Here is a 128127-nt window from a genome sequence, read left to right on the forward strand (position 1 = left end):
ACCTTTTAAGCCACATTCAGATAAGGCAATTAGACTTATTCTGCCAAATAACTGTTTGCTTGAGCCAATTGACAATGTTGTAATCTAAACTATTTGTATTGGCACCTTCAACCTTCTAAATTCTCTGCCCTAATTGAATATTCTGAGTTTACGTGGAGCTGTGCAAGCAAGACACAGTTCAGAGCTAGAAACAAGATTTTGTGCTCATGCACACACGCACAAGTGCACACGTGTGCACACACACATTAATAGAGATCATTTCATCCAGGGAGCCTGCTTTATGGACAGCAACACTTTTAAAATGAAAGCTTTCTCCAGGTTGAGTGTTGGGTAGCTGACTCTCTCCTTTGGGAAATAAATGAAAATTTGGAAAAGTTACCCAATTTCTAATGGAAAGAGCACAAATTAAGTATAAGGATACCCCCCCCCAACAAAAGTCATGTTATAAAAAAAACAGGAAGCTCTGCCCCAGGCATCCAGGTTAGTTTATTGACTTTGATGAAACCCACACTGAAAACCTGTGCCCGTGAGATGAGTTTTCCAGACGTTGGATGGAAAGCCTGTCGGTTGGGCACTTTCCCAGAACACTAACCTGTATAGATTGTATACATCAAAGGCAGCCTGCAGTCCCTGCAGGTGAGATTCCTATCAATGTGTGCTGGGAGTAACGGGGTGGACAGTGAGGCTAATGACCTTGTTCTGCATTAATCTCCCTCTGGTCCAGTTGGTTCCACTGCTGCCCTTAGGCAAGAAAGAAGGCTGTGGCTTTGGCTTCTAGCCTCAAACCAGGATTAGGGGCTTGCCCAATGCTGACGGAGCCCTGGAAGCCCCAGAATACAAACCAGGAATGAAGGTCTTATAAGGCATGTTTACCAACATTCAAGAGGCCCCTCCTTTGCCTTGTCCACTGAGGACACAGACTTACAATACAAAGTAAATCCCTTAGCTAGGCAGCCTTCTTCAGAGTTTCTTAAAGAGAGACCCTGTTTTGTTGTTGTTTTTAGTGTTTCCGTGGCCTCCTCATTGCCCACTCAAATAAGATAGCGCTAAACAGCCCTCAAAGCTTTGCTGAAACTCCCCCTCTGGCCAAAACTGAATTTTAAAAAGTTTGTGCCTGAGACCAGGGAGTGGTGGCACATGCCTTTAATACTAGAACTCAAGAGTAAGAGGCAGGGGGATCTCTGTGAGGTTGATGTCAGCCTGGTCTACAGAGCAAGTTCTAGGACAGCCAAGGCTACGCAAAGAAATCCTGTCTTGACAAGATCTCCTAAATAAATTGGGAGCATGGGGATGATGGAAGAGGATAGAAGGGGAGGGGAAAGAAAGGGAGGAGAACTGAGAAAAATATATAGCTCAATAAAAAATAAATTTTTAAAAAAGAAAGTAACCCTATCTTGAAAAACAAACAAACAAAACAAAACAAAACAAACAGAAAATGGGGGGGGGGGGCTGGAAAAGTGACTCAGCAATTAAGAGCCCTGAATGCTCTTCCAGAGGACCTGGGTTCAGTTCCCAGCAGCCACATGACAGCTCACTAATGTCTGTGACTCCTGTTCCAGGGGACCCAATACCTTCACACTGACACACATGCAGGCGAAACACCAATGAACACAAAATAAAAATAAATATGAAAGGAGACCAGCAGGCGCACACCTTTAATCCCAGTGTTTGAGAGGCAGAGGCAGGCGGATCTCTATGAGTTCAAGACCAGCCTGGCCTACAGAGTGAGTTCCAAGACAGCAAAGGCTACACAGAGAAACCCTGTCTTGAAAAACCAAAAGGAGAGGGGGGGGGGAGCTGGAGATGGGGGTGCGGGGGTGGGGGGGGGGGGTGGGGGGGCACCTGGGAGGCAGAGGCCAGGCTGGTCTACAAAGCAAATTCCAGGACAGCCAGGACTGTTACACAGAGAAACCCTGTCTCGAAAACCAAAACAAAATAAAAATAAAATAAGGGAGGGAGGGAGAGAGGAAGGGAGGGAGGGAGGGAGGGAGGGAGGAAGGAAGGATTGCTGTTGACCTCGACTGGCACCACTTCTAACCTGTGACTTTTGGGGAAAGGTAAGATATACAAATAGAAGGTGCCTCCTAAGTGTCAATCAAGCCAAAAGGCTGTGGAGTCCTTCAAATCAGGAAGCTGGGTGTTGGTGTTAGTAGGAGGCAGCAGAAGGCTGAGTGAGCGTCTCAGGATTCTGTTCCCTTTGCCCCGGAAGTCCCCAGTCGGGGACCATGCCGCACTGGACATGCTCATGCTACAGTGCTATCCATCTTTACACAGGCTGCTTTGAAGAGTTTGTGCCGAGAGACAGCCCAGAAAGCGACTCCATCCGTGGGGTTACTTTGGGTTAGTTAATATCACCCGTGAGCTAACTGTTCGATGTCCTCCACTTTGCTCCTCCTGTCATTTCACAGGAAGTCCTAGTCACCGTCATCACAGCACTATGAGCTTGGGACACTGCAGCCCGGGACACCATATTCTAAACTACAGACTCTGGGGAGAGTCTCCGTGCTTCTCAAAACATGACTTCACTACTCTTCATTCTCGGGCCAGCGTGTCGGAGTTCCTCCTGCTGATCCTTCAAGCACTTTCCCCACGTACTCATTACCCCCACAAACACGCTATCTCCTCCGTTGTAAGAGTTCCCAGGGCCTTATTAACTTTGGTTCTGCAATGAACAGATGTTCCCCTTAAAAAAGCCTCTTGCATCATGGTCCAATGCCTTACATTATTGCACAGTTTCACAAGCATTATCTCCCTGAAAGGTAGGCTACTACACAGCCATTTGCAGAGAAAATGAGGTTACAAGAGGTCAGATGCCCTACCTAACTTCACCCACTGCTAGGGAGGCAGGCGCTTAGCCTGTCTTGGACCTGGGATGTCCGCTTCCGCATCACACTATCGGGAAAATGTGTCTGTACAGATGTCACGCAGGCAGCGTGTCAGAGAAGAAAACTTACAGGCCTTCCGCCATAGACTCAAGCGTTTCTGCGGAGTCTCGCGTTTGAAACATGTGGGCAGACCCACCGATGAGACAGGTTCTAATCATAGAGGCCGACTGGGAAAGCGATTAAAAATGGTATTAACATCAGTTTTCCAGAATCTGACTTCTGTGGACGAAATCTGCAGGGCACCGGACCCGTGTGCAGAGGGGTTAACATAGCAGGACGCAGGAACAGGGCTGACCCACGTGCCGTGTCAGCGCTCGCTCTCAAAAAATGTGGCCACAGAAGAAAGTGTGAAGCATGCTGGAAGAAGACAATATTTATGGCTGAAGAAATTTGGCCTCACATAACGGTAATTATGAACAAGATATTTTCCCTAATAAAATTACTGCAAAACAAAATCTGGAGAATCTAAGTGCTTCCCTATGTTGTCTTTATTTTATCCCATGTGCTCGAGTGATTTTGAGAAGGAGAAGAAAAAAAAAAAAGGAGCAAAGGGAGCAGAGAGAAAGCGCGCTGTAGCGAGATGGCCTCTGCAGAGGGTTGGTTTTGCTTTAGAAACTGGAATGTGTCCAGGCTTGATTTTTATTTTCAATTCACATTTCAGATCCAGCTCCCCAAACTCTTTGATCTTTCTCCCTGTCTCCTTACCCGGAAGAGAACCCTTGGCCTTCTCAGCTGGGAGCTGGGAGCACACGTGGAAAGACTGGCTGGGATCCATATTCTTGCCAAATTTAGTCACACAAAGGGGCCTGAGAGGGAAAAAAGAAAGGATGAAAGCTGCAGCCGCCGCGACTTCAAAGGCCGCGCCGCCGCGCCGGGCCCTGCGCAGGCGCCGCCCTCCGCCGATATAAGGCGAGCCCCGCGCGCGCGGGCGGCCCTTCCGCGCGCATCCCGGCTCCAGGGCGGATGGAGGGGGCCGAGGGACGGCGGAGAGGGACCGAGGGGCGTGCTTTCTAAAAGCCGGTGCCCACGCCACATTAAGGCGAGTGAGAAAAGTTTTGAGAAACGGAGGAAAAGAATGTGATGTTTCAGCCTCCTAGACTAGCGGTTCCCCGGCTGGCACGTGTGTTCCAGAGCCGAAGTCCATGTGCGGCGTCCCCTTGTTCCCATGTCACGCAGGCTCCTCGGTGCGGGATTTCCATTTACCCGGGCAGAGCCGAACCTCTGCATCCCTTCTGATTCATTCTGTTCCCCCGTGTCCACCCCGCTTGTCCACTCCACCGTCTGTCCTTAGCCAGCCTCAGCTCCACGCCGTCCAGGGGTTGAGGCTGGCAGTCCTCCGGCCTGGGGTTGACATCCCACGGAGCAGAGTGGATGGGGCTCCCTCGAGGAGGGTATACAGTGCTGACCGCCGCGGGTCCCGCGCTCAAGTTGCCCTCCCGCCGGAGAGGCCATGAAAGACGCCAACGGGCGCCGGTCGCGCGGAAACCCGGTGTCTGCAGGTTTTCACGGTCCTACGAGTTCCCTGGCCCTGGAGGAAGGGGCTTTGGGTTTGTTTGTCTAAGGCGGAAGAGCCCCTGGGACACAAACTGCCACTTCCCTCGTCCCCCTTCTCGGCGACGTCGGTTAAACTGAAGGTGCCCACAGATTGAGCCTCCTGCCGAAGCTGGGGTGGGAAACCGGGGTCTCGGTTCCGCCCCTGGAATCACATGAATTCGTTTTTCTAGTCCCTTCTCGGCTGTCTTTCAGAGCATCTTTTCCGTAGGCCCCGCCACCTCCTTCCTTTGGGATCCCACCTAGGTTGCAGCTGGCAGAGAGTCTAGGCCACACAAAAAGAAGACCCGGAGCCTGGGCTGGGGTTAGGACCTAGGGGGCGGAGAGGGCTGTGCGGGGGGGTTGGGGTGGGGGACGGACTGCGCTTCTCATCCCTGTAATTAAGGACGCTGGACCGTCTGCAGCGGACTTCACTTAACTACAAAATCGCTAAGTGGGGGAGGGTCTTGTGTGGGTCTGGGTCATTCTTCCTGTCGCCCCCCACCCCCCATGGCTCATTGGGCTAAGCGCACCTCGGGTCAGCACGGCCAACTCTGCTCCCCTGTAGCCTGGGTTTCGGGTGAGGTTGGGCGCCTGGCTCCCTCTATACTCCCCCTCCCCATCCCCACCCCTACCCAGAGGCACAGCACCGGCGACAGCGCCTTATGCAAAAGGAAGTGTTGATATAAAACAAGTTCGCTCCCAAACTAAACCCAAAACCACCAGGAGGGGAGAAACCAACAGCAACGGAGCCAGCCCCTAGCAATTGTTTCACGGTCGGAATTAAATCACATCAAAACGCCCCCTGAAACCCACATCCTGAAGGAGTAAACCTACTACAGCCAACCTCCAGTGGTTCACTAGAGTTCACACGAATAACCTGCCTCTACATCCGAGGAAAGGGGGCGGCGGGGCTGCTATTGTACCTCACCCATCACATCCCAGACCTAGGCTCCCACTCTCTCTACCCCAAGAAGCGAAGAAGCGGCTGCTTATGCTAATAACAGCCCCACAGGAATTAGGAGAGACTGCCAGGCGGCTGGAATGCCTTTGCCAGGAAAGCAAAGTCCAGAGACACCACTTCCTGGGGTTACTTGGCCCCTCCTGCATCTCCTTGCTTTTCTCTCTTAAGAGGGGCAGACTTCACAGGGAAAAGTCACCCTCCTTTACCGACAAAGCTCTAAAACATGTGGGCGCGTGGTTTTAAGGGTACCCTTATTTAAGATTTGGAACACTGCTAAAGACAGCACACTGAGGAGACCACTCACCGCCACGTACACAGAGCGAGGCCATTAGGTGATTTCGTTAGAGCCAATGTTTTCAAGGAGGGTTACCGCAAGGTACCAAACGCAGCCACCTATCCCAGCCTTTTTGCAAACCATTCTCGCTAGGTATTGCGCCAAAATTCCCCATCTTCTTGAGCTCCTAATCTCCGGGACACCTGGAGCTGAGCTCCCTATGACTCACAGAGTTCAGATAATTAACGCGAAGGAGAAAATGGGAATTCGAATTAGTTGCAACACTTAAACAGGGAAGATGTAGAGTCGTCATTTAATCTCCTCTTGGCTTTCAAAAAATACCCTCTGGCCATTCTTCTTGCCCCCTCCCCCCTCTGGGTTTGATGAAAAGGACGGATCTACTCGGGCTGCTTTGATGAAACTGCATCTTCCAGGGTTCTTTTGCACAAATTGGTGCTCTCGGAGGAGGAATTCTGACTTTGTTAAATTTATGTTATCAGGAGCTATAAATGTCTAAAACTGTGCCCCCTCTCCTCGCCTACCACATTAACAGCAATGGAGGTTACATACCATCACTATAAAAATGGATTTATTCCCAACCCTCCTCATTATTCTCCTTGACACCCTGAAGTAAAATGCCATTTTTTAGTTTTCTTCTGGAAGGAATAGCTTTGTCGATTATTTAATTTAAAAAAAGTTTTCGTTTTTCTGACTTCTTTCGCCAGCGTCTTAATTGTTTCTAAATCTATTAGTTTACATATGACCGTCAGGGACATATTATCTATTAATTACATATTACCTATGGGTCCAACTGAACTGACATATAGCTTTGAAAACTACTTCCTAGCATGCTCTTAAACTGGCAGTTATCCGTAAGCAAAGTTTTAAATGCCTACTTAAAGAACTGTTAAAGTCTACAATGCCCACAATTTCACCTTTCAAAGAGAAATCTTTGCCTAATCGTTCTTATGTAATGACACTAACACATAATTCTCTGTGCTATTTTCAATTTAAGGAAGATGGAGATACAATTCTTCCCGTCGCCTGTTTACTGTTCCCAGGTTTTACAGATGGCTACTGCATTGGTGCAGTAATATTGCCTGATTATTTGACTGAGGGGAGGGGTTGAGAGCTAAGGGACAAAATGTAATGTGTTTCCAAACTTAAGCCTTACACAGTAACTTTCACAAAGCGACCCCCTTTAAAAAAATGTCCTATCCTTTTACAAAAAATGCATCAAAGAGAGAGTGGGAACTGGGGAATTTTTGAGGTTGGATTCGGATTTACGTCCTCAAGGGTCCCTTTCAACGTTGTTGTCCAGGATGTCAGCAACTGCGCAGTCATGCCTCCCTCTCTTAGGTCTTTCTTCTCCCTCGTTTGGGATGCGTTTTCATCTTCTACACACGGAGTCTTTGCATATCCGAAAACCCACGTGTATTCGGTGGTAAGGACACAATGAAAGCAATAGTGTTTTTAAAGCGATAATTAAGGTCCAATCTTCATTTGCTCCCCTTCTTTCCGGGTCCATTTTCCCCTGGCAAGCCTGGAGATTTTATTTTCCCTTGTCTCCGAAGAGCGTGTGATACAGGTTTAGTACAGCCACAACTCTTTTTCCTTGTGCTTGCTGGGTCTCTTCTCTCTGCTTAGGTGAGCAATGTGTTACATTTTCTGTTTTTCCTTTTCCTAGTCCCTAATTCTCGCTTCATTCCCTCTGTCAGAGCATCTATCAACGTGGTGTCGACCACAGCGCCGGCGGCTTTCTCTTTCATCTTCCTCCCCTTGCCTGAGTGAGGGGGCTAGAGTGGGCGGCGGAAAGGAGGTGGGAGAGAGAGACTGGCAAAGGACGGGAGTGAATGGGGGCAAGAGAAGAAGAGACGCTTAGATGAAGTTAAGCCTTTCAGGTAGAGTTTCTTGTCATTTTCACCCCGGCAACAGCGTGCTTTGGAGTGGGTTACAAGCAGCACCCGTTCCTTCTTCAGGTTACGCTTTTTGTTTTCCCTTCTCAAGACATGAACGCGCGCGTGCACGCACACACACACACACACACACACACACATGCACCCCCACGGCGCCCCCCAAACTATGACTTGTCCCCTAGGTGCTGGGAAATGAACTAGAGCTGGGAGAGAACCTGGATCTCCTCCTCCTAGCTGACTCCCTTCTCCCCACCCCTCCAACCAGCAGCCAAGGAGAGCAGGGGGCGGGGGAGGGGCGGGGGAGGAGAAGCGACGCAAGTGAATAGCTTTGCAGCGCCGGCTAGGCGCGGCGGGGAGAAGCGGTGGGAAGGCACAACCGCTCACCTGCTGGGCAGCGCTCACCGGAGGGACCCGGCTGCGCTCCCAAGGGCCCTGGCATCCGGACTCACCCGGAGCCTTGCAAGCGGCTACGCTCCGGGTGTTCTCCTCCCGGCGGCCTGGAGGAGCCCGTGGGGCCACCGGCAGCTCTTTGCTTTGACAGAGGGGAGGCGGGGAAAGAGGCGAGTAACAGAGCCAGCGAGCCAGGCAGAAACTCGAGCCGGGAACAAAGAGGGTTCGGGCTCGTGGTGTGTGTGTGTGTGTGTGTGTGTGTGTGTGTGTGTGTGTGTGTGTGTGCCGTCCCGAGCTGCAGGCTGGAACATTTGGGCCCGAGGCTCCTGCTGTGACTCCCCAAGACTCTGCCGTGCCAGCCACTGCCGATTCCCGGCGCTCATCAGCACAAACTTTATTCTTGGCAAACTTCTCTTTTTCTCCCCTCCTCCTCCGCTCCCTCCCCCCTCCCCCCAGGAGATTAAATGCTCCTCCAGAAGGAAAACCGAAGCGAAAGGGAAGGAAAGAAGCTCTAAGTCGGACGTCTGCAGCCCGGGTGGCTCTTTATTGTTTACTCTTCAGGAAGTGGACTTTCAGTATTTTCTGATTCTCCTCGCACCTCTGCTGGGGCAAACGGAGCCTTTTGGCCCAGCTCTCCTCTTCTCGAAAAAAAAAAAACTTCGAAATCGGCATCGGAGGAATCCACGGTGTAGAAGTTTTGTACAGTGAAGCGCCACGGGATCTTCCTCTGCACTTTGGAAAGTCGTGTCCCCTCCGAAACTGGTGTCCTCGGCCCACAGACCCCAGCAAGGCGGAGTGGCCACCCGGCCCTGGCAGCCTAGCCTAGCGCACGCGGAGCGCCGCAGACGCTCTCAGAGGCGCCGGCGGCTGCCGCCCTCGCAGTCTGGTGCCCTTCGCCTGGGGGCCGGGCGCCGGCGTCCTTCTAAGTGAAGTGGGAAAGCGACTCGATCGCAGCGGCTCCCGCAGCTGCTCGGACCTCGGCCCCCCCCCCCCCCCCCGTTTGCCCACCCCGCTTCCATTAGTCGTCCTCCCACACGCAGTCTTCCAACTCTCATCTCCCCCACCCCTGCCACCTCACATCGAACCCCCTCTCCTGCCGTCGCCGAGTGCTCCCGCAGCGGAGCGGAGATTACAGAGCCGCCGGGATGCCCCAACTCTCCGGAGGAGGCGGCGGGGGGGACCCGGAACTCTGCGCCACCGATGAGATGATCCCCTTCAAGGATGAGGGCGATCCCCAGAAGGAGAAGATCTTCGCCGAGATCAGTCACCCCGAAGAGGAGGGCGACTTAGCCGATATCAAGTCATCCTTGGTTAACGAGTCCGAAATCATTCCGGCCAGCAATGGGCATGAGGTGAGTGGGCCACTGTCCCGAGAGGCGTGGCGGGTCCCTGGGACGCATGGAGGAAGCAAGCCGAGCGCGCGGCCACTGTGGCCGCTGCGCCCTGGTCCCTCGCGGGCTGGGCGGGGAATAACGGCCCCTGTTCCACGGCGCGCACGTGTGTGAGCGGCGGGCAAGGAAATTTTTTCCAAGTGGGGTCTGTGGCTAAACCGTGGTGAATAAGCAGGAAACGCTGGCCTTTACCCGACCCCGTTTCGTCCTCGGAAGTTTTGGCGGGGCTGAGGGTCACGAAGCATTAAAAGCAGGGATTTCTAAACACAATTGCGAAGTCCGTCCTGGGGCAGAACACAAAATGCATCAGCTAGCTCTCTCCATACAGCATGCAAAAGTGCGTTAAACCACCGAGGCTCCAAGGAGCTGAGCCCCAGGCGGGAGGAAGGAGAGGCGGGCGTGGGCTGGCCAGGAGGGGCCGTCCCAACCGCCGTGGAGTAGGGCGCGCTCGGGGGCGTTGCGGGGGCTGGGTCCCCTAGGCTGGCGAAGCTGCTGCGGGGAGCCGTGGGCGAGCCGATCCGAGCCACCCAACAGCATAGCCACCGCAGTCTTTCCGCCCGCAACTCCGGCATTTAAAGTGGAAAGAAAGGCGTTTATTTGGGGGTTAGGCAGGCCTTGGATCTTTGCAGAAGAAAGGCGAGCCCGAGAGCGGGGCGGCAGCAGCGGAAGCCGGGCCTAGGCTGGGGAGGAGGGACACGCTTATCAGATCTCGGGGCCAGCTGCAGGCGACGGCGCTGGTAACCCGAGTAGAGTAAATAGAGACACGTGGGTGCCGGCGCGAGAGAGCAGAGAGCCGGGCCGCGCGCGAGCATCGGATGGGCGTAGATCCCCAAAGCCCACACCTCAGCGGCCGATCTGGCTCAGCAGCTGGGGAAACCTCACGGGGACATCCAGTAGAAAAGTTCTGATAGCCAAATGATGTCCCCAACGTTTTTTTATTCCCCTTCCAGAGAAACTTGTAGACTATACCCTTTTCCTTAAATGGCAGCCTTCTGCCCCCACCCCAAAGGAAGGGTGGTTTCGGGGGCGGAGACATTTTGGGTTTAAAGAGTAGTTTTAAGAACACCTCCGAGTTACCTTCTCTCTCCCGATGGCAGGGGTGAGTACACTCTTGAGAAGGCTTGGGGGCCTGGTTCCTAGAATATAAGGGGGCTCTCTGTTCCCAAAGTCCAGCAAAAAGTAGTGGAGGGCGGCTAGGGTGCAGTTAAAATCAGATTTAAAAAATAAAATAAAAAAAGGTTTCTGTGTGCCTGAAGGATGAGGTCGCCTGGAGGACACAGGTTCAAAGAATCAAATACCACCTAAACTCCGGGGTTTCTGCCAGACCCTAGAGGGCCTCTTTCTACTAGAGTGGCCTACAGATTTCCATCCCCCTCCCATTTCCACGGTTTACTAGTCGAAGGAGAAAAGCAGCCCTTTGGAAATCGAGAACCCCTGGGGTTGGGAGCTTGAACTACCCATCTTTCCGCGGTGGAAGTGGAGCAAGCAGAAGATGGTGAAGGGGTGATACCACTGATTTGCACGTGGTGGCGTCGGGTTGGTGGCACTTACCAAAAACTGATATTAACTGGGCTACCTTTCTGATGTCTATTACCCGACTCACAGTTTTTCCTCCCTTTAACCACACACCAGGTTTACTCTGCTAGCCTGCTAGCATTCAGACTTTAAGTTGTAAAAGAAGCTCTTAAGCAGTTTCCCCCAGACCTCAGCAAAGTGGTTGTTGTGTTTAGGTTTCCAGATCTCATTTTCAGTTACAATATTCTGGTGGCACTTAATCAGATCTTGATAGAGTAAACCAAGGCTGAAGAGGCTAACACATCCTAGAAGATGGGGCACCCAGGAAGCACTGATGGGTTGTTAGAGCAGGACACGTCATCCCCAAATTCAGTTTTGTTTTGGGTTTTTTTTTTTTTGCCACCTTTCTTACCTTTTGATTCAGAGTACCTAATAATCACTCAAAAAGACGCATTGAAAAGATTTTCCAGTACTCAAGCCTAGCCTGTCTTTAATTTTAATTAAATGGTTAGACCGAGTTTTACCTAAATGCCTTCCTTTGAATTACCAGCCGACATACCATAACTGCTACAAATTCTAAGATGATCTTCTTTCTTTTGGGGGTGGCTCTCCATGTCTTTAGGTGGTCAGACAAGCACAGCCCTCTCAGGAGTCCTACCACGACAAGGCCAGAGAACACCCGGATGACGGTAAGAAGCCAGATTCCCTTTTTTCCCACTTTCCCAGAGGACATGTGCAATCTGACTACCTGGTTTTGATACTTCCATTTAATTCAGGCGGCTGGGACCAGATATGCAAGACTGTGCCCACATAGGTATTCTTTTGACAGACTAGGAAAGAAAGACCTGAAACTCAGTTCTCTATCATTGTGTATGTAGAACCAGCCCTTAAATGAGTCTGGGCTTTGGGATATACTTTGACTTCCAGAGTTTTAGAGAAGGGATGTTTCTGGGGAGTGTTTGTCAGCAGTGATCAATTAGAATTTTTCATTTGCAAAACTGCTGTGTGTAGGCCCTCCATACAGAAAAAGAAGGAAGGGAGCATGTGGACAGATGGGTCAGGGCTCACTAAAACTGAACCTAGTTTCTAAAATATAAACAGTATTAGAAGCTACACCTATCAAATAATATACATTTCCCCCAATACTTAAATAACTCTCTCTCTCTCTCTCTCTCTCTCTCTCTCTCTCTCTCTCTCTCTCTCTCTCTCTCTCTCTCTCTCTCTCTCTCACACACACACACACACACACACAGTTCTTCTTTGCTCATTCTAAATTTAATCAGATCACCATAGGGTTCAGTTGTCAATCAGTTGACATTTCTGGTCTCCTTTAATTACTTAACAATTGGCCTGTCTAGAATGGAATGTTTGTACAATCAGTGTGTCGACCAAGGGGGCAGGGAGAGAGCCGTATATAAGCCTTCCTTCTTGGCAACAAGTAGCTATACAGATTAAAAGTAAAAGGAACATTTCTTTGGCAGACTGACGTAAGTTTAGCCATGAAATTGGGTCTTCCAAAGGTTAATTTACTACAAATTTGGGGTTTAACCGTACACTAGATCCATATCTCCTTCAGTAAAATCTAACATTTAGTAAAAATCCAGAGGCACAGGTGGAATTTTTGAGTTTGTCTGCAAGAAGGAGACTTCCAATATATAAATGTGTATGTATCTTGGGGGGGTAGATGATCTCGTGTATTAACAGTTCAATTTTAAGTGTTTGTGTGTGTGTGTGTGTTCCCTGGTGTTATTGTGTTTCTCAGTCTAGTTTGTTAGCATTAGAACAAATTAAGTTAGAAGAATAACACTTATTTTTGTAAAAACATCAGTCAGTAGTGGAAGTAAATTGAACCACATGTTTTTTAAACATCTGGTTTGCTGTTGAGCCATTGGAGAGCATAAATACTGTCAATCTAAAATAGAGCATAATAATTCAGTTATAGTATTTTATAAGCAAATATTTTACGTAAAGTCTGCCTTGTCTTAGGAGCAAGAGATTTTTCTGATGAAAATCATTTGGTATAAAAGGAAATTCAATGCATCTTTGATTGTTTTTTGGATTCTCCCAGGAAAGCATCCAGATGGAGGCCTGTACAACAAGGGGCCCTCCTCCTACCCTGGTTACTCTGGCTACATAATGATGCCAAATATGAATAGCGACCCATACATGTCGAATGGATCTCTTTCTCCACCCATCCCGAGGACAGTGAGTAACATGCTGATGTTGAAAATTATTTTCAGACGTGCAAATTGATTTGTGTTTCGACAGAATGCTTGCTTCTTCAGACACATTTGGCAATGCCTCCATTGTATGTGAGTCATCGTCACTGGTGAGAGAGCATACGAGGGGAACAGTACTGTCTTTATGTCTTCCATTCGAACTTTTAGATTTAGGCTGGCGTGCTAAGATGAATTAGTAGAGGATCACAAATTTTGAAACCAAATGGAGCTCAGTCAACGAGTCTATGATTTTTATGTGTACTGTGTTTCTATGCTGATGCTGGGAGGAAAATGGATTTAGTCTTTCACTTAACTAAGGACCAGGGAGCTTTCAAAACCCGAAACTGGTTAGAGGCTCATTTGAATCTAGACGTTCAGACTGTTATTTTGGCTTCTGAAAATGTCTTGTTTTATATTATATTTGCTATCTGTTGATAAGGAAGGCGGATGAGCTCTTTTCGCTTCATTACCAGCTAGGAAAATATTATCTGAAGATCGTGCAATGAAAGTTGTTGCTATTTTTAACCTTTTAGTTCAGTTAACTTCAAGTTGTGAAAGTGCAGCATCACACACCTGCTTTATGCTGGCGTGCTCAGCTTATGAGGGATTTCACGTTATTTGGTAGCTATTCCCCTTTAGCGGGGGAGGGGGGGGGGACTGTGCCTGTGTCTCCAGAAAACATCTGAATGGTCACTTGAGGATTGTCCTGCACGTGATTGTGCACGTGATTGTCCTGGGAAGCTGCTGAGGTGGTCCTTAGTTCCCTGTTCCCAGCCCCACTCCTTTGCCACTCAAACCCAGTGAACCTACAGTCTCCACTGGTTCACTGTAGGAACTGAGAAGTCAGAAACACTTGGGGGAAGGGGTGTCACTAATGCACTAGTGACAGAACCTGAGAGCTGGGAGGTTCACTGAAGAAGCGGAGAGGAAGTGGCTGGTAATCTTAACTGTAGCACTTGTGGCTCTCTTAATGGTCTAAACCCTGCATGGTTAAAATGATAGCTATGTAAAGTTTGTGGGCCGTGTGATTTCAGACTTAAAGTGATCGTTTTCCTACAAATTACGTCTGGATAGTTAAACTCAGGCAGGGAGCATGGTTTTTCTCTCTTTTATAAAGCAGCTGAAATAGGGCCCATGGGGAACAAATCTTGGAGATTTTGTGAGGTCCGTGTTACAAGAACTGTTCCTTCCCATCATTTCAAAACATCTCGAATATGTAATGAGATTTAATGTTTGTGCAGTTCCTCAAATGTAGATGAACTAATAAAGCAATCATAGTCTGTTATTGAGAGATTACCCCCCAAGATGCACTGAAGAGGCTTCTGGGTTTTACAATTTGTAGAGGACTTGTTGAGCCAGAAAGACAAATATATGTGATTTAAAAAAATAATTTAGCAGTGTTTTTTTGTTGTTGTTTTGTTTTTAATAGGAGGGTCATTTTGGATAAGGAGCAGTTGAAGATTTGGTAGAAAGGCTAAAAGGTCAACAAATAATCTTTTCAAATCAAGGTAGAGTTTGATAATAGAAACTCACTTCCAGAATTTCTATTGCTTTACCCATGAGTACAGTTGTGTGTGCTGAATTGTGGTTTATTCCATAGAGAGAACAGCGGCTTCTCTCTCCAGACAAGAAATCTGGGGGAAATTAGTGTAATAAACTTCCTGGTATTTATACACAGCCCCTACAGATATTGACAGTTATCTTTTCCCCTTTAAGCTGTTATTCTGTCTTAGGTTTCTGGAACCTTTTCTCCAGATTTCCCCAGAGTACTCTTTCTGGTGTGTGTATGTGCACACACACATGCATGTCTACCTACCGCACATGCACACCTGCCTACCTACCGTCTCATCCCAGCACCATTTTGAAATGTCAGTAGGTTTGAAGGTATTTATTGTTATGTGTGTATTAAAATGTTGACATTCATGAATCAGTCATTCATTGCTTAGGAAAGATTTGTGGGCTGAGTAAATGTCACCAGGCGTAGACTGTGTTCAGAGGACCGTTGCTCTGTTTTTCTGATGCTTGTACTGAATCCTCTCACACGTTAAAATGCATTTATGTTAGGTATGTTTTATTGAGAGACCCTGCAGTTTACACAATTCCAGAAGCCTTTCAGTTTTAACCACAAGCCTGCCAGTTTTTTTAGAGTTCGACTGAAGTGAGTTACAATCTTTGGTTTTTAATACCTAACAGCTGTTTGTAGTGTTTCTGAGATCAAAAACACTTCCACCGGAAGGCAGCCTCTCTTCTTCGCCCTAACCACACTAGAGCTCTCTTCCTCCTTCCCCTCTGTCCCCAGCAGGATTGTCTGTGTCACTGACAGCAGCGCTGGTCTGGTCGACTTTCTTAGAGGGTCAGCAGCTGGGGGACCCTTTGCCTTGGAGTTTTAGGTTAGGGGCATCCCTGTGGCTTGGATTTGCATTACAAACCACTCCTGCTTCATGGCATCTGCTGCCTGTGAGAACTGGAGAGAATCATCTGTGGGTGGGCGAGGTATGGACTGGCCCCCTCTCCTTTCTGCCTCTAACTGCAGTCCTGAGAACTCCAGCTGTGGCCAAGTGGCACACACAGGGATCCCCTTCGGAAATCTCACCATAACCATATGCTCCTGTTTTAAGCCTGGCCAGGCATCATGGCACCTAGTCAGCACTGCCTTGGCCCATCCATCTTTTCTCCTTCTGCTAGGATGTTTTAGTTGGGCCCTCCTTCTAAAACTGGAACTTTTAAGGGAGTGTATCTATATCTGACATCTTATGAATGAGTCTCTTCTAGAATTTTAAGTACACATTTTTAGTTCAGCTGAATTGAGCCATCAAGGAGAAAGCAGCCATGGCAACTTGGTGTAGGTGTAGGCTCTTCAAGCGCAGAGGATGAGAAGGTGTGCTAGCCTGTTAATATTTCAGAGACAGGACCTCCCAGAGAGTTTATTCAAAGCATTATTTCCAAACCTTTCTTACTTAGGAAGATAAGGCCAATGTCGGGGCATTCAAACAACAACAAAACCAGTTCTTTGAGTCCCAGGCATGGTGGTAGAGCTGAGTGTGGAGCACAATGAGTGTGGGTGAACCTGAGCTCAGTGTCTTTAACATTTGAAAGTTCCCTGCTGGAGTAAGATTAGCTGTGGTTATTCATCTTGGAAGTCAACCTTCCCTTTGTCCCTCCTGCAGCCCAAATGGTCAACACTTTACCAGAGAAGCCTTTCACTGATGCCTGGGGAGGGAGTGGTATCAAGAGAGCCAGGAAGCTGCCCATGACCCCTGACCACAGTAGCTCTGAGTCATGAGAGCTTCCAACTTTCTGGTTCTCTGTGATCTTCCCTAGAGCAGCAGCCTTTTAGGTAGGAAAAGGGAAGATGTTTATGGCCTCTTTTCAGCCGTCTTTTACAACCTCAGTTTTAAAGTAGAAATTGCTATGGAAAGGTTATGGGGATTCATTTTCAATTATTTAGAATAATTCGATTCTGTTGGATGACTTTTCCTTCAAGGAATCCACGTTTGTGTTTCAGATGAACAGATCTGTCTGTATCCCTGATTTTGTACTAGTTTACAAACAGCATTGACTTGACTAACCATGAAGCCCCTGAATGCCACAGTGCCAGTGTTGTATGGCTTTGAAACAAACTGGAAGCTATAGAAACTGGGGGGGGGGGGGGGTGGGGGGCTGTGGCTTGTACATACGTGAGGCTTTTAGCAGAGGAGGTTCTTTGTCCTGCAAGGGGCTACCAATTTGACTTCCTGATGAATTAATTTTCATATTCTGATTCCAACTGTCTGGTTTCTCACAGCTAAGTAAGCTCAATCATAGAATACATTTTCAGAGTGAATTCTGTATAATATTTGTATGTGGCTGTCAGAAGGTGTGGGACATTTCCTCTTCAGAGTCCCTGTTTGATCCTTCCTCACTACGCTGCTACAAAGTTGGGAAAGACTCATAATTGTGAAGAATTTGGAGCCATTTCTGTTGCTCCCCCAGACAGGCCAGATCTCTAATGGCACTGCTTACTCTGGTGTCCCAGGGAGCCATGCACCATGTGGTCCTTTAGTAGTCAATACTGTATTTACTGATCACTGATCCTCATTCGCATATGCCTTTTTATTTTTTAATGATTTATTTAACTTTATTTTATGTGCATTGGTGTGAGGTTGTCAGATCCCCTGGAACAGGAGTTACAGACAGTTGTGAGCTGCCCATGTGGGTGCTGGGAATTGAACCTGGGTCCTCTGGAAGAGCAGTCAGTGCTCTTAACTGCTGAGCCATCTCTTCAGCCCCCACATATGCCTTTTTAAATGACCCTAATAGTTTTGTTTGTTTATTTGTTTGTCAGAAAGACATGAGAACAACCCAAAATAGAGTAACTTTGCTAACTCAGGATCACTAAATCAAACCGTGAACAAATCATTTGTAGTTGATTTTGATTTTTTTAAGATGGGGTGTTGACTACTTAGGGCCTCGAACTCTCTGAAATACAAGGACCTCTGCTTCCCAAATACTAAGTTTAAAGGCATAACGGGCACCAAACCGTACTGTGGTGAAGCATCCGTACAGCCTGGTACCGACCTTTGCCGTATTCTCACAAGCTTCCTTGTATAACTCAGTCTTCACCCCAGCCACACACTTTGGAATGACTGGCAGAGCTAGTTTCACAAGGAAGCCCACCTGGCCTTGAACTTGGAGCCTAACGAGCAGGCAGCTAAGAACCTGCAGCTGTTGAGGGTCTAAAACTGATTGCGATTTTTATGGACTGGTTACCCTTTGATTTTGGAGAAAGACTTGGTGTCTAAAATTAAAACATGCCAGTGCCGTCTGTGGCCAGCACAAAAAAGCGTGTGTGCATTATCCCCAGGTACCTGTCCCACTCAGCAGCTACCATTCCACAGGAGTTGGTGACATAGGACTGAAGGTTGGTGTTTAGAAGGAGCTGTTCACTTTAGAGTTGTGCTTTGTGTAAGCACCTGTGACAAGCTGGTCCTGTCTGGAGGAAGCCAGCACTGTGATGGCAGAGAATCAGAGCTGCTCTCGCCACCCCAGCAAGCGTGCTCTCTTTAGAAAAGGCTGGGGGGGGGGGGAGCTCATTTGTTGACATTTGCCTGGCTTGCAGGACATGCTGGGTTCGGTCCTCAGTGCTGCGCACACTGGATGCGGTAGCACACACTCTGTTAACCCAGGACTTGGGAGGTAGAGGCAGGAGGACCGGGAATTCAAGCTAATCCTCAGGCTGTTCGGGGACAGCCTGGGCTACAAGAAATCCCATATTAAAAAATAAAATAAGAATGAAAAAGTGGGAGACAAGGACAACAAATAGAACCATAGGCTTTTCTGGAATAATTGTTAAAAATACCCTTTTAGGACCAAATTTGGTGACACACACTGTACTAGTCATAGCTGCTTGGAAGGCTGAAACTGGAAAATTGAGTTTAGGAGTTCAAGGCCAGCCTGAGTCAGCATAGCAAGACGTACTTGCGTGCGTGCGTGCGTGCGTGCGTGCGTGCGTGCGTGCGTGTGTGTGTGTGTGTGTGTGTGTGTGTGTACATAAGCTCATGATTCCTTTAAACACTGCAACTTAAAATACTGCAACTTAATTTTTTGTTTTATTTTTCAAGACAGGGTTTCTCTGTGTAGCTTTGGAACATGTCCTGGCACTCGCTCTGTAGACCAGGCTGGTCTTTAACTCACAGAGATCTGCCTGCTGCCTCCCAAGTGCTGGAATTAAAGGCGTGGACCACCACCACCCTTAAAATTTTTTTAATTTAATTTTATTCATTTGTATATGCTCTACGGTGTGCATTCCATCGAATGCTGTTGTAAACATGCCAAGACAGGCATGTGTGTAGACGTCAGAGGGCAGCTTTGGAAGGTGTTCTCTCCTTCCACTGTGGATGCAGGATTAGAACTCAGGTCTTCAGGCCTGCACGAGCAAGTTCCTTTACCTGCTGAGCCATCTCAGAATGGCCCTATTGTGATTTTCTTTTTTAAATAACATCACAATTGTAGTAATTGTAGACTTTCCTTATAACCCCGTAAGTCATTTTAAAGATGTAAATGATCCAATCTCTAAAGCTTAGGGCCCTAAAGCCCAACAGTGAAGACTGCGAATGAATAGGTGAAGAACCAGGGCTCTTAATCAGAGAGCTGGGCAGCAGGGGGAGGGGGGGAGCTGCTAACTCAGAAACTCTGGCAACCTGGCTGCATGTGTTTCACACTCAGCAGAGGTGAGAGCGAGGTGCACGGACTCTCTTGAAAGGCGGCATTTATGTGCTATGTGCTGCGTGCTGTCAGCTCAGCTCTAACTCAGCTCACTGAAGTCATGAACCAGAGCTCGCCAGGGAATGAGTCTGTGTGAGATGCTCTCCCTGGCAGCACAAAGTGGGAAGCTTCGAGGTTGCTTCTCTCACTTCCCCAGTTAGCGACAGAGAAGTCATGCCATAGAAGAAGGTCTAGAAATGGACGTTGTCATTTTTGGTGTTGTCTACGGGCAGTGAATCTTTCAAACCTCTATTATTGATCATGGTGACTTCTTATACCCACCAATCAATAATCCTGTATGGCCCCTGATGGCAGTTTTGCAGAAATCACATTTTGATCTTCATCAGAGTCATTTACTATTGAGAAGATAGAAAGTTCACTTTATTAAAGATGATCAGCCGGGCCCAGGGCAGAGGCCTGTAATCCCAGCTACTCAGGAGGTTGAGGCAGACACATTGCAAGTTTCAGGATGGCCTGGAACAATTGGTAAGATCCTGTCTTGAAGCCGGGCGGTGGTGGCGCACGCCTTAAATCCCAGCACTTAGGAGGCAGAGGCGGGCGGATCTCTGTGAGTTCGAGACCAGCCTGGTCTACAAGAGCTGGTTCCAGGACAGGCTCCAAAGCTACAGAGAAAACTGCCTCGAAAACAAACAAACAAACAAAAAAAGATGTCTCGAAAAGAAGGGAAAAGATGGCTGGGAATATAGCTCCATGGTCAATGCTTGGCTCAGTACCCACTATGGCAATATGAGTGAATGAATGAGCCTGTTGCTCCTCAGCACTGAGAAAGATGGGCTGAAGAGGCAAAGCAGGGAGGCCTTTGGGGAAGCTTCACTTGGAAATGGGTATTGCCAGCCTCTCAACAGTCATCTACCTACATATTCTAAGTCTGCCCATTTTTTTTTTAATTTTTAAAAACTTTAATCCTGATAACCCTTTAAAGAATAAGTTTGGTATTGTGTGCAGGCGTGTGTTGTGTGTCTGCATGCAGGGATGGGCATGTGAGACTATCCAAAGGCATACACCCCTCACCCCCAGAACTGCAGTCACGGATTATTTTGAGCCCCTGATGTACAGATGCTAGGAACAGAACTTGGCTTCTCTAGAACAGTATTAACTGCTCAGCCATCTCTCCATCCCCTGATCTGATCGCTCTGCGTAAACACCGCCAGCAATGATGGTAGTTGATCCCTTAGTCATGAGTTCATCCGGGATTGAGATAGTCACATCAGCCAAGAGCAGAAGGGAGGGCCATCCGTCACCAGTTCCCTTTTTCTCCCCCCCCAACCTCTCCCCCCCATCATCTTGCCAGACCAATAAAGCTCCAACAGGAACTGTATACATCCTTGTGTCTATTCTTAGATTTTCTAATATGCTTGCTTTTTCTGTCAAGCCAAAATTCGTATGAAATGCAAGACCTGAAAGTATCTGCTAAATAAGCCTGTCTTTTTACTCTTTCCTTTATTCTCTGATTTGTTGTAAAGGGCCACTCGACTCCTGTGCTTAGTGAAAGTCGGTATCATGGATTTCTCTGTCCAGGTAGTTTCTGAAAGTAGCTTTTTGGAAGAGGAGAAAGGGACCAGAGGCCCAGGGGGATTCTCGTCTCTCACATAGACCCTAGACACCCAGGACAAACGCAGATGGTTGAGATGTGGTGATTTGTTTCCCGCAAGTGTGCAGAGACCACCCCTAACCACCAAATGGCACCCTCCTACGTGGCTGGCCTGCCTTGCTGTGCCACCATGGGGTTCTGGTGGCACCAAACCCATGAACGTGCTGTTTCCTAGCCATGATGGTAGAATAGTAGTCTAGAATGCTGTGAACCAGTAGCCGGACTTCCTCCCGCTAGGGTTCCAGCAACTGTGACTGGTGTGTGGCTGGACCACGAAGCTGAAGGCCCTCATCCTAGCCTGTTTACATATCTAAGTTCTAGGGGAGTCAGCAGCATCCTTGCCCCTCTGTAGTGTTTTTCTTGGGCTCCTTTTTTCTCCTGGATGTCAGGAGAACCTCATTCTCTCACCTTTAACACCTGCCTCTCCTCTAAGGAAGTGAGACGTGTCAGGAAATAGCTTCCAGATCCTCGCTAAAGTCTCATATCCTTAAGTCAGCAGCTAACCTATGTTCTCTGCCCAGCATAGGAGTAAGTATATTGGGATTAGGAGGGGTTCTCCCCTTGACCTTTTAGGTTCTGGATTCCTTCCTCTATTGCAAAATTACTTGGGGAGGAGCTTGAGGCCGTAGGCATGTGAGAACAAAGGGCTGATTACATTTCTTCACTTTATATTTTCTTCTGGCTTAAATCTTTCTCTCTTGGCACCAAAAAAAAAAAAAAAAAAAAAAAAAAAAAAAAAAAAAAAAAAAAAAAAAAAAAAAATCAGGTCCGAGGGACGTGTCAGCTGGGCATTGAGGGGAAAAAAAATCAGTCTGTGGAAAATTCCAGTTTCTCTAAGATCTCCTCCAATAACATACTTTGTAGACTCGTTCCAATAACTTGGATAAAGGTAAAGGAAGAGACACTATAAGGGATGAGGGCTTGGCTTGATGTTGCACACAGCAAGGTCGGCGCCTGATTTCCAACCAGTAATACAAAAGGGGGAAGGGAAGGAAAGGAAAGCCCCTGTCATTGCTTCTTATTGCAAGTGTGTCGGACTTCAGATGTAGGCTATTGAAGTCTGAGACAAAGAACAGCATGTTTTCCACTCACTGCCGGCTCTCTCAAATACCGCTCCATGTGCTTCACTTGCTCATTTTTAGGAATATGCTAAAATTCTTAGATTAGTAGTATCACTGTTTCTTTTTTTACTTTGAAGCAAAAATGAAAAAAATGAAATATTTAAAAAAAATTATTGCCTCCTACCTTAGTTTAGCATCCACGTGAAGCTGGTATGGGTTAAAATCATCATATTAGCCAAGCAGTGGTGGCGCACGCCTTTAATCCCAGCACTAGGGCAGCAGAGGCAGGCGGATCTCTGAGTTCGAGGCCAGCCTGATCTACAAATTCCAGGACAGGCTCCAAAGCTACAGAGAGAAATCTTGTCTTGGAAACAAATAAACAAACAAAACCACTGTGTTATAGTCAAGCCCGTCCCAAGGATGGCAGGAACCTATCCCAAGTTACTAGACTGTGCAGTCAGGGTCCTGCCTTAGGTATAGACTTGTTTATTTCACTAAAAATATTCACATTTGCCTTGACAAATAGAAAAAAAAGTCAGTAAATCAATTCTAATACTGATAAGCATGTAAAGCAAGCAAGATTTGGTTAGAAATTTCTTTTCAAAATTCTTTTCTATTTTTTTATGAAGCTAAAAGAAAATTTTTAACTACAAAGGCAGGCTTCGAGACTTCTTTCTGTGCGCTCCTGTTAAAGCAGCGGGGCTTGGACTCCATATCAGGTCTTTGGCCTGCAAACTCGAGTTCCCGTCACTCAGCCCTGGCTGAGCCCTGGCTGAGTTCTGTTCACCTGCAGTCAGGCTGTATCGAGTTCTCTCCTAGTGCCTCACCCTGCTGACCCAAGAGCGAATCTTCCCACAATCTGGAACAATTGCTTAGCAGATCTCACCGTGCCTCCTCACTTCTCCTACAGCTACCATCCCAGACGTGTGTCTCGAACCTTGCTCCAAATCCCTGTCTGGGTTCCTGTGGCTCAGTGTCCCTGAAATACCCCCTCTCATCATCTTGTCCACACTTAAAGGTCCAGGATAGAAGGTGCCACCCCCATGAGGCGTTTGACAGTTTCTTCTCCAGCTGGGAGTGCCCTTGCTCTCCTGTGCATTTCTGTTGGATCTTTATATGTTTTAAAATAGATTTATTTTTTAAAATGTTATGCATGCTTGTCTGTGTGTATGGGTATGTGCATGTGTGCATGTGGGGGAGGGGTAGGTGCGTATTTGTTGATATGTCCAAGTGTGTGTATGCGTTGGTACATAAAGAGGCCAGAGGTGTTGGAACCTCCTAGAGGTGACATTACAGGCGATAGTGAGCCACCCAACATGGGGGCTGGGAACTGAACTCAGGTCCTCTGCAAATGCCATAAACGCTCTTAACCTCTGAGCCATCTCTCCAGCCCTGTGTATATGTTTTATGCGAGTTAGGTATCGTCCTGTCAATTTCTTACTGTCAATTCCTTTGAGGATAGGGATAGACTTTTAATCTTCTGTTACCTACAAGTTTTTATACTGCATGTCCTGATCCAGATCATTCACCAGATGGGTAGTGAAATAGGTTTGACCCTTCAAATGTCAAGGGTCAGAGGTGACAATGCCCAAAACCAGTCCGTATTTAAATGAGGACTCTTAAAGATGTGTAGATTTTTGCTAAGACTGAGCTCAGAAATTTTCATCCATGAGACAGTGTCCCTGAGCTTGATGTTACACCATCAGTTTTGAGCATGGGGTCCATGCCAGAAGCTTTCTATACTCCATGATCATAAATGAAGTCATTTAGTGCTCAAGGCAACTCAGTACTGGCCCTAGCACTCCCCCGCCCCTCTCCCCGGCCAGGCAATGGATGAGGGAACCGAGGCACAGAGGGCGAAAACAGTGGAGACCTGGAAGATCACATGCAGGAGGTCGTTTGGTCACAGAGATGGCCTGTAGACGAACTGTGGATAGGACCCAGGTCTTGACTCTTCGTGCAGGCTGCTTTCTGTAACATCGGCCTGTCTGCTGTCACCCAGAAGACGTTGGAGGGGTTTTCAGTCGGTGGATTCATCACTAGGAGTGATTCATAGAAGGATGCGGTGGCACACGAGATCCCATGTGAAAGTGTGAACTTTCCCACGCTGTCTTTGGTGGTGAGGGCTGTGACACTGGGCGTGAGTGGGCAAGCAGTGGAGGGAAGGGGGTGGGAGGTGCCCGCAGGTGCTTTGAGAGTTCTAGCTCGTGGATTTAGAGTGAGGAGTAGGTTTTAGGGCACACATTCATGAGTTCTGCTTAGGCATTTTTCTGTCTTCCTTCTTATGCCAAGCAAACAAAAAGCTGAGATCTAGAACCAAGTCATCGTGTTCTGAGCATCCTTTTGGTCCATCCTTAAAAATAAACCAGGTGATGTGTCCCAAAGTCACCTCCCTTGCCTGTGGTCCTTGGCCAGCTCCTTCTGTGTGATCATGAGAACTAAACACGCTGCCCACGGATGAAGGAAGAAGCAGGATTAGTAAAACAGCGCACACATTAGTTAATGCATGTGCTTTACACCTGCTGTGTGTCAGTCCTCACTACAAAGCTATGGAGCTTGTACTGACTCTCTTGTTTCCCATGAGACCTGTGACAGGGAGAGCTGAAGTTCAGCAGCTGGGACACCTTGGATTCGGGGACTTGAGTCTCTGCTTCAGGACATAGGTCCCAATCCACAGCGAAAACCCCACACGAAAGGCCCTGGGAGTAATTCCCACAGCCAGTAAACTACTTTGAGGACCGAGAGTGACTGTTAACACTTTGGAGTGATGTTAATAACTGGGCTTCAGGGACGACTTAAGTAGTAGATGCTAAGGACATTTGCAAGTTACCAGCTGGTTCCTCCAACACGTAGCTGTGTCATTGCTCAACATGGTTTTGAAAATTCCCAGGGCATATTTATTGCTTCAAGGTATCACACATTATTTTTTACATGTGCTTTTAAGGGGCTCTTTATTGTTCCCTCCTAAGGGACTCAGTGGCCCCATTTATTCTCTACCAGTATTGAGTAGGCTAATCAGATAGCTGTGCGCCAAGACTTTGCGGTTCTTGGACTCTGGCAAGCAGCGTAGCTTGTATTTTCTACAGGAGCCAGGCATTTACACACGAAACTCTTCCAAAGGGTGTTCTTCATCCAACAAGTGGTTATGGTGTAGGATGGGCGTCCCTTGTAGTGGTTAGTGCTGATTTTTCAGCAGCTTCATGTTAAGCTAAATCATAGGAATTGGTTTAATGATATCGAGAATTCTGGTCATTCCTGGGGTGTTGCAGCAGTGAGGTTTCTTTAAAAAACTTCTGAAGGGACGTGTTCATCAGGGTCGGTCTCTTCTCCCCCAGGAGGAAATCGTCTCCTCCTCCTCTTCCTTTTCCTCCCTTTCTTCTCCCCCCACTCTACCCTCCCTTCTCCTCTCATCCCCTCACCCTCTTTCTTATTTGTCATATATATAGGAATATATATATATATATATTATAATATAAATATAAGTCGGGGGAAACCCGTGAAAGAGCAGAAAAATAAAGAAAAAGTACCTAGATTTCTGTCGTTCAGACATAACAGTTTCAGTTATGTGTCTCTGTGCCGTAGCAGATACTCAGAAACTCATAAAATTATTCTCTGGCAATCATCTTATTCTCATTCAAAAATTCCATGAGCTCTGGATGGTGGTGGCGCACGCCTTTAATTCCAGCACTAGGGAGGTAGAGGCAGGCAGATCTCTGTGAGTTTGAGGCTAGCCTGGTCTACAGAGCAGGTTCCAGGACAGCCAGGGCTGTTGTAAAGAGAAACCCTGAAACCCTGAATCAAAAAAACAAAAAAAAAAAAAAAAAAAAAAAAGAAAAAAGAAAAAGAAAAAGAAAGAAAGAAATCCCATGGACTTATTTTTCTCTGTGAATAAATATAGACCTGTATCTTCAGCTCCAGATGTCAAATGACACCTCGTTGTGAATATTCTCATCTCCAGTTTTGGCTGTCAAGGGATTTGTTTTAACTAATACCTCAAGGAAGCCACGTTAAAATGAATTTAGTACCTGTTTTTGTGCATGTCACTTTCTGTTTCCTATTTTTTCTTGATTTAGTAACTATTAATTTAAATTAATTACTCGTTTTAGTTGTTTGTTTTTATTTCAAGGCAGCGTCTTCTTATGTGCATAACCTAGGCTGGCCCAGACTAATAATCCTTCTACCTCAGCTCTTGAGATACTGGGATTATAGGCATGGGTTCCCGTATCTGGTTCCCTCAGGTAGTCTTAATAAATGATTCAAAGCTACTTCACACAAAATGTATGATATTTCTCCATTTCTTTACTGCTTTGCAGCTTCCCATCATTAGCTTGGTCATATTTACATTTTCTCAGGAGAACAGGTCTTTTGCCCTCCTAAGATGGGACAGTAACTGGAAACACATCTTCAGGTGGTGGTTGGCGCACACCTTTAATCCCAGCACTCAGGAGGCAGAAGCAGGCGGATCTCTGTGAGTTTGATGCCATCCTGGTCTACAAAGTAAGTTCCAGGACAGCCAGTGCTGTTACACAGAGAAACCCTGTGTCAAAAAACAAAAACAAACAAAAAGAAACACATCTTAACTCGAATTCACCAGTGATGTCTGAATCTCCCCAACCATTTAGGGTTAGGCAGGTCTCCTGGCAGAGTGAGGATGGGTACCAAAGTTGCTCTTGTCTTTCACCCCGTGATGTCCATTGATGGTGCTTTTTTTGGGGGGGCGGACGTGGAATGAGTCCCTTCATGGACCCTCAAGGGCTCACAGTTTGGTACAAAGCAGACAGGAACTATGTACAGTTCATCACAGATGGATTGGGAGAGGCAGCAAGGAACAGAGACATAACCATGGCCCCAGGATGTGGCAGCCTGGTGCCACAGGCTTATAGGACTATAGCTTTGTGTGTGTTGTGCCTTTACTGATTTCAGGTCAGCGTGGTTAATTGGAAGCATGGTCAAAAGCACTTGATTTACTTGCTGAAATGGTTTCGTAGATAATGAATGTGAGGCTAGTGAAGCAGATTGACATTGTTATTATTGTTGTTATTGTTATCATTATTATTAGGACATGCATGGGACTGGAGACATAGCTCAGCAGTTACAAGCTTTGCTGCTTATCCGAAGGACCTGGATTAAATTCTCAGTCCCCACTTGTTACTTCATACCACTGTAACTCCACTTCCAAAATATCCAGTGTCCTCTTCTGGCCTCTGGGCACCAAGTATACCTGTGGCAAACAGATATATGTATGTATGTATGTATGCAAAGCACCCCTGAACATAAAATAATTCTTTAAGAAACAAGGACATGCATCTTAAGTAACTTGTAATGATTTAAGAAAATAACTCAGAGATATTTAATAGAGCCTTTGAATACATTTATTGCTGCAGGTTAACTGGGAGCCCCCACCCCCATTTTCTTTCCACGGCGCCATGTCCCTGTCTTGCTTATTCCTGTTTCAGAAACCTTCGCACGTAAGCTTTGCTGTGTGTATTTTTTAACCACATTTTACGATGTGGTGTCCAACCTGACTGACCGTTAGAGCTGGTCATTCAGCAACTCAGGAGGGAAAACAGGTGTCACTTCCTTATATTGTGACATGCCTGGGGACTCACGATGCATCTTGGGTGCCTGATCCCAAACCAGCTCAAGCCACGTGGCAGTTGTGTGAGCACATAAGCTGTTTGCTTCCATTTCTTGCTCGGGAATACTTGGCTAGAATGTCTGATAGCCTAAAGATAGAAATACAGGAAGCAATGACTGCTTGAAAAATGGTATGGCTCAGTTACTGTTGATCAAAACAACGAAAACGTCATTGGGATCTATGACAAGGAATCATGATAATTCTGGAAAGAAATTGTCAGCTGTGGTCCGTGAACTAGAGTCTGAAGATGTTTGATTTTGTGTCTTCCCTACTGTTTAATGAATAATATGGAGTTGGGATGTAGAGATGGATTGACGGGTTGGAGCACTTGCTGCTCTTGCTAAGGACCTGGTTTGGTTTCTAGCGCCTCATGCAGCTCACAGCACTCTATAACTACAGTTCTAGGCAATCGGATACCCTCTTCTGGCCCCTAGGGCACAAGGCATGCATATGGTGCACAGACATACACACAGGCAAACCACCCATAAAATGAAAATTAATAAACTTAAGAGAAGAACATAAAGCTAACAGCAAAGTTGAATAATGTAAGTTTAAACTAATTAGGCTTGATAAGGGACTTCTATATCCAGTTCTGCTCATTAGGGATTCTGTGTTTCAAGAATAAATCTTCTCTGCTAACCTGTTTGGGAAATCTGGAAATAAAAGACGCCCCTGGAGCGCTGGAGGAACTGTGACATTCAGGTTGTTGACGGGGACATGAGTCATCATATGGACATATATGGACTGTTTGTTTGTGCTCGTTTGTTATTTTAATGGTCCTTAAATGAACTCGGTGATGCAGTGTGAAAATTGAAAATACACGGCTGATTGAGAAAGTCCTTTCAAAGGGTCCTTAAATGTTTTAGAGTTCTACTAGCTCATGGTGGGAGAGAAAGACTGGGGTAGAGCAGGGCAGGATACTGGCTCCCTTTGTGTCTTTGACCACTGCTTCCTCTGAGCTGTTTTCTTAGCTGGAAGAGGGTCACAGCAAGGGACTGTTACATGGACTAAGGGAGGCACAGTCAAGCCTGCATGCTTTTTGTTTAAAAGTCCCTTGGCCTCTTGGGTCCTAGACATTTGAACCAACTCACGGTTGGTTCATCTTTTCTTTTTTTTTTTTTTTTTTTTCCGCCGCAAGTGATTTCGTCCTTGCTTTGAGAGATGGAGGTTTTCTGTGTCATAGAGGGGAAACCCAGACTCTGCTGGGAGGAGTGAAGCAGGGTGCATGGCAGGGACACAGGCCACCTGCATTGGTGGCAGTCTTAGAAGAGAAATGCAGCCAAGCACACCAGGCAAGACACCTGCCTCTGACTCGGTTCTGTCTAACTGCTCGATGGAAAGACCCGCTGTGTGCTCTTCCTGCCTGTCTCAGGCAAGTGCTGGAGTTCCTGTGCCTGGCTTCGTCTTCTTGAGAAAACGCTGTGGTGTAGTGTTGTCCTGGGTATTTCCATCACAGGAGCGCGCCACATGGTCGTTTTCCCCTTGGGAGAAACATCCAGGAGGACTTTCCCTTGTGGCCTTTTCTCTTCTTCGTGGGAAGAGGAAGAGTTTCTTTCCTTAGGTAGTTGGATCAGTAGTTTCTCTCTCTCTCTCTCTCTCTCTCTCTCTCTCTCTCTCTCTCTCTCTCTCTCTCTCTCTCTCAATCTATCTATCTCTATCTGTGTGTGTTTACTAGCTTTACGTTTGCTGAATTGCTCACATAACAAAGGTGTTACCCAAGTAAAGTACACAATTTGTTGGAGTTTAATGTACTCAGGGTTTCAAAGTCACTGACTTAGTCAGTTCCAGAACATTTTCGTCACCTCAGAAAGTAACCTGTGACCTCCCCAGTTCTGCTTCCCTCAGCACCCACCCCTGGCCTGAGCTCTGATCTCTTTTTTTGGATCAAAAGACGGTCCTGCATGGGACATTCGCAAAATAGAATCATGAACGCACATAGCGTGTGGGTCTTTTGTGATTTTCTTCCTTTCTTCTTTCATTTTTTTTTCTTTTTTTCTCCCCGCAAACCAGGGCCTTGTTAGGTAGTCCAGGCTGCTTTTAAACTTTCAATCCTCCTGCCTCAATGCCCCCAAGCAGGTGAATTCTAGGCTGTGACTGACACTGGTCACTTAGCATGTTTTATTGAGGCTGGGTGTTGTTCCCATAGCCTGCACTTTCTTTCTGGTCTGGCTTCTGAGGGCTGTGCCTCACTCCTGAAGGTGAGGTGCCCTGTGAGACAGGGATAGATTGTGCATTAGTGTGCCCTGAGGAGAGCTCATTCAGACTGAATGGGAGAAAAAAAACCCCAAAGCTAGTTGCTATTTCAAATGCCTAAACCGGGAGGGTGGGTATTTTTGATGGCAGACCTTTATCAATATAAAAAGCTGGATACTGTATTCTTATCTATGATGAATGCACCTTGACTGTATAATCATCTTTTAGCTCAGATTACAGTACACACTGGACGCATTAGTGATGGAAGGTGAAAATTCCTGCTTTCCATAGCTTGATCATTTCCCCTTCGCTTCGCCTCCTTGTCAAGTCTCATTATTTTAGTGCGAATGCAAGCCTTTGGCGTTGATAGTGGAAGGACCGGCAGCTCTGCCTTTCCCGATGCTTGGCTTCTGCTGTTCATGTTCTGTTCAGTCCTTGCTTGGTCTCTGAGACAAAGCAAAACGGGGGGGGGGGGGCAGTGATAATAGACATATTACATACTTAACAAAGCTTGTTTTTTTTTTTTTTTTTTTTTTTTTTTTTTTTTTTTTTTTTTTTTTTTTTTTTTTTTGAAGACAGGGTTTCTCTGCAGCTTTTTTAGAGCCTGTCCTGGACCTAGCTCTTGTAGACCAGGCTGGCCTCGAACTCACAGAGATCCGCCTGCCTCTGCCTCCCGAGTGCTGGGATTAAAGGCGTGCGTCACCACCGCCCGGCTCAAAGCTTGTTTTTTTATGGAAGACTGGAATGATAACATTTTCTTCCCATGACTCAGTGGACAGTGCCATGCTGTCTTCACCCCGCTCCGGATCAATGGCTAGAGAACCATGCGAACGCTTGTTCAAGTGAGAAGCCTCTGGCAGTCTTGGAGCTTTGTGTTTCAGGTGAAGGAACTTTTTGAGTCCAGCAAACTATAGTCGTCAGGAGACTGTTCTTCTCTTCCTTCGTCTGGTTGGGTCACTGCTTCAGCCTGCTCAGGTTTTTGTTTGTTTGTTCTAAGATTCTCTGGGGTCAGCTGGGCAGTAGTAGCCCAAATGCCTTTAATCCCAGCAGTTGGTGGGGGCAGGGAGGACAGAGGCAGGCGGATCTCTGTGAGTTTGAGGCCAGCCTGGTCTATAAGAGCTAGTTCCAGGACAGGCTCCAAAGCTACAGAGAAACCTTGTCCTGAAAAAAAACAAACAAACAAAAAAAAAATTGTCTAGGGTCATAACTGGGTGGTGGTGGCGCATGTCTTTAATCCCAGCACTCGGGAGGCAGAAGCAGGTGGATCTCTGTGAGTGTGAGGCCAGCCTGGTCTATAGAGTGAGTTCCAGGACAGCCAGGGCTACACAGAGAAACTCTGTCTCAGCCAGGGTCATGTGGGTTGGTTCTGGCTGCCTGTGGACAATAGCTGTCCATGCTGGTAGAGTCCAGCTGAGTTCCATCACTTGAGAGTCTGCTTCCCACTGACCTCAGGGTGTCTGCAGTTTGCCCTTCCCATGGTCCTCCCCGCAGCAGCTCTGTGGGAAACTCTGCTGCCCGCCTTCCCTCTGAATTAGATAGCAGCTCTAGGGTGCTTCTCATTTTAAACCAGAGATGCTCTGTGCAGGTGACGAAGCCTCTGAGAAGGAGCCAGTCCTCGGGCTTTCACGAGCTGGTTGAAGAGTTGGGAGCTAACTACTTATTTTCTATGCCTATAGGACCCTGTTTTAAACCCCAGACCTATATACTTTATATTAAAGTTCATTACACATATAAAACATTGTCTCATTTTGACATTTTCATGCATGTATACTATATACTTCAAACATGCTCACCCCATCACTCCCTCACTCCCTCCACATATTTCACCTTCTATTTACATATCTTTCAAAAGAACATGTATGTTCCATGTGTAAGAGAGACTGTGCTATTTGTCTTTCAGAGTCTGGTTCATTTCATTACTTAAGATGATCTCTGTTTGCCTCCAATCTTCCTGCAAATGGTGCGATTTCATTCTTTATGGCTGAATAATACTCCCATTTTCTTTAGCCGTTGGTAGCACCTGTCTTAATTCCACAATGTAGCCCCTGCGAATCTCTTCCTGACATGACTGTGCTCTGCCTTTGATTCCTTCAGGAACACACCCAGACGTGGCATAGCTGGACTATATGCTACTTCTGTTTTTAGCTTCTCAATGTCAGAGCCAGTCTGTGGGTCCCAATGGCAAAAGCGAGCCCCCAGGTGTATCTGCCTTAGCGAGCAGCTCCCACCTGCCCTGGAGAAGGTAGGAAGGCAGGAGAAAACCACCCTCAGACAGAAAGACTGTCTCCATAACTGCAGTCTGGGCGCAGGTTCCCTCTTCACGGAGAAATAGCCAGGGGAAATGGGGCTTCTGTTGTTTCAGGAATTTAGGTTGGGAGAAGTACTTCAGAGGGCAGGGTTGATATTGGAGTGGGTTATGAAAGGCAAGCATAGAACCTGATCATCTGAAGGTCTGAAGACTCAATGTTTGTCTGAAGCTATTGAAATGTCTCCCTGGAGGGACCTGGGACTTGGGATGGATCTGCTGCTGGTGCCCCCAACCCTTCCTTCTCCCCTCTCACCTATGTGAGCAGCACTCTGCCCCTCCAGGTCCTCGAAGAGATTATATGCCTTCCTGAAGGGGAAATAGCAAGGCCGGTGTAGAGATTGTGCCATCTAACGAGCCTCCCGTGCATTAATAGAGAGCTTTCGCCCCGTTCTCAGTTACGGCAATTTCTGCTGAGGGGCCATGGTAGGAGTGTGTGGTGCCCACAGTCATCGAGGCGAACGGTCCTGTATGTTTTCACTGTCTCTGCCTAGCCCTGTGGGATCTCAAGATTGGTAACCGAGCAAATGGTTCTGCCTTCCGCCACATGGTTAGGTGACAAACACCCTAACTGCAGACTTCCCAGAGGTGAGCCCTGAAGAGTGTTAAGTACACAGGAAGGAATTTAGGGGAAGCCAAATGCATGTCTGTCAGCAGCCAGGTTATGACTTTTCCTCGGGTGTCAATGAGAAGCCTGGGGTGACCGCACTGGCTGTTCTGGTTGGTCCTTTGCTGCGTGAGGCTAATAAAAGAGCCATAAAATAGGTAATTTTTTTTGGCTGACAACCTGAAGTTAGATTAGGGTTCTGGGTTGCTGAAAATCTAATAAGATTATGAGGAATACAACGTAGAGAAAAAAATAGTTAAGAACACTGGGCCTTACTTCCAGCATTTTGGCTGAGAATAAATTAAGAAATAATGTCATCTTTTCCAAAAGAAAGAAGATGTAGACTTGGAGATATCGTGATTCTTGCTGAACTTTGCTTTCTCAAGTCTCGGTTCATGCAACCTGTCCCTTTCCTCTAGAATTTAGAGTTAGTGTCTAAAGCAAAACAAAATACGAGAGCCCAGTACTGAACTGACGTAAGCAGGCATTCATCTCAGGCATTCACACTGGCTCAGCCCAATTTCAGGCAAAGCTGTCAAAGAAAATTTACAGTTGGTTACCTTACAAGCAGGTTGTCTGCTTCAGAATCTTGCCACACAAAGGCAGCTTTTGTTCGCCAATTACTCGGTGTTTCAGAACTAAGAGGTTTCACGCGGAATGAAAGGGGGCGCTTATTGCAGCCGTTTCTTCAATGTCAGTGAGTTCGAGAACTCCGCACACTTGGAGAGGTTCAAACATGGATGGTCCATGGGCTACTGTCTACACGCACAGTGTTAAGAGAGGACTTAGTGAACGAGATAAAAAATGATCTGGATCCTGCTCTCCCACTCTGTTTATAGGAAAGGCTTGTCATGTCCTTACATTTGAACTTTCCTAATCGGGGTACATGTGCTAATTAGGGAAGGTGTTTCCCAAAGCAGCAATTTAAATGTTGGAATTGCAGTAGCAATAGGTTGTCTTATGATTGGCCAACATAAACAGACTCCATGTGTTTCTCTTTTTTTATGTATGTGTGCTCCTTTTTGGGGGGGAGCATCTTTTTTTAAGAGGGGGAAAAACCATGAATTTGGGAGAGTAGGGATGGGGTGGATCTGAAAGGATTCTGTAAGGGGAGAGGAGAGAATATGAACAAAACATAGCGTATGAAATTCTCAAAAAAAATTAAAAACATAAAAAAGATAGATGTTTTCCTAGAGAATGGTAATTTTTGGACATGTGAACAGTGTTACATATAACACTGGAAATAAAGTGTTTGACCTGCTTGTCTGTGTTGATTTTTAATATAATAACGGGTGAAGTATGTAGTAGGATATGTATTTATAATAAGAGTCCGTAATGCATTTAAAAGTAAGAAATAAGTTCATCATTGTTTTCTCCTTCAAGAGACAGTGGAACATTAGTGTTGACATACTTTTGTCTATGATCTTAAGAGGTTCCATGGCATTCGTCCGCTTCCAGCTGTAATGGGTAGGTGTGATTCTGGCCAACTGATTAGTGTCTGTGCATCTGGAACCAGGAACAACTTTTTACTTGATTCCTCCTCCTGTTAATCAGGAATCATGCGTTTGCAATTTCCCAGAGAAGCCTCCTCCTGATGTATTCAGAATGCGGGTCTTTGATTGAATAGGGAACAGGTTAGGGGGAGGGGCGGATCCCAAGCACTTGGGGGGGGGTCCACCTCGCATCAGTGTCTGCAGAGTCTTCAACCCCAGTGCATCTTAGGGTCCCTTTCTCAATTGGCATCACTTACCCCCATCATTTTCATTCTGGCTTGAAAAAGTGTGTATTTAGCCATCAGTTCATTTTGTGTGGTCTGAGTTATAAAATGCCCCTGCTGCTTTTTCCATATGAAAAACATGTTTTTCATTTGTGGAAACTTATATAATTTTTTTTTCCTCCTGGTCTCTCTTTTGTGCTGCTTTAAATTAAAAGCAAATGTATTTCCCTCCCCTTCATTGTGGCTTCCCCACCCCCCACCTTTGCATGTTCCAATTACTGAGTTGTGAAAATAAGTCATCTTTGGGCTTTTGTTACTTTAAAACAGCTATCGGTGATGTCAGAGTCAATACTAAAAGCATTAAGAATGCTGGCAGAATGCACTGCAGCTGCAGTCCAACATGATGCTGGAAATGGGGTTGAGAGCATAAAGGCTTTCCATATTCCCAGGGCGCACAACTGCTCGCGGCCTTGGCTTTGATCTCTTCAAAGGCTGCTGCCTCCTCCTAGATGGAGAGACTTGGCTGCCACTCGCTTACATTGAAAAAAGGCAGAGGTCTCTATTCAGGCAGAAATCAATCACTGTGCAGAAACAATTATGTGTAATTCAACCATCATGAAAACAGGACGAGATTACGGGTTTGTTACCTGAGTGACTGTGTGGAGATGGGGAGCAGAGAACACTGGAGTCCTGCTGACATGCCACATCTCGATGACAATTATAGACATATGAATGATGTGGCGGGCGGGGGAGGCACGATGACAAATGCTGGTCACGCTGCCCAGCAGAGCAGAAAATGAGGTTACAATTGGGAGATAATGTTTGCATATGTAACCATATTCCGGCAAGCTGAACGACTGAAGGGAATAGACCCTTAAAAGCTCGAGAGAATATCTGTGTGTCTATAATGTATACTAGCATGGGACCTCAATATCAGCCAAATTAAAGATCGCAATAATCCAGATAATTTAGGATCGCACCGGATGAGAAGGAAGGAACTTTAACTGGGGGTTGTTATGGTTGCTAATTTGGAGTGCACTGTGCCGAGGCAGAACTCTGAAAGCAGAATTTCTAACCTAGTACGTGGCTCCGTCTTCAGACATCTGGTTCTAGACTAATAACATTTTTTTTTGAATCTGCTAATCTGTCTCACAAAGACCTTACGTTTGCTCCTCAGCCTGAGCCCTTTGGGAAAGTGACTTTTGTTGGTTGTACCATCCTCTCTTGTTTTCAAGTCTTGTTTTTATAAAACAACCTTATGAAAAGCCCCAAATTTCCTTTCCTTAGGAACAAAAACAAGGCCGGTTTTCTACTTAGGAAATAACTTTTTGCCTTCCGTAGAGGTGTATTTAATCTCACAGCCCTGGCACGCAAAGCCGTCGAGGTATTTATTTTTATTTTAACTTGTTCTTGACACCTAACAAAGGCGTAGGAGTCACCTCACACTTTGCTAGCTAGCTGGGAGGGTGGGGGGATGGGGGTGGGGGGCAAGCAGCACAGAATAGGATGAGAACCTAGATGGCTGATTATCACACCCAGTGTGGCTGCTGCGCAGTTTGATACCCAGGCCCTGGGTTTACCTTTTATGCTGCTCCAGCTTAGACATCAGAGGCGCGAGAGCTGCTTTGAGTTACAGATCTTCAAACAATAAGTCAAAACAAAAAAAAAAAAAGAAAAAAAGAAAGAAAAAATCAATCCCCTCCAGTCCCTGGGTGCAGCTATGGAAAGATAAAAGAGAAAAGTAGAGTTATATGTTAGACCAGATACAAGAGGGAGCACAGATATGGCGGAGAAGCGTGGAGGACAAGTCGGAGTTGAAGTGGGCCTCCTCCGAGCCGACATCAATGGATTTTTATCTTATCACCCAGTTTGAGGGTTGGTTGCCAGTTCCCTTCAAACTGGATGCAGTCCGATCCCAGGCTGCCCGGAGCAGCGGTTTCAATAAAGTGGCTTTCCCCACCTTAAATATAATCAGCTCACAATTAGATTGCAGTTCACCCAGTGTATAAACTTGCCACTGACTTCAGCAGCAAATTAGAGGTTTTGATAATTCCTTGGTATTTTGAATATAAATTGAAAGGAGTACCTCTCTCTCTCTCTCTCTCTCTCTCTCTCTCTCTCTCTCTCTCTCTCTCTCTCTCTCTCTCTGTGTGTGTGTGTGTGTTGAAAGCTGAGGTTTACATGAAAAGTTGGGCAAATCTCAGTAGTGTGTGTTCTTTCTGTGGCCACGTTTCTAATACTGGAAAGCCCCAGACATTCTTTTGGAGGTAAGACATCTGTGTTTACCCTGTTTCTTGTGGCTAATATCAGATATATCTGGAAAGTAACCATCTGAAGCACTTTGGCCAGCATTTTGATACATGAGCCAGTATATATTTTGATGAGTCCAACACACACACACACACACACACACACACACCACGCAAAAAAAGGCGCACATTTTGAGTATAGTTTTCTAAAATAGCAACCATTTTACCTAATAGCTTCTTAGCTAAGATACAGTGCATTGATTTGCCTCCCTAAAGGGTCACAGATGGTCCCCAGGCTTCATTCTCCTTAGTGAAGAGCAGTGATCTGAGTTACCATGGGCACAAGCAGGCTGGGGCTCTGGCCCCACATCCATCTAGTCAGCTACTGTCCAGCCCACCCCCCGTGTGAGCCGAGGGAAGTGGTGGCATGTCACAGCCGTTCAGGAATTTGGTTTCAGGTTTTACAGGACAAAAGGAAGTCAGCTTGGCACCGTGGAGCTCGCGGCTGCTATTTAAGGAACCGTGCTCTATATATAACTATAGTTAATCATTTGAGTAAAGCCATCATAACTTTCATTTGCATAGCTCAGATGACTCACTGTTTTGAGAACTAAATAAACTCAAATGGAAAACAACCACACGCTGTCTGCAGCGACTTTTATTTCCTACCGTGGAGTTAACGAGCGAGCAGAAAAGTGACAGCGCCATTTCCCTGCATCTAAGGCTGGAGGGGGGGGGGGAATAGGCATGGATGAATGTACTTCACAGTAAACATTGACGCTTAGCTGTGTGTGCCGCAGTCCTCGGGAGAAGAGGCGCGATGGTTTCTGGGTTCTTCAAATGAAGCAGGGTTAGGGCAATCCCAGGCTGTATTTTTAGGTCTTTGTCCTCTGACTCTCCTTCAGGTTGGCTCGGGTCAGCATTTCCACGCCAGTCTCTGTACCATTTCCTATCCTTAATCCCTTCTTGTTATCCTTCCAGGCTGCTTACAGGATGTTGTTACAAGTGGCTTCATGTTGACATGCAAGGAAGGAAGTGAGGCAAGGTGGTGTGTCTGGTGCCTAGGTGCTGTGGGGAGGCAAGCTCCCGCCGGCCTTGCTCAGAAGCCTCCTCACAGCCCCCACATTTTCAGCTCTAAATATTCAGTGGCATCTTGAGAGGGGTTGGGAGGGGAGTGGATAGCTTCCACAATCCCAGAGAGGTCCTGAAACCACCTCCAATGACTGCTATCTAAAAGACGTCTCAAGATGCAGCCCCCAACTCCTTACCAACCAGATTGCTGTTCTTAAGCCCCCTTACATGTGTAGGATAGGTATACGGTCATACATGCTCACCTCTGGGTATGTGTGTGCTTTCATTTAGAAATGCAGCACTTAAAGCTCGTGAGCCAGACTCCAGCACTCAGATCCCAGCACTGCTCCTAAGCAGCCTCAGAAGCTTGCATAAACTATTTCGGCTCCTGTTTCCTTATCTGAATAATGGGAATAATAGTAGTAGCTGCCCACAGACCAGTAAGGTATAGATTAAGGTGAGAAAAATGCAAATTTTCTTGGTACAGGTGCTGGTTATCCTTGTTGGAAAACACAAACCTGTTTGCCATGCAATTAAAAATATGTTGCTTTGTGTTATGTGCCTGGGTTTTAGTTTGTGCTTTTTAAAATATCATTACTTTAAAGAAAATTACTTACGTGTATGTAGATGTGTGCCTGCTTGTCATTATGTGCACCATGTACTTTCAGTGCCCACAGGGACCAGAAGAGGGCACTGGTGTTTGGGAGCCACTCAGGGTGGGTGCTGGGAGCTAAGCCAGGGTCCTCTGCAAGAGCATTAAGAGCTCTTAACTAATGAGGTATTGTACTTTCCAACCCCATTACTGGCCTTTTTCTTTTCTTTGCTTTCTTTTTTTCTTTCTTGAAATATATTATCATGCATGCTTGATACTTGGATTTCCACATTTGACCTGTTCCCAGAGTAGAGCCCAGAGTGAGGAGGTAGGTGTGGGGTCCAACCTGTGCCATCTACGCCTGTATTTCTATTGAAGAAGATCAGATTTTGTCTTTGTATTCTTAGGGTTTGCACAGTCATGGGAGAAAATGTGGACTCCAGAATGTGTTAAAATCTTAAGGCTCAGTAATTTGGATTTAGGGAGGCATAACCATCCTTTATATTTTCTTCTGGCTCTTTTAATACACCAAGGGGAGTTAGCCATATATTTTAGGAGATAATAGTTTTAAAACTATGCAAGTATTATACTTTGTGTGTTATGTGTAGTGAGATACATTATATAGGACAAAGTTCGGTTTTTTTGTTTGATTTGTTTTTCTGTTTGTTTGGGTTTTTTGTTTTTTGGGGTTTTTTTTTGGTTTTTTTTTTTGTTTTTTTTTTTTGTTTTTTTTTTTTTTTGGTTGGTTGGTTTTGGTTTTTTGAGATGGGGTTTCTCTGTGTAGCCCTGGCTGCCCTGGAACCCACTCTGTAGACCAGGCTGGCCTCAAACTCAAAGAGATTCTCCCGCCTCTGCCTTTCCAGTGCTGGGATTAAAGGCCACCCCACAGAGGTTAAGTTTTCATGCAGAGTCTACACAGGTGTGGTTGACTGGCATCTGGCGCAGTTAAAAGGGACACTGTCTTCAGATTTTTAAATCACAGATAAAATATGAGCTTAGGGTCCAAAACACATCCCCTTCTCAGGGATCCGGCAGATGTCACAAGCAGAAGGGAGGTCAGTAGATTTTCACAGTCCTCTGAGAGGAAACCCTGTAAGCTGTACCCCCTCCTTGCCTGTGGAAGGCTCCCCTCACACCGCACAAGCTCTGCCCTGTGGGTCAGCTGCGGGGCTGCTGGGAGCTGCAGCCCTCACTACCCTTGGGCCTCGCTGCTGACCTCACTTTTCCTTTCTTTTTTTTTCTCTTGCCACAACAGACTCCGAAATCAAACTCTTGTAGTATAAATATAGTCTGGTGACATTTAAGTTAGGATTTGGACCCTCTGTTTTAATGAGGAGGTCACCAGCCTTGATGATGCGTGTTGTTAAAAAATAACAATTCTGAAAAACTTTTCCCCTTTTTAGCAGCAAATTCTGCCCTGATTGGAGAATAATCATAATTATTTAGGGGAGGGGCACCAGCATGTAGTTTGACTAGTGCTGAAGTCAACTCTGAAGTATTTAAAATAAGGAAAAGACTGAGGTTATTTTTTATTATCAAAATAAGCTTAGTATAAATTAAGCATCTTTATTCATAGCAAATGTTGTACCAGAAAAACCCATCATTTTAATTTTTTTCAATAACTTCAGAGAAATTATTGAAATTAATCCCTTTGCACATGCATGTTTGAAGTTACATCATTATTTTTAAATTTTTACAAACATAGAATGGTTGATAATAAATTTTATTATAAATTGATAATAAACGATCACAAATACTGATGTTTTCTAAACAAAAAATTCAAGTTTTATGAGGGGAAAATGATCTTAGATTTTTTTTAAAATCTGTCACTCACAGATAAAGTTGCTTTCTTTATACATGTGAACCCACAACCATGGACTTATTACTGCTGCACTCCGGGAAGATGACCTCCAGCACTGGATCACGTGTCCGCAGACTTTTCCAGATGGGGGCGGGGCCTTCAAATCTGGAATTGCTGCGCTCCAGCGAAGGTCCTAGTGTTGTTTTCTGGAAAGGAAATTTCTGGAGGCAGATGTGGTTTCCCTGGAAGCGTTTGAGCTGGCATCATGCTATGCAGAACATACCTTGTTCTCAAAACAAAACAAAGCCGTCTTTGGTTTTTAGAATACCATTTTAAAGGTATGGGAGACTATTCAGTAGAAGGACAAAGTAGAAATTAATCAGAAAATTGGATATAAAAAAGCCAATATCAAGTAGAAATTTAAGAGGTGAGATTTTTCCGTGGAAACAAGTATTAGCTTCCGCATCAGAAAAAATAAAAGAGCCATGATTTATAACTTAAAACTTTTAATATGATAATCTAAAAATTCTGCATTTAAGTTTGGAGTCTTCCCCCACCCTCTTGTTTGCCAGGCTTGGCTTTCTCTTCCGACTTGAAATCTGACCTCTGAAGGACTTGCCTCCTTCCACCCGGCATCCTGACCTTGCTCTGAGCATTTGTGTTCATTTGACCAGTTTGGCCGTTTAGTGAACGATTTTCTTTAGGCTAAGTAAAAAGAAGTCAGCTTCGAGGATTTTTAATTACCCCGTTTGATGTACTGTTCCCATCTGGGCAGGGTTCAAGGAGGGAGTGGAGCCAAAATGGAAAGGTTCCTTGGAGCCAGCCCACGGGGGTAGGGGAGGAGAGCAGAGGAAGAAACAACCCTCCAAGAATCCAAGCAGGTCAGCCCTTGAAGGACTGAAGGAGTGGATAATTACCAGCACTAGATGGCTGGAGGAGGCCTGCAAGACTCCACTTGCCTTCAAACTACCCTCCTGCTGGCAGTCCATTGGCCTGTCACCCAGCTGGCTCCTTTGCGCCCCTCTCCCTCAGGTTCCTTTCCAAGGGGTCCAGGCTCTACACAGAGTGGCTTGGGGTAGGAAGGTTGCCTACAGGCCCCTGCTCAAGCCTGCAAGACAGACACAATCTCGCCTAACATCCTACCTGGTCGGCAGCATTTCCCACAGCGAAGGAAGCCAACTCTGCCACCAGAACCCAGACTGGCAGCGGTCTGCTTCTTTTGGAGCCATCACTGAAAACACTCAGAGTTGCCGTCCATGTGATTTGGAGGCTGTTGTCCTTTGCTGTTTGGACAGGACAGACCTAGGTCTTTCAACACTGTTGTTCTGATCCCTTTGCTGCTCTGGCCAGCCTCCTTACCGCACCCCCTGTTTCGGCTCACTTATGGCTATGCTGAGCCCCCTGAGAGTAGATCTGAGTCCTTCCAGGGTAGGGCAAGTGTAGCGTGTCCTTCATCTGGAATTTAGAGATGCTGCAGTTTTAGAATCTTAGGGGTCTCATGACAACTGGGCATCCTGACACCCCGGCATTTGAACACATCACCCTGCAAAGTGTCACATGTTAAAGCTCCCCACTTCTCTATGTCACTTGGTCATTTTTAGCCAATTTGGGCCCTTTGGCATCCAGTGATTCTCCTCCCCCGTCATACGGAACATCTGCATCCGCTGCCGCCATTGGTTAAAGCGTGTGTAACAGCAAGGCTAAAAGCGGCCACAGGGACGACGAAGCAGCAGAGTCCTAGTTCAGCTCCAGAATCCTGGACCCGCCTTTGGCTTTCGCTATGAGTTTGAGTAACTTCACCGCCCAGGCTCCAGCTCTCTCGTGGGAAGAGCAGTGTCCCCATCTTCGTTGTAGAGCAGCGTAAAGACGAGACGTATGTATGTCAGTCATCCAGCTGTCTAGCATCGCAGTAGCCAATTACTGTCTTTTGCTTTTCTTATTTTGTAATAACATAAAGCTATCTGTGCACATGTCAAGGGGTATTTAAATCAGTATCTGCCCATCAGAGTCACAGGGCTTCCCTTTTCTAAATGGAAGACTAGCTCTTTGGATGGCTGTCCTGTCCACACTGCACATTTGAACTTTAAAGACCCCAGGCTGATTTGGATGAGTCACAGGGTGTCTTCCTAGCTCTCCTTCATTGCAATGGATTAATTTAGCAGTTGATAAAATCAGAAGAATGGCGGTATGGGGTAGGGGGCAGTATGACAGCCATCCCAGCTAAGTGTAGGACCCCTCTAATGTGGAGAAGGAGGTAGGCTGATTGGTGTTTCCACTGAGGACAAGACGGTAGCGGTCATGGTCCTTTACGTGTGGTTTTGCACTTGGCAGACATCTGGAAATTGAAGATTTTAGATTTAGTGATAAAATCCTGTGCTGATCAACCTGAAGTTATTTATATGTTTTTCACACCAATTGTGAGGACCCATACACGTCACTCCAAAGATGTAAATGCATTTGATAACAGAGTGGTGCCCTGAGCCCCACTAGGGGCAGTAGGTAACAGAGAGTATGCTTGTCACGTGACTTCTCTAAAACCTGAAATTGTAAATTATGGGGTGAAAGTCCCCTGAGGGTATCAGCTTAGAGGCTGTGGGTCTGCACCTGCCAGATAGACATCTTAACAAGACACATACTGACAGCTTGAGGGAAGGCTCCCCGGACACACTTGACAATCAAATGAGACGATTTTGAATTTAAGAGGTTATGGGCCCACACTGGGTAGATGGACATCTTGACCAGACAAAATATCAGTATCTTTAAGGAAGACTCTCCCTACGTGGTTGACAAAAGAAGAAGATTTCCCAAGGGGGTGGTGTCTAGGCATGGATCATTCATGGGAAGCGGGGTTGGGAGTCCTATGAAACTTCCTTAAGGAGGGTCCTAGAAGAGCTTATTGTGTAAGAAGAAACTAGACCTCCAAGTTCCCTTCCAGGCCAGCACTATTAATCTGACAAACAATTTGTTTGGTAGGGCGGTAAGGCTGCAAGGAAGGTTACTCCGGAAGAGTGACCCAAAGCACCAAGCCTTTGTGTGAATTAGAGGGTAAGCTAAGCACAGACACCCTGCTGCAGGAAATGGTTCCCCGCAGAGGAACCCACCCCTGCTGGACATTTGTTACTTCAGTCCCATGATTACATGGTCTTGGGAAAACTTAAATGGAAGTCTGATGAGCTTCCACCCAAAGTCCCGTCTTACTTGCTGTGGTCCTCCAAGTGTGGTCTTTGAGTGCCTGGAAGCTGCTTCCGAAGCTCCGTCTTGGGTCTTCTGAGAACTCTGTAGGCTGAGGACTGGAAGTGGTGTTTCTGCCCCGGCCGGCCATCCTTATGCAGCCTGATTTTGTAAGCACTCCTTCTGAAGTTACTCCTTCTGAAGAAACCTGGAGGAATCCATGGGTATTGGAGGGAAGTCTGGGAGACAGGTCTAAGCTACTGCATGTCCATGGGGTGAAGGTGGTGACGGCCAGCGGCCCTCCAAGTGCATGGGAGAACGAAAAGGAAAAAGTATAGTTGAGGCAAGGGCTTTGGGGAAGTTTGCGCTCTGAGCAGTGGGTACAGATTGGATTTGAGGGATCCGACACAGAATGACATCCCTGGTACAGCGGTAGATCCTATTGGCCGGATGACTCCATTTCACATGAGGTGGGGACAGGGTCAGTTCTCTTGGGACCCAAGAACCTTCCCCTATTTCTCCTATTTCTACACTAAGGCACATTTTGCTGTAAATTCTTTTTTATTTTTGCATTTTTGTATTTTTGCATTTTTTTTACATTTTTAATTTTTTTACCTTTTGCTTTAAATTCTTAACTGTACACCTACCTTATGTTGTCTGATTAGATCGTGATGCAGACCAACAGCAAGAACCTTGAACTCATGTTTGAAATTTCCTTCCAGGTCGATCTAAATCCAAGCCCTGTTTCAGTGCATCCACTAAACAAGCCCTGATCTGACCTCCTGCCTCTACGTTCTTGATACAGGATTATAGGCATGCACCAGCAAACCCAAGGCTTTGTGCACGTGAATCAACTTCTCTCCTGGCCTAGATACAGTCCTAGTTTCTCTCTCTCGTATGGTTGGTAAACACTGGTTTATATGAAAACTGCCTCTGAATTTATTACTGGGGCTTTCTATTTTACATTCTAGCCCAGTTAGGAATGGGTCTGTTTTATATCCTAGTAACAGAAAGGCATGATTCTGTCGAAGATTTTAACCTGTAAGGACTTTTTGAAATCTTTATTCCTGAAGAGCCCATGCATCATAGATAATTGTCCTGGCTGTCCTGGAACTAGCTCTTGTAGACCAGGCTGGCCTCAAACTCACAGAGACCTACCTGTTTCTGCCTCCCGAGTGCTGGGATTAAAGGCGTGTGCCACCTCTGCCTGGTTTCTGGTGATTTCTTGCAGACATCGTGTAGGCATTCTTGAGTGGTATAAATGAACACATGTCTAGAAAGCACCTCACACGATCCAGGAAGAGTTTAATATTGATCAAGACAAATAGACTTACTCTATTTTATATTTCTCATACATAGACTTCAATCTTCACTCTTCCCTAATTTAAGAAAGCTTTATGTTCTAGGGAAGAATCCGGGGACTTGTTTTCACTTAGCCAGCTGATGGGAGAGTCTTGTCGTAGTGTGCTGCAGAGACTTGATAACTTGATTACAGGCTTATTACTGTCTGTGCTGCGGGAGCATTGACAGCATATACAAACTTCAGGCTTGATGTCAGAGTTATTAGGGCAGGTAGTGATCAGCCGACTCTCTCTCTCTCTCTCTCTCTCTCTCTCTCTCTGTGTGTGTGTGTGTGTGTGTGTGTATGTGTGTGTACTTGTGCTGCATGTTGTTGTCAGAGGACAATTTTTGTGTCCACCTCCTTTGAGCAGGTCCCTTAACTAAGCCACACTAGCTGACTGGCAAGCCCTATGAATGTTCCCGTCACAGCCTCGTCAGTACTGGGATAACAAGCATGTACCCACCCTCCCTTTCCTCTTTTCTATAAGCTTGATAAAGGGGTTCTTCTAAAAGTCCTCATTAGAAGGGAGAAATTATATGGGTTACGTTGGCTCATTCTGAAATTCAAAGAGAAGTATTATGAAGCAATATTTTTGAGATGTAATCAGAACTGAAGATGTTATGGATGAAAAGGAATGAAAATGGTTCACTCTGTAAACAGCACATACCCATAATGTGGCGCGAGAGGGTCACGTTTCTTTCCTAAATATCAGCTGGCATTGGCGCTCCAGGTGCACGAGGTAAATTTTTCAAAGAACACAGAGTGAACATATGTTACTGTCCACTAGTGAGCCAACAGATGTGTCGCGTTTTTGTCTGTCTAGACAGCTTTTGCTAACAGATACTATAAGCATATTCTCATTTTACAATTACGAGGACAAGGTCTGACCTTGTTAATGAGAAGGATTTTGTTGTCAAAAATTTAAAATAAAAGAAACAATCACAGGATGTTTGTTGGTTGATTTGGTAAGTGGAATGTCCTGGTGAGTGTTTGTCAAAAAAAAAAAAAATGTTTGACTTGGAGTTGTCTCCTACTTTTCTATTATTGATGAACTACTATGTTTTTTATTTTTATTTATTTTTTGGGGTTTTTTTTTTTTTTTCGAGACAGAGTTTCTCTGTGGCTTTGGAGCCTGTCCTGGAACTAGCTCTTGTAGACCAGGCTGGCCTCGAACTCACAGAGATCCGTCTGCCTCTGCCTCCCGAGTGCTGGGATTAAAGGCGTGCGCCACCACCGCCCGGCTATGTTTTTTATTTTTTAAAACTTTTTGTTAGGGAAAAGCATACAAAATCCATGCAATCCATAGGTTATGTGAGCTTGTAACTGCTCTTTACTAGAAATGGTAAAGCTTCCAGGTTCAGAGAAACTATGATGTGGTGATTTGGTTTTGTTTTGTTTTGTGTTTTTGTTTTTCGAGACAGGGTTTCTCTGTGTATTTCTGACTGTCCTGGAACTCACTTTGTAGACCAGGCTGGCCTCGAACTCACAGAGATCTGCCTGCCTCTGCTTCCCTAAGTGCTGGAATTAAAGGCATGTGCCACCACTGCCCGGCGATGTAGCAATGTTTTTCCTCCTAAAATTATAATTTTCTTTGGAATTGCAGTTTTCTTGGAGCACTAGAGGTAAGGAGAGCATGGGAACTGACCTCTGTATCTTGAGAATGGAAAAGGTCTGTGATTTCTGCCTCCTGGCTAATTGGTTGACTGTCACATAGATTTTATCCAGACTCTGCACTAGACTGACTGCTCCAATTTACAGTAGAAATGTCTGGAACTAACCAGAACTATCACAGAAAGATGGGTGAAGGAGACAACTTGTCGGTGTATCTTCTCCATCCTCTGAAGTAGCAGGCCCTGTGAGGAAGCTGGTGTGGGGAGGGCATCCCCAAAAGGAAGGTTTGCTGTCAGAATTATATGTTAGGGGAAGGCAGAGTGTGGCGCTGGCACCCAGTGGGCATGCTGGGCATTTATTTGGCCCTATTTTCAGAAGCAGAATGGCCTGTGACTTGGGAAATACTCTTTTACTTTATGTCATGATATTCATCTGATTGCTATAATCTTTCATGATAGACTTTTTGTGTTTCATTTCCTCTTTTTCTTTTTCAATCTGTGCTAAAGCAACAACAAAGAAAATAAAACGGGCCTTTCATGCTCTCAGCCTCTCCAAGCCAATAAACTGGCCGAACATCAACGTTCAGACTTTTCTTAGTCTTTGCCAGTGAGCATCAGTTCTACATATTTTGTCCTCTTACTGTATTAAGATTATAATAATTAACAGGATAGCAATGACTATCCTTTCAATAAATATGGTTGCTGCATCTCAACGCTGTCACTTTGTCTCTGTGGTATCGGCCACACAAGACACTGTCACTGAGTTACATCCCGAAAGTTCATATTGTAACCCAGCGGTTTAGGTCCTGGTTAGCAACTGACAGGAAAATGTTTGATTACTGAGGCTGACACAGTTGGCTGAAATGCTTTCCAACACGACTACAGGTACCTCTGTTAGCTCATTTTCATTATAAAAAAAAAAAAAAAAAAAAAAAAAAAAACATCTGGAATTGGCTTCTTACAGCCCGTGTATATCAAATGCTTACAGTTTATGAAAATTGATCTCTAAGTCCTTAGAGGAAACAGAAGCACATATCTGAACCTAACTAAGGAGTTGGACCGTGCACTGGAGCAGGCAACAGTAGTAGCTCCATCTTCCCCTTGCAGTCTGAGCGCTTGCGTGTTCCTGACTGGAAAGCGCGGCTCTTCCTTGTAAGCTTTGGTGGTGAAAACTTTGATGAGTGTTAATACAGTTATGGTTAGCAACCTTTTGCAGTTAGACTTTTAAGTAGACTCTGATTCATTTCAGATTATCTCATACATAGATTACAGTAACCATCTTTAATAGGCTAGTTCCATTATTGACTTCAGTTCATAGATAAACTGCGGCCTCTAACTCCTGATGACGTGAGACCATACAGCCAGATATTGCACTTGCGTCATATATTTTACTAATAAACCATTTAAAAATGTCCTCAAAAACTTTATGTGGTGATATTATGTTAGTCAGCAAATATTTTTTTTTGTGAGATCTCAAAGTCATTCACATACTAATATATAAACTCTCAATGTAATTGCCACATCCCGTCTGATCTTCCATAACTGCCTGCTAGCTTACACAGTGAGTTCTCAAACAGTTAACACACATTTAACTGTGGGGGAGGGGACAGTAGCACGCAAAGAAAGACGTTCCAAACAACTGTTATCCTCTCACCGTCAGGGATACTGAGACTTCGTTGGCTGGATTATACTGAACTTATAGCTGCCATGAACACCAATAAATTCGATGCATTGGCACAGAGAATTAGTCTCTGCTGTGTTGATGTGTTAACGTTCCCAGTCAGAAGGAACTAAATCTTCTGTGTAGACAACTCACATCCAATTTAACAGGTCAAGGACAGTGCCTCCCACAGGTCAGTGCCATCATTGTGCCATTCAAGTATGTTGGTCAAGTCTGGTTCATCTATAAAGCCACGTCTTGGAGAGGGAAGTTGAAAGCCAAGTTTCGGGTTTGACTGTGGACAGACAGCTTAAGGATAAAAAAAAAAAAAAAATGTCAAATCCACAAAACTCTGACATCTAAACTTGTCCTCAAAAGTATTTTGTGGTAAAAATCGGACCAAGAACAGATGTGAGGTGTGTGTGTGTGTGTGTGTGTGTGTGTGTGTGTCCTTTATTGGTCCCACTGAGTGTGATTTTATTGAGTCTCACTAAGAAAAAGTGAGGTATCTGGATGAGAGGTGACCATGTAGACTCTGCTGACGTGTTGAACAATGTGTGGTGTTCAGCCTGTTGTTCTCACGTGCGTGACTCTTAGGAAGTGTGAGTCTCTGTCCCCGAGGTTCTTCTAACACACTGAATAGATCAGCTACCTGCAGAGCTTAGAGTGACGGTCCTAGGTGACCGTTCTGCTGATGGAATTTTCTTCAATTTTTTTTTAAATCTACACACAGAAATAGATTTGTGTGTATGGTGTGTGTATGTTTGTATGTGTGCACTCACTGTGTGTGTGTGTGTGTGTACCACTGCTCATGTATGGAAGCCAAAAGACAACTTTTTTCTCAAAATATACATTTCGAGTGTTTCAGAGCTGACCCTGAGAGATCAGCGAACGAGGGAAGTGGGAACCCGGTGGTGTAGCCAGACCACTGACACTGGTGTCAGTTGAATGTGATGAGCCAAGCTTCATTTTGCACCTTGCACAGCCCAGGGATAGAGTAGACACTTAATGGGGAAGATGAGAAATGAACTCTGGCAGAGATCGGGGATCTTCAAGCAGCCATTAGGTAGGGGTGAACTAGATATAGGTATAAGATAAAAAAGACTCCCGTGCCATACATCTGCAGATGTTCAGGGAACAAGCATGTTCCCGAGAGTCGTAACTCGGTGAGATTCACCCTCTGAGTTCATACCTCTAACTAAGGCACAGTGGAAGAGTTCAGCCTGGGGATTGGCTATAAGGAGGATCCAGTTTGATGGTGGTTGCTAGCACATGGAAAAAACAAGTCCTTGCTAGAAGTACTTACCTTCAGTGGGGGCCTCAGAGTACCTGCCAATCAAGTCATCAGAAGTAGACATGAATAGCCAAGAAATGGGGAAAATCACAGCAAACAAGAGCTGTGATTGGCCCATGGGGCTGGGTCAGACACCAAAATCTTAACTCAGGCCTATCTCTCAGTGTGGAAGTGATCATGCACACAGATCCTGGGTGAGATTTAAATGTCTGTGTGTTGGACAGTATGGACTTATAAAAATGGCCACCTAATTTTGATGAAAGAGTCAATTTTAGAGGAAAAAATTAAGTAAAGCTACTCATGGATAGGTATCATAGCAGATTAGATTTAGGTGAATTCATGAAATGAAATAGAGACAAAGGGTCACAGCCTAAAGGGAGACGAAAAGGAAAATTATGAAAGCAACAGTATGGAAAGTATTAGCAACCAGGATAAGCAATCATAATAGAGTCACAGTATCATACAAAAGAACACGTGGTTCTGAACTGTTACAATGAGAACAAGAATTCAGTGTAAGTGATAGAACCACAAGGAAATACAGAGAGATCTACTTTCTAGTAAGGAATTTTAACTTTTTTTTTTTTTTTTTTTTTTTTTTTTGGTTTTTCGAGACAGGGTTTCCCTGTAGTTTCTAGAGCCTGTCCTGGAACTAGCTCTTGTAGACCAGGCTGGCCTCGAACTCAGAGATCCGCCTGCCTCTGCCTCCCGAGTGCTGGGATTAAAGGCGTGCGCCACCACCGCCCGGCGGAATTTTAACTTTTTCTAGTGAAATAAATATGTCAACATTAGTGTGCCTAATCACATACATTATATGGATTGTTGTATCCCAGCAGTTCAGAACATAAAACACTGGGCGGCAAGTCAAGGGTTAACAAACGTCAAAGAACCTGTAATGTTACGTATCAAATGTAACAAATCATGTTCCAATTACACAGTCATTGATTTAGGAGAAAGCAGCCAGAGAGATCTTTTCTCAACAGAGAAAAGTCTTTCTGAGGGTCCAGAAAGTCGAAGAAAATATTCAGGTCTGAATGACAATAAGAAATGTATGAATCAGAACCAGTGGTAATCAAGAGGACATCTTCTGTGTTTTAATGGCAAACAAGAACAACTGAAGAGTGCAAGTCTGGGAGATGGAAGGGAGTGGTTGAGGTCACAGGAGGGGACGCAGCTCGCTGCAGGCATCCTTTCCCCTGTTCCCCTTGAAACTGGAGGACTTTCAAGATCTTAGCCAGAAAACGTTATCCATGTTCATGGGAGCAAGTGGTCTAGAAGATGAGAGAAAGGACGGACGAACTCTGCCCTGAGCCCATAGCACAGTTGGTTCTGCTTTGCTATCTCTGTCCTTATTGTCAGGAGGGGGGAAAACCCGCTTTTGGGGTGTGTGTGTGGTGTGCATGTGGTGTGCATGTGGTGTGCGTGTGTTTGTGGGTGGTGTGTATGTGGTGTGTTTGTGTAGTTTGTGTTTGTGTGGTATATGTGGTGTATATGTTGTGTGTGTGTGTGTGGTATGGGTGGTGTACTTGTGGTGTGTGTGTATGTGATATGTGTGTTTGTATAGTGTGTGTGTGTGGTGTATGTGGTGTGTAAGTGGTGCGGGTGTTTGGTGTAGTGTGTGTATGTGGTGTGTGTGGTGTATATATGTGGTGTGTGTGTGGTGTGTGTCTGTTGCCAGGAATCAAATCATGGTCCCTCAGGCCTCAGCCTGACCAGTTTGAGCAGGTTCAATCTGGGACACAGAGTCTCTAAGTCTGCTCTCTGAAATTCTGCAATTCCCTGGGACAGTTTCAGAGGGTCCGTGAGATCAAAGCTAGCTTCACAAAAATCAGATGTCATCTTTTCTCCTTCCATCTTCAGTGTTGATGTTTGTGCTGGTGTTGGAAAGCAAGGAAGCCAGGTGGTGTTGGCTCATGTCTTTAAACCCAGCACTTTATATAAATTACTAAATATGGGTTAAAACAAGATATGAGAATCAACCAATAAAAAGCTACAGATAACGGGCCAGGGGCCAGACAGTATTTTAAAAAATACAGTTTCCGTGTAATTATTTTGGGTAAAGCTAGCCGGTTGGCGGGACACAGCCCGCCGTTCCTTCTACATTAATCCCAGGCAGAGGCAGGCGAATCTCTGTGAGTTTGAGGCCAGCTTGGTCTACAAAGCAAGTTCTAGGATAGCTATAGTTATACAGAGAAAGTCTGTCTTGGAAGGAAGGAAGGAAGGAAGGAAGGAAGGAAGGAAGGAAGGAAGGAAGGAAGGAGAAAGGAGGGAGGGAAAGAAACAAAAAAAAAGAAAGGAAGGAAGGAAAAAAGAAAGAAACAAAGAAAGAAGCAGCAATATTTGGCCAAACTGCTGGTGTCTGTGGATGGAACTGTGAGAACGCTAGTGAATTTTAGTGAATTCTTTATCACTATGAACTCCCAACTTTTTAAAAAAAAAAAAAATGTTAGCGTCACTTACCAAAGCAGTGAAAGTTTCCAGGCCCTGAACACATGTCCTTGGATTGTCTTGGTGATGGAATTGGAAGCACATGTGAAGTACCATTGCAGGTAGGAAAGAGCCGTCGTCCCAGGGAAAACACAGGCCTGGGCCTGGCTTTGTGGTTTGTAAAGGGACTGACAGGTCGACTATGGGCGTTTGGCTGTTTGGTAGACTTTCTTATCAAAACTAAACCAAAGGAGCCTGTCGCTTTAAAGGATGCAGTTATCACTGAGAATAAAATCCTGGCTACAAAGCACAGATTTGGCACATGACTTCTAACACAAAGACTGTGCAGTGTATGGCGCTCTGTGGCCTGACATTTGGGCCCCTGTGCCGTGTGTGAGAGCAGCCTGCTGCTAGACAAGCCTTCCATCACACCCTTCCTCTTGGCCACCAGACCCCAGGGTCCTACAGAACACAGTGACAGAGGTTCGGGTGAACTAGAGACAAAACATTTTACCACATACTCTTACGCTCCAGAGAGGAAGAGAAAAGAAGCCGCTAATATTCAGCCTCTTTCAAGCAAACTTGATGTAGATAACATGCTGGAAAGGCAAAGAAACTCACGCAATCCCCCACTGTAAGTGTCTGCCGCCCCCACCTTTGGTGTGGACTCCTGGAGGTATAATGGATGGGCAAACCAGTGCTGAAGCCCACTGGCTCGCTCGCGCACAAAGATGCACAGCTGTCAGGAGTCTGCAGAAAATCTGGGTTTGGAAAAAAAAATAAGAAAATAATTACAGATTTTTGCTTCCGCCCAAACCAGAGCTCAAGAGTGGATGAGACGGAACAGCAAACAGGTGAAGCAGAACCCAGAAAACAGGTCTAGTGGGTGTTGTGCTTTGCAGGGTCTCATTAAAGAAAATGAGTCGAGATTGATCTAATTAACTGCACAGATTGAGTGCATCCTACCCGCAGAGCAGGTGGCCGTGGCTGCCTCTTGCCGGTCACAGCTGTTTGCCTCGACTGTGCCCATGAGTCATTCTGAGAAAGAGCCTTTAAAAAAAGACGTAAACAAACGACTCGAAATCTTCGTAGTCTACCTGCTAATCACCTAGAAGCAGCGTTATAATTATATACACTCACGGAGTCCCCCAGGCCTCTGCAGACCTGAGGTGGCCTCCCAGGGATGGTCACCCACCAGACGGTTGCTGTGTCTTTGTGCTAGTTGGCTCAGCTGTGGGCTCTGGACGGGACGATTCCCTTTTCGGTTGGCACCCTGGCTGTTCCCAGCACTCTGTCAAGCCCAAGGAGGCTGACTACAGGGCGGGCCGTTAGTGTTGAGCATTTTGATGCTACTCTTGAGCAGGTGAAAACAAACACACAAACCAGAGAGCTGAGGTGATTGCTAGAGAGGAAAGCATGGGTTCCTCGCCACCTACATCAGCAGTAACACCTACCGAGTTTGTCCCGTAAGAATAACCATTCATTCTTACGCTTGATCAGAGCATGGGCTCCGGTGAGAGTCGGATTGGCTCTAATTCCTTCTTTTCACTCACTTTGGGGTTTGAAGGGAACCTATTTCATTATCGTAGGGCTCATTGCTGCCCCTTCCTAAAAACAGGAAGATATCATTAATAGCCAGTCTCACCAGGTTGTCACTAGGATTAAACATTTCTTGCTCTGTGTTTGGCTCATGGTACTCCAAATGGCAGTAACTGTAGGTCTTATCATCCACTGATATGAAGTTGTGTTTCACAAGGGCTGATTAGGTCTTGCTGTCTTCCCAAGCCTTGGTTCCCTGATCTCTAAAATGGGGAATTGGTAGGTGAGGGCTAAATGGTTTTTTTTTTCTTCCCTGCTGGTCAAGACTGAGTCAACCTCTCAGGCCCTTGTGTGGCTACCTAGAAGAGAGTGTCCTTCACAGGACTGTGGTCCCCTCCCTGCACTTCCTCCCCTTGTCTGAGCAGCTTCCCCCACCAGTTACTGCTCTGCGGGAGGTTGTTAGATCAAAGCCTTGGGAATGGTCAGGCCTTCCTGGGGTTCCTGGAGTGACCCTGGGCTGGAGCTAGGTTTGCCCCTCCCTCACCTCCTTCTGTGCCACCCCTCCAACTCTGAGGAAAAGACACTGTGGCAGAGCTGAGCAGGGGAGAAAATTGAGCTAGAGGGACCTGCTTGGGGTCTCCATCAAAAGCTCTGCTATGCTTTTGTTTTCTTGTGGGATTTACAAAGGGCGGAAAGAAGCCCATCAAATCTTACTGTAAAGATGATTTTTTTTTTAAAAAAAGTACATCTTGCAGTCTGTCAAACAATGTAACCATCAGAAATAGATAACAAAATACGTAGACAAGGGAAACCATGTATAATACAATACCAGATTGCAAACTAGTAGTGAATTATTTTATTTTGCTTTTGCAGTCAGGACTTGCTGGGGTCTTCAGCTTCAATCTCTCAGGTGGCCCAGATTACAAGTGTACAAATGCACACCCTACCCAGCCTCCCAGGTTTGTTATTTTGATTGCATGTACGAAGTTGTAACAAAGACAAGCTCAGAAAGGCATTTGTCTCTACTGAAGCTATTTTCCTCAGTGCAGTGCCAAGATTTTTTTTAAAAAAAAAAATTGGGTTTTTAATGTGTTTTACACAAGTTAAGGAGAAACAGCTGAATTTTCATTTTTAAAGAAACCAAATTGTCTCAGGTGGAAATTTTCACTTCGGAGAAGAGAGGATGCAGGATGGTGAGCTGTGCAGGGGTGTCTCTCAGATTGAGGGCACCTTGCACACAGGCGTGTACCTTGAGGGTTTGCGGGCTCGGAGCTGTGGTATGTAGCCCCTCCCTTCCCCTGTGAAACCCAGCGGCCTCTGTGCTTAGCTCCAAGATCTCCTTTGGGTGATGAGGCGGCTGTCCTCACTTCAGAAACTGAGCCACAGGGAGGCAGTGACCATAGCTCAGGGTGACACAACCTGCAAGGAACAAAGCCCAGGGCGCAGACCCAGGCTAATCTGACCCCGGAGTCTACACTGCTTCCCCAGGTTCCACAGCACACACTGAGACTCTAGTAACAAACAGCAGAAGTTTTCAAGTTAATTTTTTTTTTTCGTTTTTGAATGTGCAGCCGTGGTGAAGATTAATTAGGGAACCAAGTTTAAATATGGTTATATGCCGACGTGCACCTCTTTGGGCCCTTTTGACTTTTTCTGGGTTCTGTCAGCTGGGTCTCTTTCCTGGGTCCCCCTGTCAACGTTACTTCTCAGGTCCCAACCCACTCCCCACAGCCCCCTCTGTTGCTAGCTTCTCGTTTTACTTTTCTTTAAAGAAAAGAAAGAACTTCAGATTGCTTTTATTCTTCTTCTTCTGAGTGAGTTTTTAAAAAATGAGTTTGGTGTCCAGGGTGGCAGTGCATGCCTTTAATCCCAGCACTTAGGAGGCAGAGGCAGGCAGATCTCTGTGAGTTCCAGGCCAGCCTGGTCTACAAGAGCTAGTTCCAGGACAGTCTCCAAAGCTACAGCAAAACCCTGTCTCAAAAAATAAGACAAAGAAAGAAACAAACAAACGAAGGAAAATAAAACAAATGGACGTTCATCTTGGATCTTTGTTTATTTGCCTCTGGTTGTTCTGAGCCTGGTGACATTCGGTGGTCATGTGTGGTCGTGGAGAGCGTCCTGCCGACAAGCCTCCTGCCCTTACCCCGACCCTGCCCTGACCTGCCAACAAACTCACAGCCACACCAGCCCTTTGCTTTGAAAGAGTACCAGAAAATTCTCAAGAGCCTACTTGAGGGTGTTTGGTATTTTGACAGCCCTGGAAGCCGTCTCGGGTCTGGGGCGCTTGTGATGTGCAGCAAAACAGGATGTTTGGGTTGAGCCTGCCTGCAGGCTGTGGGGTTGTGGCAGGATGGGTGCCCCGAGTTGGCTCCTCAGTTCCCTCAACTTCACACCAATCCGTTTTCTTTGTGTATGGGCTTGACAGATACACTGGGACCTGTGCGGCGGCATTTCTCTCCAACAAATGCTCAGTGGCCACACCTCTTGCCACCTCCACGTGGGTCCTGTCTGTCTCTGTCAAAACATGAGCCTGCAGATTGCCGCATTTTGAAAACTTAGCGAGGCACAGGCCTAAGCCTACTTTTCTTTGTGTGCCAGCATCCTTCTTGCTTGCCCTGTGTGTGTTCCTCCCTACCATCTTTCTTCCTTTCCCAATCTTACTAGTCAAGAAGAAAGAACGGTCAGGGCTGAGTCTATGTGAGGAAGTAGGAGAATCAACCTTTGCTGCAGACACCTCTCACCTCTCACCCCTCCACCCTCCCATCCCAGGTCTCCTCTCCTTTCCTCCCATCACCGCTATGAAGATTGCAACTGTCTGCTTGGTGCTTGCGGACTGAGCCTTATGAGAAGTCTATGGCTGGGTCTCTGAATACTTATTAGCAAGTGCTGCCCTCAGATATCAGCCTGTGGGAATCCAGACGACAAAGGCAACCCTTAGGAAGTTACCCAGCTTTTCAGAGGTGGGACATTTCATCCACCTGGGCACATGTCAGACGGAAGTTCCTTGTTGGCTCTTACAGGGGTCTGTTCAGGTCACCGTCACGTTAGTTCTTAAGTTCTGTTGGACCCTCTGGGTGGGGGAGGGGAGTTGATTATCCCGTAGATTTTTTTTTTTTTTCCGAGACAGGGTTTCTCTGCAGCTTTAGAGCCTGTCCTGGAACTAGCTCTTGTAGACCAGGCTGGTCTCGAACTCACAGAGATCCGCCTGCCTCTGCCTCCCGAGTGCTGGGATTAAAGGCGTGCGCCACCACCGCCCGGCTTATCCCGTAGATTTTGAGGTGCTTTGAGGAGCTTGCCGTTTCTAATTTGACCTAGTTAGCTGCTAGGCCACTTTTTCTCCATGAAGAACTGCTATCTTTCTCATGAAGTTAATCACCTTTCAAATTCATTGAAATGTCCCAAAACAAATTGCTGCCCTGAATCAGAACGATGGGGATTGGACCCACCCAAGTTGGCAATAATACAAAGGCTAGTCCGTTTACCTCTCTGCTGCTATGATCAAACCATGACCAAACCTGGCGTGGAGAGAGAAGGGTTATTACATTTTACCAGGAGAGCCCACCGTCGAGGGGAAGCAGGAGCTCAAGGAAGAAGCCAGAGCAGAAACCATGGAGGAACACCACATGCTGGCTTGCGCTCCATGGTTTGCTCAGCCGACTTTCTTATATAACCCAGAACCACTGCCTGCTCAGGGATGGCAGCAGCCACAGTGGGCTGGGCCCTCCTACATCAGTTATTAATCAAGAAAATGCCATCGCAGACACACCCAATCTGGGGAAGGGCACGGAAGGAGAGGGGGTGACAGTCGCCAAAGGCCGAAAAGCAATTTTAGGAGGGTTAAAAAAATAGTGTTTGTGCTGTTCTTTTCTATAACAAAAGTTCTATCCTGTTAGCTCGGCAGCTGTACCACTGGGGACCAAGGAATGCTGTCACATTCTGAAGCCAGTGAGTGTCTGTAGTGTGTATGGTGCTTAAAGCAGGTTCCAGCTGCAGAGGGACCAGAACAAAATCATGAAGGGCATTACTTTTAGAAAGTGAAAGTGTGCAGGTTTAGGGTTCTGCTGCTGAGTGGCTTCTGTCATTATACTACGAGCAGCCGCAGCCGCAGCAGCAGCAGCAGCAGCAGCAGCAGCAGCAGCAGCAACAACAACAACCACACACACACGAATGCAAACTTAGCACTTAGGTATCCATGGGCAGCTGTTAATTTCCTACCTGGACAACTTTAGCCAGCAAAGCCACAGTCTCCCCACTCCCCCACCCCCAGAATGGGGGCTGCTGGACCCTGCTGAGGAGAAGCATTGGGAAGGAAGAACCTTTTCCATGGGAATCCTCATTACATTCCCTTTCACACCCCTCCCCCTCCAGCCTTTAAAAGTGTTAATTGCTTGAAAGCCAGCAGAAAGTAATTTGGATTGGTAAAGCCCTGGTGAATCTCAGCGGAGTGGTGTGGTCCACTGGTGGCTTCTGTTTAATTATGGGGGTGTGAGGACTGTGGCAGCTGCCCCCCCCCAAAACCAGCCAAGAGCCTGGGACCCCATGAGGGGAAAATGACTTCCCTGGTTTGCAAAGACGTCAGTAACAACTGGAAGCCATGGTTGGAACCTCAGAGAGTGTCTTCAAGCCCTGAATGTTTGAGCTTCACTTTCCAGATTAAAGTGTGTGTCAGTCCAGCATGGTTGGGACATCTGATGCCTGCTGGCCCTGGTCTTGACATTTCACGTACCTTTACTTTAAGGTGGACCATCGACAGCAGGGTTGTAAGTTGTGCCCTCCACACAGATGTCAGGGGCGCCCCAGTCCTCACTCCTAGATTCCAAATGAGAGGAAATGATAACGGAATGGCCTGCCAGAGGCCACTGCTGGGAAGCGGTGGCCGCGGAGTCCCAGCGTCCCATCTGGGGAGACAAGCTGTCCCTTAGAGTCTCAGGAGCCTTTCTAGAGGATGCAGCCCTTGGCAATCACCACTCTGTCTGTTGACAATGGAGACAATTGGAGCCGGAAGAGCTGCCCAAGGCTTCAGTGCCTCCTGCATGGTCTCATTCAGAGCAAGGCCCTCCTCCTGCTCTTTATTTAATTGGTTCATCCACACAGGTGCAGGTGCCGATACACCTACAGACTGCTTAGTTGGAGATAAACAGATTTAGGAAGTTGCCCCCCATCTGCCAAGTGCCTCTGTTAACATAAATGGCCCCGATGGAAATGTCAAGACTTTGGACATCCAAGTCCGCCTGCTAAACTTGGGACCGGGAGAGGCCTACCAAATTCCACGGCTGGCCTGGTTCCCATCCTGTGCTCTTGGTTGCAGATAGAAAATGGAAAACACACACCAGTCAACCCTAATTATGTGTAAGATCTCGCTGCAGATTCTTTTTAGTGTAATTAAGAGGGTTAATAGTAGTGGGAGTGGAAGAAGGGATGTGGAACCCGAAGTGCCGGGCAGGGTGGGGGTTGGCGTTTGCTTGTTTGGGGTTTGTTTTTAAAGTCTCAGGTTTAACTGTTCATCCTAAGCCAAGGTGGGTGTTCTTACAAACAAGGGACCCTAGAAGGTTGGCCTTCCTATTAGTGTTGCTAGTCATCCTGTCTGCCACGTGGGAAAGATCTGTCACATGGGCCAGCTGGTGCATCTGCCTTGCAGCCCAGGGCTTCCTCTTGAGTGTGCTTGATCTTGCCCTGATGCAAGCACCCACAGCTCCGAGGCTGTTTTTACACAACTCATTATACACACACAGGAGGGGAAGCCAAAGTCTTATCTCCTGCTTTCGTTTGGGTAGAAGAAACTGAATCAAGAAACATGTCCTTAGTGCTATGCCTTTTAACCAGGGTCGGGCTGCAAGGGTTCACAGTGAAAAAAATCAAACCCGGAAGACTCTGAGGGCAAGAGGCACTGTGACAAGCAGATTGCAGCTGGGGTGACATGCTATGCTCCGTGCTGCCATTTCTTCCAAAGCTCCCTACGGCTGACATGGATAACCTGAACAATGGAGACGATGACCAGGCCGTTGGCCCACCAGCCTGTGTGGAAGCCAGCAGCCAATGCCACTGCTCTTTCCAAAGCCAGGGTGGGTGGAGGCACCTGGAGGTGGGACCTTCTCTCTCTTGATGGGTGTCCTCTCCCCATCCACTGCTTTCCTTTCCAGGCACCTGTCAGTGTCTCACCAGCTGTAACTCTGTGGCATCTGTCTCTGCGTTGCTTCTTCGAAGCTCCTAGAAACTCTATGTGGCAGTCATCCCCACAGCTGTGTGCTCGCGCTGGCTTCTGTCTCAGCCAAGGACGCTGTGGCCGCAGAAGGCACCAAGGTTGGGAGCTGAGTGGAGCCGGATGGTCAGAGTCAATGCTAGTCAGCCTTTTCTATTCGCTGAGCCTAAAATATGTCATAGCTCGGTATGGTGGCACTTGCTGGTAATCTCAGCAGCCGGAGGCAGGAGGATTGCAAGTTCAAGGCTAGTTCAAGAGCTAGGTTGTAAGACCTCTCTTAAAACACAGATATACACATAGCCCCGCCCCACCCCAATCTCACTGTGCACCTGTGGCTGTAAACAGGTTCTCTTTGCTATGACAATAGTACGACCACGATTCAATGATAAGTGTCCTTTTCTAACAAGGCAGCTTACACAGGACAACAGTTTTTGTTTGTTTCTAATAAATAAATCTTCGATTACAAGAATAACACATCAAGTTGTAGGTGACAAGCTTCACCTATAGCCTAACAAGCCGACAGTAGCTGAGCTTTTCAGTGCGTTTATTTCTAGGCCTTTGCCTCTCTGCGCCTTCATCCAGAAATTGTTTCCCCACAGCCAAGTCTGATAAAGCTGTATGGTCTGCTAGAAAGCCCCAACCCCTCCCCGTGTGCACACTTTCCATTGCGTTTGCTGTAGAGGATACTGCCTCCCGCCCCAGGCATGGCTCTGCCTTCCTGTGGAGCCCAGATGAGGGCGACCACAATGAACAGCAGCCACGGGGCTGCCAGAGATGCATCAGGGTCCCGCTAAGGTCAGTGGGCTCTTGGGAAGGGAAAGACTCTCTGCATCTTCCGGTCGGATCTGTTGGGTTCTGAGAGCATTCCTGTTTGGCCTGACTGTGGGGGCTCTTTTCTCGGTGCTCACAGAGAACAGAAAGAAACAGGTGTAGATGTGAACACGCCTTCATCAGCACAGTGAGGAACTAAACGGATCGTGCAGTCTCGCTTACTCTTCATAAACGTTTCAATGGCTCTACGCCCTGCTAAGGCTCTGCCACTGAGATACATCCACACACCGTCTTCCTCTGAGATAGAGTCTGGCTGGGTTGTTCAGGCCAACCTTGAATGTGTGATCCTCCGGCCTCAGTCTCCAGAATCGCTGGGATTACAGGCCCGCGGTATCAGGCCGTCACTGTTACTCGGTCTCACACATTTTTATCAGTTCCGCCGGTGTTTAGAAACCTAATCTGCATTTCTGCAACTGCTCTTTGAAACGTATCTAGGATAGACAGCATCAGAGAGACTTGGGGTGGCCCGGTGGGCATCGGGCTGTCGCTTCTGCTACTTGGTAGCCAGCCTAGTGACTCATGCAAGTCGCTTTGTTCATTTGGTTGCAGGAAGCGTTGATGAAAACTCTGATACTCAGTACATGGATGTCGATGAGTACTGGAGCCGGGTTCCCCCTTCTCCCCTTACCTCTGCCAGCCTGTATAGGTCCATTAGCATTCTAACCATTCCTTCTCCGAACCCTGAACAACGCTCGTGCTTATGTGCATTTCTACAGTCACTGCGCCTTCCTGCCTGGACACTTGTTTCCTGGCTACCTGCCTTTGCTTTCCACATCCCAGATTGGCTTTATTTGCAAATATATCCACCCTCTCCAAGTAGAGACTCAGTTCCTGGGGATAGTGGTGAGACTGTGTTCATCTTCATCCGTTCTCTGCTTCCCTGGCTTCCTTTAACACGGAAGCTGTTTGATTCAACGTTCCTCGAATTGGGTAGAGCCGAGCTGTGTTGACAGGGGTGGGCTCACATTTGCACAGTTCCAACAGAGCCAGACCGTAGCTTGGAGTCCCAGCTGCAGCCCTGAATTCCAGCTGTGGACTCAGTTGCCCTGCTCATGTGAGCATCCCTCTTCTGTTCTTTGGTTGAGGGAGGACGGCGCCATGGAAGCTCCAGCTCTCTCAAGCTTTAGAACCCTCCATCAACAAACGGCCTTATTCTTCCTTCTGAAGTGGCAGTGTGGGGGCCTTTCATAGTAGATGCTTGGATGGCTTATCCCAAGCTGACAGGTCACTTTACCTATATCCTGACAGGTAGCTCAGGAGGGCCTTAAGAGATTTCAGATCAGGCCAGATTCTATCTGAGTCATGGCTTGCTCAGAAGAACTTGGCCAGGGCCTCTAGAAAAATGAAATGGAGATTTTAAATTTCATTCATGTCCAAGAGGACAGAAAGCATGATTTGAAACAGTATTGAAGTTTATTTTGAAGCTATTAGGGAAAGCATAAATAGTCACAATAATTCATTTAAAATTCCTAAAGAGCAACTTTTTTTTTTTTCCTAGATAGGGTTTCTCTGTGTGACCCTGGCTATCCTGGAACTTACTCTGTAGACCAGGCTGGCTTCAAACTCAGGGATCTGCCTGCTCTGCCTCTCAAGTACAGGAACTAAAGAAGTGTGCCACCACACCCAGCAAAATTTTCATTTTGTTTTGTTATTTGTGTGTAACAGTCGGGGAGGTGTGTGCAGCAGGCGTGTGTGAAGGTCAGAGAACAGCTCTCCCCCTTCTGCCTTGACCCACTGAGCCATCTCACTTCTTGACGCTAAATCTGTAGTTGTCTTAGAGGGGTGGAGAGTCTGTGTTCTTTTCCATTTTAAAAAGTGCTCCTATTACTAAATGTGGGGAAGGTAAATTGTGATTCTAAAGCCCTCAGCTGAACGGGATGGTTTCAGAGTACTGATGGAGGCTACATACATGTGACCCATGAGTTTGACCGTCATGTAGTCTGGGTATTAGGATCTGTAAACTGTGCTCCCTTGAGCTACCGTTGTGTGTGCTCATCTATCCACCTGGCAGCTGAGGACAAGGACTCTCTGGGTCCCAAGAGGTTTGCAACATGCTGTGCTGCAGTGGGTGAGAAGGTGTCTGAGGTGACACCCTTGCCCTTCCCACTTGTCTGTGTCAGCAACCAGGTAGTCGGGCTGTAAGAGGAGCCGAGAACTTTCATGGCATCCCTGAGACACAGGCCAAGGAAGGAAGACTGGGGAAAGGACTCGTAGGCATGTCCTCTGAATGGTAACGTAGGGGCCACTGTGCCCCTGACACATGGTCTGCCGTCTGTGGGTTGTGTTCTGGTTATATATAATTCCAATTGCAGCCTACTCGGAGTCCCTTGTTATCAAGGCTTGTAAAATTACAAGGCTCCGGGAGTCAATATGTGTACATAATCTTGGATTTCTACCTACGAATATAAGAAAATAAGCCTTCTCCTTAGTCCAACTCCATTTTCATCCTTTCAGCGTTTCGGATTCATCTTAATTTATAGACACTTAAGATGCACTTGAAGTATACAATTAGGTGGGTGTCTTACAGCGTGTATGGTTGGGCATTTGTCAAAACCCGTCTAATTTCAGAGCATTTCCATCAGCCAGCTGCACTTTCTCCTCCTCTCAGGCAGTGGGAGCCTTTCATTCTTCTTCCGTGGGTTTGCTAAGCCTGTGCATTTATGTAGAGGAAGCTGTACGAGAGTCTGATCTATTCCACTCTTCCGTGGGTTTGCTAAACCTGTGCATTTATGTAAAGGAAGCTGTATGAGAGTCTGATCTTTTCCACTGAACATGTTTTCAACCTCGTCAGCTGCATGTCAGTGCTTCTTTGTCTTTTATGGCTGAATGCTATCCCTTTGCGTGTAGAGCTCACAGTTGGCTTCTGTGTCAGTCTGTGGGTCTGTGGGGTTGTTTCCACATTTGGGATATTATACGTAGTGCTGCATATGAATATTTATATGTAACTATTTGTGTGAATAAATGCTTTCCTCTCTCTTGGTCAGGAATAAAATTGTTGGGTAATGTAATTCATGGTTAACTTTTTGAGGAACTGTGAAACAGTTTGCTCTCTGTATTGGATCCTTCTTAATAAAGTTTTAAACATGAGCCAATTAAAAAATAAAGTCATGGAGGGATTGAACAATCACATTCCTTTCTTTTTTCTTTCTTTCTTTCTTTCTTTCTTTCTTTCTTTCTTTCTTTCTTTCTTTTTTTAAGTTTCTCAAGACAGGGTTTCTCTGTGTAACCACTATAACTGGCCTTGAACTCAAGGATCTGGAGATCTGCCTGCCTCTGCCTCCCAAGAGCTGGGATTAAAGGCGTGCACCACCACCTCCTGGTACAAGCACATTTCTTTAGAGAAAGCACAATTAAAGAAACCATTAGCAGGAGAAAAAAATAAGTCATGTTAAACAGGAGAATTTTTACCATTGGCTTGTGGCGTGTTCACATTTAAAGACTAAGACTAGAGTTAAGTGTGGGGTGAATGCATCCTCACAGGTTCCTTTGAAGATATATTTCAGTTCTGGTGACATAAGACACATTCCAATTCTGGTGACGTTAAGGTTGGATTATTTTAAAAACTGTCAGTTACAAAGTTGACCAGGAACATTGAGCCTTTCAACCTTCAGTTGAAAGCCTGAAGAACGGTCATTCTTAGCCTGAGCTGGACAATTCAGGGAAGGCAGAGAGTTCCTTAATGGTGCAGCTTTGTTTGATGGGTAGGAATTTTCTAAACAGAACAACCCTTCTTGATGTTCACTGGCGAGCTTGGCTTCAAGCATGGGACTTGTGAGTGATTTATTAAACAGTGACCCTGGTGGTTAGTGTGTTCAGATGACCTTGCATGACTGTTTCTGGGGCATAAACACAGATGACAGGGGCACGCAAGAGGAAAGAAAGAAGGTGCTATGACTTCCGTTTGTGCCTCTGGGCCCCCCTGTGCCCCTGCAGCTGCCCTAGGGAGACCCTTGTATTTGAGAGGGTCTACTGCCCCTGGATGGCAGACCGCAGGCTGTGTTACGGTTAGTCTAGCCCTGTACTTTGTGTGGGATTTTGGATTCAGAGCTTTCTCTTCTGAGACATGGAGCTGCTAACACCTTTACCGAGAGATTGTGAAATCCAAATGAGACTGTGTTGGTGACTTTTTCTGGAGAGATCTGGACAGATGCCCTTTTTACCCCAGACAGGGAACCAGTGACAGACCAAAGTAATGATCCCCCACAAAGTAGAACTTGCCGAACCAGAGTGTGTTGGGGCTACTTACAGGGGTGTGGGTGAGAGGTCACTTACAGGAACTTCGGTTCCTGAAAGGCAGCTGCATTGCCAAAAGTGGTCACAAAAGCAGCATCCCTACTCCCTGCAGCTCTCTGCGCAACTTGGAATCAACAAAGGGGATAGGAGTCTCTATTCAGAAATTGTCTTTATTGTTTATATAAAATTGGGAAAGGAGGGGTTTGTGAGTCTTGTAATCGCAGGGATTTCTGAGACCTGTAAATTGTTTATTCCCTGAGTCTTAGTGTTGTCTGCTTCGGGATGGAATGTTTCATTCTGAGAAAACTGCTACGGAACAGGCATGCGCATATCTCTGAAGTGTTGCACATCTGGAGGGGTTGTGGTTCCCTTCTAGTTTTTGGTTCAAGTCTTTGTGCAGCCTTTCCTTGGAATGACTACTTGGTTGATTGGGGTTTCAGATTTCGGAGACAGGATCTCACGCATAGACCTTGAAAATGAAGGGCTCAGATAAGACCTCCAGGCTAGATTTTCCTCTGCATTTTCTTCTGGAAGCCCCATGTTCTGCAAGCATTCAAGTCATGGAGTTTGTAACCTGCACCTGAGGAGTGCAAACTCCCAGCCCCTCCTCCCCTGGGTCTGGGCAGTGCAACTGGGTTTGTGGGAGGTTAGGCTTATGGGAGGGGGTGGGGGTGATCTGAGTAGAGCCAGGGTACAGGAGTGCTTAGGGAGTCCTGTTTGAGGTGTGGCCCTTGTTGGAATTCTGGAAAAATGGACGCATAGCATCTCATCTCTCTGTCCCTCAGCATTTAAAATAAACACAACCTCACTGGTTTTTCTATTGGAAAGAATTGGTTTTTTTTTTTTTTTTTTTTTTTTTGGTTTTTCGAGACAGGGTTTCTCTGCGGCATTAGAGCCTGACCTGGAGCTAGCTCTTGTAGACCAGGCTGGTCTCAAACTCACAGAGATCCGCCTGCCTCTGCCTCCCGAGTGCTGGGATTAAAGGCGTGCGCCACCACCACCCAAGAATTGTTTTTTGTTTTTTTTTTTATTTTAGTTACAATGGAAATAATGGCAGTTGAAACACGCCACCCCAATGTCATATATTGTTTTGTAAACTCCATTAGGCTCCTTTAGGTTACCTATACTGGCTGCCATCAGGTCATGGCCCACCTCGTGGGAGTTATCTCTTAAAAGCAGTTTTTAATATTCCCAGTTTTGAAGTCATTCCTCACCAAAAGCATGTTGTCTCCCTTTCGGGGTCACTCCTGGGCGTAGAGACAAAGTGCAGAACATTAAAGGACTGGAACTGACAGCTTTAACTGATGATCACAAGGCCTCTGGAGCTAGGACCCGTGTGGGGGATAGGACAGGTGTGTATGTGTTACTCTTTGTAACCCCCAGAACTTTGTGACCCCCAGAACTCAGCTGTCACCAGCTGTGGCCACAGCATTACATTGGCACTCAAGGTCTTGCCCTAACCGCTTTTCCTCAAGCACATTTCTCTTCTGCAAGATGCCATGCGCATGGGTATCTCCGTGCTTGTTGCTCCCCTGGTATTTACAATGTACCCGCTTTCTGATTAAACTTCTGATTAAATGGCTAGCTAGTCATTCAACTGCCTTTAAGATATTGACATGCAGAAGGACCCACTGACATGTTCAATGGCATAACTAGGGGTATGTGGATAGACCAAATTGTGCCATAGAAAACAGAGTCTCCTACAAAGTAACCTTAAGAAGAAAGCAGAGACTTCCTGTAGGCTGGCGGTGTACTGTCGTACGCTGTAGGCGGGCAGTGTACTGTCGTAAGGCCTGGTGACTTGCCAGGAGTCTGTGAGGCTATCATAACTGTTTCAGCAAAATTCAAAGTTAGATGTATGTACTTGGTACTCACTGAAGCCATGCATGTTGACTGTAGTAAAATGTTCTCAACGTGGGAAGGACCTTAATGGCTTCCGGTAGGCCCACATGAGATGGATACCATATTGACACGGCACTGTCCCATTCTTGCAAAGTGCTTTCTGTTTGTGATCTCACCCAATCCTAACACAAACCCAGCGCAGGGAAAGGCCTTCCTCACCCAGCAGAGAAGCTGAAGCCCGGGAGAGTGGGAAATCATTTGCTGGAGATTACTCACAGTAGCAGCCAGGGCATCAGGCTGGCTGGCCAACGAGCCAACCCTTCTGTTTCCATCCCTCCAGCATTACAGATAATGGGCTTTCATGCCTACAATTCTTCACGCATGCTACGAATTGCACTCAGGGCTCTCCTGATACCATAACAAGCGCTTTACCAACTGATTAATCTCCAAAGCTTTATTTCTATGGATAACTGTAGAATATATGTGCTGGAGAGCAGGCTCGGCTCTTGCTCAATGGTCAAGAGCACTGGCCACTCTCCCAGAGGACCCAGGTTCTGTTTCAACACCTACATGGCAGGTCACACTTGTCTGTAACTCAAGTTCCAGGGTATATGACACCCCCTTCTGGCCTCTGTGGGCACCAGGCATCCATTTGGTACACAGATAGACACATAGACAAAATACCCATGTGTGTGCACACATTCATATGTATATGGTATGGGGGGACGCACATACATATATGTATGGTGCTATGGTAGGGCACATACATGTGTATGTTGGTGGTGGGGTATGTGCATGTGTATAAGGGAGGAGGGCATGGACATGGCACAGCGTGCTCATGAAGATCAAAGGGCAACCTTCAGGAGTCTATTCTTCTTCCACGGTTCTGGGGATCTTCCTTGGATAGTTAGGCTTATCCAGCACAGGCTCTTTCAACTGCTGTCTTCCTCGTCTTCTGTGGTCAATCAAGTGCTTCCCGCTTGGTCTACACGCTTCTCACTGTGCTGCGTGGGAACGTCTCCCTGTCCGGCAACTCCGGCTCAGTGCTGTTAGTCCCAGTAGCAAGGGTGAACCTGGCAGAGACACAAGTGACAGGAGACCACACCCCCAGCAGCTGGGGGTGGACATCCTGGGTCTCGGCAAATGATTGTTTTTGTGTGTGTGATTTTCTGTTTTTGAATAGTTTAGACAGAAATCAGGATTTTGTTTCCACTGGTCACAAAGAGACACAAGTAGAGCAAGTGTGTTATGTAAATACCGTAGTGAGCAATTTAGTGTTTGCCCGCTGATCAGACCCTGGGAAGGGCATTTCACGTGTTCGTGTTCTCCAATTCCCAGAATGCAGATAATTCTACACAATAACAGACGCCTACATCCTGGAAGCCTAGGAGCCAGTTCCCTGGCTCTAGAACAAGCCACCAGTGTCCCGAGGACACCGCTATACATTCAGGGCTGTGCAGATTGCCCTGAGGAAAGGTCCACCGACCAGGCCTTCAGCGTTGCTCTGAGTTCTTCACATGAGCACCTAAAAATGACGGAAACTCCGAAAAGGGGCCAAGGAGGACATTTCCTATTGGCGCTGAGTAATACAAGGAGCTTGACTCTGATTCTGTAGTCACAGAAGTGTGGCCTCTTTTACTAGCTCAGTTAGTAGCTGTTGTCATCTTTGCTGCTGTAGGTTTGTGTGTGTGTGTGTGTGTGTGTGTGTGTAAAAATAGAAAGATTCTGTTTCCTGAAAATGTAGAAATAGAATTGAAAGTCTTTAAAAAGGTGTATATATCATATATGTGTGCACATGTACTTTTTTGAGGAGCGTGTTTTGGCTTGACTTCTTTGGGCACTTTGACTCAGAATGTGCAGAATTGTGTAGGACCCCAGTATTGGAGTCTGCTTTGCTCGTTTTAAGTGCTCAGCCTCCATTTCTAAGTCATTTCAGGGTTTTGTTTTTTTAAATCCAAAACCAAAGGTGCTTTTCCCTTGACTCATAAGCAGCCCCTGAGAGTGGCAACGTCACAGCATCGTCTTCATTCAAGGTAAACTGCCTTTCCTTCCCAGGCAGAGTGGGTGGTGTGAACGGGACGGAGCCTGCACATTTCAGCCTCGCTGAGGACACACCACAGTGTATACCGTTCATTCCTGGGGCTCATTCAGAACCATACAAGACTGGCTCCCTGTAGTATCTTCTTTTTCATAACACATGGTGAATGTCATGTAGCTTGACGCTTCTTGTTACATAATTAACTTTATTTTTTTAACTGGTCCTTAAAAGAGGACTCTAAATCCAAGTTTAGATTGATGTAGCTTCCTCTTTCTCTCCCCTTCTCTCCACCCTCTCCTGCAACCTTTCATTCCTTATTTTTTTTTAATTTTTGCAGATTTTTCTTTTGCTGTTTCTGTGTTTATTTTGCAGGGAGAACCACGTTGTGAGGCCCAGCTCGGCCTCAGATTCTCAGATCTTCCTCCTCAGCCCTCGAGGGTTTGGGTCGCAGGCGTATGATGCCATGTCCTATTGATTTTCATGATTTTACTCATAATTTTCCTTTTCCAAAAAAGAGGAACCTAGACAATAGTTGGGTAACTGCTTTAAACGTTATTAACTTATTTATTTCATGTGTACGAGCACTTTGCCTGCATGTATGTATGTTCACCGTGTGCATGTAGTGCCCACAGAAGCCAGAAGAGGTGGAGAGTCTGGAACATTCCGTGGTTGTGAGCTGCTACGGGGTGCCGAGAAGTGCATCCTGGTCTCCTGTCAGAGCAGCAAGTGCTCTTACCCACGGTGCCATCTCTCGAGTCCCATACACAATCACTTTATTATTATTTTGTATTTATCCTTCTCTCATATATTACATTCCAACCGCAGTTTCCCCTCCCTCCTCTCCTCCCAGGTCTTCCCTCCACCTCCCTTCTCCCCCAGACCCACTCCTCCGCTTCCCTTCAGAAAAGAGCGGCCCTCCCAGGGATATCAATCAAACATGGCTTAACAAGAGCCAGCCCCCACACCCACCGTTAGGAGTCCCAGAAGAACACCAAGACACACAGCCAGAACCTAATTGGAGATGGTGAGGCAAAGGGGGCACTCCTCCTCACACACTTAGACCCCGGGGGAACGACTTATGGAAAGAAAACACGAGTCACAAACGCACAGTGTATTTGTGATTTTTAATTGTCCCACAGCTACGCCGAAAGTGTAACTACAAATGAGGGAAAGCTGATCTTAGCCATGAGTTTATTTAACGCAGTGTGTTAAAAAGTGGAGCCGAGTGCCGACAGTCAGAGAGCACTTGTCCGGCAAGGTGGGTCTCTGTTCTATCTCAGCACTACCACCCCTCAAAAAAGTGACCTCAACACTGTTTGATATCTAGCATGCGTTCTCCGCAAACAGTGCCTCTCAACTTGCCCTGGCCGCAGGTCGCAAGCCCCGGCCAGTCATTTAAGAGGAGCACAGGTCTGCAGGAGGGCCTCCCTTTTCTGTCTTAGAATTAGCCACTGTATCCCCTTTCTTTTGGTGTCCAGCACCGAAAGTCTCAGGTCTGTTTGGTTGTCTTTGACTATTTACCTTGACTGACTCTGGGTCCCTTCTCTTCCCTTCATGAAAGACAGTGCATGAGCGGTGTGTCCAAGACTGTGAAATCAGTCAGTTGACGGATGTCACAATGGCATAGCATTAAATGTCATTCTCATGCCTCCCTGGTCTTCTCTCTCTCTCTGGGCTTCACCCCAGTCTCTTTGTTTACAGACTCCAGTTACTGAGAACAGTGGGTCCCTTTGGGGCTTGCAGTGTAAGTGTCTCCCCTTCATGAGCACGACTCTCCCCAGTAACCCGTTCACGGGAGTGGACTAGAGCAGAGGTGATCTCAGCAAGGCTTCGTCCTTCTGAGCCATGGCTTCCTTATCTGTGGGCAGGTGGGATGCATGCTTGGGTTTGTAGAGATAATTAATGACCAGGGTAAATGGCCTTCAACTTTTTATTTGTTGGGGGGCTATGGGAGGCTTTAGATTAGAGATAGGGACCATTTGCTAAGACAAAAAAAAAAAAAATCAATAAATGCACTCCCAAGAGTGGAAGTGTGCTTGTGAGCTGGGAAGACAGACACTCAGAGGAATACCTTACCATGTCAGTCTGATCCTTTCCAGGTTATGTGCATAGCCCGTCTTCTCCAGAGTTTACGTCATGGGCTTTTCTCACACACACTCTGTTGTCTGTAGCCCCGCCGAGGCGGGGTTTCCAGTCTTTCTCCGTCAGCTGACCTCCCTCCTGTGTTGATCTTGTCGCCCCTTTCTGTGCATCACTGAGCCCCTGCCACTAATCGTCCTGAGACCCCAACTCACAGAAATCCCTCAGGGAAGCTGAAGCCTCCCTTTCATGGTGGTGACAACATACTCCCTGCCTGAGAGGGACCACGAGACCCCTTCCCTACTTCATTGGTTAGAGAAGAGTCCTTGGCTTTGGATTACCTGTAATGGGATTTGGCAGCACCACGGGATTTGGCAGCACCATGAGGAGTTTGGTTTGAAATCTTTACACATCCTTGAAGACAAGAGTTTTACAATGTTGAAAATGCAAGGCCTAAGCAAGAGTAACATGATTACATCAACCAATGAGCTCAAATTAGAAGAGGTCAGGAAAACTACGACCGTGCTTGGTCCAGGAAAGCCAGCCCTGGGTAGTCTGTAGGGAGAGGGTAAGGCCTTAGACTGCTGTATAGTTATTTAAAGCAAGATGCAATAAAGAACAGGTTTAAGGCAGAATCTAATGGTAGAACTGAGGATGTGAGGTTGTTCTCACTGGATACAATACTCTCTAAGGAAAAGTATTTAAGCCTCCTCTCGTCTCTCCCATCCAGCAGGCTTTAACTTCTTGCCTACATCCCCTCATCTCTGTGTCTTTCCAGCCATGCCAAGGAGTCAGATCATTTAAATGAAAAGTTAAGCTATGACGTAACCATCTTGAAAGGTTGGCCCGTATGACTGGTGATGTTGAAAGCAAGGCAAAAAACTATTAAACAGAAGGTTTTATGTTATTTACTTTCAACTGTCTTTAATGAGTGTGTGTGTGTGTGTTGCACACACATGCTCATGTGCACATGCAAATATACCTTCCTCCCCTCATGCCCTTCACCTCTGACCTCGAAGTTCATGTGGAAGCCTCCCCGCCACACAGCAGCTCTGTCTGCTTTTCTGGATGTGGGAGGATGGAAGGGCACAGCACACACATCCTACCTTCTGTCCCTTCTTTCTGAAGTGTGGCTCCAGTGAGGACAAGTAGCACACACTTAAGCCACAGCCTCTGTGTGAACAAAGAAACACAAAACCGAGGTGACTTCAGAACTTTATAATCGGAGTAATCACAGCACCAAATGGTGTGTGATGGCATTTAGTTTTTATCTGCAAAGGATGATCCCAGGGAAAAATGGGCCACTGATGTTTCCTCTCTGTGTGTTTTGCATGTGTGCGGGTATATATGTGTGCAGGTGTGGGTGCACATGTATGCATGCGTTTTCCTTGATTGCTCTCCACTTGATGTATTGAGGCAGAGCCCCTAGATCTAGCTAGCTAGCTGGCTTGCTCCCTGGAGCCTTTCTTCTGCTTGCTGGATTACAGGTGAGCCACCACACCCACTAGCATTTACATGCTTGCTTGTAGTCGGGATCTGAACTGTAGTCCCCAAGTTTGAGTGGCAGGTGCTATACCCACTGAGCCTGCTCTTTACCGGTTAGTGTTGCTGCCCTTTCCTTCATCCCCCTCTACCCAACCCCAGAGAACAAGTTACTAGAGTCACATGAGCCCTTTAGAAAAGCATGACAGTTTCTCTGCTGGTCATGGAAAAGGAAGTTAAGAGATTGAAAATTATGAGTGATTTTGACACACCGATGCTGGCTTTATGATGGAGAGTACCACTTGTCAAGAAGTGTGGGTGTTTCCTCGAAAACATCCTATAAAGAAATGGGAACATAAACAGGGAACTGAGTTCTACTAATGACAGAACTTCACCAGGCCAGTACCAAAAGTTAGCCTTGTCATACACTGAGCAGAGAACCTGATCAAACTGGTCCGAAGCCCTGCTCCTTGGAAACTGCAGACAGATAATGGTGTTGTGATTTTTCATGTCACAACAGGAAAGACAGAAGTCCTGTTTGTCATGTAAAGGTATGAATTAATTCTTCCTTAAAAGGAGCTGGCTTAACAGTGTTGAAAGTCCATTCATACAGTCATATGACCTAGATATTAATGGTCTTGGGTTTACCAGGACCTGAGCTAAAAATAAATCACTTAGTTAAAACCTCTTACTAGTGAGAGCAACATCTCCATATACACATAGCAACAGTACAAGTTGGTAAAGATATAGTCTTTCCCCTATCCCAAACCATCCCAAATATATAAGCCATGAAACAGTTGCTTCCTGAAGTCACCTGAATAATGATGATGATGATGATGATGATGATGATGCCTTTCACCCAGCTGGTCTGTGTCACCTGCACACAACAGTTAGTCCCATACCGTTACTTCACCACAGATGTCAGTTCCCAAAGTGTGTTCTAAACTTAAGGATCCATGAGTCGAAAGGGCTCTCGGGGCAACAGGAAACCCATCCTTGTCTTTATTACTGTGTGGGCATTTGCACGGGTGGTGCACAAGCAAAGTTGGGTAAAACAGCTAGTAATCACATGTGTAGTCACAGCATCCTGCACTGTCTTGCCAGAAAGGTCAAACGTCTCTGATATTCTTAATAAGTCAGTAAAAATGACCAACTTTATTAACCTTTCACTTTCAAGCATGTAATTGACAGACAGACACCAACCTTGGTGTCTGGCAGATTATTTTCTCACAAATGAGTAGAACGCATCTGTCATGAAATGTGAAAACAGTTGGCATAATTTACTGCCAGTGATTAAGGGGAAAAATTAAACTTTCAAACAAAAACTAGAATTTTGAAAATTGGTGCACCCTACCATGAGCTTGGTGTCTCTTCTCAGTCCTCAAAGCTTTCTCAATGAGACCATAAGTGAATGGGGTTTTCACACTTTCTATTGGGCCACCAATCTGCTCCAAATCATGATGTGGAGATTTACTATTAGTTACAAATGCTTGGTCTTATCTTCTGCTAGCTCTCGTAACTTATTTTATTTTATTTTATTTTATTTGGTTTTTCGAGACAGGGTTTCTCTGTAGCTTTGGAGCCTGTCCTGGAACTAGCTCTTGTAGACCAGGCTGGTCTCGAACTCACAGAGATCCGCCTGCGTCTGCCTCCCGAGTGCTGGGATTAAAGGCGTGCGCCACCGCCCGGCTCTCGTAACTTATTTAACCTGTTTCTCTTCATCTACATTTGGCCTCCAGGCTTTTTACCTTTCCTTCATTCTGTACGTCTTACTCCATGTCTGACTGACTGGCAGCTGGCTGGCCCTGGGCATCTCCCTCTCTCTTCTCTCTCTCCCTGCCAGCCCTGCCTGTCGCTCTACTGTCTTGCTATTGGCCATTCAGCTTCTTATTAAACCAATCGGGTGCCTTGAGCAGGCAAGGTCAAACAGCAACATCTTTACATAATTAAATGAATACAGCATAAACAAATGCAGCACATCTTTACATAGTTAAAGTAATATTCCACAACACTATGTTGAGAAATGTGTCAGCCCAGTAAACTCTTCTAATGTTTTCACTTTCCAAATGACCCTTGCACCATGTTACAAAGTCACACATGTGGGTAAATTTAGAAGTGTCTGTAAGAGGAGGAGGCTACAATGTCACAGATTAGGATGTACACTGTGACTAACCACCAAGAAAGTCTTTGACAACTGCCAGGTTTTGCTCTAATGTCAGAGAAGACCCACACCACCTTGTCTGAAAAAGCTTCTTGAATACTCCCTATTGCAACAGTGTATCAGAAGCCACAACAGTGTATCCGAAGTCGCAACAGCGCATCAGAAACCGCAACATTGTATCTGAAGTCGCAACCGTGTATCTGAAGCTGCAACAGTGTATCCAAAGCCGCAACAGTGTGTCTGGGGCTGCAACAGTGTATCGGAAGCCGCAACATTGTTTCTAAGTCGCGACATTGTGTCTGGAGTTGCAACATTGTATCTGAAGTTGCAACAGTGTGTCTGAAGTTGCAACAGTGTGTCTGAAGTTGCAACAGTGTGTCTGAAGTTGGACCTATGACATAGCGCAGTGGAGATTTGAATGTAAAAACCTACAATGAAAATCCATTTGTCTTATTAAGGCAGACATTAAAGAGAGGGACAAATAATGTAAATGATGCCACTTTTCTCACTTTTATTTAAAAAAATGTTTTATATAAAACATTTTACCTGATAGATTTACCAGTTTAAGATGTGTTAAATATTTTTAGATTTTTATTGTAATTTTAAATATGTTGACTGTATCTTGATAAACCTTCATGAACAAAGATTTGTCAGCATCTTGTGGTCTTTAAGAATATAAAGCTTACCCGAGTGTTAAACAGTTTGAAAGAACCATAGATGGGTTCTACTGTGTTAGCTGCTGCTGATAGAGAAATAAAGCAAATGCAGTGATCAGCTGTGTGTGCCTGCATGCAGTTGTGTGTGCCTGCATGTGGCTGTAACCAGCTATGTGTACCTGCATGCAACTGTGTGTACTTGCATGCAGCAGTGACATCCAGACCAGAATGGTAGGTCTGTTTCAGGGTACAGGCACAGGGCACCATTGGTCCTGAAGGATGGGGGGAAGTACTTCAGCAAGCAAGAATTTTTCAAGGAAAATTCTTGAAACTTGGGTACAAATTAAAAGTATTTTAGAGCAGGAAAGGAGAGTCTGTTATGGTAATTCACCTGAAAGGAAAAAAAATAGCATAGGCCAGGACAGGGTGTCTCAAGAGATTTGTGGCTTTAAGTTTGGAGCATATAGATTCTACAGCCCTCTTTTCTTTTTCTTTTCTTTTTTTCTGAGACAGGGTTTCTCTGTAGCTTAGGAGCCTGCCCTGAAACTCACTCTGTAGACCATACTGGCCTCGAACTCACAGAGATCCACTTGCCTCTGCCTCCTGAGTGCTAGGATTAAAGGCGTGCACCACCACAGCCCTCTTTTCAAATATCCACTCCATAGAGCACTTACTGAACAGATGTGGCAGGACTTGAGTTCATTGCTTCATTTGTGTTCCCTGTTTAATTCTCAGTGTAACCCTGTGAGCTAGCATCCTCCAATCTTGCAAACGAGGAAACAGATTCTGGAAAACTAAACAGATTACCAAGTATCAGAACTGACTCACACTTGCACACCAGGATTTCAACTCCGCCCCAGTGCCTGCATGCCTGAATATTGAACTGTTTTGGTACTGGTGGCTAACACTTGGCAACCAGAAGGTGAAAGGACTGCTTGGCTTTGAGTCTCTAGTTTACAAGGTGCAGACTCTGGAGTCACACGGATCTGGGCTCAAATTCTGTCGTGTGACTTAACTTCCAGTGTGATCTTACATAAGTTGTCCTCTCAGATCTTCAGTATGTTCTGTGAAACAGCATCTTAGCATCTAGTACGAGGCTGGCTTGGGATCAAGTAATAGACTACATGCGTGCCATCACCACCTGATGCCTTGAAGGAAATATGGGTACGCCATGCTTTTGGGGGGGTGTCTTAAAGCTACTCGTCAGCTAGTCTGTCAGAGATCTGCTGGTTGCACCCGCCTTCTCCAAGCCATCATTGTCCCTGTTGAATGTTTTCGTTAAAATCAGAGACATGCCTGACGCATGGCAGACTGCACTCACCTGGCTGGTGCCTTGCAACAGAGGTGGAAGTCTGGCGTAGGAACTGAACACCAGTACAGTTCATCTGTCCACTAATTACTACTTAGCTCTGTGTTCAAAAGGACTCAGCCCCTTCATCTGTAAACTCGTGGTAATGATAGCCACTTGGGTGGAGACATGCCAGAGCACAGCCGAAAGCATGCCTGTAGTGACAGGCATGCTCAGGGCATCGAGTCCGTCTGCATTGCCCCCTCTCAGCAAAAGCCTGCGTATCTTGATGGTGCAGGCCTCTAGGCTACCCCTTTACTCCAGACCTTGGTGTGAGAGATGGAGAACATCTGGGACTCATTCCTCACTTAGAAGAGGTTGCTGTCTCGCAGGAATGATGCTCAGATGTGAAAGCCACGCTGGACCTGAGGCCAACATTCAGCCTTGGAGGATGGCCAAGAGTGTTTCGGACAGAATACTATCTAGGTGACGAGGGACTCAGTGCACCCTGTTCACAGGTTAATTCATCCCTCTGGAAAAGGCTGGGACTGTGGTTCTCAGAAGAGAGGGGAAGACATGGTGAAGTCACACTACTGCATTTAGGGTGCTCGAGACTTCAAAAGTCAAATCCCAGCGTGAGGGTTGAGGCCAGGGGACACTTCTCACCTTGGTGAGCTGGTAGTATGTTTATTCAGGTTATCCCCATACTTGAGTTACCACCAAGAATGCCACTGGCCAGGCAGTGGTGGCGCACACTTTTAATCCCAACATTCAAGAGGCAGAGGCTGGCGGATCTCTGTGAGTTCGAGGCCAGCCTGGTCTATGAGAGCTAGTTCCAGGACAGGTTCCAAAGATTCAGAGAAACCCTGTCTCAGAGAGACAGACACACACAGAGAGAGAGACAGAGAGAGAGAGACAGAGAGACACACAGAGAGAGAATGCCACTGATAAGATGCAAAGGCTGTGGTAATGACATGCACTAGCTTTGTGCCCAGCTAGACCCCAAGCTGTGGGTTTAGCTGGCATCTGGAAATAGACTACCAGGTTGACCGACCTCTCACCCAGTTCCCTCACTTCCCAGCAGGCCCAAGGCCTCAGCTGGGAGGGAGGTGAACCACGTTCAGTCCTTCCCAGAACCACATCATCAGGGAATGACGACTTTCGGGACACCTAGTGCCAGCCAGTGGTGAGTGGGTCATTTCTGGGAACCTGGCTTTGGAGATGCCTCTCAGATCCCTAAGTGGCACCCACTTCATGTCCACAGGAGGTGTGGGTTTTATTGGCTGTGATGCCAAAGCAGTTCCTAGCTGCAGGGTCCCGCCTGGGCGGCAGCCAGCCAACCTGCCTTGGGATGTTTTCCAGCTGTGGGGAGAAAGGTGGCTGTTGAGCCTCTGCTGCTCTGACCACCTCTGCTGAGGTGCCTCTTTGTCTGAGGCAGTTCCTGGGCCCAGGGACAGAGACCACAGAGTCATCACATAGATGTCACACGCCATCAGCTATGACCAGGATGGTCAGCTCCAAGTCTAAGACCACGTCATATGCTGGAAATATACTTGGCTTCCAGAGCCAGGCTTCATGCACTTTGCCAGGCTAGCTCCATGTCCTTGGGAGAGTTATCGAGTGCCTCCACGTAGCTGCCTAATCTGTAAGAGGGTGATAACCACACCTGCCTCAGAAGGGCTTGTGGACACAGTGCCAGTGTACAGTAAGCACTTGGTCAGTATTAGCTGCCACTACTGTTATGTTTGACATGGTAGGATTGCCCAGTGGTGGGTCTTTCAGGCTTGGGAGAATGCTGCCTGCCATTATCAACAGCCATGTATGAGCACTGAGCACGGGTATTTCAGCTGTTCTGCAGCCTCTCTCCTCTAAGCTGTCTGTCCTTCCTCTAGTACCTGCTGTCCCATCTCCATTATGGCTCCTTTGCTCGCCCACTGGGTGTAGAATCAGTTCTTGGTCTCACTCTGCCACTTTTTACCTTGTGGGCTTAAGGAGGTTACTAAACATCTTGAAGCAATAGATTGGGGTGACCTTGGAGCTTCCAGAGTGTTCAGAAAGATAGAGTGATTATGTATCCCAGCCATCAGGGATAACGAACTTAGGAACATGTATGGGAATATCTGCTGATTCTATACTGGGAATCAGTATACCTAACTGTGTCCATGGATGAAGAAGAAGCAAACGCCATCCTTGCCCTCTCTCCCTCTCTCTCTCCCCCCCCCCCCTCTTTCAGCAGAGTGGAGAAAACTGTGGGTTACATGGAATAAAGTACTGTATGCACAGTACTCAGCAAAGAGAGAGTGCCAAAGGATCATTCGATTTTCCTGCAGCTTGGAGCCAATGTGTAGGGCAGCCCTCGGTCCACCACCCCTGTCCCCACTGCCACTGTGTTTGCTGGAGCTAAGTGGTGGGCTGGGCTGTAGCAGTATTGCCAATAGTACTGGCTTCACTGGCCACCCCGTGATGATGTCTGCTTCTATTTCCTGCCTTTTAAGAGACCAGGACTGTAATTGTTCTTTAGGTTTCTTGCAATTTTACCATGATGCGAAGGCACAGGACTAGACCCATGCCACCTTCCCCATCGTCCGCTCCATATCACGTGATGCTTACATGTCAGATCGAGCTCGTTTCTGTCTTTTCAAATGTACTATCCATCTCCAGCACACACTCCCCACAATGCTGGCTGTCTCCTCCAGGCCCCTGGAAGATAAGTCGTGTGATAATAGAGCCTGCATCTGTGTTATCAGTGCTGTAATGGTGCTTGGGAAACTTTCAGCCACTTAAGTGGACACACCTGCACCCACATCCATGTGCCGCTGCCTGTAATGTTGCTGTGAGACAGATTTAGGGAGTGGTTTTGTGATTTTTCCCAGAAAAATACATCGTACCGTCTGGGGTTGAGACGAGTAGAATTCAGAATGGCTGTGTTTGTTTTGAGCGTCAGGGCCCAGGTTCCGACAGCGTTTGTCTTCACCGTGCCGCCAGCATACCGAGGGCAGCAGGCCGTAGGAGCGCTGTGGCAGGCAGCTTCCGTGTAGCTTCAGTGCACGGAGCTTCGTTCACACACACCGTGGAGTGGTCTTTAGGCGACCTCGGAATTCTGCCCACACGTCGTCTTGAGATTTTGTGCGACTTTTATTTTTGGCCATAAAAATGGCCGTAATCCACGTTGCCTTTTAACACACCTACCAATGCTGCTTGTGCAATCCATCTTGCAAAATATAAGACAAGGCCAGGGCTTAAATTAAAATCCTTAGCCTCTTATCTCCTTCCCACAGGAAAGCAAATCTGTGTTGAAAGCCGTAAAATTAAGAGGAGAGCAAGGATAGCATAATTTAGCAAAAATTCATGGCACCAGAGTCTGAGCTGTGTGGCTGGAGGGACAGGTCAGACATTAAGGAGCGCTGCCTGCCAAGGCGAGTTCCTAAGGGTGGAGCTGGGGAGACAAGAAAGGCATGCAAAATAGAGAGATCCTTGCGGAAGATCTCTGCAGTGCCGTTGATAACAACCCTAAGAAAATATCTTTGCTGATTACTTGGCAATTACGCTTGAGACTTTTAATATGAGAGTTGGAGTAGTCATTATAAACTAGAGTTAAAATGTATTTCGTTTTCAAATTTGGGAAACAAGAGGGTTTTTTTGTTATTCTACTTTAAAAAATAATTTATGATTTTTGTCCCTACCTGGCCCACCTTGTCTAGCATTCTGAATTCCTTGTATCTCAGAGGCCCCTCTTACATAGGTAGTAAATGACATCATTAACATTTGAAAAGCGTTAAAGTACTTTTAAGCCTTTTGCACATTTATGTGCATAGATATTTGTGTTAATATATGTAGAGAAAAATCGTGTGGCTTTGATAATGGTGCTCTATTTAATAAATGCCAAGGGGTGGATGAGCCATGCAAAGGCTGCCATTAGAGAGGACCTAATAATTATCAAGCAGAAGTATAATTGCCCAACAATCTACAAAGATACTTTTTTTTTTAAGAGTTGTTATAGTAAGCACTATAGAAATCCTATCATTGTCCAAAAGTAGTGTGAATTTCTGCTTCTGCTGTTCTTGGGCACATGAGTTTCTTTTGGGTGGTAGTTGTAATATTAGGTATAAAGAACAATAAGCATCACCAGGATTATTGTTCTTAATTTTCCTTAGGGTGGCCTTCTTACTGAATAAGATACTTCTGGCACTTAATTGGTAAAAAAAGAAAAAGCATCAAATTCAGAGTGTGTGCCATAGGTGCAGCCCCACACGGAAGTGTACTCTGGAGTCCCTTAGTCATCGAGATATGTTCATACGTCTGACCAGTTCACATCGGGACACACGTCAGCCCACTTCCTCGATTTCTTTTTAATAAGATGATTTACTTCTTGAGAAACTCATTTCACATTCATCTCAGCCTGGCATAGCACAGTAAAATTGTCACTAATTCAAACTAATTACGGTGCAGGCCTGCCTGGACTAGTGAGTTTGCTACACTCTGTTCCCCTGTAACCCGAGCTGCTCATCTCTGTACAGTTTCTAAACGCACATTCCCCCTGAGGATGCTTTAATTAGGAGATGGCTGGAAAATCAGAGTCGCCTTTTACATGAGTGTAATTGTGTCAATGTTCCCTTCCTCTGGGGGAGTGGGGCGGGTTCTTTCTATTTTTATTCTGTTGTTATTATTTGTGAGTAAAATTGTATGCACGTACCATGTGGAACCAGGTTTGAAGTGGAATGGTTAAAGCCAGTTAATTAGCATATGATTTACTTTACGAAGGTTAACGTCCACGCACCAGGTTTCCAACAAGATAGTATGTAAGGGATGGGACAGGGTGGCAAACAGTGCTAAGCCTGGACTGAGGAACCTGATGCAAGAGAATCTACACGATCTGTCCCTCCTCCTCCCTCCTCCTCTGTCTGCCCTAACCTCCTCTTCTCTGTATACACAGACACACACACATGCATGCATGCAAATATATTATATTGTCACTAGCTAGAGTTTCTTTTAAAATGGTTATCTTAATGTTGAGCCTGTCTCAAGTTATTGCCCTACTGATTTATTTAGTAAGCACTTTCTTGAACACAGAGAACTTTTACCTATCAATCTATCTAGTTGAGGTGCATCTTACTATGTAACCCTGGCTGGGTTGGAAATTGTGATGCATAATACACCGGCCTTGAACCCACCTGCCCCTGCCTCCCAAAGCTGGGGCTAAAGACATGAGCCACCACACCTGGCTAGAGTGAAAAGAGGACTTTTAACTTTGCCACAATCAAAATGATCACAGATTTTAAATAAATGCCATGCAAATCTGAATCCTTTTTTAAAAAATGTACTGTTACATAGTTTGGGGCTTCCAAATTTAATAAAATTTGCTTGTAAGTTAGACCTGGTGATGCAAGCTACCTGGGAGACTAAGACAGGAAGACTGTAGTGAGTTCAAGCCCAGATGGGGTAACTTTCTGAAGCCTGTCTCAGAATTTAAATAGCTGTTGCACGTCAAAAGACCTAGTCAGATCCCCAGTACAAAAGAAAGTTTCCTTACAAATCACGTGTGTACACACACACACACACACACACACACACACACACATACAATATGCACAGTATAGTTGGTTGGTTGGTTTGTAAGCCTGTGGATCAGCATAAGTGCCCTCACCAAGAATTTGATCTTAGGAAGCCTCCGATCCTTTTGCTCTTCCCTGTTCCTCTTCTCACCATGAGGATTTCTGTGGTAATTGTGGCCTGTCTTCCAGGACCACTGAAACTAAATTGAAGGCAGTCGTGTGGGGTAGTCTTACTGCTTGAAGCCCATGTTTTCACCATCTCCCTAACAAATGGTGAATGAAAGCCATAAGATACTACTGATTGCTTAATTTCCTTTGGAGTGTTCATACCTACACTATAGGTTTCCATTTACATTCTCTGAATCCTTTGGGGATTTAGTACTGGATGGAATGTCAGAGGTGATTGCAGGGTAAATAACTAAAACCCTTGGTAAGTCATCTCTGACTCTGACACGTACTGGCGATGCTAAATCCTGTCCTTGTACCACCACCCACTGTTAACCAGTTCTGATAATTTTCTCAATAATTTCAAATCTTTTTACAACTATCTTTTGGAAAGCCTGAATCTCTTAACCCATAAATGTTTCTAAAGATTTCATCCACTAACATAACCTCTATTCATCATTTTGCACATGATTCCAAGGTATGAAAAATTTTCATTAATGATAATTTCTCATCTTTGGATATTATTTGGATGGCGTGCAGAGTACCTTCCTGGAGAGATACTCTATCTGCTAACTTATCATTAACAATTATTTTGATTGTCAAATTTGACAGTATGAGTTCTTTCAGATAGTTTTTCAGCACCCTTGACATGGATTTAATTTTGTCTGTCAAGTTAATGTTATCTTTTTCAATGGTATTAATTTTTTCAGCTAACTTTTGATTTTCAATTGTATAAATCCTTTCAGCTAGCTGTTCATTATTAGTCCATAAAGACGGTATCATTTCCAAAAGTGCCTTATCCTTGGCTCTGTTATCAAACTATTTTTAAGGATATAATATAAAAAACAAAGCTAAGTCCCAATATCAAATAAATGGATGCATCAGAAAAACCAATAAGCCTTGCAGAATATCATCCATAGAATAAGCAAAAAGGTTATTAAATTCCTAGATGGTGATATGATCTGCCATTATATAACTTTCATATTTATTGATTTATTTATTAATCAAATGAACTTGCCTGCATTATGAGATTTCGGTAAATTGTTGTAGGTATCTTTATTGGCCAGTAGATGTTGCAGTTGCAGGCGCATTGTGGAGAGATGCGACCTGCAGCAGCGTGAACAGCCCTGGTCAGTTCCGTGTTGGCGCCTGATTAAATACTGACAAATATGCGTGACAAATTGAGAACAATTAAATCAATTCCGAACACAGAGAGAGTTTTTTGGTGGCCAGAATACCAAGGAACCCAGAGCTCGCGAGCTGGGAACACAAACCAGAAATTGGGAACACAAACCGGAAGCTGCACAAGTTGCTGAAAGTGGCAGTTGGGGAAAAGCGTGTGTGTGCCCAGGAAATTGCCAAGTCACAGGCAGGTCCACCAAAGGGGTAGTTACCCTGAAGCAGGGTTTTGGCAAAAACAAACAAACAAACAAAAACAAAAAAACATTCAGTAGGTGAAATCAAGCCAGGCAGGTGGAGGTGGGAGGCCTTTGACTGGGGACCTTTTGAGCCGGTTCTGGTGGGCATGGAGTCAGGATCCACATGGGTGCCAAATGAAGCACAAGTAATAAAAACTAGAAATTGGTGTTCAACCTGAAGATCTGAAAAGCAAAATAGTCAGCCACTAGCTCTTACCTCGACCTCAGTCTGAAATGGCGATCCTGCCCCTAGGAATCTCAGAATGAGATTGTATCTGATAACTGTCTCACCCCGTCTTATATTCCCCTGTAGGGCTGGGATTAAAGGCATGCACCACCCAATTTCTACATCAAATAGTGTGGCTCCTGGGATTAAAGGTGTGTGTTATCATAACCTGGTCTGTAAGGCTGACCAGTGGAGCTGTTTTATTTACTCTCAGATCTTCAGGCAGTCTTTATTTATTTTAATAAATAAATAAAGGTGGGGTACAATTGAAATACCCCACCTGCCCAGGTCTGTCTTGTGTATCATAACAACAGTTTCTCATTGAGTTTTCTTTTATAGCTAGACATATATATGAGTGGAGAGCTTTTTAGATCATGACTTTTGTGCTAGCAGCTCTTTATCAAACAGAAAGTAAGGAGGGGATGAGAAGGAAGGAAGCATGTGTGTCCAGAGGGTCGGGTCATGTGACGCACAGTGGCCAGACAACCTCTTCAGGCCACTGGTGAAACCACCAACAGCCTCTTGGTGGGATATTCTTGTACTTAAGATTATTTGCCGTAGAAATGCTGGCAACTGGCCAGGACGACATGGCTCTTGTGTTCCCACAATGACTGCCTACTGCTCCCGTGTGACTCTTTTTTTCTTGGGGAGGAGAGGAGAGTCGTCAGGAGGCCATATTAACGACCGACCCTGTGGTTACTTTGCAGTCAAATAAAGTCCCTGTGGTGCAGCCGTCTCACGCCGTCCACCCTCTCACCCCCCTCATCACTTACAGCGACGAGCACTTTTCCCCAGGATCACACCCGTCGCACATCCCATCCGACGTCAACTCCAAGCAAGGTAAGCGCTTCCGGCCTGCCCAGGCCCCTGCTGCCAGTCAAGCGGCCATGTCCGTGAGCCCTGGTGCCATTCCAGGTATGCAGGTGTCTTTGCCCCGTGTGAGTCAAAATGCACTTGAAGATGTGTACAATTGGCTAGCAATTCCTCAGAAATCCGTAAAAATTTGTTGGTGCTTTAATTTTTCACAAAAAAACCCAAAACAACCAAAAACAACGACAAAAAACAAAACAGAAGAAAAGTATAATACCGTTGTATGACAGATCTGAAAAAGCCTTTGACCCTCAATACAAGCCAGTAGGTCATACAAACAGACTAAAGGCTCCATTCTCTGCCCTTCACTCACTGAGTTATTTACAGGGAATATTTCTCAAGCCCCACTCCCATGCCCACTGAAGAGATGGGGGCTCCAACTATGGCCATGACCCCTGTAATTGGAGAAGGAACACATCGGCTAGCAAAGATTCCTCTTTCCTACTTCACAGGTAGGAAAGTGATTTTATCCCAGGTCATAGAAATCAAAACATGATTTCTTTCTCCCTTTCCAATGAAAGGAGAAACTGCATAGATTCGTCTTAGCAAATCCTGCTCCCCAGCTTGTGCCCTTGGGGCACTGTAATGCTAGGGACAGTAGACCAGTTGACATGAGTACTCCAGCAGTACACACGTGAATGGTGTGGAGTACTCAGAGTGGACGAGAGGTCTAGGGATGGTGTCCGTGTCCTAGGCAGTGAACAAGAAGTCAAAAATCTCATCATGCACTCAGTTTAAAATGTATAAAATAACGCGTTTCTGGAATTTGCCATTTAGTATTTTAGACCTCAGTAAGCCAAGGAGAACTAAGACCATGGAAGAAAGAAACCACGGCTGGGGTTGGGTTGGCGACTGCCCTAGAAGATGGTGGTGGTTTTCTTTCTTTTTTTTTTTTTTTTTTTTGGTTTTTCGAGACAGGGTTTCCCTGTAGTTTCTAGAGCCTGTCCCGGAACTAGCTCTTGTAGACCAGGCTGGCCTCGAACTCAGATCCGCCTGCCTCTGCCTCCCGAGTGCTGGGATTAAAGGCGTGCGCCACCACCGCCCGGCGGTTTTCTATTCTTTAATAATTAATTAAATTTTTGCAGTCCTGGGGATCAAACTCTGGGCCTTGTACATATTAGGCAAGCACTTCTACACTGATCTACATCTCCAGCCGCTGTAGATAGTAACACACACACACACACACACACACACACACACACACACACACACACACACACATTTAAATACAAAATGAATGAAGCAGAAGCTTCCAGAGTTACTCTTTTCAGCCTCTGGAGATTCCTTTATTCCATTGTATTCCTGTTATTTTGCCCTCTTTAAGGTCACATCACCAGCTTAGGTATTATAAATAAAGTACAAAACCATCTCTGTTTAGACTCAAAACAACTCAATTTCAGTTTGGCTTCTCCGCCTTAACGACACAGCTCTGCTTGCTCTCCATTTGCAGAAAAACTCATTCTTGTGAAGTCTGAATAACACTGGGGAACTCGAATTCTGCCTGTGGTGAATGGAGGGTCTGGGCCAAGAGCTCTCCGAGTCTCTCGCCCTGCACCCATCCTCCCAGCCAGTCTGGAGGTCTGTCTGTCTGTCTTGCCCTGCACGTGCAACCTTGGCATTCAGAAGGGCTTTGGAAAGTCCAAAAATAGAAGGCCCAATAAAACACAATAAATAAATAAATAAATAAATAAATAAATAAATAAATAAATAAATCACAATAAAATACAATAAAACACAAGAAAGCCCATCACAGAGGCCAGGGCATCGCCGGTGCTTGCATGTCACCCCTGAGCTGCAGTGGACGACATCCCTCGAAGGCGTGAAAGGGGTGGCATTCTGATCCCATGTGTTCTTTCCCTCTATCTACCACTTAGCGATCAATCTCTAGCGATCTCAGGCCCTTGGAGGTTTAAACAGAACACTTAGCTGAACACTTGCTGTTGGCCTTGGACCTGAGCAGAGCTCAAGAGTCCTCGTGTAGGCAAGGTAAGAAGGCTGGCCTGGAGACTGGGCCTGCAGCTGGGTGACGGAGCATCTGCCTAAGCTGTGAGATCCTAGCTAGGTTTCTGTTTTGGTTTTCTTCTCTATTTGTTGTTAGTGCTGGGGGTGGTGCAAAGCACAGACACAAAGCCAGTATGGTGTTCTCCACGTGGAGTCTGAGTATCTTTGGGTTCTCTCCAGGGAGCCGTCGTGGAAGCTGGCTAGTGTGGCTCACAGTTTCAGAGCAGGTCTGAACTGGAATACACGTGGGCAGACTGTGCCAACATGGGTGCAAAAAGACTGGAGATTTAGAAGTCCCAACTATCAAAAACAATTATCTACCAAATGTGTTAGTTTTATTTGTTTAATTTTATGATGAAAACATGTTTTCGGCCCTACTCGATCATTTTGAAAAGGTCACTGCTAAAAAAAAAAAAAAAAAAAAAAAAAAAAAAAACAACACATTAGAGCCAGGTGGTGATGGCGCAGGCCTTTAATCCCAGCACTTGGGAGGCAGAGGCAGGTGGATCTCTGTGAGTTCAAGGCCAGCCTGGTCTACAGAACAAATTTTAGGACGGCTGGGGCTGTTAGACAGAGAAACCCTGTCTCGAAAAAACCAAACCAAACGAAAACAAACCCAACACGTTTGTGAGTGGTTTTTCTCTGAAAAATTCTAGGACAGGTCAGTTTTGAGCAGCTCCCCTATCGTTTACCCCTTGCTTTGCACGACCCTAATCTATTTGATGACTTCCAGGCTTGTTTAGGGAGGGGCGAGTGGTGTGAGCATTTCTCTGCTGTCATTAGTCTTTGTTTTCCTTTCAAAGTTTTGTGATTATTATGGTTTAGTCCATACGCCCTTTCTAGTTTTTTCGATGTGGATATCCTGGCTTTAATTACATGTTTTTCCTGGGCTTCATGTACTTCATGTGCCTCAGGGGATATGTAAACTGGGGTTTGAAGGTGCTCATTTACATAATATTGAGTTTATATAAAGCCATTTGCATACTTTGCCCCCCAAACCTGAACTAACACATGCTTTATTCTTTTGCTTTCCTCAGTGTGTATCATGGAGCTCAGCTAGAGACTAGAATCACTGATGTCTGTGCTCCCATAGGCTGGTCAGCTTTATCTGGGGGGTGGTGGAGGGGATAACAATACTATGTCCATACAGTAGCCCCAAGGCAGAAATATTCAGAAACTAGAAACTGTCTTTGGAAACCATTCTCACTTATAAGTAGTAAAATCCACATTTCTAATGTTGTAAGTTGGTCTGGCTGTCTTTGTCGGGGGTGGGGGAGGTTGGTATTTTTAACTTGAACAACCCAGAAGACCCTGAGATTTGAGGATCTGGGGATCTTAGAATAAGGGAGCAAGGAACAACTTGCAAGCAATGAAAAACTTGCATTAACTTCCGACCACCCCTACCCTTTTTGAGAAACAAGAAAAACATCCTAGGGAACAAATTTGGGGAGTCACTGGGATGGGATCACAGGAAATTAGTATGTCCAGCAAAACTGGGGGGAAATTAAAGGAGATTTGAAGTGATTCTGAAAAGAGCAAAATGTACATTGACCTGAGGTAGGAGCCCTATTGAGTGTTTACCCCTCTACCTTAAGGTAAAGTCTAAACAGGGATGTCAGCTGAGACTAGGATTCGGTGGGTTTCACAGTTGCAGGACACTCCGCTCCCCGGAGAGCCCAAGCACGAGAGACAATTTGGTGGTGTTCTCCTTTGATGGAGACTACACTAATCCAGAGCAGTGTGACCTTGGAGCCCGGAGGACTGAGCTGCTGAGGAGCTCACAGGCAGCTGCGGTGGCAGCAGAGAACAAATGAGTCATTATCAAGGGTGGCCACTACGAGGCTGAAGAGGATTCCTAATTAATCTTTGATCCTCTGAGGTATCGCCTTTCCCAAATCTGTGTGTCCACAAGAGGACCAATGGAAATGGCAATTTACCTAATCTTCGAGCCCCATGACAGGCCATCTTCATAGAAAGATGTCATTTTCCATTCTACACAGAAACCCCGGGCTACCATTTTCTTCCAGCGAAATAATGAGGGCAGAACAGATCGTCAAAAGGCTGCTCGGATGCCTGTTTCCCTGGCAGTGTATGCATCCCTGCCCGGATGTCTTCAGCTACAGCGGTCTGTCTGAAGACCCTGATTCCCAGGTGTTGAAATCTTAAGAAAGGTTCACCAGCTCTGATGGGCAGTTTCTATACTAGAATTACTAAATGGCATGAAGCATTTTACTGCTTTTCTCTGGCTCTTCTACATGATTGTCCCCTGAGTGTAAACACCATGCCTTTCTTTTCTTTTTAACAGGCATGTCCAGACACCCTCCGGCTCCTGAAATCCCCACCTTTTACCCCCTGTCTCCGGGTGCTGTCGGGCAGATCACTCCACCCCTCGGCTGGTAAGAGCATTCCTGCAACCTTGGGCTGAGTGTTTGGGCACGCGTCCTCCCTCTTTCCATTCATGGAAATCAGCTCTGTGCATGGCTGCACTTGTGGAATGGAGGAGATTTTACACCAACGAGCAAGGTGCTAACTTTATTTCATTTCAATTTGAAAGATTAAAAAAAGAGAGAGACTTTGAAATGGATTGAATCCATCCCCTAATTTGTGCAGAAAATGACTGCATAGCTTTTGCTTTGAAGCTTATAGTTTTATGGATTCAATGTGTGGCTTTGGGCATTTGTTATGCCATATGAAGCTGAGGCTCGGTGGCTTTTCTCGTCCAGTTTCTCTTTAACAACTCATAGTTTTGAAACGTGGACTTAGACTCGTTAGATGTCTACTTTTGCTTCCAAGTGGGCAAGTGAGGCAAATGACACAGAACTAAAGAGAAATTAACAGGACACTAGCATCTTTTAAGTGTTAGTAAGCACCCAAGCTCACTTCAGGGGAGCAAGAAAGGATTTAGGAGCTTTGGTTTCCTTCAGACTTCAAATACCAATGTTTTCCGTTGGGGTGGTTATTTCCAGAAACATTCCAAATGCTGCTGCCCATCCCCCCTTTTTAATTATGAAGATAAAAGAAATAAATGAGGGCTGGAGAGATGGCTCAGAGGTTAAGAGCACCGGCTGCTCTTCTGAAGGTCCTGAGTTCAATTCCCAGCAACCACATGGTGGCTCACAACCATCTATAATGGGGTCTGGTGCCCTCTTCTGCCCTGCAGGCATATACACAGACAGACTATTGTATACATAATAAATAAATATTTGAAAAAAAAAGAAATAAATGATAAGAATAATTTTTGCAGTGTGGCTGATATCACAGAACTTTCTCCTCCAGCTCAGTGCCTGTCCCTCTTTCCCTCCACAATTCTCCCTCATTGAAATGGTGCCGCAGCTAAGCAGACGCCTCTCCCTGTTCCCTGGACAGCCTGCTCTCCCCACCACCCCCATGTCAAGGCCACATCTGCACACCCAGACATTCTGACATCTCCACTCCCTCTCCCTTTAGCTTTAAGTCCCTCAGTCCGCTAGTTTAATTAGCTGTGCATATACGTCCAGTCTTTGCTCAGTTTTTCTGCCTGAACTCAGTCACTTAGGAGCAATATGCCCATGCCATCCTGGCAGATGGAAATAAAGACTGGAAAAGAGAAGTGGGACTTGAGAGAAGAGAGGAGAATAGGACCCCTTAGGGAGGAGGAAAGCAATTGCACTGGCCCAGTCTTTGATTTCCTAACCTCAACAGGGGTATATAACGTGGGGGACGGTGTCTCTGAAATGTTTACTTATTTTTATGTAAATAGAGCAGTTGGTGCACTTTCTATTTCTCAGTTCTGAAAGGTTTGGATAAAGAGTTGGCTATGCTGCTTTCTGAAGGCACAGTTTACTGTTCTGTGGGCTGCATTATATTCAATAAGCATCTTTAAGCCCCACTTTAAGCATTAAAGGTATTGGGTGAGGGAAAGGGATCAAAGAACCATCGATGGGCTAACTTGTGTTCAGGTCTGAGGGAGGGAGGGTTTTCTTCAAGGCACACCATGCTTTGATGGGTGAAGCATGGGAGGGTGAGGAAGGAAGACGGCCCCATGTAAAAATGTTGGGGGCCGCCGCCTTCTGATGCCCCCTCTCTCCTGTCACCAAACTCTTGGTGCTGGTTGGTAACTCGTGTTGTGTCATTGATGGGTTCCTCTCTTCTGTGACCTCAGGCAAGGTCAGCCTGTATATCCCATCACGGGTGGATTCAGGCAACCATACCCATCCTCACTGTCAGGCGACACTTCCATGTCCAGGTAGGTGGAGGTGGACCGGCCAGGTTGCTCCTCTGCTTGCATCGTGCGCACCCCGCCCCGCTTGCCTCTGGGCTGGCCGGCTAGGAGCGCCTAACCCAGCCCCGCGTGTGTCTGCGCAGTGTGCCTGGTTCCCACACTAGGTGTCACGGTGACTCAGAGGCACTAGCCACACTAGGAACCATTGCAGCTCCAGAACTCCCTGCCGCCTGCCTGCCTGTGGGATGACGGCAATCCCCAAAGTGGAGGTTAGAAGAGGCTGTTTGATTTGGACCATGCTGGGGGCAGGTGGGCTGAGGGAGGATTGGTGACCTAAGGGCTTGAACTCCACAGCCACATCCTTTGTGGAAACGTAAACCAGATGAATGCGCAGTCCTTGAGAAGGCCCAGCAGCCCCGATCCCCTCAACGGGCCCTTGGCTCTTGTGGGGGAGCGAGAACAGTACACACAAGCTGCCTGGCTGTGGTGGCAGGACGTACATCCTAGTGTGTGGAACAGGCCCTGTGTGGACATGTTTCTGCAAGGGAAGCCCTCTGGGGCTGCTCTGTGTGGTGCTTTGCTTCTGGAAGGGATGCTCCTGTGCCCTGTGCTTGATGTACTCGGTGTCCACACAGCTTCGTGCTGTCATCTCTGTGTCCCACACGGCTTTCTCGAGGAAGCTGGTGTCACTGTGCTGGGAGTCAAATGGTCAGCTCTTAATTGGTTGTGAATCTGTCTTCTTTTTTTTTTCCAGTGTGAGTTTGATGTTTATGGTTTGTGTGGTAAATTTCAGTTTCAATATGTATGTATATTCTTCCTTCAGTGAAGTATAGATCTAGAAGCTAGGTTGGTTCACAGTCTGCAGTTTTAGCTTTAACACTGAGAACTGAAGACGAAGATCTCCTCACAGGATATAACCAGCATCAAGCATCGTGTATCTTTACACTTAGCAGGGCATCATTACTTGGTCACATATTTGTAATTTTGTCTCCTTAGCAATTAAGGAGTTTGTTCCTGAAATACTGGACACCCTAGCGGACATCCTTTTCTCCTTTCCCAATGAGGGGTTGATTGTACAGGCTTTGGTGAAGCCAAAGAATGTTTTTCTTGTGAAATTTAGCTTTTTACTCAGAGCTGACCAGAAAGAAAAGAAGTTCTAAGGCATATCCAAACTTACCCAGTGTTTGCTGAGATATGTCAACGAACATCTGGAATATTATTTTTGTTCTAACTGGGAAGGTTCCTTCCTTTGCAATGGCTGGTGGTGGACAGATTAATGTTTTGAATGCTACACATATCCTTGCCCATGAGAAAGGCATTAGCAGTTGGTGATTCTGCCTGGATACAGAATCATGGACCTTCCAGTAACTTAGCCCTTGCCCTTAACACCGGAACCAGTTCTTCCTAAGGCCCTGTCCCCTAAACCCCATCTCTGTATAGAAGGTCATTTTGGAAGATGCTAATAAAACCCTTATAAATGAGGGCCTGAGAGGGCTCTTCCTGCCCCATCCCTCAGTTGTTACCTTCTGACGTTAACACAACACTCTTCCTGTGTAATGTTGAAATGTGACGTCTTTGGTTGAATCTGAATGAAGTGTCGTGTTCCCAGTAATTTCTCTTATTGAAAATTTTTGTTGGAAAGTTGCCTTGCAAGAAAACAGATTCAGCTTCCCCTTATCTTGTGCCTGTCGCCCTCCTGAGGAAGAATGCCAGCTTGAAAAACTCCAGGGAATACTTAACATTTTCCAGCTGAATACAGGGAAAAAACTGTGATTCCAGTCTGTAGTTAATACTCAGGTGTCCACACATACGTGACTCATAGTCAGTGGCAGTCCATAAGTGCTCTTCTAATTCTGCCTAGGTTTGCTCATAACAGCCGGCGGTGTATACTCTTTTCCTCTCTCTATATAGGTTTTCCCATCATATGATTCCTGGTCCTCCTGGTCCCCACACAACTGGCATCCCTCATCCAGCTATTGTAACGCCTCAGGTCAAGCAGGAGCACCCCCACACTGACAGCGACCTAATGCACGTGTAAGTAGACCTCCCCCCAAGTCAGGTTCCTGAGCCTCCTCTGCCACTGTGAAATTCCGTGTAGCTCAGCCTGGAAGGCTCTGTCTGAGAACATTGAGTCTGACATGGGAAAGGACCACGGGATTCACAGTTTACGGACACTCGCCAGGATGGCACAGTGTTCTGGATGTAGTTGCGAGGGAACGTGAGCTGTAGGCCACTTAGCACAGCGGACTTTCCTTTTGTGAAGTGAGACAGAGGGCAGGCTTAGTGCGCACCACTCTGGAAGTGCAGTTACCCAGGCTGGAGTCTTCGGCAGCACAGCATTCAAGAACACGTGGTCATCAGCATCAAATTCCCTCTTGGGCCGGCGTTGGCTCACACTTTTAGAGCCAGGCTACTTACCTTGTCTCAGAGGAGTAAGAAATGATGCCTCTCTGGTCTGTGGGTGAGAAGGGTAGGGCAAGCAATGTGTAGCAGCCCATAAAGACCCTGAAAATATATTCAAAGGAAAGATATATTTGTTTGGTGAGAAGGGTTCAAATCTCCCTGGGCTTAGGAAGCCAGGTCAGTTCTAAAGAGCTTGTCTTGCATGAATGAGGACCTGTGTGATCCCTACGAGCCATGTGAAAAAGGCAGGTGTGGGGAAACATGCCTGTAATCCCAGCACCGGGGAGGTAGAGGCAAGAAAAACCCTGGGGCTGAGTGTGGGTGGCTCCAGGCTAGTGAAAGACCCTTTCTAAGAGGATCAACACACAACACACACACACACACACACACACACACGTGCATGGGGCGGGGTGAGGCAGGGAAACAGTTTTCAAAGTGTCGTTTAATCCCCCACCCCACAAAGTGAACATTCATTACAGCCGAAGAGTAGTGATCCACCCGTAGTTTGTGCCCAGTTTCTTTGGAGGTGACGAAGGGCCTCAGCTCTGGGGCCCTCGTTGGCGCTTTCTCAGAGTGAAGGAGCCCTACTCAGTGTCACTGTGTAAATGAAGAAATCCTGTGGTTTGGTTGTTTGCAACTTGGTTTTTCATCATACGAGCCACACGTGGTTCTTCCGCACTGATGGTGTCCCAGGGGCTGGCCGAGAGCTGGGAGGGTCATCCTCCCACCGAACTTGGCAATGTGAACAGATGTTTTCTCCGGTCTCTTCCCAACTCCTCCTGCCCCCTTCCCTAACCACCGCCACCTTTCAGGAAGCCTCAGCATGAACAGAGAAAGGAGCAGGAGCCCAAAAGACCTCACATTAAGAAACCTCTGAACGCTTTCATGTTATACATGAAAGAAATGAGAGCGAACGTCGTAGCCGAGTGCACGCTAAAGGAGAGCGCGGCCATCAACCAGATCCTGGGCAGAAGGGTGAGTCGCAGGATGCGGGGGATGTTTATGGCCACCATAGCATGGCCTCCTTAGAATGTGCTGAGATTGGGTTACCTGCCACAAGATATGTGTGTGTGTGTGCGTGTGCACTTGTGTTTCTGGGAAGTAGGGTACGAGGTACAGTAACGTGGTGTGTTATAACCAAATTTGACTATACCTGGAACTTGGGAAACTTCCCGGAACTGACAGCTGCTTTCTACGACTCTTCTTTAAACAGTATTTACCAGGTGCCTGTGTTTGTCTGGAATGATGCTTGCTAACAGTCATTGAACCAAACAGTCACAGCCCTTGCCTTCTTGGAACATAGTGTTTTGTGACCAGATAAAGATAGTCCCCCCCAAAAAAAAAAAAATTAATGAAACTAAATTTGTAGTGAATACTGTGGATGTAATTAGCAAGGTTATATAAGAGAAGAGCAGGGGCCAGCAAAGGTCCTCCTGAGGGCACAGCGCTTCCAGTGAGACTTGAGGGACAAAGTCTTTAGGAGTGAGCTTCCCTAGCTGAAACAGTCCTTGGGGAGGGGTAAGGGTTGCCAGCCGGGTCTCTAAACCCACAGAAGGGGCCGTAGTAGGGCTCTGGGAGAGCAGCCCAGAGGCGAGAGGAAGCCGCACCTTCCACACAGAGGCAGAGCTGCTGTGCTGAGATGCTAAGGCCGTAGGGCCAGGAGATGCTCCTAGAGATGCGGTCTACGGCTAAACCCACATGGGCTGTGTTTCTGGGCCGCCTTTCTCCCGTGCCTTGTTCCGCTAGTCCATGCTGTTCTATTTTCTTAGCCCTTGGCGTAGACAGGGGTCCTAGACGATAGCCAAGTTATGGGAACGCTTCAAATTCCTTCAACAGCTGTTCCAAGTGCTTTCCCACAGGATGGAGAAGGTCTTATCTTGAAATTAAAGCAGTAGGGCAAACTCAAACTCACCTAATTCAAAAGTTACAGTTTCATTAACACTGCATTACGATTTATTAGGATCGCTTCATTTTTATGCTCCAGGGCTCACCATTGTGTGCGGCAGCTTTTTAGTTTATGTCTCCTGTATATGTGTTTTAGTGTTTTTTTTTTTTAAAGTTCAGGCAAGGTGACAGAGGCTCTAACCTCACCTGGGAAGCATAGAGAGGGTTGGCTGTTATGATACTTCCTTACCATGCTCCCAACTCAATCCATTGGAACACTCCTAAAGACATTCAGGAGGCTGGCAGCCAACACAGAATATGGAAGCAGGCCTTGAGTTATGGAGTCTCACTGGAGAGCCTCAAGCCATTGCCAGCTCCAGTCTGTGAGACCCAGAGCTCTCGAGGCTGGGCACCACGGCAGATTATAGTCTTTGGTGTTCCGAGTGCAGTGTCCTATCTCCCTATGGACTCTTAAACACTTAATAACAATAATTACGGTGATTCCCAAGCCAGATCTCAGCAGAGGAGTGATTCCATCTGCTTCGAAGGGCTCCACCTTAAAAGCCAAAAGGCCAGTAACCACTTTCTCCAAGCTTCTAAACAAGGGAGCAGAGGCAAAGAGGGGTTGACGGTTCTTATTTCAGCTCACATACCTCTCTTAGCTCTTTTCCTCTTCTCGTCTTTGAGTCACATGCCCCCTGGCCCTGCAGCAGGAATTATTTTCCTGCTCAAGAGGGTGAGGATATGATCTTTGAGGTATGTTTCCTCTTTTTAATGCACGTTTGCAACCATTGCTACTTTCTCGGCTCCCTGAATGGTCCCCAGACCCAAGCCTGTGTGTCTTAAGGATGGTTCTCATTTGGGGTCTCTCTCTGTCTTTGATTTGGACACCTGTTTCTATTTATAGGCCTCTGGCTCTTTGATTAAGATCAGGTTTTCTGCCCTTTGAGCACTCCCTCCGGCGGGCTGCGCTTGCCGCCTCTTCAAAGTTCTGGCTTTTAAAATCATGAAGTCCTACACTAGCCTGATTGTAGTGCTTGAAAGTGGATCTTAAATCCATCCTGGAACATTTTATCTTTGGATTTTTTTAAAAATTGTCTTTACTGTTTCTAAGACAGAAATGCCCATTCATATGAATGAATCAAAGTTTTCTTAATCTATATCATAAATAGCAATGGTCCAAATCTTATTTAAAATAGACGGACTTGCCCAGCTGTTGCTCGAAGTCTGCTCACTACAGATTTACAGCAACTTGGCTGTTAGAATGTCTTAGCAGTTTCTTAAAATTAAACAAATGTGTCCCCGGATGACTTGGCAATGTTTTAAGAATAAATTTGATTTTTTAAAAAATACATATCTTTCCAGTAATTAATGAGTTAGAAAAATGTTTTCTTAGTTGTGTTTTAGAAACCCCTGAAAGGAAAACTATTTATCTAGTTCTTACATTTTTTTTTCTTTAATGCAAAATTTCAGTACTGTTGTGGAACCTACTGCCCTCGAGTCCGTGAAATGACCTTTGACTCTTGATCATGTGTGGATGCCCTGTGCTAGAATTATCAGGGATATCAAATCACATGAGCACTACCAGCCCACATCTTCTCTTACCATTTTTCCCTGAACAACAAGTACCTGGTAGAAGATCCAACTTTGGTTTGCATTTGGAAGGGGTGTTAATTTTAATTTACCATTCTAGATTTTTCTCAGGTTGCAAAGTTCTTAGTTATGCTAATATCCTCCTGTCTTAAAATGTGACGCAGGACACAGGACGTGTCAGATGGGTTAGGAGACAGGTTCACAAGTGGCAAGCTGCTTGTCTTTTGACCACTTCTTCTCTTCACCCAGCTTGGTGACATTTTTGCCTTTTGCAGTCACATTCACTCATCATGAGAGGTAGTGATTATCAGCGATCAGTGTTTCGTTATGCATGCATACATATGCATATATACATGTATGTAGTGTCCAGCTTCTTGAGACTTCTTATACTTGGCTGCATCCCTGGGTGAAAACAGTGCAGCTTTCTGGACAGAATAGCCATGGGTGTCCATACACGCTTTCTCCTTTGGTTCCGCTTGTCCCATTTTATTGATTCTGCTGGCACAGAGAACTATGGTCCATGTAACTTCTTTTGTTTTCTGCTACCTTTCCCCACTTTTTGTTATTACTGTTTTGTAACAAAAGTATATTACTGCCGGGCAGTGGTGATCCACGCCTTTAATCCCAGCACTCGGGAGGCAGAGGCAGGAGGATCTCTGTGAGATTGAGGCCAGCCTGGTCTACAAGAACTAGTTCCAGGACAGCCAGGGCTGTTACACAGAGAAACCCTGTCTTGAAAAACCAAAAATAGGTAGATAGATAGATAGATAGATAGATAGATAGATAGATAGATAGATAGATGAGTATATTACTATGGGCCAGCAAACTGGCTTAGCAGGTAGAGGTGTTTGGCACCCAGGGCCAGTGACCTCAGTTTGATCCCTGGGGCCTACATGATGGAGGAAGAGAATGAATTCGCATAAATTGTGTTTAAGTTGCTACATGTGTGCCTGCACACACATACATACACACATGCGCACACGCATGTACACAAATATAATAAAAGCGTTTTTGAAAGTGTGGCACGTGATGTGCCTTTATGCGCACATCAAGTCACCTGTGTGCCATGCTTTTCAACTTTACATTCTGCACTTCTAATACAATTTTAAAAATAAAAAATAAACCATCTGCCTGATCCACCACAGTGGGCTGGCTTTAAAGGGGATTTCAAAAGGCATAGAAGTGGCTGTCTGGCCTGTGGGCTCGGCTGTGGCTGCCTTGCTGGCACGGCGAGAAGGTGCCAGGAGCCTTGTGAGATGGCTCCCTTGTTCTCCTGTCAGAGTAGAGCAGCAGGCAGTCCTGCTTTCTGAGGGAACAAGCCAAACCTTCAAGCCCAAGGCCACGCTGGTGAGAGCCTGTTCTCTCATGAGCTTCTCTCCTGCTTTCTCCTTCCCTTCCCCTCCCCAACCAACCACACCTTCCTTTTTCTTTTTAAGTCATTAAAAAAAAAAAGAAAAAAGAAAAAAAAGCTAAAAAGAAACCAGAAACCAAGGTAAGGGAATTAGAATCCACGTGCAAGACTGCCTGGTCCAGAATGGGAGAAGCAGAGGCTCTCAGCTCCCTCGGTGACATTTTCAGGGAGGGACCCTTCCTCCTCACAGTTAGTGGGTACCCCACTGCTCCGTGTAAGGTGTTTCTGGCAGATCCTGGCACGGGAGAAGTGGGGAAAGTACTAGAAACCTGTCTGCTGGGGACCCAGAGAAGTGGGCCACAAACACTTACTTGTAAGGAAGTATGCATGTGGAATCCTCAAAATCGCAAATGGACCCCTTGCCTTCATAAGCGCAAGCTTGTCAGCCATTGTGCCTTCTGTATCAGTCCCAGGCTCGTAGATGACAAAGTTTCGACATGTCTTCTTGCTTTCCCACTGGCCAGGAGCCAGCCCCAGCCAGAAGTGTGCTGTGCAGTGGCGGTGTCAGGATTCGGTAGACTTGCCTGATGCTATCACATGGCTTTAGAAGACAGAGTTGGGAAGGGGGATGTGCTTGTCCTAAAGGCATCTGGAAATTATCACATTTTTCATAAATAAGTGCTGCTTGGGTTCAGTCGCCAGTGTAAGCTCCAGACGAAGAAACGACAAAGCTGGGTATGTGGGTTCATGCACAAGAGTATTGGCATAAAGAACGGGTGGGCGACAGATCTTACACTGTGAATGCTTTGATGTGTTGCATGTGATACAGGACCACAGGGCAGAGAAACCAAAGTGTGAGTTTTTCTCCAGCCCCCAGACTCCAAGGAGGGCTTCTCTAGTACCAACACTGCTCCCCTTTAGAAGTGAACCGGAGTTTAAATGCGTACATTAACTCCATGGGTCAGAGTTTGAAACACGAGCTGGACTGTTGCTGCCTCACTGACCTTCTCTCTTCCCTTTTCCTTTTTGCTTTTAGTGGCACGCCCTCTCCCGGGAAGAGCAGGCCAAATATTATGAATTAGCACGGAAAGAAAGACAGCTACATATGCAGCTTTATCCAGGCTGGTCAGCAAGAGACAATTATGTAAGGCCTTTGTCTATCCCTGTGGCTTTCCACCCCCGCCCCCACCCTGCCTTGCTCTCTCTCTCTCAAGGGGGATGTCTGGAGGATGCACGGTGTTGGCACTGTTTCTTGTTTTGGGAAATTAACGAACTGTGTAATAAAGATTTCATGAGTACGTTGGGTTCTGACAACTTTAAGCTTTTGTTTTGTTGCTGTGAGTACTAATTTATTTGTTAAATAAAGCTCTTTTAAAGATCAAAACATAAAACCCCTTATCATTAAAATACCAGGAAAAGATGTAAAACAAAAGCCCTATAATTTCACCACGTAAAAGCAAGATTAGTGCTAACTATATTTCCTTCTTGTATGTTTTCTGTGGGTCTTTAGTTTCGCATATAGGTGAGATGTGTGTGTATGTACATATATTTTATGACGTTTCCTGTTCTTATAGAAAAATGCATTTTTCTTTTATGAAAATCAAGTTTATGTCAATATTCTGTTAAGTGAATGTCTGTTTCCTGTTTTTTCCTGATTTTAGATTTTCCCTCCCTCCCCCCTCTCTCCTTCTCTCTCCCTCTCTCTCCCCGTTTAGAGTGATATATAACCCCCTGATGTGGATATGTCTGTGCACAGTAGAGTGTTTTTTCTGTGCACAGGACCATTATTTCTACAGGCTAGATTCATAGTAGCAGGGTTTTGAGAAAGAGGATATAAAAATTTTGTTTGTCTGTTTTTTGATTTTTGTTTTTCAAGACAGGGTTTCTCTGTGTAACAGACCTAGATGTCCTGGAACTAGCTCTGTAAATCAGGCTGGCCTTGAACTCACAGAGATCTGCCTGCCTCTGCCTCCCGAGTGCTGGGATTAAAGGTGTGTACCACCACTGCCCAGGTGTATATAAACATTTTCAAGTTCTTGACACATGGTGTCAGATTTCCTTCCAGATGGTGATTGTCTTACAAATGTTACACCATGTTTTGGTGACTGTTTTTTTAAAAAAAATATTTATTTATTTATTATGTATACAGTGTTCTGTCTGTGTGTATGCCTGCAGGCCAGAAGAGGGCACCAGACCCCATTACAGATGGTTGTGAGCCACCATGTGATTGCTGGGAATTGAACTCAGGACCTTTGGAAGAGCAGGCAATGCTCTTAACCTCTGAGCCATCTCTCCAGCCCTTGGTGACTGTTTTTATACAGAATTAGAACTACGTGATTATTTAAATCTCGTATTAATGTGCCCTGACATCTTCTATGTCCTTTGAATAAAGACAGAGTAGGGATTATCATGCTCTAGTTTTTTTATTATATCAAAATTATGCCAAAATCTATAATTTTATTGTCAAGAACTATCTCGCTTATACTGCAAGCTCTCTTACTGTTATAGTCTGAACATCTTCCTGACACTGTCTTGCCATAGTAGACTATTACTATTTATATTATTATAGAAATAGAAATGATTATTATAGAAAGTGTATTATGAATGATATAGTTGAAATTTTGTCATTTTATATAAAGTTAAAACAATTTTGACGGTTTAGATTCTTAAAAATAATAGAATATTTTGGAAATAATTTTTAGCTCAGCTCGGACAGCTACAACAGAATACCGTAGCCTAGGTGGCTTATAAAAGCAAAAATTTCTTGCTCACTGTTCTGGAGGCTGAAATATCCGAGACCAAAGTCAGCAATAGGTTGGGCACCCGAGGGCCACTCCCAAACACTTGGCTGTGTTCTCACAGGCTGCCCTTTTCCCAAGGACTAGCCTCATTCACAGTGGCCGTACCCCGACCAGCACCCTCAAAGCCTCCACCTCATTCCACCACATTCCGGGGTGTCAGGAGGTGTTAAGATTTCAGTGTGGGAGTTTGAGGGGACACTTTAGTCTATAACAGGAGACCAGCAGCAGGAATGCCCTTCAGAACAGTCTTCACATAGAGGAATTGTCCCTTCAACCACACATGTGAAGCCATGAATCAGTGTACAGTGGAATGATGGCCTTTGCTGTAGACGCTCCAGTTGCCATAGAGACAGTGACAACATTGTGTGTCTAAGGTCACATGTCCCATATTAGACTTTGCAGCATTTGAAACATATGTATCTTTCTAGGAACAGGCCAAGCATCCCACACACACACACACTCCACTGACAACGCCACTTTACTGCTCAGAATTTGGAGCATTATACATCAGACATAACTCTGACACCGGAAATAAGAAGCAAGGACAAAGTCAACCCCCACATTGTCATTTTGGTTGCTTTAATAGCTACCGTCTGCTGATGGTAGGGAATGCCTTGATTTCCTTCCGTTACTCTCCATCCTTACTGTCCGGCGGCATCAGCACCATTACCCTACTTCTCGGGCTGCTGAGGTCAGAGAGGTCAAGCAGTTTGCCCACAGCGGTGGAGTAGCTCAACGTGAGGATCTGCATAGTTTCTCTCTCTCACACACACACACGCACACACACGCACGCACGCGCACACACACACACACACACACACACACGTCTACTGGCTTCCGTACCCTGAGCTGTAATTAGTGCCTGCACAGACGGAGTCTTTGTTGCGCCCTCTTCTCACCCTGTGCTGCCTGTCCTTTGGCTGTGGCTTGCCTAGGAAGGGACCACTGGCCCCCTAGAAGAGCTTTGCCGAGCTGGAAGTTTGCATGTGCTTAGCATTGCTTGCTGAAAGTCTCGAAAACTCTGGTTCTGATCTTCAAGCGTTACGTTTTAGCATTTAGAAAGATGGAAAAGACGTACGCACGCGTTCTCCTCCTCCTCCTCCCTCTTCTTGTTTCCTTTGCTTCCCCTTCACATGAAAAGAGTAGTTTTAAAGAAAGCTGGTGGATGATGAGTTTATCTCTCAAGATTTTACTCTCCATGGTGGTTAGCGGGAATTGTTTCCATGGGCCTCGCTTGAATGAAGGGAAGACCCAGCTTCGTTCATACTTTTTTTTTTTTTTTAACAATCCCGTTGATGGCTGAGGCCAAGCAGAGGTGTGAGAGCCCTCTCCAACCAACAGTATTCCCAGCAGGAGTTTAACGTCAGGTGCAGGCTGGACAGCGAGGATGCTTCCTGGCCCTCTGAGACCAGCAAACGTACATCTGGGTTTAGCACTGAAATGGCCCTCTCGGCGGCATCGTTGATCTTTGCAATTGGGGTTTACTTCTGTAATTTGGACAAACAAATGAAGTTGTTGTGAAGTCAACAGCACATAGATTTCCTTGAGTGAGGTGATCCTGATCCTGCCACCGAGGCTCGCACAGTCTGTAATTTTGACAAAAGGTATTTTACTGCGCATGAATTAGTTCATTAATATGTCCAGACTGGTCCCTCTTTGCCTGCCATCTATGCAGGTTCTCTCGCCTCACTGATTTGTACCTCACAGCAGTCACAGCAGTGATGCTCCAAGCGTTATACACTGGCTGGCTGCAGGGTGGAGGGTGGGGAGAGGCTCAGGTCAGAGACTCCTGGCACAGCTGGTGAATAGATGGGCGTGGCCCTGAGCTCAGGATCCTAGAGAATTTGCTCAGCAGAAGAGCCCCAGCTCTGTCTAAGGAAGAACAATGAGGCATGGGACAGAGAAAGTTCTTGAAAGAGATGACACTTGAGACCCATGCCCACAGGAGCAAGAGAGGAAAGTGCAGAAGGCTCCAGCAGGAAGCAGCCTCACAGGAACATTTCCATGCAGGAAGCATGCTCTAGTCCCCAGGCACACCTCTGGTCATGTTAAAGATGATGTTCTTTTGAGGAGCCATTTCCCTGGCTCATTGGTCCAGGCTGTTTGCCTTAGCGCTTAGGAAGAGTCTCAGCCAGCTGCACAAAACTGCATGCCTCACTCAGTAACCGTGTGGCATGAAGAGAAACTGCTTTGAGGTACATGAAAAGTATGCATGTATAATTTTATAGTCACATGACAGATTCAGTAGACTCTGACCAGCTTCGTTTGTTGATGTTGCTCATTGCTGCCATCACTCCAGACATGTTGGCTGTGACAAATGTTTATTAGCTGAACATACCTGTCACAGGTTCACCCCTTATGGTTCACGTCAGTGGGCCACGGCTGGAGCCTACCAAGTGTGAGTAGTTTCGAAGAGAAATGAAAATTTACGCCACTTAAAATGTGACCAGATTTTTTCGTTTGCCCTTGATGTGTTTGAAATGTATTTCAAATTGTTCTCGTATCAGCATCACGTCTGTCTGAAGCAGCAGAGGCCTCGGCTTCCCAGGTTCCACACTTCTTCTGCCTTTGTCCCTGGTTGTATCATGCCCCTGTCACAGGGATTTGGGCTCTCGGTTGACGCAGTGGGCATAAACTGTTGTGTAGTACATTTCACAGCATGCACAGATTCGACATGGGCACTCCCCACACGACAGTACAGCGAGGTGTGTCTGAGCGTGTCGGTCAGTTAAGAGGAGTAGCCAAGAAGCTGCAGGACCCGCACTCACGCGCGCGGGCACGCACGCACGCACGCACGCACGCACGCATGCACGCGAAGTGCGGAAAGTCAGTCACTGTGTCTGGCCGGCTGGCCGCCTTCTGTCCGTGCTTCTCATACAATGCGCACCGGCATGCCTGCCCTCCGCTTTCTGTCTTGACACTGTGCCTCTGTCCTCCAGGGCAAGAAGAAGAAGAGGAAGAGAGAGAAGCTACAGGAATCCACTTCAGGTAGGTACTGCGTGGCTCTCTGTTGGCGCTGCTGCTCCTGCCCTTCTCCTTTGTCAGCAGTCCACGTCTTCCTAGGCGCTGCCTCCTTCTGTGACTGTCACGTGTGACCCCCTCACTCGGCTTTCGTTCCTGGAATTCCTTAACATCTCCAAAAGACTTTTCTTTTAAATGTGAAAGTGCCTGTAAAAAAAAATTCCTTTCCCATCCCTGTTTCCCAAAGTCATAGTTAGGAGCTGCGGTTGATTCCCTTCCCCTCACCTTCTGTTGTCTGTGTCCTCTCTGCTTCTGCCTCTGCTCTGTTTGCATAGTCCAAAGGTATCACTTTTATGATGACAGTACAACATGCTACCCTGCATTCCCTTGAGAGTCTTTCACGCGTTTGGGGGTTCTTAATGCTAAACAACACAATGGCGGGGCTTGCACTGATTGCCGGAGTCAGCGAGGGCCCACTTTAGTTCCTTCTTCCTTCTGTTAGAAGGCCTGCCACATGCGATGCACAGACAGAAATGGCTGCTCTATGATGAGAACCACAAAAAAAAAAAAAAAAAAAAAAAAAAAAAAGCAAAGCAAGCAGGTCCACATGATGTTGTAGCTACTACTACGTGTTTGGAATGTACAGAAACCTCTCCATAAAAAATTTGTTAAAGACACAATTTTCTGCAGGTACAGGTCCCAGAATGACAGCTGCCTACATCTGAAACATGGTAAGATCAACTCTCTGGCCCTGCTTCTGATTTAGTGCTAACAAGAGGCTCTTGCTTGTGGATCTTCCCCCGCTCTCGCCAGTTCCCTTCAGCATTGTTCCTGAGAGAGGAAACCGGCACCCCAGTCAGTCTCATTCTGTTGATGCTCCCCCGGTTTTTATCCCGGCTGTGTGTTTGCGAAACAGTGTTGCGCTTTGACCTCTACTACACCTCCTGTTCCACTCACTTCTCTAGTCTCTTGCCTCACCGTTTCCTCCTCAGCTGTTTCTTACTGACCAGTGGGAAAAAAGTCCTTAAAAAGAAAAAACAAGGAGCGGCACGTCACCCTCCTCTGCCAGCAGGGATGGGTCTGAGCAACATCACTGTAGTCCAGTCAGCCCTGCTACATTGTAGCGACTCAGCTGGAATGATGTGTGGACGTTTTGTTTGTAGTGAGAAAACTTGATGTGATTTGTTTTTTCTATTTTAAAATATCAGATGGGCACTTAAGTGATTGATTGATTTCTTCTTTTGAGTGTTTTTCTTTGTTGGTAACCACTGTTAGATAGCATCCTAGGATTTGTAAGTAAAACTAGATTCCCTTATTTCCATGAGCAATCTTTAGTGTATAGCCACATGACCCAGGGAATCTGGCTTTATAAGTGAAGGCTGGGTCTCAGGTTTGAATGGACAGGTGTAACCGTTCTGCACAACAGCTGCCTTTGTTTCTACGGTGTTCTTTCTCCAGAACCTGTGCTTTCTCCAGTCACCGGTCCTATCGGACTCCCTTCAGGTCCTCTTTTGCCTTTCCTTCCGAGACTGCCCAGCTTCTGCTACTGTTGTTATCGTAGTCTGGGGAAGTGTTGTGGGCATAGACTTTCCATCCACGGGTCATCCGTAATGCTCTCAGAGGGAGTTTCTGTGACACAAATGGATGATGCCACCTCTCTACATAGCTAGCTCTTATTGCCTCAAGGCTGCAGTCCTGTCACCTGGTGGAGATCTGCCCTGGCCGTCCTTGTGCCTCAGGTCATTTACTCACAGTTTCTCCCAACTGGCCCTCGTGAGACCTGCGCTCTATCCAAACAAGTTTAGCAGTTCTCCAGGTAGATGGAGGGCACAGCCTGTTCTTGGCAGGCCTGCTCACTCTACTTAGGAATAGACCAGTCTGAGCAGCAGGCCTTGGAGGAGCCTTGACCTGCAGTATGGATGCACCTGATAAGCCAGGCGACCTCATCCACGCTTCAAAATTTACGTTGGGTCCTGAAGGTTCATAGGATTTTCCCTATGGAAATCTCCCCGTGAAGGCTCTGGTACCTGGGAGATTTGAACTTGCAATCAGCCGGCTGCCTGGACTCTGCGTATCAGTCTGTTAGCCTTGCTTTCCTTACCTCGAAGAAGGAGTGAGGCCCACCACGTAATGAGCAGGTCTTTCCACAGTAGGAACGCAGAAGGGCTCCTTGCTCCTCGTGACAGCCCCGTTCCTTCCTCTCCCGAGAAACTTTCTCAATCTTCAATTCCGACCTCCCAGGTTGCCAAATCCCTGTCTGATGCCGCCTTTGTCCTAGCCTGATCTAGCCTCACCGATTTCAGCCACTTCTGAGTGGCTGCTCCCCCAGTTAAAGGCCATCTCTTCTCGTGGGTGACTCTCCATCGTTTCGCAATGTAGCAAGGTCACAGATGGTGGCCACGGCCACCTACGACTGAATGGGTGTTCTCAAGGTCTCCCGAGCCGGCCGCCTCATTTTGTCCTCAGTGCACAGAGATACATATGACTTCATAGACAGCCACCTCGAAAAAAAGTAGAAAAAAGTATGCGTACACACTTCGTATTGTTTCTGTGTTTTACCTTCTTAAGACAGGCCTCGTGTAGCCCAGGGCAGACCTCCATCTCACCTCAAATGTAGCCAAGGTTGGCCTTGAACTTTCACCCTCCTGCCTCCACCATCTGAGTGCTGGGATGACAGGCCTGCACAACCATGCCTGGTTGGCATGGCACTGGCGATCCAACCAGGATCCCACGCATGCCAGGATGGCCCTCTGCCAGCCAAGGTGTCGCCGGCTGTATACTGTTTTATAAACATAACCTTTCATTGCTGACCTCTTAGGAATGGTCGGCCACCCTTTCCATTTCCCGCCCCGATGCAGAAGGCCCTCAGGAGTGCAGTGTGCCAACGGCTGGCGCTCAGTGCTGTACCGAACGCTACTTTTGCACCAACAGTTTTAGAGCCACCTGCCTCGTGTAAAGTGCACTGTAGTACTTCAGAGTTGGAACTTGATTTAATGCCTTTCATGGTCGATACTATTTGGATATAAAAGCTAAGGCTGAGTCTGTTTTCCTGCAGATGCCCGTTTCTTTATGAGCCACAGCGACCCTTGAGCCCTCTGGCCACTTCTTTTTCTCTTTGAAGGTCAAGGGGTGTTTTTTGAATATGCAAGAAAAACAAGACAAAGCCTTGCCTCTGCTCCCCAGTTTTCCTTCAGCGCCCCCCCCCACCCCGCTGCTGGGTGGCGCCTGAGCTGTTGCATCTACTGGTTTAGAGTCATGATGTTGCTCTGCCCCTCATCCCCTGCACTGGCCTGGGGTCTTTGAAGTCACACACACACACACACACACACACACACACACACACACACACGCCCTGGTAGCCATGAGTACAGAGCAGAGAGGAACCCAGGCCGCCATCCAGAAAGAGTCCAGAGAATTGTGATGAACACATTTTCCTTGTCCCCTTCCCCCTACCACACCCCTCCCTTTGCTGTGGCATTCCAGAAATTTCCCTGCACACAGTGACTGACTTGCTGCTTGCTCACCAGTGCTTCAGTATTGAGCCAGGTTTTATGAGACCTGGAGATGCTGCACCGCAAAGGGTGGAGAAGGTCCCCACCGTCATGTGCTACCTGTGTTGCTTCGAGGGTGTTTGACACACAACCCTAGCATATAGCATAGCAGGGCAATGCGATGCTATAATGAAAACAAGCTTTCTTGTCCTGGGACACGGGAAGACCTTTCCTTCTGTAAGAGCTATAGTGGAAAACACAAACCTTGGGACTGGGCCACCCGTCTCTCAGAACAGGCCCTGTGGGAGCTGTGTGGCATAGAATAGCCCTTTATAGTCTCTGGACTTGGGGTTGAAGAGAGAAGGGGCATCCAAGCTGTGGCTCCTTTAACTTCTGGTCTGAGCTGCCTCATGCTGTTGGGGGACCCAACAGGGACTGCCTGCACCCTTTCCCTAACTTGCCATCACCCCGAGGGGTTCCGTGTGACAGTTAAATGCCTGTGTGACTTTGACGGTGTCGTGTGCCCTGTGTGGTTCTTCACTTCCTGTGCAGATCACCTTCTGAGTGTCTTCCCCTCCCCAGAGTGGCTTTCTGGTGCCCCATGGTGCTCAGAAACACTTCTGGTTATGTGGGTCTGGCTTCTCTCATGGGGTAGGAAGGCCCTGACTTGCCTCTGCTGACTTCGCCTCAGGAGCAAGCCTAGGAGAGATGAAGGACTGGATTAGAACCAACTCCGTGTGTAGAGCCACGGTTCTCAACCCGTGGGTCGCAAGCCCTTTGGCAAACAACTATCTCCAAAAAGATTTATGTTATGATTCCTAACAGTAGCAAAATGACAGTTATGAAGTAGCAACAAAGTAATGTTATGGCGGGGGTGGGGGGAGATGTCACAACAGTGTGAGGAACTGTATTAAAGGGTGGGGGGGAGATGTCACAACAGTGTGAGGAACTGTATTAAAGGGTGGGGGGGAGATGTCACAACAGTGTGAGGAACTGTATTAAAGGGCCGCAGCAGTAGGAAGGTTGAGAACTCCTCACATCCCTGTTTCAGTTCTGAGAGGATGGCGCCAGCTACACTTAAAACCGATAAAACCCAGCGCCTGGGGCTGGTGGGAACCGGCTCCATCTCCAGGAGGCCTCACTCCTCAGTGCGCTCAGGGAAACTTCTTAAACACCCTACAGTTAGCTGCACATGAATAGGTTTCTCACAGACACTCCAGGACACACACCTTGCCTGGTCACATCCTCCCTCCCTGCCACTCATTCCTACTTCCCAGTTCAACCTCCCATCCCATTCTTGTTTCTTAGCAGACCCTCTGAATTTTCAGAATCCCCCCTGCCCCCTTTGGTTGCCTGCCTGCCTGCCCACACTCTTTTTTAAAAAATGTATTTATTTATTGTATACATTGCTCTACCTACATGTATCCGTGAAGGCCAGAAGAGGGCACCAGATCTCATTACAGATGGTTGTGAGCCACCACGTGGGTGCTGAGAATTGAACTCAGGTCCTCTGGAAGAGCAGCCAGTGCTCTTAACCACTGAGCCACCCATCCAGCCCCAGCCCCCAGTTCTTGTTTCCTTTACTTGAAAAAAAATTTTTTGAAGTTAACTCTTTGGGTTAATATACAAAATAAATAATTTTGTGATGCGATTGTCTTTTAAAATTATTTTATTTTTATTGTTAAGTTAGCTTACAGAGTAGCAGGTTTCCATGTGGAATTTTGATACTTCATTTTGCTTGATGGCCTACCCCATCACTGTTATGGTGCTTCTATAGACATACATGTGTCACTAGGCTTTGTTCTGATTTGCCCTCTTCCCCCATACTGCTCTCTCCCACACCTCTTCTCCCCTCTGTGGGTTCCCTTTCTCCTCCACTTTCATGCTATTTATAACCTGTAGCTTCCACATTTGAGAGCAAACACAATGGTTTATCCCGGTCTAGATGATTTTACCTAACATCATCATCCCTGGTTCCTTCCATTTTTCTAATGACTTATTCTTATTCCATTTTCAAACAATTTAATTTTCATTCTTTACAGCTAAATAGTACTCCACATTTTCTCGCCTAATTAATTTGTTCCCAAACCCCTGGACTGGTTCCATAACTTGACTGTTGTGAACAGCCCCTCCAGAATCCTGAGTGTGGGGGTATCTCTGTTGTCTGAGGGTGTCTACCCAGGAGCCAGATTATTCTATAGGTCCTACTTTCAGTGTTTTGGGAAACCATCATATACCGATTTCCATGTGGTTATACTGACTTACATTCCCATCCCACATGGATAGGTTGTGACCAGCAGCCATCTAGACTGGGGTGGGTGGACTCGATGTAACTGGTTTGCCTTTCCCTGATAGCTAAAGATGTTGAACATGTTTCTCAAAAGTAGCTGTTTAGATAATTTACCCATGTATCGATTGTATTACTTGTTTGGTTTTCTTGTTGTTGTTATCTTTATGAGGGTTTTGTTTGCTTTGGGGTCACTTTAATTTTCTTTTTCTTTTTTTGTTTTTTAAGTCAGGGCTTCTGTGTAGCTTTAGTGCCTGTCCTGAACTAGCTCAGGCTAGCCTTGAACTCACAGAGGTCTGCCTACTCCTGCCTCCGAGTGCTGGGATTAAAGGTGTGTGCCACCATTGCACTTTAAAAAAATGTTTGTGAGGAGGGTTGTGTATGTAAGTACAGTGCCTGTGGAGACCAGGAGAGGGCGCTGAATCCCCTTGATTTAGAGTTACAGGTAGTTGTGGGCCCCTGATGTGGGTGCTGGGAGCCCAACTCAGATCCTCGCTAAAAGCAGTCCATGCTCTTAGACTCCTGTGCCTCCTTCCCAGCCCCCAGAGGTTTGTGTTTGTTTTTAATATATTGTAGATATTAGCCGGAGGGTAAGCTAGGAGCTAAGGTCCTTCCCCTTCCCAGAGGAGTTACCAGTTTGATAGGCCATAGGCATAAGATGAGTAGCTATAAAATAATATGATTTGAGCTGAGCGGTGGTGGCGAAGCCCTGTAATCCCAGCACTCGGGAGGAGGCAGAGGCAGGCAGATCTCTGTGAGTTCAAAGCCAGCCTGGTCAACAAAGCAAGTCCCAGGATGGCCAGAGCTGTTATACAGAGAAATTCTCTCTCTCTCTTTCTCTCTCTCTCTCTCTCTCTCTCTCTCTCTCTCTCTCTCTCTCTCTCTCTCTCTCTCTCTCTCTCTCTCAGTGCTATAGTTGTGTTATAAGTTACATATAAATAAATCTGGGTAGGAAAGAGGCAATGTCCTGGGTGGCTGGAGTTTGGGCTGTGGATTGGTCAGAAAGTTCCTAGATTCCACAACACAGTGATGTCACCGAAAGTTTGTAGGGCTTTGGCCTGGGTTTGATTTTGCAACCTACAACACCTCAGCAGCTTGTAGGAGGTCAAAGATCGTTATCAAAGACTCAACTTTTCTTTCTTCCTGATTTAGTCAATATGTGGAAGAAAATAAGCGAAGAACCAGATGTTTTAAAACATCAGGAAAATTGATCACTTGGGTTTATTAATTAGAAACCAACTCCGTAAACAAGTTTATTAATATTTACTGCAGTCCAACAAGTCCCAGAGCCAAAATTATACACAGATAATGTAGCGCCTCTGATTATATGGTATCCACAAGCTCATTTGAAAGGACAAACAAGATCCTTCAGGAAGGTAGCGAACTCCTGGCTAAAGGCGCAGAAGTGGAGACCCCAATGCACACACAGCCCCTCACACCCACCCTGCCTGCCCCATCCCCATCTTTATCTCAGAGGCTTCTAACTAAATGAAGAAGTGTGTTTATCACTAAGTAGAGCCTTCAGCCTTCACGGCCCGAGGCCAGGAGCTGTGTGGGAGAGTTAATTGCCAGCCGCTGTACAGGCTACAGGAGTTAATTGTGCTGGGCTTGGATTCACGTTGAAAGAATATTGTTCCTGGCTGCTGTTTGTTGCTGGCGTTTGAAAGGCTCGAGGCTCCTGGGTCCTGTGATTCCTCCCACAGGACCTCCCGGCTGCAGAGCCAGGACTGAGATGTAAAGACAGAGAGAGGGCGGAGCCCCGAGGGTCTGGAGGAGCCGGTGCTGTCGCCCCAGCTTCTGCCCTGTCCTCTGAGACTTGGGAAGTAGTCAGACATCCTCCGTGGTCTTCCAAAGATGTTTCTTTCCTGTATAGTCTGAAGCTCACCCTGGCACATCTGTCTACCTGACAAGTGAACACCAGCCTCGTTACAGGTCTAGGCGTCTGCTTCTGGGTTGGTGTTCAGGTAGAAAACCAAGCCAGGGTTTTTGTTGTGGCGGTGGTTGTTTGTTGTTGCTTTTGAATTGGTAAGATTAAAGGGAATTTGGAGGCAGGTGGAGAAATCCTCACACTTGTCCAGAGTCTCCACAAAGGCCTGCCTTACCTAGAAAGAGAATACATGCCACCTGCTCTCCCTTCTTCATCTTGTAACACACAGGAAGCACCTGATGGAAAATTTTTGCAAGCTAAAGGTAGTTAAAGGGAGTTAAAGACCTTGGGAAACAACTCCTATCCCTGGAGGTGAGTGGCTGTCAGGTTAGAGGGGCCCGGGGTCACAGTGTCTCAATTCCTGGCTGTGCAGTAGCCAGCCACCCAGCTGAAGTCAGGTCACGCAAGCCGTGCTCAGCACCGCCCCCTAGTGGAGGCTGCCCTGCCTCTCTTCACAATGCAGTGTCTAGTTGCGTCTGTCTTGCCTGAGATTCCTGGCTCACTTTGCTTGAAGCTGGAGATCTTGGTGTCCTGAAGAGGCTCTTCCACAGCTTCTGTGCCTTGCTTGCCCATTCTGAAGGAATGGCCTGCCTCCATCTTCCCTCCTCTGGGTGCGCTGCGTGTCTACAAATGGCTGCCGCTGCTGCCACAGAGGAGTAGAAACCTCTCAGAGAATCCGTAAGGCAGCAAGCACTCTGGGCTGTAATGTTCCTTAGAAAGTTCAGACCTCTGACAGGGAAGGTGAGGCTCCATCACACTGTTTTAACAAAGAGATGGTTATATAATGACAACGTAGGTAAATCAGCTACCCTGTAAACTGAGTTTTCAAATTCTGACCCTGCATCCAGGATTTCCATGGTCATTGTTTTAGCTACTTTCTGTTGTTGAAATAAAAACACAATGACCAAGACATATAGAAGAAGGAGATTATTTGGGCTCTGGTTCCACCATGGCAGGGACACATGGCAGCAAGCAGCGGGCATGCTGGCAGGAGCAGGAAGCAGAAGGCTCACATTTGCAGCCACAGCATGAAATAGAGAGAGTGACTCAAACAGGCAAACTCTCAAAGCCCACTTCAGTGACCCACTTCCTCCAACTATACCACCCCTCCAAAGCTTCCCCAAATAGCCCCACTGAACATCAAATGCCCGAGACTTCGGATTTAAACCACCACACTCATCCACGTGACAGGATGCTTGGCACACTGATGGGCATAGTTCAGACTCCCAAGTCTTTGCATCCACAGCTGTGTGTAAAAACAGCTGTAGGCGATTTTCAGAAAGTTCCAAAAAAAGCAAAACCTTGTTTCAACATGTGTTTAGCACCAGTGAGAATGGTGTCAGGTAGGACTGCCCCTCTATCATACTGTTGGGCCAGAGAAGCAGAAATAGAAAAGTTGAACTCAGAAAACAACCAGGTCCCCTGAGCAGCTGCCACTAAAACTTAACTAAAAGGGCAGTGGAGATGGGTCAGTGGTTTAGATCAGTGACCGCTCTTCCACAGGACCCGAGATCAGTTCACAGCCATCTGCAACTCCAGTTCCTGAGTAGCCCAAGCCCCTTTCTTGCCTGTGAGGCATCAGGCACACACCACACATTGTACACATGCAGACAGAGCACCCATACACAAGAAACAAATATTGAAAATATTTAGCTGGGGATGAAGAGATGCACACGAGGCTCACTAAAACTCCCCGGAGATAGCGTGAGATCCAGAATTGTCCCCAAACCTATGAATCACAATTGCACCTATCTACTAAATTAACTTATGTAATAAGAAGGAATTGTTTTATTGTTTTAGACAAATTTTAATAGAATCTTTTTCTCAATGAGGTTTCTAGAACTTTGGGAAATGCCACCTTCTGAGGGAAACCCGGAGTTCTATCTCTTTAAATACCAGAACATGAGAATTAGTATGTGTGTGGTACTCAGGGTAGAACCCAGGGCCTTGTACACGGTAAGTATCCTGGTTAGGTTTTTTTGGTTTTTGTTTTTATCACGTTGGCACAGGTTAGAGACATCTGAGAAAGGGGAATCACAACCGAGAAAATGCTTCCGTAAGAGCGGCTCATAGGCAAGGCTACAGAGCGTTTATCTAATTAGTGATGGACGTGGGCTGGCCCAGTTGTATAAGAAAGCAGGCTGTATAAGACTTTCTTGTAGTCCTAGGTTCTTGTAATATACATGGTAAGTTTCCATGTTAATGCATAGAGAAAAGTATTGTAAATACTGATATATTTGAAATTTATAAATTTTAGTTTGTAGTTTGGGTTAATCATGAAAAAAAAAAAGGAAGAAAGAAAGCAGGCTGAGCAAGCCAGGAGCAGAGAGCTGCTAGGCTACATTTCTACATCAGTCCCTCCCCTCGCATCCTTTGACTTTGATGGACTTTTGGGTATGGTGTTTTATCGCAGCGACAGAAACTAGACAATAGGCTCTGCCACTCTGCACCACCCACAGCTCCAGACATGAACTTTTTTTTTAATCAAGGACTTAAGGGGCTGGAGAGAAAGCTCAGCAGTGAAGAGCACTGGATGCTCACCCAGAAGGAGGACCTGGGTTCAATATTTGGCATCCACACAGCAACTCACAACCACCTGTAACTCTAGTTCCAAGGGATCCAGCACCCTCTTCTGGCCTCTGATGGGCACCAGAAACATGGGTGATGTGGGGACGCGCATGTAGGAAAACACCCATACACATGTATTTTTTAAAGGCTTTAAGTACAATTTTACCTTCAACACGGTGGCCTGAAATTATAGTATACATGCTACATCGCTCTACACTGTGTGCACTATAGTATACATTCTACATCGCTCTACACTGTGTGTACTATAGTATACATGCTACATCGCTCTACACTGTGTGTACTATAGTATACATGCTACATTGCTATACACTGTGTGCACTATAGTATACATGCTACATCGCTCTACACTGTGTGCACTATAGTATACATGCTACATCACTACACCGTGTGCACTATAGTATACATGCTACATCACTACATCGTGTGTACTGTAGTATACATGCTACAAGGACTGTGCTGGCTTGGCATTACTGTAAATGGCTCCAGGGAGTCTAAGAATTTTTTTTAAATTGCTGCCTCTAATGTTTCTGTAACTTTCTTTGCAATACGAGTGATTTCCCTCTATGAGGAATATGTGCCTTCTGTTACACTGTGGGGATTGGAACCTTAGAAAAAAACTGAATGAATAAGAAAAGTCGAAAGCAAAGGGCCTGGACTTAGAGGCCCGAGGGTGCTATATAGAAGTAAACTGTGTTGGGTTTGCGCATGGATTCCGTGGCATCACTGTGGCTTCTTGTGATGTTCCAACCCCTCCACTGTTCTCCCTGCTGCAGCTGCGCTCCTGATGATCCGCCGAGGCACCTGGAGCCTTAGCAGGGAGCCGTCATTCCTGCATTCACCATGTTATAGAAAAGTCCAGAGCAAGAGTGCTCACACTTTTGGTTTGGATTCAGCTCTAGCTTGATGGTCGCCAAGTTCCTCAGTGTACTCTGGTCTGCCTTTAGACTTGCTCAGCCACCACTGTTGGAGAAGGCATTCTGTACCCAGCAATTCCCTGGTGCTCTTTAATTTTATGCCAGAAATCCCCGTAAGTGGTATCATCTTGCTTCCTTGGTGCTTCATCGTGGTTCCCTGTTGGTCAGCCTGAGTCTCCTTGACCCTCCCATTTTCAGCCTGTGGATCCCACATTTTCAGCCTTTTGGGGGAGTTGAGGAACCCTAGGTTGTTGCAAAAAAAACAAAAACAAAAACAAAAAAAAAACCTCAGTGTCAAGCTCCCTGACCACTCATTTCCATTTTCCCGTTTCCCAAACCCCAGGTTGTCTCGCTGCCGAGGACCTACAGCCAGGCCTAGTAGGTCAGGACAGGCTCTCCCAGGGGATTTGAGCTGCATCGTGGCCTGACCATCTCGGGTCTCTTTATAGGTTTGCTTTCAAACAGCGCAACATCTTGGGTTGGGCAAAGCTAGGATGTTCTAGGCGTAGAGCACATTGCCAGGATAAAGGTGCTGTTGTCCAGTGATGGACTGACAGATGGACAGAGAGAAGTTGGGGGGATAAAGAAAATGAATGATCGTTTAGTTGCAAAGTGTGGGGGTGAAAGTGTGTTGAGCACTCAGAAGCATTTTCCCCACTGCAGGCTGGGTGATGTCAGACAAGTTCATTCACCTCCCTGGGCCATGATTTCCTCCTCTACAAATAAGTGAGAACACACAGCACTGTCCCCGTGTATGAAACCGTGTAAAGTTTGAGCCAGTGCCAGGCTTCTGGCAGGCACGGTCACCTTGAAGTCATTACTGCGATGGATGGCCCAGTAGAAGCAGAATGCTTGGGGGAATGGCCCTGCTGCCGTCACAGGGGTCACCTTGGGCCAGTCCGTCACAGTCTGCCTCGGTTCCTCTGCAGAAAGACAGGGCTAGACAACTCTGCCCTGCTTGCGTCCTGCCCTGGAATCCTGCACGGTCACCCTCCACATACATTAAATTGTGGAACGCAGGAGTTCTCGCCCTGCCGCAACAGGCTGAGAATAGCCTGCTGCTGGCTTGAGGGGTGTAGCATGTTGCCACAAGGCAATTAATTCTTGGAGTTAAACCTCCTTTCACCTCTCACAAAACTGATTTTTAATACTCTTCCAAAGATGATGTCATAACTGGAAACGCATTCAGGCCCCTACTTCCTGCTGGTGGCCTTTAGGCTGAAGTGGCAGGAGGCGGGACAACGTGGTGGAGGGGGTGAATCTCGTCCCAGTGCACTGCTTCTGGTTGCTCACCAGTTCTGAGCACGCTGTAAAGGGAAGGAGAGTTTGCACTTTGTCCCTAGAGACCCGTCTTGCTAGCCCTGCCTGAGCATCTGTAGCTGCCAAGCCCAGGTAGCCGGGGTGCCAGCTTCCCCTGTCAGACAATAGCTGGGAGAATGCCTCGGCTGCCCAAGCCTCTAAGCCTTCAATAGCATTCCACATTGGTTTTCACAGAGGAGGGGCCTCCTACCCATCCCCTCCCCCTTCCCTCTCAGGTTTGTGCCACAGCCAGAGGCCCAGTTTCTCAGGGTCAGATCTTGGATTTTGCCCTTTCCCTGCGGGCTCTTCATAAGCCAGAGAGGGTCTGGGTTCCACCTGAGTAGAGAGGTTTCGAGTCGGATTGGAGATAGGTTCAGGAAAGCGTAGCACTTGGGATATGAGGGGCATCGTATTCTGTGCGGCTGTCAAAGGCACTGCACTAATGGCCACATGGCCGGGCACTGGCCTTAACATCTGTAAGAGAGACTGGCTGGCTCCCTTTGAAGCTGAGGGCTCGATAATTGCTGCTTTGATTGTGCAGGAAGGCTTCAGTGGGTGGAGCCCCGTCCCTTGCCAGCAAGCAAGCCCAGCCCCACTGCAGACCGTGGCAAGTCTCCCTTCTCTGGAGCTTGGTGCCAGTGGATTCTTCAAAAGAATCTCGATCTGACCCGTTTTATATATGTAAGCCACCACACTCAGGAATCCATTTCTCCCATGGGGCATGAGAGTCCATCTGCCCGGATGCCCATGTATTTTAACGGGGTGGCCAAGGACAGGCAAAGAGCCTCCTTGATGCTTTAGATGACAGCTCCCCAACAGGAACTCAATCTGGGGTGGCAGGCTGCCATGCAGGGCACCTCTGAAGACAACCAACTTGTCGGGGGGGGGGGGGTTTGCGAGGCAACAGAATGATGAAGTAAAGGCAGTCAAACCATGCGTATGTCGGAGAAATTGACTGAAATAAGACAGAGAGAGTCTGTCCAGGTAAGTTATGTCTTGTTCGTGAGGAAATGATGCTGCAGGCAGCCATGCTTGTCTTAACTATTGTATTATTACTGAGCCCAACTCAAGAAGGGAGGAATGGGGGGGGGGTGATTGTAGGCAAGCAGGCCGGAGAAGGGATCTGCTCTACTCTAGAACAGGGGTCATAGCAAGGCCACAGAAGTTGGTTTTACTGCATGACTTTAGAATTCCCTGCACCCGGGGTTGGGGAGAGACCCCGGCAAAGAGGGACAGGTTGTCTCCCACAGTAGAAGCAGCCTGGCTTAGGCCAGCAGTGAAGGACTTCAAGGCCATGTGTTCTTTAGAAACCATATTTCTTAAGAAACAATCCCATCACAGACTGAGGAAAACTGCCCAGGAAGAAGAGCTTGGACCAAGCCTTTGCACCTCCTTCCTGCAGAAGCACAAAGTAAACCGAGGATCTGTGGGGTCCACGCCCATCCCAGACGTTAGTCCTGTTCCTCTCTCTCATCAGAAAAGAAGGCCTTGCCTTTTGTAGTTCTTTGATCCTCCTGAGCAGAGGACCAGTGTGTTGCTCACCGGACAACTAGGATCTCCCGCTGAGCAGGGTGCTGTTCTGCTAAGTGGGGAAAGGGTACCTTGCAGAGTAGAATTGTAAATCCTGTGTGGAGATTTCACAGCTCAAGTGTTGCGATGTTTTCCTCCCGTTGTCTTGGTTTGTTTTATTTCTCAGTAGCTACTGGGGGATACAGTTGCTTCACGGTTTGGGTCAGGTGTTTGTGGGGACAGCTGTGGTGGGAGCAGCAGTCCTCCATGCACAGCCTTGCCCTCCTCCACGCACAGAAGGCCTCTCCCCACGCTCCTCAGCACAGCTTGTGGGCAGGCGCCCTCTTCTACTCCAAGTCTCAGTCCTGTGGAAAGTCCCTAGGCTACCCAGGCTGGGCTTTTCTCTCTGTCATCCGATCGCTCTATCCTCTCCTCTTCAGTGGAAGTGTGAAGGAGCCGCAGCATAGAATTAATCATTTGGGAGAACGTTCTACTTGTAAGGGGGATATGCCAATCAGAAGCACAGAGGGGTGGGTTTGTCTGAGGCTGTCAAAGGCTCCAGATGGGACGCGGGGCTTCTGCGCCTGCCTCAAGTTCAAAGCCGTGGAGAAAAGTGCTTTCCTGGGTGGAGGGACGGATCCACACCTTTGCTGTGTCTGTCTCCGTTGGTTACAGTTCCTTTTCGCCCTTAATCGCCTTTGTAAATCTCAGGTCATTAAAGCTTTGGAGACTAGGGTTTCTTTGTCTTGAAAAACAGTTCTTTTAAAATCCTTGCAGAGTATGCATTCTTGGCTAGCGTTAAATGTCTCTGTTGTTGTGGAGGGAATCATCTTGAGAACGTAAGTGGAAGGGGAGGTGCTTCCACCCCTTGAACTGTAAGAACGGACAGCACATCTAGGTGTGTTAGGCTTGTAGTTATCGGCATCAGCAGCATGCTGGCTGTCTGGAACGTTCCAGTCCCGTGTAGACTCCTGCAGTGGCTCCCTACAGTGAACTTAAACCAGCTAATACTTCAGCATGACAGGCCCTCCCCTGGCCTGGCTCTTGCTCACCTCTCCAGTTCATGTCTAGCCCATTCCTCCTATTGATGTTTTTTCCGAACGTGATTTTGTCTGTCTGTTTAACCAAGACCCAACACTTTAAATCCATGTCACGTCATCACTGCACATACAGATACAGAGCCAAGTACAAATTCAGTTTGCTGTGCTTACCCTGGGATGCATTTGAGGGTCTTTTGGCTTGTATCCAGCAATCCATTGTAGCCAACATGAACTTGAGAAAATGGATCATTTAAATTCCTAGGTCAGACAACGCTGCCTGTAATAGAAAGTACAGTCTTCCAAGGCCTGTGGCCAATTCATATTAATAGTATTTCGTTTGTTTCTTCTTGAGGCGGCAAAAGAAGCTCATTCCCAACGTGCAAAGCCAAGGCGGCGACCCCAGGCCCTCTTCTGGAGATGGAAGCTTGTTGAAAACCCAGACTGTCTCCACAGCTTGCCCGGCTGACCCCAGGAGCACTGACAGCCTCTTTACCCTGAGGTCACTGCTAGAGACGCTGACCCACAGAGACAAGTCACTGCCGGCCCTCCCTCCTGTCTCCTGCAAGCGCCGACTTCCAAAAGCAAGCCGAAAAACGCTTGTTTCTGAAAAAGAAAAAAGAAAAAAAAATGCCCATGAGAATGCTAGCAGGCCCTGCCCGCTGAGCAGCATCGCTTCCGGTCCCTGTGTGCACTTCTCTTCCGTGCAGACTTGTCACCCTTCAGCAAGGACAGCACCTTGTCACGTGCCACCAGAGCCAGGGACCAGAGCAGCCATCAGCATCCCGGCGTGAGAATTGTGGAAGACTCCTCCCGTTTCTGTCTTTGTTTTCCTATCTCCTCCGAGTTTTTATTTAACAGTACAAAAGGATCAAGCTTATGTTTGCTTCTTTTTTTTTTAACTCGAATTTTTAAATTTACTTTTTTTCCCATTCTTATTTTCCTTGTATATTTTGCTAGCTCTGAGCTTTTAAATGAAATTCATAGGTCTGGAAGAGTTTGGAATGAAAACAAGATGAGAAGAAGCCTTCTGTTTTTCTGAGCGATCTTGCGTGGCTTCTCTGTGACACACGGTGGCCTCTGTCCCGTTGAAGTGTCAGATAGAGCTAAACAATTAGCCAAACCCGCTCTCGTTGTTAGCGATTGGCAGCCCATCTCACTTAATTTCTGTTTTTTTTTTTATAATGACAAACTTTAACATATACTCTTGAGCAAACCCATTTGCAGTGGATTTCATTTCTTTCCTTTCACTCATGTAAACAGCCCAGCACTTGAATTGTTATTACTTTAAATGTTCTGTATTTGTATCTGTTTTCATTAGCCAATTAGTGGGAATTTATGCCAGTTGTTGAAATGAGCGTTGATGTACCTGTTACTTTGAAATAGCGAGGCACAGCCTTTGCCCCAAACTGTCATCTTTACGTTTGTCATTCCAGTTTGAGTTAACGTGCTGAGCATTTTTTAAAAGAAGCTTTGTAATAAAACATTTTTTTAAAAGTGTCATTTTCTTAAGAATAAAGTTGCTGATAATTGAGAGTCAGTGGTGAACCGAAGCCCATGGGGTGAGGACCAGCCCACGTCAGAATGGTGGCAGTGGGGACACAGGGCAACACCTGCCTCCCATGCCTGGAGACCCCAGAGTCTCCTCTCCTTTGCCAGACACAGGTAGGAAACAGCGTCAGAAAGGGAGTCGCCGGGCGCACCTCAGGCTCCATGAGGTTCCCAGCTAGTGTTGTTGCCTTCTCTCGTCAGAGCTCCCTGGATTTCAACCTGAGCTCCCCAAGTTCCTGGGGCCTACAAGCAAGCAGCAGCACCATCCCTCCCCTCAGAGCCTAAATTTTCTCAGTGTTTAGAAAGAGCCCACAGTTTCTCCCGTAAGCCCTTGTGACACGAGTTCATGTTGCTGTCTGACTTAGCAGAAACTCCGCTCATCAGATCCTTGCTCTTCCCTGACCTTTCACCTTTGAGTTTGCCTGAGATCCCTGGTGTCACTGGCTAACAAATCCCGCCCTGCAATTCTAGTCCTTTCCTTTTCAACCATGGGTACAGCTGGGGAACAGCTGGCTCCCGTGCTTGTAATAACCCTCCGTGTACTGTACTTGAAGGTTGCCGTTAAATCACCCCTCAGATTTCTCTTCTCCAGGCTAAGTAATCCCAATTCCTCGAGGCTTTTCATCAGCAGCTCTTTAATCATTTTCATTACCAGCCTCTGGAACCATTCCAATCCCTCTTCGTTTAATCCGAAACTTGAACCAGAAAAAAACGTATTATGTTCTGGGGTCCTACTTGTTATAAAGGTTTCATATTCAGCCCTCATTCAGGGATCATCTTCTTAACATACATGGTTCAAGGCACTCCCTCTGACACCGCCACCATGATACTTGCCGAGTTAGCTAGACAAGCAAACATGGTAGACTACTTTTCTGGGGGCGGAGGATGGAATCTTATCCATGTCCAGGAAATAATGTGCTCATCAAGGATACAGCAAGCAGGTAAAGGCTCCTTCCCAGCCCTTCTGCCACACTGCTTTCTGGGGGCATTTGTACTGAGGAAAGAGAATCAGGCATTCCCCTGCTGAGAGAGAAGAGAGAGAGAGGAGAGAGGAGAAAGAGAGGAGAGAGAGAGGAGAGAGAGAGAGAGAGAGAGAGAGAGAGAGAGAGAGAGAGAGAGATCAAAAAGGGTGCCTATGACTCGGGAGAACCTTCTGGCCACTCCTGTTTGATCATAAAGCGATGTGGCTCCCTGGCCTGCGGCTAGCACAAAGCCCAGCTTTCTGGGCGCCTTGCCTTACCTGAGGTCACAGTTGGCACACTCAGCATTCCTCCGGGGTGTTTGGTTGTCGAGGTTACTGGCAATACCTGTCCAGTTGGGAGGGACCTTCCAACTGCTTCATGTCTGTGACTATCCTAACGCAGTCATCGACTCCAATAGTGGCTCGGAGGCTGCCACAGCGTAGAAATCTCTGCTGAGCAGCAGTAACGAGACATTGTGTGGCTTTCCTTTGAAAGGAGAAGGGGTAAGATGGCGGATGATCCCAACAGGAGGGAGGGGTTGAATTTCCCAGCACAGAGCAATGCTGGAACACGATTCCCACACCATTTCTACTTTGTACAAAAGAGCTAATATGTAATTAATGCGGGATTGTTAAACTTGGGACCTCCGGCGGACGCCACCATTCCACATGCCAGGGAATTCTCAAAGTTGCCCTGTGCAGCCTCCACACATGAGCAGAAACTGCTCTCAAGCTGAACATCTTAGTACTAGAAGAAAGGCCTTCTGAATCGCTATAGTGTATGATAAAGATGCCAGAGAGTTTCTTGGTATCATGCGGGAAGCTGCTGTTTTAAATGTATGACCATGTTTCATGGAAAAACTTCATCTTCCTCAGGGTGAATAGAGGAAAAGAAGGTATAACCATATGTACAATGATATAAAATAGTAACACGAAATTTTACAAGCTCAAGGACCCAAGTGAAAAAAAAAGGTTGCTTGCTTTTCTTTATCGAGGGAACGATGCTCCGTATTCATGATGAAGTGCTGTGGGCCACGGTGAAGGTGTATGGAGTGATGAGCCGGGCACGCTGTCTCACACCTGCAAATATCAGCAGAGCTCAGAGTGGAGACGGACCCCCAGCAGCTATGAAACACTTCATGAATGGACTTCCCCTTGAATTATAATTTATTAGAAAGTATGTTTTGATCCATTGTGTGTGTGTGTGGGGGGGGTCCTGTCCTGTCTGTGTGGCCTATGGCCATAAAACACTGGTGCACAGTCGTGTTCAGGGAAGTGTTAATGGGGACTGTTTGGAACTCAAGATCACTTAGGCACTTAGATGGGGTAGGGGGATGTTGGTAAATTACTCACCCACACTGGTGTGTATGCTCATTAAATCTCAGTACCCTCTGTCATTTAAAAATTATTTTGCATGTGTGAGCATGGGTGTGTGTATGGGAGTGTGGGGGGATGTGCGTGTGTGCCACAGAACTGTGGGGAGGCCAGAGGACAGCTTGTAAAAGCTTTTGCCTTCTACCATGTGGATCGGGGGACTGAACTCAGGTTACCAGGTTTGGCAGCCTTTCCCCACTGAGCCATCTTGTGGTCCCTAACCTATTTTTTTTATGCAGGATCTTACTATGTACCCACCCTCAAGCCAGCCTTGAACTCTTGATCCTTCTGCCTCTACCTCCCCAATGCTGGGGTTACAGATGAAATATCTTGCTGGATCTAGCTTGAGATGTTAATAGCTCAATTAATTTATCTCCATATGAGATGTGTGGGAGAAATTGGCAGAAAGCATATGGGCCAGACAGAAGTAAGAATAGTGCACATGAGGAGCAGATGCAGTCATGTGTCATCTTGAGAGTCTCTTTGCCGTCACTGCAGAATTAGTGGGGTAGACATCCTTTCTGCCTTTGTCACAGAAACTGAAGTCAGTGGCATTGCCGATTTCTGGTTTATGCTACGATGTATCCTCCATGACAAAGGTGTATAAGGCGGCAGAAATAAAGTCCCACACACTGGCCTGGTTATTGCTGCCGTAGGCCTTTAAGGTTTTTATTATTAATTCCTTTGTGAGTTTTTAAAAATATGAGTGTAAGTGTTTTGCCTGCATGTGTGTACGTGCACACCAATGTGTGTGCCTGGTCAGATCAGAGCATTACAACTCCTCGGACCGGAGCAACAGAGGGCTGTGAGCTACCACGTCAGCACTGGAACCAACACTAGGTCCTCTGTTAGTGCAGCAAGGACTCTTAACCATTGAGCCGTCACCAGCACCACAGGCTTTCCCTTCATTCAAGTCTTCTCTATTTAAAAAGATTCCTGTCTTAGCTCGGGTTTCTGTCGCTGTGAAAAGACTATGACCACAGTAAATCTTATAAAGAAACCTTTTGAGCTGGGCGGTGGTGGCGCATGCCTTTAATCCCAGCACTCGGGAGGCAGAGGCAGGCGGATCTCTGTGAGTTCAAGACCAGCCTGGTCTACAAGAGCTAGTTCCAGGACAGGCTCCAAAGCCACAGAGAAACCCTGTCTCGAAAAACCAAAAAAAAAAAAAAAAAAAAAAAAGAAAGAAAGAAACCTTTTGATCGAGGTGGCAGCTCACAGTTTCAGAGATTCAGTCCATTATCATTATGATGGGACATGGTGGCATGCAGGCAGACTGGAGCTGAGAGTCCTACATCTTGCAAAGGCAGCAGGAAATGAACTTGCATGGCTTGAGCACGCATGAGCACTCAAAGCCCGCCTCCACCATGACACACTTCCTCCAACAAGACCATACCTGCTCCAGCACGGTCATACCTCCTAATAGTGTCACCCCCTTTGGGGGCTATGTTCTTTCAAACCACCACAGGCTTCCAGGTCTGGCTTGCCCAATTTGGTCTGTGTGGAGTTCATCTGGGGAGCTTAACAAGGTCCAGGGGAAACTTGTGGATTATCTTACTGTTCTTGACACTTGCTGGCATCTGGCACACACAGGCTATACCCGCTGCCTTCCTTGGGTTTTAGTGAGCAGGGGCTGTCTGTCCCTCAATTTCTAGCCTAGAGCATTTGCACCTCTTAGATGGCCCTTAGAAAAGCCATTTTGCCCTTACCCTCCATAGGGCACATGGCAGCTGTGACTACATTTAAATGTTTTTTTTTTTTTTAAATTAAGCATGAATGTGTGTGGATTTGTACCCATGCACGCAATACTAGATGGGGGCTAACAGATGGCATCCCTTGGAGCTGGAGTTACAGGCAGTTGTGAGTGGCTTGACATGGGTGCTGGGAACTACATGGGTCCTCTGCAGGGGTGCATGCTCCTAAACCACTGAGCCGTCTCCCTAGCTCCTCACTTTTAACCTCAGACTTTCTCACAATGACTCTTTGAATTCCTATTCTCATTGTCTGTCTCTCTCTCCCCCTCCCCTTCCCTCCTTTCTCCCTCCCCCACTCCTTCCTCTTCATAGAATAGCATCTTAGATTGGATGATGAGATCTTCATCCAGTAGAGCTGTGGGATGTCAGGTGTTACCAAAAACCATGTGGTACACAGAGTCCCAGGCGATGAGGAAGCTGCTGTTTGCAGATCACATCAGTGGGCAGTGTGGCCCACTTTGACCTCCACATTTGGGATTCTTTTTAATAACTTATTTTTATTTTATGTGCATTGGTGTTTTGCCTGCATTCATGTCTGTGTGAGGGTGTCAGATCTTGGAGTTACAGACAGTTGTGAGCTGCCATCTCGAGCCTGGATTCTTTTGATTTTAAGGAAAGGGTGTTAAGTATTACTCTTCCAACATGAGTGTGCCCACCCAAGACTTAAGAAAGGGCACACAGGGCGCTGGAGAGATGGCTCAGTGGTTAAGAGCATTGCCTGCTCTTCCAAAGGTCCTGAGTTCAATTCCCAGCAACCACATGGTGGCTCACAACCATCTGTAAAGAGGTCTGGTGCCGTCTTCTGGCCTGCAGGCATCCACACAGATAGAATACTGTATACATAATAAATAAATAAATAAATAAATAAATAAATAAATAAATATAAAAAAAAAAAGAAAAGAAAGGGCACACAAGCCAGGGGAACTGATACACAACAATCCCAGCAACTCCTGAGATAGAGGCAGGAAGACCGCCCAAAGTTCAAGGCTAGCCTTATCTTCATAGTAGGATCGAAGCCAGCCAGGGCTGCACAGGAAGATGCTGTCTCAGAAACAAGTAAATCGAAAGTCGTAAGTCCTAACAACCTTCCCTTAGACCTATGACTCCTGCAGACATCATTTTCACCATGATCCACCATGAGACCATGTGCCAAAGAGCAGCTGGCCTTCCAATGAGGTGGGTGTTGCCTATAAACTAAAGTCTCTACCTGTCATGGAGACGGTTACCCTGTAACTGGAAGTTGCTCTCCTACCTACCCACTCATGAATAACCACACTGAGGCTTAATATTAATTATAAATGTCTGGCTGATGGCTCAGGCTTACTGGCTAGCTCTACATAGAAATTAACCCATTTCTAATAATCTGTATATCACCACATGCCCCCATGATTTACCAGGAATGCTCTGGCCTCTTACTCTTCCACCAGCTGCTGGCATCTCTGACTCCGCCCCTTTTCTCCCTCTATCTCTGTTTGGAGTTCCCACCTGGCTCTATTCTGCCTTTCTACTGGCCAAATCAGCTTCTTTATTAACCAACAGAAATAAAACATATTCACCTCCTCTCCAAGGACCCGGCAGGCTTGCACTGCCATCCTGACCTGAAGTGGTATTCCTTCCATACATGCACAGGCTTCTGTTGCAGGCAGTTACGGTGTCAAGTCCCCTTAAAAGATGAACCAGCATCAGTAGAGTCAGTACAGACATGAAGAGCAATCTTCAGTCCCTCCCTCGCCTAGTGAGGACTCGTTCCCATACTTCTGAACCCACAAAACCCTCAGAGTTAGTACAGACATTAAGGGTAATCCTTCTTTTTCTCCCTCGCCTAGTGGGGACTCGAACTTCTGACCCCACAAAGCCCTCAGCAGCTTATCCAGTGTTACCTGAAAACATGGGGGTCAGGGATGGAGGGATCCCTTGGTGTTAAAGGTAATGGCTTTTCTTGCAAAAGATCAGAGTTTGATTCTGAGCACCAACATGGTGGCTCACAAACCCCTGTAAATCCAGATGCAGGGTAACAGCGCCGTCTTCCTGCCTCTGCAGGGACAGCACACAAGCAGGCAAAACACCCAAACACATAAAATACTTTTAATTTTTTTTTTAAAGAAATAAAACCACAGCACAGTAGGATAGACCTTTGAGAAAGCCCCTCCCTTTCCTCTGGGATCCTAAATCATCTAGTGCTTATATATAAAATGTCACCTAGACAACAGCCACTCTTCCACCACACCAGACTCTGCTCTGTCGCTGGTCCACCACCTCTCGGACGACTTGGAAAGTCTTCCCTGGTAGCTATGGGAGTGGAATGTGAGCCGGTGGCTGCCACTCAGACCTGTTCCCAGACCGCAGCTCATTTCTCTACGTATAAAGTACGCAGGGCTGTGGTCACCCCATGGCTTCCTCTCCAGTTAGCCTCTGTACTCCACAAGGCATGCAGCATCCTTCACCTTGAGATCCAATCATCAGTATCCGCGAGGTTCCAACGCTGTATCCATCTTACCAGAAATACATATCCAGACAAGAACCGCTCCAGGTGAGTCAGGCAAAGAAAGGGGCTGGAGACTACAACCCAGCTGACTCTTTTCAAAGCCAAACCCAAGGCATGACGAGAACTGCCAATCCCCCATCAGCTACAACTGGTGGGCTGAAATAAAACCCAGCGTTAGTGCCATCAATTGTGTTCTGCTGTGGTTAAGCCTTGTTTTGTCATCTCAACAAGGTAGCAGAGAAAAAGGAAGCTAAACAGATTGGTGGGGGGCGGGAGGGAGCCTGTGACTATGAAACTTTGAAGCCAATTGGAAATAACAGAGCACAACCAAATGGATGCTTTCAAAGTACGGTTTTGAGAGCAAGGTGACAAGGGCTGAGGATATAGTCCGTTGGCAGAGAGCCTGCCTGATACACAGTATGTCCTGGGTTTGATCCCCAGCATTTGAAAGGTAGGGGGCAGTAGAATCAGTTGTTCAAAGTTAACCTGAGCTGCGTAGCAAGTTTGAGATCACCCTGAGATGCAAGAAGCTCTGTCTCCAGGTCGGGGGAGTGGAGGGAGCAGAGCAACGATCCCACTGTTCAAGCATTTTCAGATTATCGTTGATGTCGTTAACAAGAAAATTAGCCCCATGGAATTAGAGCCACACCCTGTATATTTTAAATACATTGTTACTTAGGTTGAAATGTTCAGGGGATTAAAAATCAAGGTGGGATAAGACAAAAACCTGTGTCACGTGTGTGAGCCACTTACTGCACCAAGAGGAAAAGCACACCTGGTGTGTGCTGTTGAGCAAGCCATCCCTCACACGCTGGCTTTACCTTCCTCCGTGATGAGCAACCCAATCTCAAATGAGTTTCTGAAAGCCGGCACTAGCCAAACCTAACTACCTGGCAGAACTGGTGACAGATCCCTTAATAACACATGCTGAGTGGCTTTGTTGGGCGTAGGATCTGGCTGTGTGGCCCAGACGGGTCTCGAACTCACACTCCTCCTGCATTTGCCACCCCACTCTTGACTAACACCAGCGGGTCTCAGTGTCAACGCCTGCTTCCAGGTGACCTCATGCTACAATCAAGAATTTCCTTTGAAATTCTCACTTCTATTAGAGGAATTAATAACACCAAGAAGTAGCGGGAGGAGTATGTTTTTGTTATTGTTTTGTTTTATTTATTTATTTTATTTAAACACTGGCATTGACTTTCAATGCTATAAAAGGTTCATACTGCCATTAAGAGGCAACTTTAGAAGTTGAGGACCAGGCTCATTCCCCCAAGGATGACCAAAAACTAGTTAAGAAAGTACAAGAGATGGGAATCTTACTAGGGTTTGATTTTCAGAGAGACCGCAGAAGCCCTGACTGCGGGACCTTCCTTCCCACCTGAGGTCACAGAGCCATGGGAGAGGACAGGAGACCACTCCCCAAGTGCCAACTTGAAGAAGAGGAAAAGCTTCCAGATCCTTCCCGGGGAAGCCCCCCGAACATAATGCATGGCAAAGATAT

The 128127-nt window shown here is 46.4% G+C and overlaps 1 protein-coding gene across 1 annotated transcript; it reads left to right on the forward strand.

The window, feature by feature from the left end:
• Positions 1–9104: 9104 nt before the first annotated feature.
• On the forward strand, positions 9105–119637 carry Lef1 (lymphoid enhancer binding factor 1). Its single transcript, XM_042054139.1, has 12 exons — positions 9105–9311; positions 11488–11554; positions 12934–13070; positions 84091–84223; positions 88560–88650; positions 90396–90479; positions 92367–92489; positions 93671–93833; positions 98723–98830; positions 103427–103475; positions 104139–104179; positions 118857–119637. Exons 1-11 carry the CDS (start codon positions 9105–9107, stop codon positions 104171–104173), a joined length of 1197 nt encoding a protein of 398 aa, XP_041910073.1. The 3' UTR covers positions 104174–104179; positions 118857–119637.
• The last annotated feature ends 8490 nt before the right edge of the window (positions 119638–128127 follow it).

This window comes from Arvicola amphibius, chromosome 14, assembly GCF_903992535.2.
Source record: "Arvicola amphibius chromosome 14, mArvAmp1.2, whole genome shotgun sequence".
NCBI classification, from domain to species: Eukaryota; Metazoa; Chordata; class Mammalia; order Rodentia; family Cricetidae; genus Arvicola; species Arvicola amphibius.

Bases quoted from the DNA above. Each gene is read 5' to 3' on its own strand.
- Lef1 (XM_042054139.1), top strand. From the start codon at position 9,105: ATGCCCCAACTCTCCGGAGGAGGCGGCGGGGGGGACCCGGAACTCTGC. The intron at 13,071-84,090 runs GTGAGTAACATG...GTTACTTTGCAG, and splicing joins CTCCACCCATCCCGAGGACA to TCAAATAAAGTCCCTGTGGT. The intron at 98,831-103,426 runs GTAAGGCCTTTG...TCTGTCCTCCAG, and splicing joins GGTCAGCAAGAGACAATTAT to GGCAAGAAGAAGAAGAGGAA.